The sequence below is a fragment of the Schistocerca cancellata genome, chromosome 5 (assembly GCF_023864275.1).
Source record: "Schistocerca cancellata isolate TAMUIC-IGC-003103 chromosome 5, iqSchCanc2.1, whole genome shotgun sequence".
In the NCBI taxonomy this organism is placed as follows: Eukaryota; Metazoa; Arthropoda; class Insecta; order Orthoptera; family Acrididae; genus Schistocerca; species Schistocerca cancellata.
The window spans coordinates 77,196,561-77,340,739 of record NC_064630.1 but is presented as its reverse complement, the minus strand read 5'-3'; the positions used below and the strand labels follow the sequence as shown (position 1 = coordinate 77,340,739).

General features: G+C 38.8%; 1 protein-coding gene and 1 non-coding gene across 3 annotated transcripts; one reads left to right on the top strand and one right to left on the bottom strand.

Moving 5' to 3' along the window:
• Window positions 1-32,364: 32,364 nt before the first annotated feature.
• On the bottom strand, window positions 32,365-132,711 carry LOC126187458 (mitogen-activated protein kinase p38b). Of its 2 annotated transcripts, none has more exons than XM_049928549.1 (10): window positions 132,482-132,711; window positions 110,621-110,750; window positions 89,285-89,343; window positions 77,108-77,249; window positions 75,377-75,539; window positions 71,735-71,806; window positions 63,699-63,778; window positions 38,972-39,050; window positions 36,024-36,197; window positions 32,365-35,913 (listed from the first exon to the last, which is right to left on the bottom strand). In XM_049928549.1, the coding sequence occupies exons 1-10, from the start codon at window positions 132,583-132,585 to the stop codon at window positions 35,843-35,845; spliced, it is 1,074 nt and encodes a 357-aa protein (XP_049784506.1). In that variant the 5' UTR covers window positions 132,586-132,711; the 3' UTR covers window positions 32,365-35,842. The 2 variants fall into 2 exon arrangements, with proteins under 2 accessions (XP_049784506.1, XP_049784508.1); XM_049928551.1 differs by lacking the exon at window positions 63,699-63,778 and adding an exon at window positions 44,944-45,023.
• Window positions 111,611-111,689, top strand: Trnas-gcu (transfer RNA serine (anticodon GCU)). Its single transcript has one exon. It is a non-coding gene; the product is annotated as a tRNA-Ser (tRNA).
• Window positions 132,712-144,179: the final 11,468 nt, after the last annotated feature.

Genomic DNA, 144,179 nt, shown 5'->3' with positions numbered 1-144,179 from the left:
ATTAACACTGTTACACTGTTACACTGAGTAGTGTATCAGATGGATTACGAAACTAAACACTGTCAACAAAATGTGAATGTTTATTGTGGCTGTTTGTCAAGGCTTTGTTTTTAATTACTCCAACCACCCACCCTCACCCCCAACGCCCCTCACCTGTCACTATGTTATTTACACTTTATATGTGGTCTCATAACAGCTTATAGTTGTGTTAAAGGCTTTCATTTCCATAATTGGCCAATGACCTCTGGTCGTTTTTATTTGGTTGTGTCTGTTGTCAAATTTTATACATTGTGTGTTCTGATTACCATACCAGATAGCAGTACGACACTTATTCTTTGCAGATGTACATATTTCTACAAACATTTTTATTTTGTTTTGTTGTGCTAATTTGTTGGCACTAAATGTTCAGTTCTGTTTAATTATTTACACCATGCTGTGCATGTAGCTATATTAGCTATTATGCACGGTACAGGGATAGAACTACACTCTTGAGGTAATTCGTTCTGCGTTTGTCATCTCAAAGCTTTAGAGAAAACCTCGTTTCCTCATACACAAGTACTCCAATCATACTGTAAATATTTGTGGAGTACCTATCACTCGACAATTAACTGGGAAAATTGCAAATTTGTTAGTGGTGGCAATGATAAGACATCATGTGAAACATTACTAAATACCTTATCTGTGCCTCCTCTGAAAAGTACCAAGAACCAATAGTTAGGAACTGTATTCATGATGAAACTATTTGAGATCTATTGGCAACAAATAGACCTGACTTCTTTGAGGATGTCCACATCGAAAATCGTATCAGTGACTATGACACAGTTGTGGCAACAATGATGTCCAAAGTACTAAAGACAACTGAAACAAGCAGAAAACTACATATATTGTGAAACTAGATAAAACATCATTAGTGTCATACCTCAATGAAGAACTTGAAACGTTCAGTACAGGTCAGGAGCATGTAGAGGAACTCTGGCTCAAGTTTAATAGAATAGTTGACCATGCACTGGATAAATAAGTACCCAGTAGAACAGTTCACAAGAAGTGGGACTCTCCATGATACATAATCTCTCTAAAGAAACCTATAAATAAAAAGAGATTACTGCATAATAGGTGTAAAACGAAGTGTAGGGCTGTAAGTAGAGAGGTGCCAAATGATACGCATTTGGCTGTGATGCCTTCAATAACTACCATACTTGGCCAACTTTTGCAGGATGAACTAGGATCAGAATACCAGGTCACCAATTTTTTTAAACCTAATGCTGGTCTGGAGCAGGTGACAGAGGATTTAGGATCACTATGCAAAGATTTCACTAAGGAAGACACCGTGGTTATAGTGGGAGGGGCAGGTAACAGTATTGACAGAGATCCTGGGTACAGTATAGAGTGTGACCTGGCGAAGATTGCATCAGCATAGTGTTGAGTTTGTATCTGTTTTTGGGCGCCATGACCGACCTCATTTGAACTCTTCTGTCAAGAGAGTTAATTTGGAGCTGGAACGGCTGCTCATGTCGGGTGCGGGGTCACACATTGGTGTGGTTCATGTTGATTCTCTCAGTAGGTGGGATTATACTAGGCATGGCCTTCACCTCAACAGGAAGGGGAAGGGTAAATTGGCTAGGGAAATAGCAGGAAAGTTAAAGGGGGGAGGCACTGTCATGAGTGGTAAAGTACCAGTTATAGGATTCAGAAAAGACGCTTTTTTAGGGTAGGGAGGACAGATAGAAAGCAAATTTTAAGAGAGGTTAGAACTGAGACAAACCTTCAGTTTGAGAAATAAATCAAAAAACATAATTCCAGCTTATTACATCAGCATAAACAGCCATTGGTTAAAAATTTTCAACTGTCAGCAGATATTTTAACTCCGCCCAATTTTAACTCAGTCATTGTGAAATGTCAGCTATCTTCATTGCATCAAAATTTTCGAGGACTGAGAAATAAAATTAATGAATTAACTATCTGCATAAACGAATTAGAGTCTTCAAACCCAGCTGACATAATCTACCTCTCTGAACATCATGTGACCACTGGTATAGAACTTTTAAGTGTTACAGGGTTTAGGTTAGCATCTCACTTTTGTAGATCAGAAATGGAGAAAGGAGGAGTTGCCACATTCTTCAGGAACTGTCATAAATTTAAGAACATAGACATTCATAAATTTTGCCTAGAACAGCATATGGAAGCATGTGCAACAGAATTAGATTTTCACAAAAAATCCTTCATGATATTGAGTGTATATCGAGCACCTGCAGGTAACTTTAATCTGTTTGTAAACCATCTTGAAGCTGTACTGGGCCATTTAACAACCAAAAACAAAGAAATAGTGGTTGCTGGTGATTTCAATGTAGATTTCCTTAAAGACTCTCCCAATAAGAACTTATTTGAGTTAGTAACACTATCATTCAACTTAATTCCCACAGTAAAGTTCCCCACTAGGATAGCCACTTGCTCACAAACAGCCATTGATAATATCTTTATAGAAAAGTCCAATGAACAAAATTATATTACAAAACCAATAGTAAATGGCCTCTCAGACCATGACATGCAGTTCCTTCCGTTAAATGTTAAAACTGAACAGGATATAAAATCTGTTAAATCTGAGCTCAAGAGGGTAATCAGTAAGCCAAAAATTGATTATTTTAGGACACTCCTCAGAGACATTCACTGGACTGATGTTTACAGTACTCATGGCATGAATGAAAAATATAACATTTTTGCTAATAAAGTGCTTACCTTATTCAAACACTGCTTTCCCCCAAAACTTACCAAGGTTAGAGCAAAGTCTACAAAGTTGATGCTACAGCACATTATAAGAAATACTGCAAAATATTAAAGACTGTAATACGGATGTCAAAGGAAATATATTACAAGGAAAAGATAGTCATATCAGATAACAAAATAAAGACAATATAGGATATAGTGAAGGAGGAGACCGGTAGAACCAGACATGAAGAGGAACAAATAGCATTAAGAGTAAATGATACATTGGTGACAGATGTGTATAGTGTTGCAGAACTTTTTAACAAACATTTTATAACTGTCACTGAAAAGATGGGGTTGTCAGGTTCGGTAGATGCTGCTATGGATTACCTTAGACCAGACATTTCAAGTAACTTCCATAATATGAATTTGACCCTCACTACCCCAACAGAAATAATGTCCGTCATAAAATCTATAAAATCAAAAACATCTAGTGGGTATGATGAAATATCAACAAAGTTAATTAAAGAATGTGATTCTGAGCTAAGTAACATATTAAGCTATCTGCGTAACCAGTCGTTTATCAGTGGAATATTTCCTGAATGGCTGAAATATGCTGAAGTTAAGCCACTGTTTAAGAAGGGAGATAAAGAAATAGCATCAAATTTCCGTCCAATTTCACTATTGCCAGCATTCTCAAAAATTTTCGAAAAAGTAATGTACAGTCGTCTTTATAACCATCTTATCTCAAATAACATACTGTCAAAGTCACAGTTTGCATTTCTAAAAGGTTCTGATATTGAAAAGGCTATCTACACTTACAGTGAAAATGTACTTAATTCATTTGACAAAAAATTGCAGGCAACTGGTATATTTTGTGATCTGTCACAGGCATTTGACTGTGTAAATCACAATATCCTTTTAAGTAAACTAGAATATTATAGTGTAACAGGAAATGCTGCAAAATGGTTCAAATCTTATATCTCTGGCAGGAAACAAAGGGTGTTATTAGGAAAGAGACATGTATCAAGCTATCAGGCATCATCCAACTGGGAACTAATTACATGTGGGGTCCCACAAGGTTCCATTTTGGGGCCCTTACTTTTTCTTGTGTATATCAATGACCTTTCATCAGTAACATTACCAGATGCCAAGTTTGTTTTGTTTGCCGATGATACAAACATTGCAATAAATAGCAAATCAAGTGTAGTCTTAGAAAGATCAGCCAATAAAATATTTGTGGACATTAATCACTGGTTCCTAGCCAATTCTTTGTCACTAAACTTTGAAAAAACACACTACATGCAGTTCAGAACTTGTAAGGGGTGTCCCAAGAGTATATGTCTAACATACAATGACAAGAAGATAGAAGAAGTGGACAATGTTAAATTCTTGGGATTACAGCTTGATAATAAATTCAACTGGGAGGAGCACACCACAGAACTGCTGAAGCGTCTTAACAAATCTCTGTTTGCAATGCGAATTTTGTCAGACATAGGGGATATAAAAATGAAAAAGCTGGCATACTATGCTTACTTTCATTCCATAATGTCATATGGGATTATTTTTTGGGGTAATTCATCAAGCCAAGCTAAAGTTTTCCGGGCACAAAAACGTGCAGTAAGAATTATATGTGGTGTGAACTCAAGAACATCCTGCAGAAACCTGTTTAGGGAACTAGGGATACTAACTACAGCTTCCCAATATATTTATTCCTCAATGAAATTTGTCATTAAAAATATATCACTTTTTCAAACCAACAGCTCAATTCATGGAATCAATACTAGAAATAAGAATAATCTTCACAAGGATTTAAAATCACTTAGTCTTGTACAAAAAGGTGCGCATTATTCAGGAACACACATTTTCAATAACTTGCCAGCAGCCATAAAAAGCTTAACAACCAATGAAATTGAGTTTAAGAGAAGCCTAAAGGATTTATTGGTGGCAACTCCTTCTACTCCATTGATGAATTTCTTAGTAAAACCAACTGATTTGTATATAAGTACAACATAACTTCTGCACAATTTCAGTGCAGTAATGTGTTCATTGAAAACTTGTGTGTGTGTGTGTGTGTAAGTATAATCTAACTTCTGCACCATTTCAGTGCAGTAATGTGTAATAAGTATTACAGTAGTTGTATTACATGTTTATTACCTTATAAATAAATAAAAAACTTTTTTATTTTAAATTCAGTGCATTAGTATTTGTAAAATGACTCTTAGTGTTCATTAAAAAATGACGATCATTCCACTTGGGACCTGTGGAATGGTACATTAGCTTATTTGTTTTAGTTGTAAATATTTGTCATGTATTGTTGTTTTTCTGACATGTTCCACATCCTGGAGGAACTCCTCACTACGGATCAATTGGAATGAAAGTAAATCTAATCTAATCTAATCATAGTGGAATATTGTCAAAAGATCTTTTACAAAACTCAAACATATTCTGATCATATGTAAAGCCTGTTAGTGGCACCAAAGTTAGTGCCAAGTCCCTAGCGAATGAGACAGGAACTGAAATTGAGGGCACAAAGCAAAAGCTGAAATACTCAATTCTGTTTGCAGCTGTCCCAGTTTAATTCTTGTACAACTGAAAATATGAATGAAATAAGTATTTTTGAGAAACAGCTAAAATCGATAAAATTCAACAAAGCTGCAGAGTCTGATGGAATCTGTATAAGATTCTATATTGCATTTGCAGCTGAGTTAGCACCCCTTCTAACCATAATCTATCATTGATCCCTCACTCAGAACACCATGCCCAGTTCTTGGAAAAAAGTAAAAGTCACACCCCTCAACAAAAAGGGCAGTAGAAGTGATTTGTTAACTAGCGTTCAATATCCTTGACATCAATTTGTTGCAGAACCATAGAACATATTCTGAGCTCAAACACGATGAGGCACCTTGAACAGAACGACCTCCTCAATGCCACTCAGCATGGATTACGAAAACCTCGATCATGTGAAACCTAACTCGTACTTTTCTCACATGACATGCTGAAAGTGTAGGATCAAGGCAGTCAGGTAGATGCAGTACTTCTTGATTTCCAAAAAGCATTTGACTCACTACCACACCTAAGCTTACTGTCAAAAATACGATCATATGGGGTCTCTCAAGTGAAATTTGTGACTCGATTGAGAACTTTTTGGTAGGGAGGACACAATATGTTATCCTGAATGGAGAGTCATCGTCAGTTATACAACTAACTTCAGATGTGCTGTAGAGAAGCGTGTTGGACCCTGCTGTTCGTTTTGTATATCAGTGACCTTGTGGACAATATTAATAGTAACCTCAGAATTTTTGTAGATGCTGCAGTTACCGATGTTGAAGTACTATCTGAAAGAAGCTGCATAAATACTTAGTCAGATGGTGATATGATTTCAAAGTGGTGCAAAGGTTGACACCTTGCTTTAAATGTTCAGAAATGTAAAATTGTGGACTTACAAAACGAAAAAACGTAGTATGCTATGACAATAATACACTACTGGCCATCAAAATTGCTACACCAAGAAGAAATGCAGATGATAAACAGGTATTTATTGGACATGTGATTACATTGATCCTGAGAAATCAGTACCCAGAACAACCACATCTGGCCATAATAACGGCCTTGATTTGGCTAGGCATTGAGTCAATCAGAGCTTGGATGGCGTGTACAGGTACAGCTGCCCATACAGCTTCAACACGATACCACAGTTCATCAAGAGTAGTGACTGGCATATTGTGATGAGCCGGTTGTTCGCCCACCAATGACCAAACGATTTCAATTGGTCAGAGATCTGGAGAATGTGTTGGCCAGGGCAGCAGTCTAACATTTTCTGTATCCAGAAAGGCCCATACATGACCTGCAACATGCGGTCGTGCGTTATCGTTCTGAAATGTAGGGTTTCACAGGTTTCGAATGAAGGTTAGAGCCATGGGTCGTAACACATCTGAAATATAACGTCCACTGTTCAAAGTGCTGTCAATGGGAACAAAAGATGACCGAGACATGTAACCAACGGCACCCCATACCATCACACCGGGTGATAGGCCAGTATGGCGATGACGAATAGATGCTTACAATGTGTGTTCACCATGATGTCGCCAAACACGGATGCGACCATCATGATGCTGTAAACAGAACCCGGATTCATCCGAAAAAATGCAGTTTTCCCATTCGTGCACCAGGTTCACAGTTGAGTACACCATTGCAGGCGCACTTGCCTGTGATGCAGCATCAGGGGTAACCGCAGCCATTGTCTCCAAGCTGATAGTCCATGTTGCTGCAAATGTCGTTGAACTGTTCATGCAAATGGTCATTGTGTTGCAAACATCCCAATCTGTTGGTTCAGGGATCGAGACATGTCTACAGCCATGCGGATAAGATGCCTGTCATATCGACTGCTAGTGATATGAGGAAATTGCGATCCAGCACGGCGTTCCGTATTACCCTCCTGAACCCACCGATTATTGGATTGTTTTTGTAGGTTCTGGGACACTAGGACAATTTTCTAAAAAATAAAAAAATCTCTTGTGACTGCATTACTCACAAAATTGTCCTAATCTCCCAGAACCTACAAATACAATATACTATCCCTTTTACCTAATAATAATATAGAATAATAAAATAATATAATAATAGCTATAATAAAAATCATTTATTTTACATACATTTCCCATAGGTGAATGTAAGGTAATTAAATGTATTAGGAAATTAACTATTATTTTAAAAAAACAATTTTAAAAAATGGATTTTTTACATCACTTTCTTAGCTCCAAAAATTGTACTGTATTTGACTTTTGTGAAAAAGTGTTTTTCAAATTATATTAAAGAATAAGTATATAAAAATCATTTGATTACAACTTTTTGTAGGCCCAAGAATTGTCCTATTTTTTCCTTTTGTGAAAAACGTGTTTTTAAAATTATTTTCAAAACAATATTTATAAAAAGCATTTTTAGATAATTTACTTAGCCCCAAAAATTGGCCTATTTTTTACTTCTGTAAAATACACGTTTTTTAAAATTATTTTCGAAACAAATTTTTTAAAAAAAGCATTTTTAGATCGTTTACTTAGCCCCAAAAATGATCCTATTTTCGAGTTTTATGAAAAATGCGTTTTTTAAAATTGTATTAAGTATACAAAATTATATACTTTCTGCTTCTGCAGCCATAAAATTATATAGATGAAGTAAATATAATTTCAGGGTCTAAATTTTTAGACCTTGGTTTTATAAAAATTTTAATTAGAAAGGTATGAAAATTACTTTAGTTTCAGCTACTTTTTTAATGTAAGTAAATTGATTAATACAAAAGCAAATTACTTTAAAATTTGACATTGTGGAAATAAATAAATGTATTAGTTAACAGAAGTATTTTTTTACATTGTGAACTCTGTATCATGAAATTCATTATATCTATTTTTAAGTTTCTTCATTTCTTTATATAAAAGTTTCATTTGTCCTTTTTTAATTACTTCAAGTTCCCAGGGATCAATTAAATTGATATATCTATTCGTTAAAATAACTTTAAAATCATTATTAAATTCCATACAAATTTTTTCTCCATATCTAGTATTTAAATATTCACAGTCCGTAGCATTATATAAAACATTAATCTCTAGTTTAGTTAATTTTTTAATCTCTTTCGAGACACTAACATCATTAAGCTTCTTGATTATAGTCTCCATTTATATAGAATAAATTTTATTAGATTTATAAATAGTAATTTTTTATTAGATTTTCAATAATGAGTAATGACCATACAGTAATGTATCTATTCTATTTCCTAAAACATATCTTTTATTATCATGAGGACTTAGGGTTTTTTGTTCACTTTAATTATATATATTTCATGTTTTTCACTTTTAATTTAATTAAATTTTCTATATTGTTCCTTATTGTTAAATAAACAATCTTTATAATCTTCTAAACTTATTTTGGTTTTAACTACACATTTTTTAATTCCTTTAGATTTCTTTTCTATTTTGTCACCAACTTTATAAGCATACATTTTTGCTCTTAAACCACAAAATTCTTCAATTATTTGTCCATTAATGTCATCTTTCATTTTACCAACAACTTTCTTGTTTGATTGTGGAATATTATATATATTATCTGTTGGATAATCAGTTGTATCAAAATAATCAATCACTGATTTCATAACTTCATAGAAACCTTCGATTTCAATATTGTAAATTTAACTATCTGTATCTTGATAACGTAATTCAGTATTTTCTCCATATTTAGGTTTCATAACTCTGTAGTGAAAATCATACATTAATTCTTTAGATAAATCAAGTATACTTAATCTAACATAAATAGGTTTAGGAAATATTATTTTAGTTTTATTCATATGAATAGCAGCTAGATTTTCATTAAATATAGTTTTATGTTTTAAGTTTGGTTTATCTACAAGTTTATCACATATTTTACTATTTGAAACTAATTTTATATCTTGTCTATTCCTTCAATGTTCCATTGTTTTACCAAACAAAGGATTATTCATTAATTTATAGAAATCTTTTTCAAAATCATTTGTAGCTTTAGTTCTTAAGTGTGTGTTTCGATCTATATATTTATTTAACTAATTATCTTGTTTAAATTTTAAAACTTTGTGTATTTTAGTAAGTTTCATTCTTAAAGATAAATACATAAAGTTATATCAAATTAATTGATCCTTGGGAACTTGAAGCAATTAAAAAAGGACAAATGAAACTGTTATATAAAGGAATGAAGAAACATAAAAACAGAAATAATGAATTTTGTGATACAGAGTTCACAATGTAAAAAATTTACTTCTGTTAACTAATACATTTACTTATGTTCACAATGTAAAATTTTTAAAGTAATTTACTTTTGTTTTAACCAGTTTACTTACATTGAAAAAGTAGCTAAAAGTAAAGTAATTTGCATACCTATCTGATTTAGATTTTTTTAAAAAACCAAGGTCTAAAAATTTAGACCCTGGCATTATATTTACTTCATCTATATAATCTTATGGCTGCAAAAGCAGAAAGTAAATAATTTTATACACTTATTCTTTAATGCAATTTTAAAAAAAACGCATTTTTCACAAAAGTCGAAAACAGGATCATTTTTAGGGCTAAGAAAATGATCTAAAAATGCTTTTCTTAAATTTGTTTCGAAAATAATTTTAAAACAAGCGTTTTTCACAGAAGTCAAAAATAGGACAATTTTTGAGGCTAAGAAAATGATCTAAAAATGCTTTGTTTTAAATACTGATTTAAAAATAATTTTAAAAAGCACATTTTTCACAAAAGGAAAAAATAGGACAATTCTTGGGCCTAGAAAAAGTTGTAAAAAATTATTTTTATATACTTATTCTTTAATATAATTTGAAAAACACGTTTTTCACAAAAGTAAAAAATCGGAAAATTTTTGGAGCTATGAAAATGATGTAAAATGCCTTTTTTAAACATTGATTTTTAAAATAATAGTTAATTACCTAATATATTTAATTACCTTACATTCACCTATGGGAAATATATGTAAAATAAATGATTTTTGTAGCTTTTATTATATTATTTTGCTTTATTATATTATTATTAGGTAAAAGGGTTAGTAGATTAGGACAATTTTAAGAAAAAGGAGAAAATCGTGAGTGACGTAGTCACGAGAGATTTTTTATTTTTTATACAATTGTCCTAGTGTCCCAGAACCTACAAAAACAATCTACTCCGATTCCATATTCTGCTAACAGTCATTGGATCTCGACCAATGCGAGCAGCAATGTCGCAATACAATAAACCACAATCGCTATAGGCTACAATCCGATTTTATCAAAGTCGGAAACATGATGATATGCATTTCTCCTCCATACACGAGGCATCACAACAACGTTTCGCCAGACAACGTCGGTCAACTGCTGTTTGTGTATGAGAAATCGGTTGGAAACCTTCCTCATGTCAGCACGTTGTAGGTCTCGCCACCGGCGCCAACCTTGTGCAAATGCTCTGAAAAGCTAATCATTTGCATATCACAGCATCTTCTTCCTGTCGGTTAAATTTCGCGTCTGTAGTTCGTCATTTTCGTGGTGTAGCAATTTTAATGGCCAATAGTGTATTAATGAGTCGCTGTTGGAATTGGCCAACTAATACATATACCTGAGCGTAATCGTTTGTAGGGATATGAAATGGAATGATAACATCTGCTTAGTTGTGGGTAAAGCATGTAGTTTATTGATAGAATACTGGGGAAATGCAATCAGTCTATAAAGGAGACTGCTTACAGATCACTCTTGTGACTGGTTCTAGAATATTGCTCAAGTGAGTAGGATCCATACCATATAGGGCAAACATGGGATACTGAATGTATGCAGAGAACGGCAGCATGAATGTTCACAGTATGTTTGGTCTGTGGCAGAGTCTCACAGATTACTGGTGGAAATGAACTGGAATACTCTTGAAGATAGAAGTATAGTATTCTGAGAAAGTATAACAAAGCTCCACAAACCAGCTTCAAATGAAGACTCTAGGAATGTATTACAACCCCCTACATATCGCTCACATAGGGATCGTGAGGATAAGATTAGAATAATTACTGCATGTGAAGAGACATTCAGACAATCATTATTCCCCTGCTACATACGTGAATGGAGTGGGAAAAACCCTCATAAATAGTGCAATGAAACGTACCCTCCGCCATGTACCTCTTGATGGTTTGCAAAGTATAGATGTAGATGAATATGTAGATGCAAACCACACTTATTTTTATAGTGATGGCTGTTATTTTTTATGTTTCATGTTTCTATGTACCACCAATAATTCCTGTGTCACTATGTAGCTGTATACTTTCGTGTGGAACACCATTTGGCATCTAATAGTTGCACCCTCGTTAGTTGTTACATTTAGAATGCTGTGAATTATAACTAAGCAATTATTTTGCATTATGCTTATCTTCTGTAAATGTTTCTCACTTTCATTCTCATTCTTGGTTTAATTCTCTTTGTAAGTCATATATAATTCATACAATGGTGCTGTAGTCTGCCACACCCACTTTTTCAGTGTCATATAGTGTTCAAAATTTGTTTTCTCGTATAATGTACAGCAATCTTTTATCAGTCTGCTAATGTTTGTTACCATTCCAAGATGTAGCTATTATGTCAACTGGTTACTTACAGTTCTAGGGCAGGCTGATCCAGCCTGAGAATTCAAACTGAAAGCAGGCACACTCCCGCAGGCACTGGCAGGCAGGAATAAGCAAACAGCTTGTGTATTTGCTCACAATGTGACTGGTGGACAAGGCTTGCCAAGCAGCTTACATGCAGCACTCTGAACAAAACACTGCCTAGGGAGAAGACCATGTACAAGGCAATAAGGGTGACTGATTATAATTAATAAAAAAACATTAATATAAGCCTTAGTTAGTTTAAGAAATACATTCTGCTTATTCACCAGTAATGAAATATTGGTAGTCAGTCCTCGAGCTGCCGCAAGACGCAGAATACGAATAAGAGTTGGGTCGTGCAGCTGGGACTTTTCCGCAGTTTTTACTCTCTTCATTATAGAAAACAGTTGTTAACAACCATATATCGAGCTGAACATAGATGTGATGTCAGCTGCATTCCTGAGTATATGTTCTTGAGCAGTACGCTCGGACATCTGTCAGTTCTAGTTACATTTATGAAGTATCAGTATGTGGAAGAACTGGAAATGGAGTGCTAAATAGTTTAAACTTATTTGTAGGCATCGAATCTCTTGAAACCTCGCTTCAAAACGTTGACAAAGTTGTGCGATAATTTTTGATAATCACCAAAACTTATTTCTTCAGACAGTTAAAGGGATGAAAAACATTCAAAAACAGTTAAGTTTCAACTACCGCATTGCATTTCAGATAAATCAAGTTTGACCACAAATGAATTAATTTTATCGCATACATCAACAATTAATAGCTCCTTTCCTTGAAGTGAAGTATGTAAGCTGTTTAAATGTCTTCTAATTTCAATCAGGAAAGCTAGGTCCGCTACCCATGTCTCGTCACGATAGTTGCCTCTATTCTTCCATTTCCATAAACAATACAATCTCTTCCCAAATCGCAAAAACTAGCTCAAGAACTTTGGCTCTGCTGATGCACCGTACTGTGCAGTGATAAAGAATATCACCATAGGCTGGTCGTGCAAAAAGTCTTTGAAGTGGCTGTGGTTGACACAGTGGCACGTTACAATATTTATAGACGTCACCGCAACCTTCATGATGCTGGCGCATTTCACACTTTCAGCACAAAGGGCTTCCTGGTGCACAAAACAGTGTATGCTTAATATTTCTTTCCGAAATTTCGTCTTGATTTTTTCCTTCAGACAAGTCACTAAACCTTGCTGGCTCCCAACCATTTGCAGGGCCTGTACTGTGGCAAGCATATGTTTTCTACAGACTCACAAATACCCTCAGATATGTCATGAACACTGGTAGTGTATTCCTTCAGTGTCATCTCTAGTGGCTCCTCGAAAACCTGTAGTCCCAAATTAACGTCCCTCACAAATATCGCGAGCAGAGCAACGTCTGTGACATCTGTGGTATCGTCAAGGGCTAACGAAAAAGTTTTAAAAGTCTGGCAATTCTGCTTCAGTTAATTTTCTAAATGCGTGCTGATATTGTGGATCCAAAGAGTTAACCATTTGCTTGGAGAGGTAAACTCCTTCAAATTTCATAATGTTTGCTGGTGATAAGTACACAACGACTGTGGTCAGACATGATTTCACCAAGGTACCCACTGATAATGGTGTTCCAGTTGTTGCAATGATGTGTGCAGCATTGTAGCTCGCTTGAAGCGCCATATCATTTGAATATTCGTCGACATGAGCAATCTACAATAGTTGCATAAAATGTATGTAACAAACAAAATCAATAGATATATGGAAAGTGTAGAAAAAGTGTGTATTATTAGTTATATTTACTTATTTATTTTGGGTCAGTTTTACCTGTTGCTGAACCTCAGCCATCAGTTGCTCACCCTTGTGTTTCTTTCTTACATTACTGTCTAGCTCATCGTACTGTGTCACATGAAGGGACATGGAGCGACGCTGTATATTATACTTCTTTGTCTTATTCAGAACTTTATGACACACTAGACACTGAGGCAATACTTCTTTCTCAACATACAAAAACCGTTCTTCTCAACTTGGCAAAAATGGGAATATGCTGCTTCTAGAACTCGCTATCGTCACTACATCCACTATGAAGCCCAAGACATAACTAAGTGACAGGTACTTAACACAGCAGTGACCATGTGCATTGAAATGGTCGCTTGTGGGAGGCCTACCGCCTAGCGACTGGTCGTTGTGCGAGCCCTTGAGCACTTGCAGGTGGCTGTGCCCCATGGGGCTGACTGGGAACAGCTTGCTCTAGGGTACATGGCTTCTTATGATTGCAATTAATTCTATGTCTATATTGGTGTTGTAACCCATTTTTATTTCATATGTAGTGATGTGATTTATTTTATTTTAACAGATATCTGATGATGGAAAAACTCCAAAACACGTAATATTTGATTGATGAAGTCATTTTGCATTCAGTCAATGACGTTTTTCATTTGCGACCTTTACAGCAGTTTGCAGACTAAATATATTTTTCAACATGGTCTCATATCTCCAAGGTGACTTTACATCACACCTACGGGACATCGCAGTATAAAGTGCAGGTGAATGGCTCAGGTACACTATCTGAGCTAATATGGGATTTTGAAAATGTGTATACCTAAATAAACACCTTGCAGTAGAATGTTTAATTTGTCCCACACCAATAGATTTTCTGTTGTGCAGCCATTGATAAAGACTTAGTTAAAACAAACCTGGTCCCATAACCTGACAAATTTTCTGTTTCTTATACCTAAATAACATTCACAATGATGACTCTATCAGTTGATTTTATTCAATTGAAAAAAACAACTGAAACAACTGAACAACGAGAAATAGCAAAATGCATGCTTTTAAATCTTTGAATTTACTTAATGTAAGTCACAGATATAATCATTAAGTTCCAATCTTGACAGTGCTTAATTTGTAAATTATTGACAATGACATTTCACTCCTGAGAGAGAGAGTGTTTTTATAATATATATGCAAATGTACATAACATCGAATATAGGCCAATTTACTGTTGGTGATCACATTACATCAAGTCAAAACATACCATAATGCATTTCAAATGACAGAATTCACACAGGTCGTCAACGAGCCGCTGCGTCGCATCAAGATTTCTTCTGACAAAGTTTTGGGGGTCTCGTAGTCCGCTAACATCAGACGTTAACCCTTTTCGCTGTGCTGACTCGTGTTATAGTTGTTAATATTGTACTTTTGGGTTTTCTTAAACTTTGTTATTGTGTTATTCTTTTGGTGGCAGTCTCATGATGATTTGGATATTTTTTCCACTGATTGTTCTTCTTTATGTGAAGTCAGCTATCTGAAAACGGAAAATTATTTAGGTTTTACTATAATAAAATAGAGTTGATGCATACACTGCATGTAAACAAAAAGGCATGTTGGTGAAGCATTTTTCATAAAATGACAATTCAACGAAAAAGTCAGCTCTAATGAAGGAGAAGAATACCGTTTTTTTATGACTTATTAGTTATGTAAGAAAAAAATATAATGGATAAGGTAAACAGGCTCTATTTATTATCTTATAAATATTTTTTTTCATATTTGTATGTAGAGAAGAGGCCTGTATCTTGAGCCGGCATGTACGTTGAGACAATGTTATATCTCTGGTCCTTACTCTCTAGCTTTATTCTTTTTCACACCAAAATTTGCCTACTATAATATGAGTAGGCCCTATAGCCAGGTGTTGTTAAGGCCTGTTCTCAAGAAGCGATCTTTGTGTGCAGATATCTGCACAAATATCTGTACAGATGTGGTATGTTCACACGACCTAACTTATGTCACCATGTGACAGTGTAGAAAAGAAAAGATATTTCAGGGGCAAGCAACTACACATTCATATAGTAACCTTAATGTTTATTTCATTTATTCAGAAATGGAGGGAATTCTATTATGGTCTGTATTTGGAACTTGTGTTGCAAAAAACAAAAAGCGAACAAAGTGCCAGAAACGGAAAGACAGGTCAAAATGATCTAATAGTTGCTACTTAAGCAACAAGCAATGAAGTTTACGCACATAAATTTTTTTCACGAGTTGCAGGGCGAACTAGACGACTGGCCTAATTATTTCAGGCTAGATGTAGCTCATAACTCTTACAAGAAAAACTTTGTGAGGAGAGCAATTTCTCGACATATGTGGCTCACGGTGACATTGAGATTCTTGGCAATAGGAGCTACAAGGACCTAGAATTTGCTATTGCAATAACGGAACAAGTACTGTATGAAACCATACCCAACTTAGACAGGGATTCATAGTACAGGGTGATCAAAAAGTCAGTATAAATTTGAAAACTGAATAAATCATGGAATAATGTAGATAGAAAGGTACAAATTGACACACATGCTTGGAATGACATGGGGTTTTATTAGAACCAAAAAAATACAAAAGTTCGAAAAACGTCCGACAGATGGCGCTTCATATGATCAGAATAGCAATAATTAGCATAACAAAGTAAGACAAAGCAAAGATGATGTTCTTTACAGGAAATGCTCGATATGTCGACCATCATTCTTCAACAATAGCTGTAGTCCAGGAATAATATTGTGAACAGCACTGTAAAACATGTCTGGGGTTATGGTGAGGCATTGGCGTCAGATGTTGTCTTTCCGCATCCCCAGAGATGTCGGTGGATCACGATACACTTGCGACTTCAGGTAACGCCAAAGCCAAAAATCGCACAGACTGAGGTCTGGGGACCTGGGAGGCCAAGCATGACGAAAGTGGCGGCTGAGCACACGATCATTGCCAAACGACGCGCGCAAGAGATCTTTCACGTGCCATCTGTCGGACATTTTGTGAACTTTGTTTTTTTTGTTGTAATAAAACCCCATGTCATTCCAAGCATGTGTGTCAATTTTTACCTCTCTATCTACATTGTTCCGTGGTTTATTAAGTTTTCAAAATTATACTGACTTTTTGATCACCCTGTATATCTGGAAAGTTGTATTATTGTGGTAGTGAATTCTACAGTTCACTTTAAAATCACTCTTGTTGTGAAATATATATTATAAATAGCTCTTTAATATATATATATATATATATATATATATATATATATATATATATATATAAAGGATGATTTCATGAAGGTAATTACAGTATTGTACTGGCACCTCAGTTCTGACATGTTACATATGACATTTACATTGTTTTAGACATGTCTGAGAAACAGCATAGTCTTAGAGCTATAGTTCAGTTTGTTCCGAAGACGAGATTTTCAATTTCCTTCCAGACATCTACCAGCGACTTTTGCACCTGAATATAAAATTCCATTCTGAACAGGGATTCACAGCATAATTGAGAAGTTTTACTTGTAGTGTTGTGATAGTGAATTCTATAGTTCACCTCTAATTCACGCTTGTTCTGAGTCACATTTTGTATTAGAAAGTAAAAGAAGTGTACTAATAACTAAGTCCTTGAAGGCACTGTTCCAAGATCTTCCATTATCAACTTAAAACAATATTCTCACTGAAGTCGTCTTTAGAACAAATAGGACCAACTTCATTTTTTTGCTATGCTCTCACATCTCTGAGTATGGCATAGAACAGTATACTGAGTGGAAGTATGCTAACAATCTCCTGGCACCAGACCGAATTGATTTCGATACTTTGCTTAGCTCTTTGTCGTAAACAGTCTGGAACGAATGTTTTTTTTTTTCACTGTGTGACATTTCCTTACTTGTATTAGTGTCATCCGCTCGTAATTTTTCTGTAAAATAATTATAAGCAGCTGACTTCTTTTTCCCATCACTGTATTTTCTGATTTTAATTTTCCACAAAAGTAGATGACTTCTATACGTTTCGATCAATTCGGCAGTGAACTATCTAAACCACTGGCGTATATCTGTCATTTTAAAATTAGCTTTGCACACAAAGATGAGAAACAACCAAGTCTGAAAAACAACTGTCTCAATACGCCACAGTGCCAGATTTGCGTGGTCTCCTGTCCACACACTCAAGCTTGTCTGTGCAGATATGATTTGATCCCACAGATTTGAGCAATTTCGCTCAAACTTCCAACTCCAACGTCCAGATTTGTGTGTATCTCATACCTGCACATATCTCCTTTTCACACACTATGTGATGTGTGCAGGCAGATCATTCTGTGTGGATGGGCCTTTAGAGGAGTAATGAGCAATTACTTCTGGTTACTACATATATAATTGTTTTCCACCCAAAAGCGTGTGCTTTTGTGTCTTCTTAATTCGAGTCTATTCCAGCTACACGTACACAAATAAAATTCAATTTAAATTGTTAATAATTATGATACACATTTATCTCAATAACCTTGCTGTGAATTTTCCCAGCATTTTATTATTTTAGGTTATGTTAACCAATTAAGTAAGTGAAAGAGAAACTTTAACTTGAGTCAGTTGGTGATATTGTACCTTAATCATGATCACAGTTACTTTTTAACAGACTTTTAAAGCAAGGCAAAAGAGTTTAACAATATAGAAATGCTATACAGGATTCAAACAATAAAATTAATTTGTTTCATTTAAATATTTATTAACATGAATTTTTAAGTCTAATTTATTTACCAGAAAAATAATTTTTATACATGTTTATTTGGATCTTTAATTTATGTACTTATGTTCAATGAAGTCTATTCATAATACATGCCTTGTCCACTTATTTTAAACTGTGACTCATCTTACAAGAGCAAATTGTACCTCGAGCCAAATATAACATTTTGAAAAATTGTTTCATTTAATAAACTGATGACGTACTGTGATTAGTTTCATGAGAAATAAGACAAATGATGAAATGGTTGAATAACCATGTCATTTCGTGCTAATAAATGTCGATTTTTGGAAATGATGTTTCAATTCTCAGCACTTTACATACAAAATGGACTAAGAGCATACTGGTACCTTATGAACTTTGCTTTGACAATTAATAAACTTTATCGCTATTACCTCCTGAGTTCCAATACTATACATTTTGAAAAATTGTTTCATTTAATAAACTGATGACGTACTGTGATTAGTTTCATGAGAAATAAGACAAACGATGAAATGGTTGAATAACCATGTCATTTCGTGCTAATAAATGTCGATTTATGGAAATGATGTTTCAATTCTCAGCACTTTACATACAAAATGGACTAAGAGCATACTGGTACCTTATGAACTTTGCTTTGACAATTAATAAACTTTATCGCTATTACCTCCTGAGTTCCAATACTATACTTTTTGTATGATAGCTGGTGACTCCTAACTTCACTTTCGCCATCTGGTACTAGGCTAAGTGAATTGACATGAAAAACAATGTAAATACACCTGATGTGATGGTGTCATAATGAGATGGTATGGCCACTATGAATTGACCTTTTTACAGAATGTACTTTAATTAAATTAATGAGAAGCTCCCAGAACCTTTTAAAATAGCGCAAGCAAAAAGATACAAGCAGTAACAGAATGTGAACCGATGCATCAGCTGCTTCCCAATTCATATGTTGCCATGCCACTGTGAATACATTCAGTACATGGTTGTGTTTTTTAACTTACTCTCCTAAAGACTTCAACTGGCGATCTGTCATTATTTTAATTTAATTGCAGCAAACTGTACCTATACTGACTCATCTTAGAAAGATCCTCAGTATTTGAAACAGGATGTATTAAGGGACAAGTTATAATATAAAACCCATGAAATATGAGCTTCAACTGAATTGATGGAATCCAGTACATCATGTTCTCAGAACTCAGTATGACTACGAAACTCGACAGACATCCCAATATTATGGGCATCATAGATTAGATTAGATTAGATTAGATTAGATTAGATTAATACTAGTTCCATGGATCATGAATACGATATTTTGTAATGATGTGGAACGAGTCAAATTTTCCAATACATGACATAATTAAGTTAATTTAACAACATACTTAAGTTAATATAACAACTTTTTCATTTTTTGTGTTATTTTTATTTATTTTTATTTTTTTAATATTTTTTTAAAAATTTATATCTAAAAATTCCTCTATGGAGTAGAAGGAGTTGTCATTCAGAAATTCTTTTAATTTCTTCTTGAATACTTGTTGGTTATCTGTCAGACTTTTGATACTATTTGGTGAGTGACCAAAGACTTTAGTGCCAGTATAATTCACCCCTTTCTGTGCCAAGGTTAGATTTAATCTTGAATAGTGAAGATCATCCTTTCTCCTAGTATTGTAGTTATGCACACTGCTATTACTTTTGAATTGGGTTTGGTTGTTAATAACAAATTTCATAAGAGAGTATATATACTGAGAAGCTACTGTGAATATCCCTAGATCTTTAAATAAATGTCTGCAGGGTGATCTTGGGTGGACTCCAGCTATTCTGATTACACGCTTTTGTGCAATAAATACTTTATTCCTCAGTGATGAATTACGCCAAAATATCATGCCATATGAAATCAACGAGTGAAAATAGGCGTAGTAAGCTAATTTACTAAGATGTTTATCACCAAAATTTGCAATGACCCTTATTGCATAAGTAGCTGAACTCAAATGTTTCAGCAGATCATCAATATGTTTCTTCCAATTTAATCTCTCATCAATGGACACACCTAAAATTTGGAATATTCTACCTTAGCTATATGCTTCTGATTAAGGTCTATATTTATTAATGGCGTTATACCATTCACTGTACGGAACTGTATGTACTGTGTCTTATCAAAATTCAGTGAGAGCCCGTTTACAAGGAACCACTTAGTAATTTTCTGAAAGACAGTATTGACAATTTCATCAGTTAATTCTTGTTTGCCAGGTGTGATTACTATACTTGTATCATCAGCAATGAGAACTAACTTTGCCTCTTCATGAATATAGAATGGCAAGTCATTAATATACACTCCTGGAAATTGAAATAAGAACACCGTGAATTCATTGTCCCAGGAAGGGGAAACTTTATTGACACATTCCTGGGGTCAGATACATCACATGATCACACTGACAGAACCACAGGCACATAGACACAGGCAACAGAGCATGCACAATGTCGGCACTAGTACAGTGTATATCCACCTTTCGCAGCAATGCAGGCTGCTATTCTCCCATGGAGACGATCGTAGAGATGCTGGATGTAGTCCTGTGGAACGGCTTGCCATGCCATTTCCACCTGGCGCCTCAGTTGGACCAGCGTTCGTGCTGGACGTGCAGACCGCGTGAGACGATGCTTCATCCAGTCCCAAACATGCTCAATGGGGGACAGATCCGGAGATCTTGCTGGCCAGGGTAGTTGACTTACACCTTCTAGAGCACGTTGGGTGGCACGGGATACATGCGGACATGCATTGTCCTGTTGGAACAGCAAGTTCCCTTGCCGGTCTAGGAATGGTAGAACGATGGGTTCGATGACGATTTGGATGTACCGTGCACTATTCAGATTCAGTGTCCCCTCGACGATCACCAGTGGTGTACGGCCAGTGTAGGAGATCGCTCCCCACACCATGATGCCGGGTGTTGGCCCTGTGTGCCTCGGTCGTGTGCACTCCTGATTGTGGCGCTCACCTGCACGGCGCAAAACACGCATACGACCATCATTGGCACCAAGGCAGAAGCGACTCTCATCGCTGAAGACGACACATCTCCATTCGTCCCTCCATTCACGCCTGTCGCGTCACCACTGGAGGCGGGCTGCACGATGTTGGGGCGTGAGCGGAAGACGGCCTAACGGTGTGCGGGACCATAGCCCAGCTTCATGGAGACGGTTGCGAATGGTCCTCGCCGATACCCCAGGAGCAACAGTGTCCCTAATTTGCTGGGAAGTGGCGGTGCGGTCCCCTACGGCACTGCGTAGGATCCTACAGTCTTGGCGTGCATCTGTGCGTCGCTGCGGTCCGGTCCCAGGTCGACGGGCACGTGCACCTTCCGCCGACCACTGGCGACAACATCGATGTACTGTGGAGACCTCACGCCCCACGTGTTGAGCAATTCGCTGGTACGTCCACTCGGCCTCCTGCATGCCCACTATACGCCCTCGCTCAAAGTCTGTCAACTGCACATACGGTTCACGTCCACGCTGTCGTGGCATGCTACCAGTGTTAAAGACTGCGATGGAGCTCCGTATGCCACGGCAAACTGGCTGACACTGACGGCGGCGGTGCACAAATGCTGCGCAGCTAGCGCCATTCGACGGTCAACACCGCGGTTCCTGGTGTGTCCGCTGTGCCGTGCGTGTGATCATTGCTTGTACAGCCCTCTCGCAGTGTCCGGAGCAAGTATGGTGGGTCTGACACACCGGTGTCAATGTGTTCTTTTTTCCATTTCCAGGAGTGTATATTAAGAACAACAAAGGACCCAAGACTGACCCTTGTGGAACCCCATTCTTGATAGTTCCCCAGTTTGAGGAATGTGCTGATCTTTGCATAGTATGAGAACTACTTATTTCAACTTTCTGCACTCTTCCAGTTAGGTATGAATTAAACCATTTGTGCACTGTCCCACTCATGCCACAATACTTGAGCTTGTCTAGTAGAATTTCATGATTTACACAATCAAAAGCCTTTGAGGGATCACAAAAAATCCCAATGGGTGGTGTTCGATTATTCAGATCATTCAAAATTTGATTGGTGAAAGCATATATGGCATTTTCTGTTGAAAAACCTTTCTGGAAACCAAACTGACATTTTGTTAGTACTTCATTGTTACAGATATGTGAAGCTACTCTTGAATACATTACTTTCTCAAAAATTTTGGATAAAGCTGTTAGAAGGGAGATTGGACGGTAATTGTTGACATCAGATCTATCCCCCTTTTTATGCAAAGGTATAACAATAGCATATTTCAGTCTATCAGGGAAAATGCCCTGTTCCACAGAGCTATTACACAGGTGGCTGAGAATCTTACTTATCTGTTGAGAACAAGCTTTTAGTATTTTGCTGGAAATGCCATCAATTCCATGTGAGTTTTTGCTTTTAAGCAAGTTTATTATTTTCCTAATTTCAGAGGGTGAAGTGGGTGAGATTTCAATTGTATCAAATTGCATAGGTATGGCCTCTTCCATAGTGACATCACAGAGAGTTATCGCTGGAGTGAGCCTCTATCCCAAGTTAATTAGTTTATTCAAATCATGACCTGTTTTGGGATTTTAAAATACTGACACTGGTCATGGTTTGAATAAACAATTAGTACAACTGTAGCAAATCCCCCTAAATTAATTATCATGCCTCTCAGTTGCAGATGTACTACATACCAAATCTATGCCATATGGCTTGTCAGTTCTATCTACAGCGTTGTCAAGTATGGGTCACATGGCTATGAAAACCCACAAAAGGTCTAAATTAATACACTGCATTATCAAATTGTGTGGGAAAAGAAAAATAATGTCGAAAAATACCTTCAGTCAAAGCAACACTTAATACAGTGGCAGGAAACTGCTGCTACTTCTCAACAGAAACAATCAGTTGTTGAAAGCTTAGACAGAGCCAATAGAAGAAAACAAGCAAAGATCATGTCAGATCACAAGTGCTGAAATTTTTGCAAAAGCAACTTTCCATTTAGAAAGCTCCATAATCACTTTTTGTTTACAGGTGATTTCAAGGTACTAAGCTTTGTCTTCTGGTAGTTAGCATAACCTTTTATATTTATATAGCTGATCATTAAAAAAATACAAAAGAAATTAGATGCGAATTTTTCCAAAAGTAGAGGCTAAATTTAGATTTATATATCTGATCATTTACAAAAAAAAATTAGATGCGAGTTTTTCCAAAAGTTTTTCAGTTCCCTTATAACACCATTATTATTCATTTGTATGAATCCAAGCTGTCTGTTCTTTTAGACATGTCTGAAAGAACCGATACCATGTGGAATCTGCAGCTGTGATATGTAAACTGATGGTGGATTGGGGGGGGGGGAGGAGCTATCAATGTCAGTTGTGATGAGGACTTTAAGTGGAATTAGTGGCAATGAGTGGGAAAGGGTGGCACACCAAGGTTTGAACCCAGGATCTCCTGATAACTAGGCAGTTGCATTAACTACTGTGCCATCCAAACACAGTGTTTATCAGACTTGCATGGACTATCTCAGCACACCTCTCGGCTGACCCATATTCCCATATAGCGTCACCTATGTAAAGTGTCCATCCATGTCCTCCATGCTTCCTACTTTGAGACTCCCACAGGAGGTCAAACTTAATTGTGCACCAGCACTGAAGGTGGTAAAGTCATTGCTCATCAAGGCAAATCGATTATATGAATTTGTGGTGTCTGTTCCTTTGGACATATGCAAAAGAACAGAAACCGTATGGAATCTGCAGCTGTAATATATATTAACGAAGTTGAAGGTGGAGGGGGCGAGGAAGGAAAGGGGAGGAACTGTTGACGTCAGCTGCATTGGGGCTTTATGCACATCAGTGGTGATGAGTCAATGTGTGTGCTCGACTGGGATTCGAACCTGGGACCTCCTGCTTACTAGGCATTGTGTTAACCACTGCACCATCTCTGTGTGGACTACCTTGGCACGTCTCATAGCCAACCCACAATCTCACATAGCACCACTTATCCGCAGTCCCTGTCCAGATCCACCATGATGATGATGATGATGATGATGATTGGTTTGTAGGGTGCTTAACTATGCAGCCATCAGCACTCATACAAAGTCCCAATTTTCGCACAGTCAGATTTTTTCACATTGAAATCCAACCACTGTCACAGATGATGATGATGATGATGATGATGATGATGATGATGATGATGATGATGATGATGACAACACAAACACCCAGTCTCTGGGTAGAGAAAATCCCCAACCCGGCCAGGAATCGAACCCAGGAACCCGTGATCCAGTGGCAGCAATGCTAGCCACTAGACCAGAAGCTGTGGACCATGTCCTCCATGCTCGCTATTTTGAGTTTACAACAGAAGGTCGAATGCAATTGCACACTGATGGAGTCATTCCCCATCCAGGCAAACATCTTATTTCGCACAAGTCTGAAGGTACAGGCATTGTGCGGTATCTGCTGCTGTGGTACATTTTATGTACATTAGCGGGACAAATCGATTATATGAATGTGTATTGTCTGTTTTTCAGAGAGGTTGTAAAGAACAAACACTATGCATTCATATAACTGGTTGGCTTTGATGGGCAATGACTCCACCACCTGCAGTGCAGTGCACAATTGTGTAGACCTCCTGCGGCAATCTCAAGATAGAGAGCTTGGAGGACACAGAAAGCGTCTGCAGATAAGTAGTGCTAGGTGGGAATGCAGGTTGGCCGAGAGGTGTGCCAAGGTAACCCACTCAATAGTGATAAACAATGTTTCCAAATGGAGCAGTGGTTAATGGAACTGTACAGTAGAGATGGGCAAACTGAAACACGTAACTGTTTTGAAACAATTGAAAAAGTACAATGTAATGTTTCGATACGCTGTTTCGAAACAGTGAAACAGTTTGTATTTTGTAATCTAATAAACCTACACATTTTATCACCTTGAATGTCTACTGTATAAGTATGTCCATATAAACACAAATTAAGTGCGAGAACGCTAATCATATCGCAAAAAGCATGAAACTATCACTTAGGCGCTTGGCAGTTTCGTATTTCCTGCAGCAAATGCGCTGCTTTCGTGTCGTGTGACTTTCATACTTTTCAATTGGCTGAGGACAGCCATAGCTGAAGACAAAAGAACCACCACAAACGGAATTGGAGGTGGGACTAAACTGCAGAAACAACGGATATGCTACTGGGATTCCCATATTCTGTTAGTATGGGTAATATACCCGTCCTGCTAATTTCCATTCACACAAAGGGAATCATTGTGGATAATAGGCACAGTGACTACAGACTCACAAATAACGCCAAATAATTCGAATAAATAACAAAATATAACAGAAAAAAATTTTGTCTTTCAAGGTGTTTCGAACCGTTACTATAAATTCACCATGCTTCCCAGCCCTTCCCACTCACCATTAGACTATCAGTGATACGTCAAACAGATTGCTTGCAATTATACCTACATCAAATTTATGTATATGTCTAATAACTGTCACTCTACGCCTTTTTTTATTCAAAGTGTTGTAGGCTTACTTGCGTTTCTTAATATGATTACTGTACATGAACAGAGAAGCGTATGTTATAAAAAAGTGTAATTTAACTGAATGATTTTCACATATTTATTATTTTGAATGTGAATAGTATGCATTGTTTTATTGTTTGGTTAGTGTTTATAAGGCAGATGTTACGCCATTTCGCAATAGGACAGTCAGCTAGAAACGAAGCTTTATTTTCGGATATCTTAAGCTTCATGCTATTGCTTGTCAAAAAGATTTCGACACTATTGAAAGTGTTTCATGAAGTGTTATGTTGTGTTTCAGTACCTGTGCCGAGCCCGAATCTCGTCCGACACAGAGCGGAATGAAACATCACTGTTTCGATACAATTAGTCCGTTCCAAGCACAGGTGGACTGAAACAGCCTTATTTTGAAACAACGATACAGTTTCTGTGTCTGCCTCGAGATAGAATCTGGTCCGGTTATCCGAGACAGGGGCGGAATGAAACACTACTGTTTCGAAACAGTGAACCACAGCGATTCCGAAACACTGAAACAGTTCCACGTATCGATACACTGTATCGAAACATAGAAACAGTGGCCAAGTCTACTGTACAGTAAGCAGGAGATTCTGGGTTTGAATCCCGGTCTGGCACACATTATCGCTCACTGCTGCTAATTCTGTATAATGTTTTGAATGCAGTTGACATCAATAGTTCTTTTCCTTTCCTTTCCTTTCCCCCCCTTCCACCTTCAATTTACATAATAGTATTCATTTCCTTTATCTTAAGATAAAATAAGACTGCACGATTATTCAAAAAGATGGAACCAATTTAATTAACTGGCATTTCACAACATATATATGGGACATGAACAGCCTGTATAGTGTAGGGAAGAGGAAGGTCCAATGTTTTTTTGTTTACCACTAGTTGCATAATATAATGCCCTACCCGTGATGTAATAGCATACTATTTTCTATCCAAGTATTAAGATTTAATGATATAATCTAAGCACTAAGTCAAGAACTGTGCTGGAAGTCAGCAGATATGTACGCCAGGAATAATGTGAGCGGCGTATCATTATTATCTGTGTTTTGTTCAAAATAAGAATGGGCGCCTGTCTTTTCTCTCTCTTCTTCTTCTTCTTCTTTAATTCTCAATGTTGTGCGCCTTTCTGACAGCATCATGCGCTATCACGCTCATATTTTCTTCCATTTTGTTCAAATGAACTAAACTTGTATTCCTGTTAGGAATTTATTTAATCATTCCATTATTATCGCCAATTGCGACTAATGATAAGATCTCATTATGAATACTTTATTCTTTCGCTCCAGAGTTGGGCTAAGATTTTTGTAATTTCCAAGTATTTCGCTGAAATATGACACAATTCTTTGTTATGTTCAAAACTGTGAGAAGTATTCACAAAATGTTAGACTTCAGTACAAAAAACTTATTTTATTAAATAATAATTGTTTAATTTAACATTTCTATTTTCATTTTGTAGTAGCAATCACAAATTCCCAATTTATAAATGTTATAGATTTTTTTACTACATTTTTTCTTACAATGCTGACATGATACTCACGAGATTAAATTAAATCGTTCTGAATCTCTCGCAAAGCGAGAAGCTAATTAGAGAGTTTCTTTAGGTTACAAAAACACAAATTAAACGCTTTTCAGCACGCTACTAGTCTACTGACCTTCACTTCAACCAATGAAAGGTAAAAAAAAGTAGAATAAACTAAGAAGTGATCATATTATGCATTCAATAGTACTGTACGCATTATCTGATGATAATTTTTGTTCGAAAAAACTAAAAAGTGGCATTTGTGAAATACTTAATTCGTTCACTTTTAGTTAATGATAAGAAGTGATACCTCTAATTAATCCACATGCTAATAGTTGTGAGAGATATTTAAGTAATATTTAAAAAAAAAGTCAAGAATAATTGGGACACATTAAGTTGAACAAATTCTGCTTAGTAATCAAAAAATGCTGATTTGTCCGAATTACGATAAGAACTTGAGATTTCATCAGTCTGCTATTTCGAGACATAATTAGTTTGAAATATTTATTCAGTTACTGAATTATTACAAATATACGAATATATTTAAGTTTATTTTACATCAATTACAATTTACACCAGCTGGAGCATAAACTTCCATAATTCTACAATCATATCCACTCATATTTATCAAATACCATAGTTAAAACGTTAGTATATTTGGCGCTCAAAACGAGTGGCCACACATAAGAATAAACGTACGTAAAAATTTTAATGTCAATTTCTAATATAAAACTTGTATTTTTTTTTATTCCATATATCCATCTGATGTACTGTACCACGATGTGGAAACAGTCAACCAATCCTGCTTATGACAAATTGTACATCTTTGAGGTAAAAACTCATTCAAATGAATTTTTGTTCTGTCAAGATGGTAACTTTCTTCTATAGCATTCTTTTCCTTTGATTCCCTACAGAAAGTAAAATCGTAGTTAGTTGTAGTTTAGCTCAGTGATTTTGCAATGGTGTGATACGAAAAATCCAATTTTGCAAAAATCGACGTAAGATTGTTTTGCGAGTGAAGATAGAGAACATAAAATGGCCGGTTTGACCACTCAATGATGAAAGAGCATTGTAGTCAGGAAAATCATTTATTGTATTAATATTATTTACTGTTATTTATATATGTATGTTACTGTTAAATATTACTAGGCAACATCAGATCCGAGTTAATGAATATGAAGCAAGCTTATGCACCAATTTTGAGCCAAGTCAATAAACTGGACAGTGATGTTGAAAATCTAAAAACTTCGCATTCCGCAGTAAAGTCGGATGTGGAAGACTTAATATCTGCCGTTACAAATCTCAAAGTAAATAACCAAAAGATTTAAGACGAACAGCTAGAATCTCACAAAAAGCAAATAAATATTGGAATATCCATTTGGATAACCACTAAGGAGACGGAACTTGATGCAAAAATTAATGTTGCCGACGACAACGCTGTGCAGCGCGCACGGGAAAAAATATGTTCTGCCGTACAAGCGAATTTAGACGCTGCGCACAATGCGCGAGACGAACTAAAAGAATCAAACGAAGAAGTGCCTATGTGGAGACGGGAGATGAACGCTCGCGTCCGAAATTTGGAGAACGCCGTTTCGACGGACAGCAGAACGGAAATGAATTTTCCTATGCAACCGACGGACGACGACAATGCACCGAAAACGACATTCGGGAATCAAAGACTATTCCAAACGCCAGACTTGTCGCCAGCAAAATGTAATTACGAAGACGAACGTATAATAAATTCAGCGAAGATTGAGTAAAAAGTCTACTCAAGCATCGCCAATTTCGAACATTTGCAGAGGACAAGAAGTCCATTTATCCAATTGTACACTCCTGGAAATTGAAATAAGAACACCGTGAATTCATTGTCCCAGGAAGGGGGAACTTTATTGACACATTCCTGGGGTCAGATACATCACATGATCACACTGACAGAACCACAGGCACATAGACACAGGCAACAGAGCATGCACAATGTCGGCACTAGTACAGTGTATATCCACCTTTCGCAGCAATGCAGGCTGCTATTCTCCCATGGAGACGATCGTAGAGATGCTGGATGTAGTCCTGTGGAACGGCTTGCCAAGCCATTTCCACCTGGCGCCTCAGTTGGACCAGCGTTCGTGCTGGACGTGCAGACCGCGTGAGACGACGCTTCATCCAGTCCCAAACATGCTCAATGGGGGACAGATCCGGAGATCTTGCTGGCCAGGGTAGTTGACTTACACCTTCTAGAGCACGTTGGGTGGCACGGGATACATGCGGACGTGCATTGTCCTGTTGGAACAGCAAGTTCCCTTGCCGGTCTAGGAATGGTAGAACGATGGGTTCGATGACGGTTTGGATGTACCGTGCACTATTCAGTGTCCCCTCGACGATCACCAGTGGTGTACGGCCAGTGTAGGAGATCGCTCCCCACACCATGATGCCGGGTGTTGGCCCTGTGTGCCTCGGTCGTATGCAGTCCTGATTGTGGCGCTCACCTGCACGGCGCCAAACACGCATACGACCATCATAGGCACCAAGGCAGAAGCGACTCTCATCGCTGAAGACGACACGTCTCCATTCGTCCCTCCATTCACGCCTGTCGCGACACCACTGGAGGCGGGCTGCACGATGTTGGGGCGTGAGCGGAAGACGGCCTAACGGTGTGCGGGACCGTAGCCCAGCTTCATGGAGACGGTTGCGAATGGTCCTCGCCGATACCCCAGGAGCAACAGTGTCCCTAATTTGCTGGGAAGTGGCGGTGCGGTCCCCTACGGCACTGCGTAGGATCCTACAGTCTTGGCGTGCATCCGTGCGTCGCTGCGGTCCGGTCCCAGGTCGACGGGCATGTGCACCTTCCGCCGACCACTGGCGACAACATCGATGTACTGTGGAGACCTCACGCCCCACATGTTGAGCAATTCGGCGGTACGTCCACCCGGCCTCCCGCATGCCCACTATACGCCCTCGCTCAAAGTCCGTCAACTGCACATACGGTTCACGTCCACGCTGTCGCGGCATGCTACCAGTGTTAAAGACTGCAATGGATCTCCGTATGCCACGGCAAACTGGCTGACACTGACGGCGGCGGTGCACAAATGCTGCGCAGCTAGCGCCATTCGACGGCCAACACCGCAGTTCCTGGTGTGTCCGCTGTGCCGTGCGTGTGATCATTGCTTGTACAGCCCTCTCGCAGTGTCCGGAGGGTCTGACACACCGGTGTCAATGTGTTCTTTTTTCCATTTCCAGGAGTGTATTTTTACGTGCATTCAGGAATATCTTACCCAGATACTGGTCTGAATATCAATAAATTCAGTTCGTGATGTCACACATCGCCGGTGACACGGCACTATGGGCAAGTGAAACCGCTAAACTATGCAATACGCTTACGAATTCGAGAAAGCTTTCCTCGCAAGATATCAGTCCACAGGAAGTTTATACCCCGTAACTGTGCAATCCGAAAAAAGGGAGTTTGCACAAGTATTTTGAACGATATATTGAGAAAACGAGATACTGGTCTGAGCCTATCTCACACAAAGAAGTACTACGTATATTAAAGACAAAATTACCGATCAACTTTAGGAAGAAGTTAATAAATGTACCAGATGAAGATTTGAAGCATTTTCTTTCGGTGATCTACTCTTTAGACCTAATTCAAGAAGAGGCAAAGTCCTACAAAGCATTCATGAATAACTGCAATAGTTGTCACAGTGTTGATAATCCGAGTAGTAATGAACAGAGTAAACATAATCAGCACAGAAAAGGTCAATACGGCAAAACGAATGTACCTGGTTACAACAATAATACGAACCATGTTTCGAATGACGCGAATACCGGTTACGTAGCCAATAAACTGAATTACGGCGACGGTAACTCGGGAAACGGCACGAACTGTAAGCGCAAGTTCGGAAATGGAAATAATTACCACGACGCTAACCACGATAAAAAGACACCGTGGAAAAAGCTGAAGGAAATCAATGGAGCAACAACAACGGTCCTCCGAACCAAACACAAATCGTAGCGAGTAGAACTACTCGCTATGTTGGCAGATTCGCAAATTTAGTCCATTTTCTGAAGTCTGTCTCCTAATTGGCTCACTAATCTGCGTCCATTTTTTTTCATATATTTATTTGAGGAAGTGCTATACTATGTTTCTACACTGTGGCATGTGACAACGTATTGTTCTCTTAGTAAAAAATCGCCGATCCGCAGCTATTTCCGATCTTTTGTAATCTCAGTCTACTAGGCCTAATGCGCCAGTTAATTTGTAATCACATTTTAGACATATGCGTATGGCATCCAATGTGACATTTCACGATGATGGGTAATTACTTGTGGCGATCTGATTTTTTATTTGCCTCGACACGTTTTACGTTATTATTATTTAGATAGGTCTATGAATATTAATTTTCAGAAGTGTTACGAACACTGATTTATTTTATTACTAGTGAGAGGGTGGTAATTACGGTTTCTTGCCTATATATTTTCTCCAATTTGTACAGAGACTACGGATTGTAAGTACGGTTTATTTCGTAATTTAACAGTTTGTAGTACGGCTCTTGCACCTGGCAGTGAAACATAGAAGAAAAGGGACTTTGAAACCGGCAGGCCTTTGTATTGGACTGTGGCAGGGGTTGGTGGCGAAGGGGACGAGGGTTTGGAATCGGGAAATCCTGTCGGCGGCTGGTTTAAGGATAATGGCACTGAACAGAACCAAGAGGAAGGCTCTGCCGAAAAGCGAAGCGGGTACTGAGCGGTCGAAAGGGAATCGGAGACTGCGCTTTTTCCCTTTTTTTTTTTTTGAAAAATCCAATAATTCCCTGACTTTTCCCAGTTTTCCAGGACGCTGGACACTCTGTATTATTAATTTACGACTTTCAATATCTGAGGAAGGAAAGGAAGACAGAGGAGCACCAACAAAAATTACGTGTGATCCTGAAATATCCCCACAGCACCAATAAATGGTGGGCTTAATGTTTAACTGTCTTCTTACAGTGATGTGAATGAAAGTATAAAAATTAATTTCAACCAACAATGAAAACTCCATTCTTACATGTTTATTGCGGCTTACAGTCACAGGCACATTTGGGAACAAAAACAGCATTTAGTCAACATAGTGATTTTCAGTAACATATGATTTTTTTATCATATAATACAATATTTTGCAACACATACATGTAAGTATAAAAATAATATTTTCTTTGTGTTTTCATGTTATTATGGAAATAATTTACAATAAAAAGATAGCTCTGTTGTTATCTCTATTTTATATTTCATACTTGCTTCTTTTCTGGTAACAATTTTTCATATTATCCTAAATTCTGAAAAAAATGCTTTGCATTTAAATTAAATCCACAGAACATTGTTACAAAAAAATATTCAAGACGCGACACATTTGTAACTTAAATTTGTAGCAACCTTGTTGCCAATATGGAATAAATAACATGAATAAAATATTTACAAAATAAAACATTTCTGGAAAAAATACTGCTCTACAGGCCTTTTACAAATTTCACTACAAAATTATGGATTGTGAAACAAATACACACTCGTGTTGCTAAGTGATCTTTCAGCTATTAACCTTTCAGTTCAATTCAGCTATTAACCTTTCGGTTCAATCCCATAAATAATTACACAGTGTCAGATCTTACACAAGACTTCTTAGCTGATACCTTTCTTCATAAACTTTGCAAAAGTGATGTAAGAAAAATATATATCTATAAAAACCCAGAACAAGGCAGTAAAAGTTTTCTATCATTTAACATTCAATTACAAAATACCTACAAGGCCAATTACAAATTAAATTCTTGTGCTGCTACACATTTGGAGTTCTCATTTGTAAACTAATGTATGAAAAATATCTGATATTTTCATTACAATTCTTTCATGGCCAAATTCTCTGCACTGATGACAATCTTAAAAACTCTCTTTTGACTCTCTAAAATGCAAGAACTCTACAACAATCTTACAATTAAGGAATATAGACATATTTGAGATAAAACCATTCTATACTATTTATGGATCAGTGACTCAAGATTTTACACAGCAAAAACCTTCTTTTTGATTAATATCACTACACAATAAACTGCGTTAGGAGAGCACCCCATGGGAAATTGAAAAATCTAACTCTAGCATTTTTCTAAATTTTCTGTAAATCTTGAAGACATGCAAACAATTGACATGTTGTACAGATTAAGTAGGCCACAAATAGCTGTAGTGTCAAATGATACAAGTAATGCAACAATTTATCAATTCACAAAGCTAACAAGTACAATATGCACATTCTTTAATGATCAAGTGGTGACAAGTATATACAACACAAATTTTCAGCTTCCACACTATATTTTTTATATTTAAGCACCAGTTTAAAAATCAATCTGATAAAAATATACCTTTCTATTGTCATCTTATAAGCAATACAACATTCCTTACGAAGAAGACAATAATGCCAGCATAAATATTTTGCAGGCAAGTACTACAAAAGTATCAAAAAAGCAGTATTAAAGTTCACTGACACTGTGGGCTCTGGGAAAAAATTATCGTATAACACAATTTTAAAAAAATTCCCTCTAGAAATTTTGCCTTTTCAACGAAGGCAATACAGAGCAATGTGTGTTTTCTTGGTCACTTCCACAGATTAAAGAGTTCAAAAAATAAGATTGCACTGATAAGGTACTAATTAGTTAAAATGTGATAAATAGGCCACAATTCAGTCAGCATTTCACAGAAATTCTTGCATCCTACAAGTTTAAGCATCCATAAAACAATTTGTTCCACACAGACAGTTATTTTGGTTCTAATACATCAATAGATCCCATGATACATGGGCATAAATGATATTGCTACGCGAACATAACACATATTGTTACATTCTGAAAATTGTCAGAATTTTCTTAAGCTAACATGAAATAGTTGCACATTAGAAGAACTACTAACACATAATTCATTGTTCATGTATCCTAAAGAAATGTAAAATTGTGACAGAAAACTTTCACAAGTTTATTGTGATTAAAACAATGAAAGCTTTAGGCAGTGTTCCCGCCAGAATGCGGCCATGTAATGCCCTTGACAACTGTCAATACTTTTGACAGCTGGACAATACATTTTTGAGGCACAAAAACTAGAGGTTCATGTACATGGCAACTTAAACCCTCAGTGGGCGGGGTTACAACAACTATATAGAAGAGATGACATATGGAGAAAGACAACACAAACTGTAAACAACTTGCATTAACAAAAATAACAAACACCAAACACTATCAATAGTGAAGTTTTTGTGAAATGGTGCAGAAGTAATGTTACCTCTACTCCTTTGTTGCCTGAACAGGGAGAGAGATGGATTCTGGGCAGAATGTAACCAAAAACCTCTACCTCTATTGATTAAACTGGGAAGTCACCTTAGAAACAGAGGTTTTTGCTTAAATTCGTGTAGAATCATGCTCTCTCCCTGATCAAACAACAGAGGGAATAATTACCACACTTCTTCATCTGCTGTTAATAAATACTTCAGTACTGTAATGTGTGGCATTGGTTATCTATAGTTGCGTGTTGCCCCCAGGTGTTTGCAGTTTGTTTTGTCTTTCTGCACACAGTCTTTTGTTTCCGGCTGACGTGACACCATCCACAGAGGATTTAACCTTCTGTGCGCAGTTTCATCTGTGCCTTGAAAATGACAGGGTGTTCACTTGTTGAAGTATTGGCCTTTGTCAAGCATGTTACCTGGCTGCATTCCTGTATGTTATGTGAACATATGATACACTGGGAGATGCTCAAGTTTCACATCCTTCAGCAGTATTGATGACAGATAATGTAATAGTAAAATGAAGTCTTACAGAAAAGATTACTACAGGAAGAAAGAAAAAAAAATGTTGTTTTCAGCATAGTGAAAATGATTGTGGGCTTTGTAGTTCTTAATTATTGAGTAAACTGCACAGTACACATTCTCGAACTTTTAATATGATGGGTGAGGGAAAGTGGTGAGATAGCACAGAGATTAGTCTTTCATATTTACATACATCTTTGTGACAAAGCATTTTAACAAAAATAAATTGTATATTAAGATAAATGAAAAAGTCTGAGTTAATATGTTTCACTGAATCTGTACAGAAATTTAAATCTGTAAGGACAATTTGGAAGCTCAATGCTTAAAACTGTACAGGAGGTTCCTACCACAACAGGAACTCTCATCACATTAGACCAACTTGTCATGTACTATTCATCTATGTTAGAGAAGATAACATAAAACAATTACATCTTTTATCACATAACTTCCTCTTGAAGTACTTACTTAATGATGTACATTTACTGTGTGAGCAAAAAGAAACCTCATGCATTTAAAATCAGATCACCTACAATACGAAGGAGAAGTGAAGTAATAAAGGAAAGAACAGAAACATTTCACTGCCACAGAAACATATTACACATTATCCATAAACAATGAACACAACCATGGTAGGGGGGAATCAGACATGGATTTCACACAGCTTCTACAAATAACTACACACCAACAATGTAAATAAGCTAATGAGGAGCTTCCTGTGGTTGCGGTAGCTGCTGAGGTACAAATTCTTCAACTTCTTTGTAGACAAGTTCTGGAAGACAATCACAAACTAGTAAAACAAGGTGAACTGCTACATGATGAAACACATATTTCAACAAAACTGATAAGATAATGATCTTTAGTAAGAAAGCTGTAAGTTACCTTTCCATTGTTCAACTGTTAATTCCATATCTTCAAAACTCTGATCATATGGTGCTGAAACAGGCTCATCAGTTGGATCAGCATACTGACTCAAGTACTTGTGACCCAGAGCTTGCTCTGCTGTGATTCTTTTGTCAGCATCCAGCTCCAACATTTTTTCTAATAGGTCAATAGCTTTAAACAAATCAGAATGAAAGATTATCTATATCTTTTCTCCACTATTAGTCTAAAATCTATGCCTAAACTTCTGAAATCAACAAAATAAGTAATCTATTCCTGTAGTTTCCTCCACACATTTAAAGTTAAGAAACAACTGTACCAATCTTTAGACCAACAATCACTGTTATTACACACAGCTTCTGAGCATTTACAGTCCATAAATATTAAACAAGAAACAAAATTCAATGGCATTTGGATACTGATGTTGCACCTGTTGAAATGAAAACAAAAATTTAAATAAAATTAAGGTACATAAGGTTTAGGCAATAACGTGACCTCAAATATCGCAGCACAACAGGAAAAGATTACTGGTATTGCCGATAAAGAAATACCAGCAACAGACAGAGAGCTGGCAATTCGGAAAGTACCAAGTGATACACAGAACATGCAGCCAAAGTGGAGAGCAGAAGAGACCGTAACTTACACTTGACAAAGAAAAATAATGAGAATGAAAAAAAAAGTTAAAACTATACAAAGAGAAAGCAAATGTGAAAAACAGATAAATGTCTGGACAAGAATATGGGGGCATGGCTTTGGCAGGGATAGATGTGCATGTAGATGTACATCAAGTTTTCAAATTCCATCAACAATGGGGTCATTAGCAATCAAGTAAAACCACTGACAGGACAAAGACGGAGAAGAATGTCAAGCATGTCTTTTCCAAAATAACAGCCTTTTTACCAATATCTCAGTTGTTGATGGCAGATAATTGAGAGCCCTCACTGACTTCGTAGATGCCAATAAATGCACTAGAATACCAATACAAACTTGTTTTAGTCACAGTAGTAAACAACATTGAAAAATCTTGTGACTTGACGTGCCTGAGATCATATTGAGTTCAATTTGTGAACTCTATTTCCCAGATTTTCTTTCCTTCAATGAAAGATGAATACTCATGACTCCTGACTGCCACACTGTCCGATTTCCAGTGCTATTTGTGCAGAATGGTAGTGATGAACAAGATTCAAGGTTCATGTACTGCTCTACCTTAAGCTGCCTCACTCTTGCAATTTACGGTCATGCGCCCTTAACGTTGACATTTAAGTCACACATACAAATTTAACTTAATACACACAAGATCAGTCTTGGTGTGTTCCAGTAATACTTGTGCGTTGCAGGCAATTGAAAGTGAGAATTGTTTAAAACTCGCCATTCATACACTTCATTATGTTTTTTACATCATAAGTACCTAATTTATCTTAAAATTTGGACATCTGGCTGCATTAGGTTTCTGCATGACAATGCTCTTGTTAAAGTTCTGGGTATTGTGAAGCTAAGCACGTTAATGCATATTTGCCAAGCCATTCCACCATTCGTAATTGGATGGTGTGTAGAGACACAGATGTAGCTACTACAACTGTTCCATTTCTTGATCAACTTAAAAGATTCCTGCATTACACTGAAAGCTTTTTGAATATAAAAAAAGATGAGATCTTTTTAAAGGACCCCATACCACGTTTCAGAATAAAGGAAACATTCTGTAATAGCATATATTCTGCCAACAGTTCATTGATTTCTTCACCATCACTGTTCTTAGAGGCCACATGCCAAAGATTTTTGATTGGTTGGACATTGCTTCCAAAAAGCACATCCATTCCCCTGGATTTATTTTTAGGGAGATAAGAATCATTAAGATTCCACAAATAACTAGGGGAAATACATGCTGACCCAAGCAGAGTGTAACATACCTGAATGAACATTATATGTCTAAAGTTTGGCATGTGCCACTCAGATAGCTTGGTAACAATTGCTTCATATTAACAATCCTCTACCCAACTGGCACATAACACTCTTTGAATATGAAGGGTTTTTACCAGCTCTATGATCTCATTGGTACAGTCAAGATCTCTGTTCCCTATGATGGACAACATTACGCTATTACTCTGCATGGTGCTCACTTCCATCAGCTCAAGGTTATAGTTAGAGAGTACTCACAGAATTTACCACAGCCCAGCTAAGACATTCTGGTTTCACTAACTATTGGTTTGATCCATCTCTCCACACTACTCAATCCCCTGTAAGGCTCTTTAATCTATGCATATCTACACCCTACATAAAATTAAATATGCATACTGTACTCGAGCCTTTGTCTTCCATTGCAATTTTAACGCACGACACATCCCTCCATTACCAAATTTACTGTTCCTTCAAGGTTCAGAGTGTGTTACCAACCTGGGTTCTTTAAGTCAAGTTGTGTCTAAATCTCAAAAGTTCACCTGACTCACAGGGTCAGAGTAATGGAAATGCCGAAAAATTTAAATTGGCAGACTCCTGAAAATAGGTTTCAGTTATCCCATGAAAGACAATTTACAAAGTTTCCAGAACCAGTATTATGTGAACACTAAGAGATATTATTCATCCCGTTAGCTATCTCTCCAGTAGGGAATGTGAACATAAGACTAATTACAGCACGCATGGAGGCCTTTAAGTCATGATTCTTGTGCTTTATATGGGACTGAAATTGGAAGAAACTCTAAAATGTGGTATCATGCTAAGTGCTCTCTGACATGAACTTCACAGTGGTTTGAAGAGTATTAACATAGATGCAGACCTACATGTACATCATCCAGTCAAGGAGGGAACCTCTACAAAAGGTTCTTAAGGGCATGTACAGAAGTAACCAACAGAAATGATATACAGTACGCAATGGCACGCACTGTACTTAGAATATGAACTTAATAATATTTTAAGTCGCAGTTCTGGAAAACAACAAAAATCAAATAAATTACCTAGTGGATTGGCACCTTTAAATACTTCTTTGAAGTCTTTCTTCTTTAATGGTGGTAATGACTGAATATAATTTCTTGCCTAAAATAGAAAGAAACAGGTGAAAAACATATTATACCTACAGAAATACAGTAAACACAATTTAACCACAAATTACTTAAAACTAGAACAATACAGATGACAGTGGGGCCTCTGATACATGACGCAATATCTATGAATTTCAATGCAGAAACAAAAAATTGCAAATCAACGTTCTTAGTTATTATTTTGTTTCTGCATTGTTAACCATAATTTAAAGAGGCCAATGTCTACTTCAAGAAATATAATTCAACTGAATTATTTACCATTTAATTTTTGCAGCTGGCTTTACAGTTTTTAAAAATGTCCCAAAACAAAAGTTAACTTTCTTTAAATTCAAATCCTGAAACTCTAAAAAGAATCCAGTCTACAAGTTTCAATGTTATGAAATTTTCATTCAATGTAATCCACAACACAACAGACAGAATATTTAATCTCATAAACAGTGTCAGCTTTACCTATAATCTAATTCCATTCAGGTTAATACAAAACAACTGAAAAATAGGCAATTACTTTCAAACAAAAGCACTGATGTACTTTCACTTTAATATCTTGCAGAACTGGAAATGGCTTGAACACACAGAACTAAGACAGCATGCTGATATTCACAATTTACTTTGAATATACAGTAAAAACCAGCAGTATAAAACCAACATACAAAAGATAGTGAATATTATTTCCCAGTCTGATTCCAAGAATAAATATACAAATCTGCTACAGACAGTGGAGAAACATCATCTGTGATGTGTACCTCTTAATACCATTACTATCATACAAGAAAGCAGTGAGACATTGTATGAGAAAATCCTGACCAGCACAGCATGTTAAAAACATGAAGCTGTGAACTGCAAACCTCACTTTTATGTATGCACCACTGTGAGGTACCCATGCTGTACAGACAAATCCATTCATCATTATGTGCACATTTTTGACTTCCTGGATAAAATTTAGGTTCATGCTCTTTGAATGGTTGGAAGGTACCATGTTAATGAGCTGACTATTCCCAGTGCAGTGTTTGGATTATATCACAAAGACCTGCATAGCAAGTCTAACAGTGTACAGACCCTTAACAGGAATTGTTTTGATATTTATCATGCAATTAGAGATAATATTAATGAGACTTAGTAAAAGTAATTGAGAAGTTGCAGTATTTTGTGGCTTCAATACTGAGTTCATCTCTGACAGTACTAATTGTGGGCACCTAAAGTTACTGACATCCAGCTTTGGTCTGTTTCCCACAGTAACACTGACAGCAAGATCAGAAGGACATAGTGCAACAGCCAATGATAATGTATTTTTAAATCCAAAAGTGTGTCGTGAAGCATATGTGGTTCCACAACAAATGATCTGCCTGATGATGATGATCAAATAGCAGCAATGGATCACCCTTGCCAGCCTAGTTTAGCTAAGAAGGAAGAAGTACAGTTTCATGTGAGCATAAATGCTGATTCTGTAACACTATAGAGAGAGAATTTAGTAGACAGACAATGTAAAGAAGTTAACTACGCATGCGTAATAGGAATGTAATACTTTCCTTATGATATTCTGGCAATAGAAAGAACTTACTTTTACAACAAATCAGGGACAGACAGTGTGTAAGCAGTGAGAAAGTTTGGGTAATAACTGGGATCAAATTATCCTGTGCCAGGAAGATATCAAGCATGAAATGAATCAACTTCCTAAGGCAAATGACGTTCAGTTCCCTGATGACAATAATGCCAAGACAGATGACGTTAGATTCAAATTATTGTCCACTAAATTAATTTTTTTCTAACAGTAGTAGAAAGCAATGGGACAAAAATATATCATCAACAATGATTTCATGAGATTTACTAAGGCAGGTCTTGCATATTCCCACAATGGGCATAACTTTTGCCAGCTCAACTACTGGAAAGATAACAAAAAGCTTTATGTCACTGAGAAGCTATAACTCTTCTGGCTATGAAGGTATATCAACTAAAGTAGTTGATAGTGCTCTCCTTGAGTTATCTTTGTAATTACTCAATGTGTAAAGGTGTATTTGTTGAAATACTAAACTATGTAATGGTAACACCTAATTATAAAGTTTGGGATAAACAGTGACCTCTTAATTATAAACGTATCTCCCTCCTCTATGTACTCTCAAATTTTTTTAGAGCAGCTAGTTAATAACAGAATACTGAACCACTTTTTTGACAACCTTTAAAAGGTGCACAGTTTTGCTTCTGTAAGGACTTCTCAACAAACAAATCAATGAAAGATCTCATTAACTCGGGTCTGGTAGAACTAAAGAAAATTTATCCCAGCACCATTTTCTGTGACATCGCCTAGATCTTCAATACCGTGTGGATCATAAAACTCTACTAGGCAAATTACAGAGTTTTGGCATTAAAGATATCTCCTTTGCTTGGATGGAATCATACTCAAAATGTTGATATTAAAAAAACCACAGCAATAAAAATTAATTTTTACTGGAGTAATGTTAAATAAAGAGTCTGATCTGGCTCACTCCTACAAATACTATTATGCTTGCAGGTGGTAAAATTATATCAATAAAGGACCCAAACACATCCGTACCTGAACAGTCAGGAGAATAGTGAAACAATCTTACAAATGGTTTAGGGCAAACATCTGAGCTTTTAACCCTACAAAAACCAATGTTATGCAATTAAAAAAGAAAAAAAAGACTTATAGGTACCAGACAGGAAGATCAATGGGAACACATTATGTGAAACAAAATGTATGAAACTTCTAGTCATCGAAACAGATAAAAAATGAGGTGGCACCAGCACAGGGATACATTAATGGGAAAGCTAAGTCTTACCTGCTTTGTGCTTTGTACATAGAAATCTTTCTCACTACAAAAGATGGGATTACTACCATACTTTTACCTAATAGTGTACTATAGCATAAATCTTTTAGGACAATGCACATGACGAGAAGCTGATAGCATCTTACAGAAGCCTCTTCATGGGCAGTAGGATTCTTACATTTATTGACAATAGAATTACTCTGCAGTGATATTTGTGATTAGTAATAGGAGAAAATTAAAGAAAAACTGACTTTCTGCAACTTCTTCAGTAACAACAGCATCAATCAGAACTACAGCAAAAGAAGATCCAAGTGCTGCACAAACTACTGGAAGAAGTGGAATCTGCTCTGCTCCCATAATTTGTGATTAGCAATAATAGTGAATTAAGGATAAACTGAGTTTCTGCAACTTCAGTAGCAACAGCACCAATCAGAACTACGACAAAAGATCTAATTCCTGCACAAACTATCTAACGAAGTGAAACCTGGTCTGGTAACATAACTGCCTCCATTCAATTAAACAGCAGAGGTGGGGGATTCGTATTTATGTTGCTTACAGTACCATTTTCACACTTTTCAGGAAATTTCCCTTTAATTGCTAATTCCCAGTGACTCAACAATATAACAAGGACTTCTCGATTAGAGAAGTTGGTTTTGCCAGACAAAACATTCACTCCATGGGTATGAAGCTATTCAATACCACCTTGAAAAAGTTCTGACAATCATTTAAGACTCTGAAGTCGCAACATATTGCAAAACGGAATATGGATGTCAATTACTCATATTGCTAAACAGAATCTACATAATAGTTTGAATGTTATAACACTCCTCATTCACCTACAGCACCTGTTACAACCCACTTATAAATGGACAGGAGTATACCCTTCAGAGGACTTAGGTGTAATATGTGGTATAGTCATGAAGCCACTGTTTAAAACCACACACATACATACATACATAGAGTATCCCTCACAGCAAGAACAGCAAAAAAAAATTCTCATCCAAGGTAGCCCTCTTGCCCTGGTCGCTTTTTAAAATACGTACTCCACAACTGACTGAACCATAGCAAGGAATATGCATATTGCCACATGATAATTTATTTCTTAGTATCTGCCACACCTACTTTGCAAGATAACATCTGCCTTCCATAGGTGATACACCAGCTACAAACATTATCAAGACAAGATGGCACCAGCATCTGAATACCAAACAAGCTCATTATTTATATGCAGTTTAATATCTGTCTGTCTCCTACCAAATGGATATGGATGTATCAGGTTCTCTTATGGGCTGGGCAATGTATGTTCATGGATGTTCAAATATTAGTCTTTATAATTATGAGTTAAATTTTGGAAAATAAAATGACATTCAAAACACACATATCATGGAAAAGCCGTCGACAGTGTCTTGTTTTTTCCAAATCTGACTCATTTTGTACACCATTAATGACAATGATCAACTAGATCAAATCTAGACAGAGGCCATAACGATTTCCTATAAGGCCTGAAAATCTCAGTTTCCTTTCTGGTACCAAATTCCACCTTGTTACTCATTTATCTGCTGTTGGCCTTTTTCAGCCCCAGAGCTTGCTTGTCATGGAAGACTGATTGCTCAGCAACTATTACAGGAAAACCCCCACAATCCTCCTAAAATGAGAACACTAATACATTTTTCAATTTCCCAGAATGGCCAGAACAGCTCCCAAAATGTGGTTTACTTCCAGAATGATGCAGAAGTCTTACATACCCTTGAGGACTTCCTGATTCTGACTGCCCAGATTGGCGACACCAGTGCAATTTCGACAAGGGTACTTCCATTCATGGGACTTGTCAGTATTTTGAAAGAGAATTATATTATTTCTCTGTGAAATACTGCAAACTTTTCCCTCGTATTTTGGCAATAACAGCACACAGTTGAGGACTGCCTCATGTGTAGAATGATCAAACTGATTAGAGGATCAGTAAATATACCTTGATGGATTCTGAGAAGCATATACTGCTTGAAACAGCTTAAAGCAAAACAGCACAAAATCACTAAAGGAAAGCATAAATGGCTGTTTTCTCACACACAAATAATAAATAGACAAATGACTGACAAGCTGAGTATTATTCAAATACTGGTGCTTTAGGATTAAGGTATGTTAATGCCTGTGCTCCCTTCAACTTGATTAAACATCGCACATCACAGCTGGGCAATTTATTGGAATCTGGTACAACAATAGTCAGTCAAAGCATTAGATTAACTAATGTCAATAGTCATGATTGTAGGACTGCTTTCAAATAATTAGAAGCATTAAAACAACAACAGAGTACTGTTGTTTATGAATAGCAGTTCCTACCTCTTGCTCACATTTCATTAGAACTCTTGCTCACATTTCATCAGAAATATGCCACAGTGAAACTCAACTGCGGTGAGCCTTGCAAACAGTAACATTATAACACTTCCTCCCACAGAGCTTAACTGAAGAAGAACAAACTGTGATGTGAGGAGATTAATATAATGATAAGCATTTTCCCTGAACTGGAATCTTATTGAACATGCCTGTGATTCATTAGGAAGGTGCAGTGTACTACACAACACCTCTAATGATTGTCCCCGAACTTAAGCTACCCCTCTTTGAGAAGTGGTATAACATTCTCCAAAAATTCATCAAATCCTGACAGCAGGTGAGAATCACTGTTGGCCAGTTAAGATCATTGTGAACTACCAGGAAAACTTTAACTTTTGAAGCTTTGCAAGGCTGCAAACTATTTAACTAGTCCAAAAACTGTCATCTCACACACTGAGTCATACGGATAACATACACACAACAAATACATCAATATATTTCAACATATTCTAAGCATCTCTTCCTACAACGGTTGATACCTCTGCTGAGTTAACTGTTTTCACCACTGTACAACTGTTATGTAATAATGTATGCCAGCAGCATGCACATACTGAAATAAGTTAGAAAGTATACCACATTACTTACATTACTTTACAATTTACAGACAAGAAGCAAACAAAGCATCATGTGATTTACCTGAATTACAAACATATTTACAAAATGCAAAATAAAACTGTAAAAATAGCTATTAAAAATAAGTTAGCTTATGACAGTTACCTCCTCACTTGTTATTTTATCAATTGTCTCCTTAGTTGGAGTTCCACAAAGCACTAGAATGCGTGTTAAATGATCAATGTCTGCAGAAAACCTTTGTTAAGGATTCTAAGCATTACTAGCTACAATGGTTAAATATGTTAAAAATAATCTGACTCATAATGTTTACCAGTTGTAGTGTACTCCATACTCAACACAGGCAAGACAATGTGTCTGCACCACCTACAATCCTTGAAAGAGCATAATTCTCACACAGTAATTCCAAATATGGTCAGGGAAAACATAAGCCATTTATAAAATTACGCCCAAAGGTTATCGAACACACAAAATCCAATGTAAAAGTATGAAATAGAAAATTGATATTGCAAGCTCTTATTAACCATCTACATCTCCACTTGATGAAACAAAAAACCGCAACTAGTGGAATATCTGCACGCAGCGCAACTAGTGGAATATCTGCACGCAGAGAAAATGTCTAAAAGACTGACACTAGGAGGAATGTATTTTTGTGCTAAAACATTGTCCCTTTGTGTCTATATGATCTTCACTTTGGACTTTCTCTATGAAGTTATATCAGAGGAATGCCTGGAAAACTGAAGACTGTTGAAAATAACTTACTGTTGTCATACGTTCTAAACATTATAGAATCTCCGTGTCATATCACATACACTTCAAGAACAAAAATGTAATGGAAAGTTCAGAAAAATGGAAACTAGTATTTGACCAATGGACCCTTAAAATGCAATTGAAACCATGGAGCAAACAGTGGTCTTGTCTGCATCATGTCAGTGCCAATTAAAAAGGGGATTTATTTTGCACTCTCGGAGCATGGTGCAAGGTGACAAAAATGTAATGATTCCAGCATATTTTTAAATTTGTTTGCCTCTCAGACTGCTCATTTGTTTCTCTTTCCAAATCTACTAAGAAGAAACCCCTCTTCTGAGACAAACTCTTCCTGCTGAAACAAATATTATACAGATAATTTGAGGTCACATAAATTTGTGGTTACACAGATCATTAGAAGAATTGAAAATAAAAGTAGAAAAGATGTGTTGGAGAATAAGGGAAGAGCAAATATAATGCCAAATGATTTCTTGGACCAGACTGAACTGTGCAGATACCAAAAGCAATTACTAAAACAAGATTTTATGGAGTCAGGGTGAGAAAATGGATTATTATATTGCATTAGAAAATATACAGCAATATTAGACCGTAAGATTCTGAATTATTACTGGACACACACTGTTAAGGGATTTCTGCTGAAGTCATCCAGGTGTTAATCGTCCAGTAAATTGGCAAGCAAGTATATAACTCAAATTAATTGTTCTTTAGAAGTTTTATAGAAGTGTTCTCCGGAAGATTCCTACAACTTCACTGCCAGGAAAAAAAACTAGTGCACCTAGAAACACGTAATCGATGTTGATCCAATGATGACATATGCCACCTGGAGGATAGCAGACGTACTGATAATGGTTTCAACCTTGTTCGCCAACAGTGTGGTGGCATAGCTACCAGTCTTCCTCTCTCTACCCTTTAATAGGGAATGTTCACAGCCAGAAGGCTCAGTGTGATGCAAATGTTGAAGCAAGAAGGCAACCACGCCACAGAGACACAGTCTTGCTTCCTGCGACCAACTAAGATAGTTTGGAAGGGGTCAAATTGTGGCTTTCCGAGTGGTGTAATGGTCCTTTTGGAGAATTGCCACACAATTTGAACACACTGCATCGGCTGTGCAATGCTGCTGGTATCAGTGCCCAGATGAAATTCTCATACCTGTAGACAAGGTTTTGTATGTCTGTACAGCACAGACATCCACCAAGATCATTGTATTTTAAGTGCAGCAATGGCAGATCATACAGCTACCACAGCACAGATAAGAGGACTTGTGAGCCCAGACGTGTCAACACGAGCTGTTGTGAACCGGTTATTAGCAGTGGAACTATGGGCACGCACACCTCCGGCCTGTCTTCCAATCGTGTCACAGCATCGAATGGTGCCATCAGAGAATGACTGGGAAGATGTAATGGCACGCACTGGTCGTCAGGGATGAAAGCATATGCTGCCTGCATTCAAGTGTAGGTGAGTGCTGCCTTGTACAATGCTTTTGTCCAAGACACACTAATCTCACCCCAGGCCTTATGGTCTGAGGTGTGATAAACAACAACATTCTTTCGCTTTTGGTGTTTCTGGAGGGGACACTAACCAGCACTTGATATGTGCATAATGTTGTCAGACCCGTTCTTTTGCCATTCTTGCTACGGGAAAGTGATGTGTAGTTCCAACACGGTAATGCTCACCCACACAGTGCCTGTGGAACTCCGTGTGCTCTGTGCTCTGTAAGACGTGCAGCCACTTTCCTCACCAGCACGATCTCCGGACCTGTCTCTATTTGAGTAAATGTCGGAAATGATGGGACAAGAATTGACTCTTCCATCAAATTTCAGGTGTGCAGCCGCATACATTCCACTTCTTCTGAACACCGACCAGCTGAGGTGACTGGGGCTCCAGCATTTGCTCCGTCCTTTCAGACCCGTGGACCGCACCACTGCGCATTCGGCCACAGATATACAAGGTGCCACAGACATTGATCGGCAGCAAAGAGGTATGACATACACATGGGATATTTACGCACAAATAGTTGCCACCATCCTTCGCAGATGACGAGTGTACTCAGCGAGCTCTGGTACACAGAGCACACGTCATTGCTGACAAGCTTCTACACCTCAGAAGAGTTTTTGAAGCCACCGGGTACTCCCACAGCAGATGCATAAGGTACTACAAATGAAACCAACAGTCGAAATAAGAAAAGCAGAAGAAGACATGGAAAGTTTTTAATCCATGACTTTTCTGACATATGTGGGAAGCCTATTGTCAAAAATAGGACAGATCCTCAGTAAACACAAAGTGAAAGTGATTTTTCACCCTCCACCAAAGACAGCAGCACTGCTGGGTTCCGTTAAAGATGATTTGGTGATTCGGAATCCTGGGGTTTACAAGATCCCGTTCGAGTGCGGGGCTTCAGCTTGGACAAATCATGGAATCCGGCAATTCCATAATAAACTCACGAAGACATCACGACGGTGCAGCTCACAGTGATACACTGATATCACCGTATGGATCGACTTCGCAGTCATACAGCTAATTCCATATGTATGTCATACCTCTTTGCCACTGATCAACGTTCCTGGCGCCTTGTGTACCTGTGGCCGCATGGGAAGTGGTGCGATCTGCGGGTTTAAAAGGAGTGTCATTCACCTCGACTCACCCTGAAGATGGCTGGATGGTATTCAGCCGAAATATTAGAAGATAAAGTGAATGTATGCGGCTGCACGCCTGAAATTATTGGAACAGTCTTTGCACTGCAAAAATACGAAGATGCACAACAAGAATTGACTCGTGCGACTCATCAACCAACAACTCTTACAGAAATATGTGAACAGGACGACCAGGCATGGCGCAACGTATCCCAGGACAGGATTAGCCATCTGTACGATGCCAGAGTCAGCGTCTGCATTACCACACACGGAGGCTACACCACATATAATATGTGTGTTTCACCATGGGTTGATACCTGGTACATCAGAACTGCTTGTGCTATTCATCTGTAAATGTAATCATTTTATGCACTCCATATGCATCATGCAACAATAAATCTTGAGTGGGTTGGAATCATCTAAAAGGGTGTAATAATTTCTTTTTTGCAATATAGATCAGATCATGCATTTAATAAGTTCTAAAACAGTTACTGTGTGAAGTAGCAGTCAGCATACATTAACATGCAAGTGTGTGAAGAACACTAATCGAGTATAGTGAAAAATTAAATTTAAGTGAATTTATGTACTTTAGCTTGATTTGTAACACACTGGAGTTCACATCTTCATTTAGTGCTGCTGCAGATTTTACCCTCTGAAGAAGCAATCACTGTGGATGGTGGAGGGAGGGAGAAGATAAAAAGGGTGGAGAAGGTAATAAATGAACGGATTCTCACAAAAACACTGACCAAAGTTCTGTTTGTGAAAACTATATAAATTTTAGCAGAAAATGTACAGTGAAAAAACTTACCAAACGAGAAAGCGTTGGTATGTTGATAGACACAATAAGAAACACACACACACACACACACACACACACACACACACACACACACACACACACACAAATTTCAGGCTTTCGCGACCCAAGCTTGCTTCATCAGGAAAGAGGGAAGGAGAAGGAAAGACGAAAGGATGTGGGTTTTAAGGGAGAGGGTAAGGACTCATTCCAATGCCGGGAGCGGAAAGGCTTACCCTAGGGGGAAAAGAGGACAGGTATACACTAGCATGCGCGAACACGTGCGCGCGAGATCGAGCGCGCGCGCGCACGCGCTCACACACACACACACACACACACACACACACACGTGAATGCAAAGAGGTTGGCCAGAGATGTCAGTCAAGGCAGAAGTACAGAGGCAAAGATGTTGTTGAATGACAGGTGAGGTAAGAGGGGCGGCAACTTGAAATTAGCGGAGGTTGAGGCCTGGTGGGTAACGTAGGCAGCACCTATGTTTTATATCAAGAAAATTCTACTACTTGCCCTGTGCATAGAAAAAATGGAGACCCTGAGAGACAACAGCCTTCTTGAATGATTGAATCAGTGCCATAAACACAAAACAAAGTTACTCCATTGTTAAATAAGAGAGACATAAATTTCTATAAGGAAGAATCTATATTCTACAGAAGTGATTATATGGGATCCAGTGGAAATTGTAACTGATACACAAACAACAGCCTCATAATCTTGAAGAGGCACTTTTTTGAGAATTTTGTGTCCATTGCAAATAAAATGGAGGGTTTGATGAAGTAAGATGCAATACTTCCTTTACGTAGAAAATCCAACGGACACACTGTTCAGTTTTTTGGGATCTGAGAAAGAAGAAAAAGAAGAAGACAAACAAGTTTCACTTTTCAATAAGGTGCATAAACTAAAACATAAATGAAAACTGTCATATCAACTGACTAAGTGTGCATCAAACACAGATAATGCCTTCTGCTAATATGTGCTGTTCCTGCCTGATCTCACTGAGATTTCTTTCTGCAAGCATCTCAGCACTTCTGATGATGGGGTTTAGTGAGAAAGGAATTAATTACATTTAAAGCTGGTGTAAACAATGAAACGTATTTTTTAAAAGTCATGGCAGCATAATGTATTTATATTCAATATTGGCGAAAATTGGTCATATGAAATTGTCTCTCAATTTTAATCACTCTGTACAGTATTCTTTTTAATTGCAAATGATGGAATCTCAAGACAGTAACTACATCAAACAGTTTCATCATTCACATAAGTCTCAGAAGCTATAATGAAAAATAACTGTAGCATAGAATATGTCGCAATGAGCACGAGAGGTGGGTGGCACATACATATTGATGATAGGGGAAGATTATAAGGACACACCGAAACTACACTTCCAAATACTTACTTTATTCCAAGACTTTGCAGATTTTTAGCTCATCACATAAGGATTGCTTGAAAGCTAATCTAATTACCATTTAGCCAATAATGAATTTCCACTCTGTAGCACAGAGTGCTGCGTTGATGTGAAACTTCCTGGCAGTTACAAACTGTGAGCCAGACAGATGCTTTAATGTAGGGCCTTTACTTTTAACATGCTTGTCTGCCACGAGGCCACCAGCAGCAAAACTGCACGCTCAATGCTGTGTGGCTACCACTGGTCATATCAGAGCCTCATGCTTAGTGCCGTGTGCCTGGCCTGGCAGTTAAACATCCATCACGAAGTACGCAGCAATCAACGTGTTACAGGGCAAGATCTCCAATGACAGAGCTATCCGAGCATGACTCTTGACCTGCTCTCACAGCTATACTTCCACCATTATGTCTGCTATCTTTCAACAGCATAGCCTTGAGGGACTATCACTCTAAGAAAGAAAGGATCTTGTGGAGAAATTTCAGGAGTGCTACACAAGATACACACGAAAACTTCTGTGAAGTTTTGAAGGTAAGGTACTGGCAGAAGTAAGGCTGTGGGGATGGGTCACGAGCTGTGCTTGGATTGCACAGTCAGTAAAGCAAGTGCCCCTGGCAGGCAAACGTTACAGGTCGACACAGTTTTAATCTAACAACAAGTTTCATTTTTCACATATCTGTCTGTGTTTTAGAATGACTGATATTTTGTGGGTAATGACCTAACTTCATTTTAATATTTTGCAGTGAACACACAGTGCGTAGTGAGGCAATCACTCTGATGTAGAAATAATTCAAAAGCCAAGATCGCTTAAATACTGTTTACTGGATACCGTATTTACTCGAATCTAAGCCGCACTCAAATCTAAGCCGCACCTGAAAAATGAGACTCGAAATCAAGGAAAAAAAAATTTTTCCTGAATCGAAGCCGCACCTGAAATTTGTGACTCTAAATTCAAGGGGAGAGGAAAGTTTTAGACTGCACCTCTAAATCGAAACAAAGTTGGTCCATTGTAATATGAGACACAATTTAGGTTGAATGAATGAAGATACAGCTATGGTAGTGGCATGTCTTGCTTTTGTGCGCGCTACCGCCGCTTACAATTAAAAAAAGATAACTTGTCTCATTAGCAAAACAATGGCAAGAGACTGCTATTTGTTGTTACTTACGCTGCTGCTTTCTTTTATAATGATCAACAAGGATCAAATAATAGACTGTGTATGATAAAAGATGTTCTGAACGAGAGTTTAGCGAAAAAAAATTTCCATTTGAAAATCTTTGCAGACGTCTCTTTAGTACATTACATTCTGCACAGAAATTAGTCATCTCAGTTTTAAAAATCTAGTCAGTTGTCGTGCTTCATTTCTGACAGTATCACTATTCAGCATAAGAATAATACGAATATAAACATGACGTATTATGTATAGTCTTCCGCATTTGCTGTTGTCTCACTCTAGTTTGGTAGTTTATTAGGCAGACAGGATTTAAATGAGAAAGCAGCAAACACGAAAGAATACATGGCAAAATGTTTACCTTTATATTATGGTGAAGAGGATACTGCATGTCATAAACAATTCATAAAAGTTCCTATTAGCTACCATCTCTTGTCACAGGTAGGAAAACATTCAGAACGTAGAGTTGGCCATATTGACAAACATCCTGAACAGTCTTGCCAGTCAGATTTTCGTAGTATATTGAAAGGCTGCTACATTTGAAGATGAACAATACAGAATTTGTATTTACTTCATTCGATAATGTACGAAAATGCAGGGGTCGAAACTCAGGGCGGAGAAAAAAACTCATCTTCCATAATCATAATTTTTTTTTTTTTTTTTTTTTTTCAGTTACTGACGCAGAGGTTTTGGCACCAGTATTTATCTTTGCGCCTGCAAAGCATGCCTGTGTTGCGCTACATATATTCAATGGCAGAAGTTAGTTGTGGCAGCACCTACCAACGTTTTTCAGAACTTCCGCTTACTTTGCACTCGATTCTAAGCCGCAGGTGGTTTTTTTTGGATTACAAAAACCGGAAAAAAAGTGCGGCTTAGATTCGAGTAAATACGGTAACCGGTTTCAACACATTAAAGGTGCCATCATCGGATCTGAATGGTTTATAAATGTTAATCTACATTCAGATCCGATGATGGCACCTTTAGTGTGTTGAAACCGGTTATCCAGTAAATAGTATTTAAGGGATCTTGGCTTTTGAATTATTCCTCATTTTAATATTTAGATTCCATCCAAGATTTCAAACTGATCTGGTTGTTCTTATGAATGACTTGTAAAACTGCTGCTTTGGACTTTAAATTATCAGTATGGTGATGTTATCAATAACCACATATCAGATGGAGAGTTGAACCCAAATCCTTACCTATCACAATCCGTGCTCTTACTACTTGAGCTGACAACGTACGACAACCTACAACCAACCTTCACAGCCTCACTTCTACCATTATCTCTTTCATACTTTTAACTCCACAGAAATTCCTCCGAATTCCTCACTGAAATAGCACTCCTGGGGAAAAGGATGTAGTGGCTTAGCCAAAGCCTAAAGGCCATCCTCAGCTTTAATTTGTCAGGAAATTTCTTAATAGTGGGTGTCCGTGTGTGCGAACACACATACTTTCGCCAGAAAAAGAGCAGGAGCTCAACAGCTAGTGAGAACGCTGTTTCCAGTTACTTCTTTCTGTGCTCCATGTATCGGTCGAATGTAGGTGAGTGGTTGCCCTTCCCTTATTTTACGTATTACATAAAAACACAAGATATTGTGCACTAAAACAGCACTGAAAATATTGTAGAACACCCTATACACTTGTTTTCATTGGTATACGGTAATACTTTGAATACTGCTCTCTTTCCTCCCCAAAACACAAACATTCAAAACCACAACCTCGGCATTACATAATTTATGTAAATGAGTTGAAAATACAAATGAAAAGAATACAGCATAGATAAACCTCTTGCAGAATGTGGACAGAGCTGTTGCATCAAGAACCGTAGTTATTTTGAAGGCACGTAAGCCCTACGACAATCTTTCCAGGTGAAAAATTATTCTTCTGAGGACTATAACTAAACCCCTAACAATAAACACCCAGTGAAATATTCTCTTTGTTCAGGTTAATCTTATTTTTACAATAACTAACCCAAGAATGTAATGCATTATGTTATATCTGAAGTTCTCACTGATTGTCTGATTATATTTTTCAAGTTTACAATCAAGTTCATAAATCCGTTTTTGTGTACTGCCTTTCAATAACTAACCTAGCTTTATCTTCTTCAGGTGTTGCAAGCTCTGGTTTGTGTTACAAAGCCTTCAATTTAAGTGAGACTGCAGATTTGACACCATGTATATGTGGATATTTCTTGCCTTTTCAACTGTGTGAGGTGGAAAAAACGAAGGCGGATGTTTCACAGAACAACAAAGGGCACAGAAAAAAATTATCTTTGAAAAGATATAGAAGATGTCAGGAGATAAAAACTGTGATAAGTAGCACTGCGATGCAAACTACAATTCACAGTCTCCTTGGAGCCCAGGCATACACAAGACCATCACTTGCAGCATCTGCTCAACCATCCAAATATTGTGCATAACAGAATCATCAATTCAGCTGAAAAACATTGTATCAATCATGTACAATATGCTGTAGGATTTAAGAGTATGTTTAAAACACACAAATGTATCTGTATCTCAGCAGATTGTGAAACAGAAAACTTTGTAATACTCTCCTTAATTCCAACAATATTAGTAAAGGATAAATTCTACTCTCTGTAAAGATGACATGTTGAGTTGCAGGCAGGCATGATGAAAAGACAGTTACGTATAAGCTTTTGGCCAAAGCCTTCTTCAGAAAACACACACACACACACACACAACTGAGCACACCTCACACATGCATGATCGTACCTCTGGCTAGACTGCAACAGAAACACAGTAAATTAGAGCATCAATGATTGTGGCAGGGAAGTGGGAGGGATAGTAGGGTATGGGTGGGGGAGGAGAGAAATCGGTGCAGCCTGGTGGTGCATGCAGGGACTAGAGGTGGTGGGACAGGGCTGACAGAGGTGTGGATGGAGCCATCAGACACACATTCTCCACTCCCAAAACCATTCTGACCTCAACCAATGGTATCCTACTGCCCCACACCCTCCAAACAACTGTTTCCACCTCCTCTGTCCTGTCAACACCTGAAAAATTGCCTCCCTTCATCCTCACAGAGTGCTGCTCTCTACCAGGGCATCGACTGATCTTTCCCCCTTCTCTGCTCTTTTCCTTTCCTTCTCTGCTCCTCTCCTTTCCATGCCCCATTTTTTCCACCTCCTCTGCCCCCCCCCCCCCCCCCCCAATGCTGTACCTGCCAGCACCATCCTACCACCTCCAGTCCCTTTATGCCATGCCATGCCATACCAGGCAGTACCAATTCCTCCTCCGTCACTCATACACTGCTATCCTTTCCCCTTTCACAACACACTCTGGATTGTCTTGTTCTGGTTCCAGGCGTTTCTGTTCCAGTGGCTGGAGGTAGTGGTCATGTGTGTGTGAACTGTGCTTGCTTGTGTGAATGTGTTTTCGTTTCTCTTTTCTGAAGAAGGCTTGGCTAAAAGGTTATTTGTAACAGTTTTTTCATCGTGCCTGTCAGCAACTCAGTGTGTCATCTCAATGGTAAGTAGCAATCTATCCGTTTCTAATATTGTTGATATTCCTACCTGGACTTCTCATTGTTTGTTTTCTTCATTTTAGTAATTCACCGAACTATTGCTCATCACCCATCATCATCATCTGTACACCATTAGAGTAATCCTAATATGAGGAAACATCATAACTTCCATTCAGACCTCTAAAAGAATTTATCATTCATCACTGAATTTTATTACACATGAAAAGGCACAAAATGGAAAAAATAAATCTAAAGGGCATTCACATATTTACACAACTGTGTCCCAAGGGCATACTGCTCCTTTTAGCTTTCCATTCTGTCTCAATGTGCTCCATCACCTTCTATCAACATAGTGAATCAGACTTTCCACATCCAGTTCAGAATTTTCCTTCTGTTTCAGTACTTTTATGTCTTTCCTTCTCTTTGTTTATTATCTGCTCCTGATAAAAAGAGGTAAAAAATCCTGAGAACTACAGATTACATTTTTGCATTTTCATTTGTACACCTGATATTTGCATTTTGCAATAAATATTTAAGTTTTGAGTGAAAATGCAATTTTGTTTCTGTCTGAGGAATGTCGCTTTATACTTGCCCATCTTTATTACTTAGTTTCTTTGTTTAACTATTATTACTTCTTGTAGAAATTTGTTACTTCTTAAAGTGTCACTCATTCGATTATTGCCAAGCTAATTCTTTGCTTTCAACCCCTCACTCTCAGTTACAACTGATAAGTCACTGGTGGGCAACCTCTGAAAACTTATCAAAGAACATGGACAGATTCACTCTTCATTTACAGCTGATTTAACTGATTATATGAAAAGACTTTCAAATGTTTTGCAACTATTGGTAAGTGACATTATAAATATGGTTTTTTTGTTACAATCATGATGCTACATTTTGATAAAACATCCATGCCTTAAACTTGGCTATTCATTGACAGTTTATGAGAAATTCATGAAGCAAACCTGCAGTATAATTTCAATGCTGTATTTTGTAAATATCGAAGTGCCAAGACATAGAAACTGTGGAAAATAGATATCAGTACCATAAAATAAAACTTACAAATGGTTTCCACATTCAAATAAATTGACATCATAGGCACAGAAATTAACTACAATGTGTCCTTACGTAATTCTGAATGGACAAAAATCATATTTTCATTTGCTATAACATATCTTCATGGAAAAATACTGTACCATAATTAACCAAATAATGTGAAGTGAAGTGATTTAATGATTAATTTGTGCAACTGAACAACAGCAGTGTGTGTGGGGAAGGGACTTAGTGTCTTTGTCCAATATCTCATTTGAGCTAAATCTGGCATTTGCTGTAAGCTGTCACACTTGTCTCACAACTTAATAGTCAGGCAGGATCTTGGGATTATTGCACTCGTTATACATCACACAGTGCAGAAAGGTGAGGACTCCATTAACTGGTTGATGTTGGAAAGTCATGGGTACATGCTTCACAAGTTGTTGTTGTCGTCGTTGTTGTTGTTGTTTGAACACTGCCACACTCAAGTAAGTACACACACACACATATATGTCAAATTCTAAAGCAAGGTGAGTCTTATTCCCCAATTGTAAAATAGAGTTTTTTTATGGATTATGTGACCCAAAATAATAACAAGGCACTTTCAGCTTGATCATAACCCTTAAATTCTGACTGTTGGAAAAACACTAGTAACTGAAAAAGTTTCTGTACCATGAATAGTTCCTGTACACTTCTTATGACAGAATCTGTCGTTTCAGTCCAACCTTAGTTCTACATCAACAGTCACCAAATCTGAATCAGTATAGTCACCCCCCCCCCCCCCCCCCCCAGAGTGAACTGGTAGCTTTCAACTTGAGAAAAAGTTCTTTTAATAGATAAGCCTTTTGGATGTGATCCATTAACTGTACAGTCTTACTAGCAGAAAATTTCCCTTTATCCATTTCTGATTCTATCTGCCCCTTTCCCACTGCAATATGTTCAACATTCATCATATGTCACTGCTCTCCAATAAGTATAATACAAGGCCACAGTAAATACCAACTATGGACAGCATGTCAGAACATTCACCTGCTATTCAATGGTAAACTTTCCTCTGTAAGAAAAGCAATGTCAAACTGACAAATTCTTTTCAGTTTTCCATTTAGTGCTTTCTATCCTCCAATTACAGCTAATGGCATAAGAATCTTTATGCTAATAAAAGCAAGTCTGCACTGACTAATTTATTCCCCAATTGATTTTTTGCCAGCTCAGAACATATTCCAATGGAGAGTGCTACAAAATAGTACCAACTTTTATTTAGCAATTGTGCCTCAAATCTTTGTTGTGGCAAACTACAGGTTCAACTGGTTCGTTAATCTATGCCTGCTATTTCAATATCTCTCTACAATTTGTCTCATATTAAATTTCAGACTGTGTCACTGTGTTTATTAACACTTTCTCATACCACTCTTACCAATTATGCAAGAAAGTGTTAACAACAGTCAGATATTTATATATTTATTTTTTTATTTACTGCTTCACTACCTATCAGTAATTTGTTTGGGTAATGAAGTCTTAAAACATAAAGATTTACAAGTCAACTTTACATGAAGTCTTCTGCAAGAGCATCACCACCACCATTATATCTTACTTCATTTATAACCTTTCGATAAAAACCTTCAAAAATAAATTTTGAGTTTACTCTTTTCACTCTTCTTTAAGCTTCTGGTATATGCCAGAAGTTTAACACAGCCCACTTTTATCAAGTGTCAATCCTCTAATAAAATATCCATCAAGCTGCTTGTATCTACACACACTTTCATATTTAATAGTACTGAGTGAAATTTTAACAACTTTTTTGCACTTAAAAGATTTTAGACTTTGGCCATTTACTTCCTAAAAATCAATAAAATGATAGCAAATGTCTACTGGTACCCAATGGCTCCCAACCCAATTACTGTTAATCTGTCCATAATTATCATGAAAGCAAAACAGCACACTTTGTTGTGCATCGTATCTCCCCTCAGATTGCTTCTACAAACATTTGCCTTTCAATCTAACACAGGCCAAACAAAAATCCTTAAACAATTCACAGAAGATATACTCCATGAACAATTGTACTGATGCTACATTCGCTATGAATTTTACATCTTTCATTCTCATTCTTATTCAATCATACTCTGAATTTACTCCTCAAATGTTTTAAAAATAGTTTGGAATCAGTAGAACTTTTCTACAGTGCTTGCACTCTTTCCTGGGCACTTTCTGAAAGTCATAGGTAATTTTCCCCTGCCTCTCACTTCTTTGATGCTTCATACCTCATTTTATCACAAAGGACCATGCCCATGCTTCTGTAAATCAACTGCCACAGCTAAATACATGTCATCAAAGAATGGTGGCCTCTGAGGCAATACTGACCCTACAATTTATATTACAAGGAAAGAATGGTGGGGTTGACTTTATGAAATCAGGTATCACATCCTGCAGACTTTCACCTTGGTGGGCCCTCATTCAGGAGTAATTGATGAAAAAGAATTTCTGACTGTCTTATGATCTTCTACAGCCTTTAAAACAGCACTGAATTAGAGGAAGGTGCCATAGTGTAGTTGTAAAGTTACTGTATTGATGAAGATTGTGGGTTGGAAACCTGTTGAGTACAATCCGCTTTTTTATATCCTTATCAAAATAACTGCAATCATTATTTTTATTTAATTAATTGGTTTAAATACAATTTTTTACATTGCTCATTCTTTACCATATTATTTTAATAATCCTATTAACTTTGTTTCTTTTTATTTCCCTTTATTTTTTTCATTTGAATTTTTGTCCAAATGATCCTAAATATTTTAATTTAGCTATCGTGAGTCTGTCCCCTACGTTATTCAATCTGTATACTGAGAAGCAAGCAGTAAAGGAAACCAAGAAGAAATTTGGAAAGGGAATTAAAGTTCAGGGAAAATAAATAGGAAATCTTCAGTTTTGCTGACAAAATTGCAATGGTCAGAGGATTTTGAGCAGCAGCTGAACAGAATGGGTAGTGTCTTGAAAAGATATTATATTAGGTTGGTGCGTAAGTTCATAGCATCTTTTCTTATGTTTAATAAACACAACAGATACACATAATAGAGACTTAAGTCATCGATAATATATTCTCCTCCACTTTTTACATCAGTCTACTAATGCTGGGGTAACTTTTTGATTCCGTGACTGTAGAAATCATTTGGTTTCGAGGCGGAGAACTCACCGAGTTTGGAACATACTTTCACCCAGAAAGGAAGTTCCTTGAAGGTTGTTTGATAGAGAATGGAAACGTTGCAGATCTGAAGGCACAAGACCAGGTGGATAAGGTGGGTACGAAATGACTTCCCAACCCAACTCCTGTATAGTGTTTTTTGTCAGTCTAGCAGATAAATGCCAGCAGCGATGACTACACTCTGGAGAAGCAATTTTTAGAACACCACACCATCGCTGTTCAATCATTGCATAAAATTATATTTTGGGGATGCAGGAAGGTCTCTGATGGGGAATTGCTGCTTTGTTTGGGCTCAATCATTCCTCTCTTTTCCTTATGTTAGCATAAAGACACCAGTAAAGATACAGGATAGGAATGATCAGTGTTGTTTGTAAGCCAACTGATGATGAGCAAGCAGAGCTGCACATATGACCATCCACTGATTTTTGCAATTTTGGCTTAGTGCATATGATACTCAGACACCCAGTTATTGAACCTTCTCCATTGCATGCAAATGTCACATGATGGAATGATGACAGTTCATCACATTCACCTGTTCTTGAGCACACTGATGTGGATTGTTGTGGATTAATGTGTTTAAAGCTCTTCATCAGACCCCAAAAGTCTTCTGAATGTGGAGAGTCACTATTGCCAAAACAATCCTCCTTAAAACAAGAAAACAATTTTTTTTGCTATGCCTTGTCCAATGACATTATCTCAATATACTGTGCAAATGTGTGTGACTGCCTCCACTGCTGTCACCCCTCTATTGAACTCGAACGGAAGAATAGTTCCAATTCTCCATTTGGCACTCCATTTTCTAGCATCTACTGCTCCACTCACTATCCCTATGTGACAAAATGAGTATATGTAAACTGCAATAGCACCAGTGAACTACAAATAAAAAATTACAATTGATAAATGAACCATATCAACCGGAATACCAACATGCAAAACAAAACCACTACCAACTTATGCACCAATCTATTAAGATGAACACTAACAAAAGTGAAACAAGGGTAATGGAATGTAGTCAAATCAAATCAGGCACTGCTGAGGGATTTAAATTAGAAAATGAAACAATAAATGTAACAGATGAGTTTTGCTATTAGAACAGCAAAATAACTGATGATGGCTGAAGTAGAAAGATCATAAAATGCAAATTGGCATTAGCATGAAAAACATTTATTTAAAGAGAAAATTGTTAACAGTGAATGCAAGTTTAAGTGTTAGAAAGTCTTTTCTTAATTTATTTGTCTGGAATGTGGTCTTGTACAGAAGTAAAAACTGGATTATAATTAGTTCAGACAAGACGGCCACACAGGCTTTGAAACTTGGTGCTATAGAAAAATGCTGAAGAATACATGGGTAGATTGTGTAACTAATAAGAAAGTACTAAATAGAATTGGAGAAATAAGCAATTACAATGAAATGAATACCCCTAGCTGCATACAGGCATCGATATAAGTCAACGGGGACAGTTGAAAATGTGTGCCCCGGCTGGGACTTGAACCCGGGATCTCCTCTCTATCCATCTGAGCCACCAAGGACCAGAGAGGATAGTGCGACTGCAGGAACTTATCTCTGACACGCCTCCTGTGAGACCCACATTCCCAACTTATTGTCCTGCACTATATTCATAGTGGCCCTGCCCATTATACTCATTACTCGCGGCTTTTTGCTGATTCCCATAAGAGTTCGGGCACTGTTTGTGCACCCCCACAGAAGAAGATGGTCAAATGGCTGGTGAGCCTTATATATATAAAGACGGTATCTGTTCTTTCGGACATGTCCGAGAAGTTGCAGAAGTTATTCAGACATGATGAGGCTTACACAGGATAAAGTAACATGGAGACCTACATAAAACCTGTCTTCGCACTGAAGACCACAATAACTCTTCAGTGCTTAATTCTTGATAGCCATTTTATATGTTTCTCACCTACTTAGCTGTTGAGTGCATCTCCTGTAGCTCTTTACCTATCAGCAGTCCTTTATTACACACACACACACACACACACACACACACACACACACACACATTACAGTGTCAGCTGGACACACAATCCTGTGATTGCCATTCGACAGATGGGGGTTACATTGGGCGGTGTGGTTAAGAGGGGAGAGGAACAGGGGCAGGAATAGGAGAGGAGGTAGTATGGGCTAGACATGTGAGGCACATGGGCCAGAGCCTGGAGCAGAGTTATGCATGGTGAAGGTGATGTGAAATGGGAGGGAGTAATATAACAGAGGAAGGGGGAAATTGGGTGGAGGGTGTGGGGACAGTGGGTTAATGGAGACTGAGGCCAGGAGGATTAAGGATGCGAATGACGCGTTGTAAGATAACTCCCATCTGTGTAGTTTAGAAAAGCTGGTGGTGGAGGAAGGATCCAGATGGCTTGAGTTGTGGAGCAGCTATTGAAATCTAGCATGTTGTGTTCAGCTCCATCTCATACCATGGGTAGTCACCTTTGCTTTTGGCCACAGTTTGGCAGTGGCCATTGATTCTGGTGCACAGATGGCTCATTATCATACCACATCAAATGCTGTGCTGTGATTGGGTGGTTGCTTTTACTGGTGGCCCTACTTCTGATGGGTTGGATAAGCCCTTGACAGAACTGGAGTATAAAGTGTCGGGTAAGTGGTTTGGGCAGGCCTTGCACCTGGGTCTTCCCCAAAGATATGATGCCTTTAGCAAGGGGTTTGGATTGGGAGTGGCGTAGGGATTGACCAGGATGCTGTGTATGTTGGGCAGGTGACGGAATACAGTTTTAGGAAGAGTGGGAAAGATCTTGTGTAGGGTGCCTCACATTTCAGGGTATGAAGATAGATAATCAAAGCACTGCCAAAGAATATGGTTCAGTTGTTTCAGTTCAGGGTGATACTGGGTAACAAAGGGGCACTGCTTTCTAGTTGATTCTTGGGGGTGGTGGTAGGATTAGGGGTGTGTGAGTACACAGCATGAAAAATTTGTTTGTGGACTAGGTTTGGGGGTCAGTGCCCATCTATGAAGGCCCTCTTGAGACCTTCAGTGTACTGAGGAATGGATTTCTTGTTGCTGCAGATATGCTGTCCAAGGGCGTCAAGGCTGCTTGGGAGGAATTATTTCGTGTGGTAGGGATGATAGCTGTCGAAATGCAGGTCCTGTTGGTGGTTAGTGGATGTATTATGGACAAATGTGTTAACGGAGACATCAGAGACGTGGAGGTCCCTAGGAAAGCAGCACACTGAGTTGAACAGGACCACGTGAAGCAGACTGGAGAGAAGTTGTTGAGGTTGTGGAGAAACAAGGATAGAGTGTCTTGTCCCTGAGTCCAGATCTTGAAGATATCATCAATGAACCTGAACCAGGCAAGGGGTTTGGAGTTTTGGGAGGCTACGAAGATTTCCTCTAAAGCCAGAAAAAAGGTTGGAGTAGCATGGTGTCATGTCGGTGCCCATGGCTCTGCCACAGATTTAGCTCTATACCTGGTGGTTGTGTGTCAGGATCTAGCTGGTAAGGTGAATGAGGCAGTGGGCTTGGTGTCTGAAGGACAGTGGGTGAGATAGTGTTCGATAGTGGCAACACCATGGGCACGATGGATGTTGGTGTATAGGGTGATGAATAGAGATCTAGGAGATAAAGGATTGGGGATGGTGGAGAGATGGTGAAGAAAGTGGTCAGTTATCTTTGATGTGTGAGGCTACATTTGGTGCAACTGCTTTGATGTGTTGATCATGAAGAGCAGAAATTCTTTCTGCAGGACCACAATAATCAGCTACAAAGGGGCCTCCAGGACTGTTGGTTTTATCAAGTTTGAGGAGCATGTAGGGTTTGGTATATGGGGTGATGAGGCAGATGGACTTGGGGGAGAAGCTCTGTGATGAGTCTAGCAATTTCAGAAGGGACTGGAAGTTATGTTAGACTTCTGGGATGGGATCATTATGACAGAGCTTGTAGCTGGAAGAGTCAGACAGTTGGCAGAAGCCTTCTGTCAGATAGTCACTGTAATTCATCACGACAGTGGTGGAGTCTTTGGCTGCAGGGAGGATGATTGGGCCAGCATTTGTTTTGAGACTGTGTATGTCTGTCCTTTCTTTTGCTGAAAGGTTAGTGTTCATCACAAGGAACCCTGGGAACGCTTCTGTTATTCTGTGAGTGGTCTCCCTTACTCCTGAATTATTTACATTCCACTAGAACTTTCTTACTATAGTAATCACTTAGACTGTTCTTGCCTTTACAGTATGAGACTGCACTCATCATATTAGTTACAGAGAAATCACAACCATTGTCTGATGGATATGCCGTGGTAACATATAGCTGTTATGTGTTAAATACTATATTTATGATACAAATTGGTGTCAAAAGACTGAACACAGAAAGATCCAGCAAAGACAAAAGAAACAGGTTCACATAAAGCAAGCAAGGTATCATTCAATCATGTCTCTCAGAACTTACCGATTCACTGGAAATTTTGTTCATAAACTCATCACAAGGGGTTCCAAGTATCTCCATAATAAGATTTAACTGATGGATATCTAAGAAGTGCTAAGGGTACCTCAAAGAAATGGTGCAGTATAAGTCATGCTTAAATAAATTCATATAAGTGCGGAAAAAATAATACTACAAATATACACAAATAAAAATGGACTGGATTCACTACTAGAAATATGAAAACGCTACAAAGCAAACTATAACATAGTTTTAATGAAAAAAAGCATTCAAGCTATTTTGAAATTTATTGAATATGTTATTGACGTATTCTGACCTACAGTTCTGCCCACTCCAGGGAGCTATGAGTGCCTACATTGTGCTATCTATCCAACAGTCCATATCTACAATGAAATATGACTATCATATTCTTTACATTGTCCACTACAAAACCTCTAAAAACTAGCCAACACAAAAAAATGTTTACGCTATAAAATGTGTAACAACATCACTAACATCTATTAAAACTAGCATGAAAATTTTCTACAGCGTAGTCCACACTTATATGAACATCAGTGTCATATGTGCCAAAGCATTAAAGCAATGTTATACAAAAATGAATCAACATGCTTGTAAGTAACAAAACCAATGCTAAATATTAATTAAAGCTGAAAGAAACAAGCGAAAACACCTATACACTGTAAATCCATCAATAGCATGCTGAATTATTTTTATAGCAGTAAAATGAGGACCATCACATCTACTGAATCTGTATGATTTAACTTCATCAAGATCAGTACAGAATTCTTCATCTATATTCTAAGATTTTGCTGAATGATGGTCAGAATTCTTGCTGCATAGATCGTGATCAATGTAATCTTTAATTCAACAAGCTGACACATGCAAAATTCATTTTCACACACTAACACACAGAACATCACGCCTCCACCCCTCTTATTGCCAGCAGTATAAGGGCAGATTATTAAATTACATTGTAATGTTAGATGATGCCAAGAAGAGCCAGAAATAGTTATCGCTAAGTTTAAAACTCTGTAAGAATTGCTTCACAATATGTTAGCCATATGACAGTCTTGCAGTTCTCATTCACAGATACTGTATAATTAAAGAGTCACCACAGTTTTCTGCAGTGTAGCATCTGCTATGTAATTAAGTATAATAAAGTAAATCTGCATGTGTCCCACAGTTCATAGTTACTGGAACACAATGTCGAAATATACCAACTCCTCATCCAAAAAAACTTTTACTGAGGGTTCACAGAACAGTATCTGCGGAAACAAAGAGATTCTAATAATAAGAAACAGATAAGTTCACCACATATGTTACTGATACATCAGTCCATTTCCTTTGACATATCGTGTATGTAGCTGAGCACATTTACATTTCCTACAACTGTTTGTAATGAGCCACTTATGATCACTATTGTTTGCCTCAATACAGTTCCGTCTATTATGTCCACAAGCAAAAAAATAACCTACAATGCAATGTGAGCATGCATTTTGTTGTTATGAAGCAGCCACTTGGTGACACACAACTATTCTTCTTCTTACAACAGGTATGAACAGAGAGGTGTAGTTCAAAAGTTGGCATGTCCTTTTATTTATTTTTTAGCAGAGAGACAATACATTGCAACCTATTTTTCAGTTCTGCTCAATTGTTTGGGATCTGCACCAGGTCACATTAAAGCAAGAAATTAAGAAATTCAGAAACGAGCTGCTAAGTTTGTTACTGGTAGGTTTGAACAACACGTGTTACTGAGATGCTTCAGGAACTCAAATGGAAATCCCTGGAGAGAAGGCAACATTCTTTTTGAGGAATGTTACTGAGAAATTTCACAAACTGGCATCTGAAGCTGACTGGAGAATGATTCTGTTGCCTCGTACATTCACTGCACAAAAGGACCACGAAGATATGATCCGAAAAACTGGGATTCATGTGGAGGCATACAGACAATCATTTTTCCCTCATTCTATTTGTGAGTGGAATACGAAATCAAATGACTAGTAGTGGTTCATGATAACCTCCATCACACGCCATAAGGGGGATTGCAGAGTATCGGCGTAGACGCAGATGAACAGTCTCGATTACGTATGCAAGATTTCTATGCTCATGTAGCTTCCAGTAATTACATTTACACACTTATATCCTATTGGCATGCATCCTAAATGAAACAAGACACTATGTGTACATTATTAAAAATTAAGTGGACTTATCAGTTTTGAAGTAACATATTTTTGGCACCCTTTCCACAGGTTTTATGGAAAATTTAAAAATGTATTTTCACTGTGCAGTTAACAATCCTTCAAAAAGTCTTTTTTTAAGAACGTGGACTTATAATTCATGTATGTTAATTACTAAGATGATATCACACAGCAGTGATATTACACTGTCAATTTTTACACCGATCAGCCAGAACATTATGACCACCTGCCTAATAGCTGGTATATCCACTTTTGGCACAGATAACAGTGGTGACGCATCATGGCGTGGAATCAATGAGACCTTGGTAGGCCACAGGAGGAAGTTGGGACCAAATCTGCACATACAAATAACCCAATTCCCATAAATTCCAAGGAGGGATTTTAGGGGGGGGGGGGGGGGGGGACGCAATGAGCTCTGATGCCATGTTCAATCACATCCAAGATGTGCTTGATCAGGTTCAGATCTCGTGAGTTGGGAGGGGAGGGGGGGGGGGGAACGGGGGAGGGGCGGGGGAGGCAGCGCACCATTTGGAACTCGCCACTGTGTTCCTCAAACCTCTCCATCACACTCCTGGCCTTGTGAAATGGCGCATTATCTTGTTGAAAAATGTCACTGCCATTAGGTAACATAATCGTTATGAAGGAGAGTACGTGGTCTGCAACTAGTGTACAATACTTCCTGGTAGTATTTTTTCTATATTCCTATGCCTATGTTTACAAGGGAAAGGTTTTTCTGGTCCTTGTTGAAAAGGTGCTTCCTGATATTCCAAAACCAACATTTGTTACGATAATGAGCCTATTTCTTTCAAAGTCTGACCAATTCCACTGCAGATTTTCTGTAAACACACACACACACACACACACACACACACACACACACACACACACACACACAACAGAGAGTGCATGTTGCATTCAGTAACAGATCCAACAAATGTTCTTATAAGATTCCTTAACAAATTATAGCAATACTTTTCTACCTGATATCAAGGTTATTACTTTTCTTGTAGGGAACAAAAAAAAAGGTTCAAATGGCTCTGAGCACTATGGGACTCAACATCTTAGTCCCCTAGAACTCAGAACTACTTAAACCTAACTAACCTACGGACATCACACACACCCATGCCCGAGGCAGGATTCGAACATGCGACCGTAGCAGTCCCGCGGTTCCGGACTGCAGCGCCAGAACCGCACGGCCACCGCGGCCGGCATGTAGGGAACAGACTTTGCTTTCATAAGTTGCTGTGGTAATTTAATTTTCTACTTTTCATATCTGTTAGTGTAACTACAGCTTATAGTTACACAGATAGGTTTTAAATACCTTTAATAACTGTAAAGCAACTATAGCCAGAAAATTAAGAACTTTATACTGCTCAATTATTGTAACGCAGTGTTAGAGCGTTAGAAATGGAGATGAACTTTACATAACTTATATCATTGGTTTTGTAATGCCACAACTAATATTTTATATGAAATATGCAAAATGTACAAATTGAAAGCTGATACTATAAATGCAACATTTTACAACAATTAAAATGAAGCTTCATACACAAGCCAAGGAACAACAGTGCAAACAAGGATTTATTTTTCTCTCACTGCATCAACATGAAGGGCATATTACAACCTTAAGTTGTGTATTAAAATTCTGGTGGACATGATTATCCTTGCCATGATGTAGCATTATGACTTGTGCCAGAGTTTAAATAATAATTGCTATTTGTAAATCTTTTCCTTTCCTCTAAAAACAAACATACTGGAAACATACCTACTGAAGTTTCAGTTGCATACAAACAAACAGATCATCACCTGCATAAAAAACAATACTATCCAGTAAAACAAAGCAGTAATACTTGCATTCAAGACCATGAACTATTAAATCTTAAAAAATATGTAATTTTCTGAAAAATACTCAATCTGAGGTATACAAAAACATCACATACAAAGCACTAAACACCTGCAACTCCACTATTAATAAGAACAAAAAGGGGAGGGTGTTAAGAATAACCTTTACTTACTGAAATGAGGAAAATTGAATACATTAAATAGCCAACATTTCATTTCACACTTACACAGTACACAATAGAATGTACAATGGCATCAACAATTATGTAGCACTACACACTTTTTAAATATAGTCAAATTTATACTACGATAATCCACCCACTCTGAGAAAATCAGTTTTTAAATGTTCATCATTCAATAGCAGTCTCCTAAAAGCAAAAGGGAAATACAAAGACCCACTAAATTTGCTGCTCAAAACTTTTTTTCTGACTGTTGATGAAGCTATGTAACTGCCTTTGACACTGTTAGCTTAAGAACTGAGCTGCTTATGAGTAATAATCACTTATCAGAAGTGAAATTAGCATTATTATACTTACCATGCATACCACTCTTTCTCTTTATGCAGGGAATTCAAACTGCCAAATTTTCCAAATCATCACAATGCAGAAATTAAGAACAAGAAGCACAGTTTTAGAAATACTGAATCCAATGTACTTAAAAAACTGAAAGAAGCTGGCACTGCAATACAAATTTGCATAATGAGCAAATGATATTACTGAAAACGCACTGATATGCAAACGATGCTTACTCCATTTTCAAGAAGAAATGCCACATTAAGCTAACTGGCCTTTTGACGCAGAAATCTTGTATGGTAATTTGAGTTGAAAGTTATTCTTTCAAATACTTCAAGGGGTTCTTTCTCACATGTACATTAGTCTTTCAATTAACTCAATAGAACATAAATTTTATTTAAACATCAAAATTTATTTTTTACCCTCCTGCATAATCATTCAAAAGAGTTAGTGTTACACTTCCTGCTTGTTCCATTGTTTTTGTGGTAACTTTCTTTTCTATTTTTTCTTTCTAAGAAATTTTACTGAGGCTTTTCCTTGATACTCTGATATCTTAAATTGATCTCATCAGTCACATAACTGCGTAATTACAGTGAAGGGCATGGATGAATAGTATTTTCTTAGAATCTGCCAACCAAGAAATAAAGGAAGATTGCAATTTAACATCCTGTCAACAACAAGGTCAATAGAGACATAGTATGGGCTACGATTTGGGAAGGATGGCAAAGGAAATGGCTGTGTCCTTTCCAAAGGAGCTGTCTAGGTATTTTCTTTTAGCAATTTAAGGAAACCACAGCGAGCCTAAATCTGGCCATCCAAATGGGGATCTGAACTGCTGTCCTCCTGAGTGCAAGACAGTGTCTTGCCACTAAGTCATCTGGCTCGGTGCTTACCATGGGTCCATAAATAATACATCAAGTTGACTGAAGTAACCAATCCTGGTAATTGTCTCAACAGGTGAAATGCGACCTCAAACCCTCTGCAGGAACCTACAGAAGTTGTAGAAGCTGCAGTCACACATAACTCTGCTCACTCTACTTTTCCAGATGCTGGTAGATAGTGAAACTAGAGCTGAGTGCACGTTTCCTAATTTCTGGAAACCAAATTACATGGTTCCACAATATTACAAAGTGAACACAAAATGATTTTTTATAGAATTCATACCAGAGAAAAGACTAGATTCAATACGTTCTAACCGAAAGAAAATAGTATATTGTTCTGAACAAGGAGACCTATCAGAGGCAAAACTAGTAAAATACTAAGCTCCAGAAAATGTGCTCGGAAAACCACTGTTTATGTTATGTTTACATTTGTTTTGATATAAAATCTCTTGTTTTACACAAACTAGTTTCAGCATGATCTTTGAGTCATCAGGAGGTTTTCAATTGTTTTCCTTCACCTTTCCCATTTATCGCTAAACCATTTAAAAAGCTTGTGTTTCATGATACAGAATCCCATGTAATTTAGTTTCGTTGGTTGGTGAATAGTCAGTATCTTCACTAAGATGAAATTTTGCTTTTATCGACACGTTCACAAACATAAATGTGTGACTGACTATCCATCACAGTGGCAGCATCAACATGGGATACACCTTAGGATAAAATCTAAGCATTTTGCAACATAGTAGACAAATCAATACCAACATGTTCTATCGGCCCAGATAACGCAGACAATTCACAATGTCTGTAACAGACTTGGCCTGTTGTACAGTGTGTGTCGACAAATTCTAGCGAATGAACTGAACATCAAATGAATTGCAGAGGAGTTTGTCCTGTGCGTTCTCAGCATTGACCAATGAAACCACAAAATTCAGACGTGCACTGAGCTGCAGTAAGATGAATCTTGGGTCTACAGTTATGACCCTGAAACGAAGCAGCAATCTTTACAACAGAAAATGACATCTTCTCCAAGACCAAGAGAAGCTCGACAAGTTGACAGCAACATAGATTCAACACTGACCTTTCAACATTCGGGGAATAGGGCTTAAGGAGTTTGTTCCATCTGATCACACCGCCAATGGGTAGTTTTACTGCACAATATTGAAGCGACTGAGGGAAAATGTTTGACACAAATGGCTAGAGTTGTGGAAAAAGAAAGACTGGTTGGTGCATCATGACAATGCACACCTCGCTTGTTTAGAAGGAATTCCTGGTCAGAAACAACATGGCACTGGTCCCCATTGCTCCCTCCTCACCAGATCTAGCCCCGTGCCACTTCTACCAGTTCCCGATGATGAAAATTACATTAAAAGCGTGATGTTTTGACTCAATTGAAGACCTCCAAGTGGAATTGCAATGGGTTCTGAATATCTTTCATCCTGTAGGCTTCCAGGAGTGCTTCCAAAAATGAGAACAACACTTGGATCATTGCATACATGCCCGTGGTTACTAATTTGAACATGGCAGAGGGAATCAGGACGTAAGAATAGTTTTCCGATTTTTACAATGAAATTCTCAGATATTTTGTGTAGCACCTCATACATAACACAACGAGTCTCAACAAAATTGAAGGGGTGAAAAGATGCTGCACTCTTTAACTCCGCCATACTGGTTAGGCCTTAAGAGAAACACATGGATTCATAGCAATAATGGAAATTCTTGGCTGGGACATCACATAAAATAAGGGAAAGGCAACCAGTCACTTACAGCAGACTGGTATGGGACACAAAGATGCACATGACAACAAACAGTATTCACACTAACTTCAAGCTCTTGCTTTTTTTTCTAGCAAAAGTGTACACGTACATGCACACACCCCCATGCACACACACACACACACACACACACACACGCACACACACACACACACACACACACACACACACACACACACAAGCATGCAACCAATCTGTCCGCTATAGGAGCATGGTGCCTTACCCTTATTTTATGAGTTTACTAGTCTGCACGGATTTAAAACTGAATCACCACGTAAGTCAGGGTCAGAGTTGCTGAAACAATTCTTAGAAAAATATACTAAAATGACATTGCTTAGAATTCTATTGCTCAATCAAATATTGAATCTTTAGTATTATTGCTCCGTATGGGTTCTTCCAGTGTTATCACAAGAGAGGAAGTTCAATGAAGACCAACATTATTTGCCTCAAGATAGATTAGTGTACAATATTAGACGCTGCCTCAACATATGTCAAATATGTTCAAAATAAGTGAAACCCACTCTTGAAATTCTAAAGCTGATCCTTCTGTCAGTGACAGAAAATACCATTGATCTATGTCTTACATTGAAAGAAATATTTCAGTGGCAAAATGATAGAGAGTGTAGATCAAATGTTCATAATTCACTATTATAAGATACAAAGTTCACTATGGCACATAGGAATGGCAGCCCAGTTTTCATAAACTGGCATCAGTTGGAATTACAGTTTCTTTGGTTCATTTACAACATAAAGGTTTGCAATGATAAGGTACATTTTTACAATAAATGATATTGCTCAGAGCATAAACTAAATCAAGAACTTTTTGGTAAAGGATACGATCTGTTCCTGGAAATAATGTCCTTCCTGTCAGCAACTCTGCCATTATACAGCCAACAGACCAGATATCAACTGTCAAGATAAATATCATCATTACATTTACATACTTTCTAATATACCAAAAAATAATAACTTTTTGAAAATAAAATATAACTCAATTGATAAAAAACTACTCACCAAGTGGTGGCAGGAGAATACACAAATAAAAGAACTGTGCAAGGTTTTGGAGCCACTGGTTCCTTCTCCTGGCAAGACCAAAGGGGAAAGAAGAGGGAGGAAGGGAAGGAGTGGTGAGGTTTAGGGACTGGGGATAGCTCAGAAAAACTACCCAGACCCCTGGCTCAGGGAAAACTTACCGGACGGGATGAAAAGGAAAAACTGATAGTTGGTAATTGTGCTGGATGAGAGTTGAAAAACTGATAGCTTTACGTTGCAAAATAGGTCAATAAGCAAGGCAAGTTACTGACAAAACATCATGCAAGAGTTAATAAAAATGGAAAGCTAAGCGGATCATATGTGGTAGAGGTGGGGGTGAGGGAAAAAAGAAAGGCATAAAATAAAAGGTATAGAATGCTGAAAGTGAATGATGAAAGGAATATTTGCTGAGAAACAATTCTGAGGCTGAAGAAATTTAAAAAAAATTAATGTAAATTAAGGCCATTTGTGTGGCAAGAACCACGGACATTTTTAATGCCAGTTCCCATCTGTGGAGTTCTGAGAAACTGGTGTCTGGGAGAAGAATCCAGATGGTATATGTGTTGAAACGGGCGCCAAGGTTTTGGCTGTCATGTTGTAGAGCATATTCTGGAAATCCCATATGTGAAGAGCATGGATGAATAGTATTTTCTTAGAATCCACCAACCAAGAAACAAAGGAAGATTGCAATTTAACATCCTGTCAATGCCCATTTATCCTAACTAATAACTTGATGGTAGTCTTACCAGTACAGAAGGCTGAACAGCGTTTACGTAACACCTGGTACATGACGAACGTCATTTCACAAGTGGCTCTTCCTTTGATAATATATGTTCTGCCAGTTGCAGGGCTGGTATAGATGGTGATAGCAGGGTGCATAGGGCAATCCCAGCAGTGTGGATCACAGAGGAAAAAGGCATGGGCGCAATAGGAGCACATGCTCTGAACAGGATAATGTGGAGTAATGTGGAGATGGTGGTGGGGGGCGAAAAGCTATTCTAGGTGTGGTGGGAAAAATGCCTGATAGAATGGACCTCATTTCAGGGCATGATTTTCAGAAGTCATAACCTTGTTGAAGTAGCTGACTAATAGGTTCAAGACCTGGATAAAACTGAGTGACAAGACGTGCATTCCCATGTTGTTTTTTGGTGGTATCAGCATTACCTGGACTGGATGTAATGGCCTGGGAAATCTGCTTTTCAATTAAGCCAGTGGGTTAATTATTTGACATGTAAAAGATGGCAACAGTCAAAATGTAAGTACTGTTGTTTGCGTGTAGGTTTAATTTGAAGAGAAGCGTGTAGCTGACACTTGCTGCACATGAGGTCAACGTCAAGGAAAGTGAGATGGGATTCAGAACAGGACCTTGTGAAATTTAATTGTGAGAATGTATTAGGAGATTCCAATAATTGTAAAAGGGTATAGCCTCACCATGAGTCCATGTGGATCTAAGATGTCCTCAATGTATCTATACCAAACCTAAGGATCCCAGGAAAGGCCCCTCCAAGTGAGCCATTTTAAGGTTGGAATAGGAAGGACCCTCATGGTTCCCATGGCTGTGCCCTTAATTTGTTTGTAAGTCTGCCCCTCAAAAATAAAGTAGTTGCTGGGAAGTATAAAGTTGATTAAGGTGAGCAGAGAGAACATCATAGGTTTGAAATAAGATGGACATTGGCTGAGGTAATGTTCATCAGCAGACTGACCACATACATGGGGGGATGTTGGAACAGAGAGAGAGCAATGTGTGTGGTGGGAGTGGGTGGGTGGGCACAGTTTTTGGATGATCTCGGAAATGGTTATGCCTTTAATATAGGAGGGGAATCTTTGTATTACAGGGCTATTACAAATGATTGAAGCGATTTCATAAATTCACTGTAGCTCCATTCATTGACATATGGTCACGACACAATACAGATACAAAAACTCAAAGTTTTGTTCAGCTGAAGCCGCACTTCAGGTTTCTGCCGCCAGAGCGACCGAGAGCGCAGTGAGACAAAATGGCGACAGGAGCCGAGAAAGCGTATCTCGTGCTTGAAATGCACTCACATCAGTCAGTCATAACAGTGCAACGACACTTCAGGACGAAGTTCAACAAAGATCCACCAACTACTAACTCCATTCGGCGATGGTATGCGCATTTTAAAGCTTCTGGATGCCTCTGAAAGGGGAAATCAACGGGTCGGCCTGCAGTGAGCGAGGAAACGGTTGAACGCGTGCGGGCAAGTTTCACGCGTGTATCTGGACATGCTGGAAAATTGGCTCATGCCACAACTGGAGACCGACAGCGCCGACTTCATCTTTCAACAGGATGGTGCTCCACCACACTTCCATCACGACGTTCGACATTTCTTAAACAGGAGATTGGAAAACCGATGGATCGGTCGTGGTAGAGATCATGATCAGCAATTCATGTCATGGCCTCCACGCTCTCCCGACTTAACCCCATGCGATTTCTTTCTGTGGGGTTATGTGAAAGATTCAGTGTTTAAACCACCTCTACCAAGAAATGTGCCAGAACTGCGAGCTCGCATCAACAATGCTTTCGAACTCATTGATGGGGACATGCTGCGCCGAGTGTGGGAGGAACTTTCTTATCGGCTTGATGTCTGCCGAATCACTGAAGGGGCACATATCGAACATTTGTGAATGCCTAAAAAAACTTTTTGAGTTTTTGTATGTGTGTGCAAAGCATTGTGAAAATATCTCAAATAATACAGTTATTGTAGAGCTGTGAAATCGCTTCAATCATTTGTAATAACCCTGTATATATTGCAGGTGTTGATCAACTAAGGCAGATATACATTCAGTGGATGCTTGGAAGCCAGCAACAATGGGATGACCAGGGTGATTGGATTTGTGGATCTTAAGAAGAAGGTAAAAGGTGAGAGTGTGTGGTTTGAGTGGGGTAAGAAGTTCTATGGACTGATGTTTTAGTCCTTGTGAGGGGCCTGAGGTTTTAAGGAAGGACTGTAGGTCAGTGTGTACCACAGGGATAGAATCTTGATGGGAGATTCTGTACATACAGGTGCCAGAAAACAGGTGTAGTCACTCACTTACATGCTCCCGTAAAATGTATCACAGTGGTAGATCCTTTGTCCACAAGCAGGCTATAATTGAGTCATCAGATTTTAGTGAACAAAGAGCCTGGAGTTCAGCAGTGGTCAGGATGCACATTTCTTTAGCCATTATTTGTGTTTTACCCTGTGGCCACTTGGCGGGTATATTTTTTATCTATCCAATTATATTATATTTACACACTTCAACAGAAATTGGTGACTCCCTACTATTTAAAGACAATTTAACAAGTGTTTTTAGTGTTCTTTGGTGACATGAAACACTTGTGATATATTCTGCATACAAATCACTTAAAACTTCTCAGATTAAAAAAATATATGTATATCATTAAAGAGAGTTAGAAGAATTCTTATCAAGAGAAGACTATATTACCTGTTTGATTGTAGTGCATCCAATTAAGCATTATCTCTGGTGCTCTGTACCACCGCGTAGCCACATATCCAGTCATTTCACTCTCTGTTGGCCGAGCTAAACCAAAATCTAGTATTTTCAATTCACAGTCTTCATTCACTGCGATATTCGATGGCTTAAGATCCTATTGAAGACCATCACAACAACATTAATTATCTTTTATTTAGTTTTATTATTATTACTTTTTCATAATGAAAAATTCACAATCAAAATTCTCATTCCAAATAGGCAACAATATAAGGCAAAGCAAATTGTCTCATCTCTTCATATACAGAAGTCATTTCTGGAACTAACACAACACAAAACATAATATCACATGCAATTAAAACTGTATTTCTAACTCAGTAGTAAACTAATGGAAGAGGGTTTGATGACAAAGTAACATGCAGGACAAACCCAGCTGTGAAAAGCCGAAGATCATAAATTATGGAGAAGTATTGAAGAGGCCTATGTCCAGCAGTGGATGATAAATAGAGATATATAAGATTCAGTAAGATTTCAACAATAACACAATTATTTGTTAAGCACAGTGGCAATACTGGTCAACATGATTGTACACCTTCATATGCTCCAAGTAGTATAGATGAAATTAAGAGGCTTACTGGTATCAAACTATTGAAAGAGTACATGACAAATAACACACTATAATAATCTTCGCAATTTATGCTGTCTACAGCTGAACTGCCACAGCAACTGGCAATTCAGTTACATTTGCTTTATTTTGTGAACACTGATTCTTTTTATAGCATCTTTATCAAAATTTGTATTGGAGTTTCCTTTCTTTTGTGCCCGGGGAGGGGGGTATCAGGGGTAAGGGTGCAGAAGATATAGCAAGAAGGCAAGGATCACACCTAATCAGCTTCAGGAGTATTAATAAACTATTGTTTTGTTGTGAGAGTGACTTTGATATTTTTATACTATGATATAGGAAATCTCTGTCTAATTGCCTGTCTTTGCCACTATGCAGTCTTCAGAATAACCAGTCTTTCACTGTTAATCTACAAAACTTGATAGGCATGACGATAGTATCTTCTAATTGTCCCATATCAAACTTTATAAGCATAAAACTATGAATGTTATACATATTGCAAACTACATATGTAATGGAAAGTCCTGTGTGGAATACAAATAATGGAAATAGTAAAGGTAGCACCTCACTGTATATTTATATTGAGCCATCAATAACACCACACACACACACACACACACACACACACACACACACACACACACACTGAAAATGTTGACGTATTTCTCTGGGCCCATGGGACAATACAACAGACATGCAGGTGTTGTGTGTGTGTGTGTGTGTGTGTGTGTGTGTGTGTGTGTGTGTGTGTGTTTTTCTGTCACCAGATCTGAAAAGTGTTCGAAAGCTTAGTAATGTTTTCAGTCTTGTTTATGTGATTATTGATGAACCAAAGCCTCCACTATATGGTGATTCGTTACCTTTATTCCTTCCATCACATACTGCTAACTCTGATATATAGACTATCTAGACAGTTAAAGTTGATTACAGAAGTCGGATCTACACCACTATCAAATATTTACAACTGTAAGTACTCATTAAAGAAACAAAATAAGGAAATGTGGAGAAGATTTACATGAGATGGCGGGGGGGGGGGACTGAGCACACAAAGCCACAAAACTCGAGGGCCATGCAACCATATAAAATAGTGAAAGTAAACTCACCCTATGAATTATTCCAGCTGAATGGATGTATTTCAGACCTCTCAGTATCTGATAAACTAGGAACTGTACATGGTCATCAGTCAGTTTTTGTGTTCTTACAATATTGTTTAGGTCAGCACCCATTAAGTGAGTCACCAAGTAACTAAAACAAAAATCTTATTACAAACTGAATTTCAATATAAAAACATGCAATGTAACATTACATAACAAAGAAGACAATACGTCACATTACTGCAAACAAAAGATTAAATAGCAATAAGTAAAATAAGGGAAAGATGGCCACAGATTGATGTGTGGCACACACACATCTAACACACAATTATATTAACATTAGGTTTTGATCTTGTTCTTTTTCTAACAAAAGTACCCACATTCACACTCAACTAGACTGCCACCCAAATGCATGCCCCACAGCAAGACTGATTATTAATTATTGAGAACAGTTGCCTGGGCAAATGGTAGTGGGGGGAGTGTAGTGAACAACGCATGAGGCTAGGAGGGGTTAGTGGGATAGTGTTAGAAAGGGTTCTTGATGCATGACTTGGCAGCTGCACAACAAGACGAAATGAGTTGGTAAGGTAGAGCATATAATAGATATAAACAGGTGGAAGGAAGGGTGGGAAAGGAGAGGGAGAGGGGGGAAGAAGGAGGGGGAGAGGGGAGGGAGAGGGGAAAGAGGGGAGGCAGAGGGGGAAAGAGGGGAGGCAGAGGGGAAAGAGGGGAGGCAGAGGGGAAAGAGGGGAGGGAGAGGGGAAATAGGGGAGGGAGAGGGGAAAGAGGGGAGGGAGAGGGGTTAGTGGGGGGAGGAGGAGTGGGGGGGAGGAGGAGTGGGGGGAGGAGGAGTGGGGGGAGGAGGAGTGGGGGAGGAGGAGTGGGGGAGGAGGAGTGGGGGAGGAGGAGGAGAGGGGGAGGAGGAGAGGGGGAGGAGGAGAGGGGGAGGAGGAGAGGGGGAGGAGTGGGGAGGGGGAGGAGTGGGGGAGGGGGAGGAGTGGGGGAGGGGGAGAAGTGGGGGAGGGGGAGAAGTGGGGGAGGGGGTGAGTGGGGAAGGAGGAGGAGGAGGAGTGGGGGAGGAGTAGGAGTGGGGGAGGAGTAGGAGTGGGGGAGGAGTAGGAGTGGGGGAGGAGTAGGAGTGGGGGAGGAGTAGGAGTGGGGGAGGAGTAGGAGTGGGGGAGGAGGAGGAGTGGGGGAGGAGGAGGAGTGGGGGAGGAGGAGGAGTGGGGGAGGAGGAGGAGTGGGGGAGGAGGAGGAGTGGGGGAGGAGGAGGAGTGGGGGAGGAGGAGGAGTGGGGGAGGAGGAGGCGTGGGGGAGGAGGAGTGGGGGAGGAGGAGGAGTGGGGGAGGAGGAGTGGGGGAGGAGGAGGAGTGGGGGAGGAGGAGTGGGGGAGGAGGAGTGGGGGAGGAGGAGTGGGGGAGGGGGGAGTGGGGCAAGGGGGGAGTGGGGGAAGGGGGAGGGGCAGGAGTGGGGGAGGGGATGAGTGGGGGAGGGGATGAGTGGGGGAGGGGATGAGTGGGGGAGGGGGATGAGTGGGGGAGGGGGATGAGTGGGGGAGGGGGAGGAATGGGGGAGGGGGAGGAGTGGGGGAGGGGGAGGAGTGGGGGAGGGGGAGGAGTGGGGGAGGGGGAGGAGTGGGGGAGGGGGAGGACTGGGGGAGGGGGAGGACTGGGGGAGGGGGAGGACTGGGGGAGGGGGAGGACTGGGGGAGGGGGAGGAGTGGGGGAGGGGGAGGACTGGGGGAGGAGTGGGATGGTGAGTGGGAGTGGGAGGGAATGCCAGGAAGGAGGAGGGATGAGAAAGGGTGGCGGGAGAAGGCAGTGCATAATCTGGACAGGGAAGGAGTGGTGCACACCAAAGAGAAGGGAAAAGGTAAGTGAGGTTGTGGAAAATAGGCTAGCGGTTAACTAACAGTAACTTCAATGGTGTGCTTCCAGGTGTTCTGCAGACTGGTTGTTTCCATTTTATGCACAATATATAACAAAATTTATAGCTTATTTTACAACTCAATCACTACATAAACAGCTGAATTCATTGTCGTAGTAATTACACCGATGCCCTCTCAAGATCTTACCTCAAACAGTAAAATATATATAAAATTCAAATACCAAATTTCACAGCCAATCCCACTATTGAGACACTAGATTTTAAGTCATTGGCAGATGGTGACAAATGGACTAGACTCTCTATTGCAGAGGTTGCACCACTTATTATAATAGCAAACACTCACACTTACAATACTCCTCTGAGGGACACACTTCTCCTCCAAAAAATTTACCTGAAAAAGAATTCTTATCTCCATAACAGAAAAACTGTGCAGACATGGACTTTTCTTAAATGCCAGCAATAGCCCTCAACAAACTTAACAATGTAGATACCTCAAGAAGTCAAAACACGAGTTTCTTGACTGCCGAAACAGATGTCCACATGCTGTTCCTTCCATAGAAAAAACTCTTCCAGAGTTTATATCTGAGTCAGGTTATCAAGAGTTGAATGGTATGGGCATTCAATATGTTACAAATCTGCAGTATTCACTCATTCATCAACATTTCATAAACTGTTGTTATACAGAATTCATCAGAGCATTCAATCATAAAAACATGAGGTGGTGAGAAGAAATTCTCTCTATTACAGGGGTATGAGACATGAGATAAGGAGGTGGGAGCAGGGGTTGTGCAAGGATAGATGAGTATATTGTGTAGGTTCGGTGGATGGCGGAATACCACAGTAGGAGAGGTGGGAAGGATAGTGGGCAGGACAGTTCTCATTTCAGGGCATGACAAGAGGTAATCGAAACCCTGGCGGAAAATGTAATTCAGTTGCTCCAGTCCTGGGTGGTACTGAGATACAAGGGGAATGATCCTCTGTGGCTGGATGGTGAGACTTTGGGAGGTGATGGGAGACAGGAAAGATAAGGCACGGGAGATTTGTTTTTGTACAAGTTGGGAGGGTAATTGTGGACTGTGAAGGCTTCAGTGAGACGCTAGGTATATTTCAAGAGGGACCCCTCATCACTGCAGATGCAATGACTATGGGCTGTGAGGATGTATGGAAGGGACTCCTTGGTATGGAACGGGTGGTAGCTGTCGAAGTGGAGGTACTGCTGACGGTTAGTAGCTCTGATATGGAGGGGGGTACTGATGTTGCCATCTTTGAGGTGGAGGTTAACATCTAAGAAGGTGGCTTGTTGGGTTGAGTAGGACAAAGTGAACCAAATGAGGGAGAAGTAGTTGTGGTTCTGGAGGAATGTGGATAGGGTGTCCTCACCCTCGATACAGACTGCAAAGATGTCATCAATAAATCTGAACCAGGTGAGGGGTTTAGGATCCTGGATTTTTAGGAAGGATTCCTATAGATGGCCCATGAATAGGTTGTCATAGGATGTTGCCATGTAGGTGTCCATAGCCATACCCATTATATATTTGTAGGTAATGCTTTCAAGGGAGAAGTAATCGTGGATGAGGATATGGTTGGTCATGGCAACTAGGAAGGAGGTTGTTAGTTAAGAATCCATCAGGTGCTGGGAAAGGTAGTGTTCAATACTGCTAAGGCCATGGACATTAGGAACGTAAGTGTACAGGTATCTCCATCCTGTTTACTCCCTACTCCAGCCTTGGAGTACCACTGTCCACCACGTCTACAACAGCCTCCAAACCTCCCCCAATTCCCCTCATAGCTGACAAATCTTGTGTTGCAGACCTAATACACTTATCCCACCACCCAAATCTCCCTCCCCCTACCACACTGAATCCAGAATCTATACAGACCCCTAGCACAGTAATGAACCTTTCCTCCAGAAGCCTTAGCCCCACAGAAGTATCAGTCCTTTCCAAAGACCTCACCTTTTGCCCCACTTCCAAATTCAACCATGCAGGACTTGTTAAAGACCTTCTCTCTTTCTCACAGTCCCTAAAGTAGAAACACTTTTTCGCCACCAATCAGACTCAACCAGAGACCAATATTGAACCCTGCCCAACTCAGTTCACTCCTCCATCCAACCATGATCCACCCCCACTGCCCCAAATAACCCCCGCCCCCTTTTAACTTTCCAGAATATCTTAAGCTCAGACCTTGCCTCACCATCATTCCCCAAATCCCTCAATATGCAGACTAACCTTACATCCGCAGAAAGAAACACAGTCCACCATCTAAAAACTGATCCCAACTTTATAATCCTACCTGCGGATGAAGGCTCCACCACATTTGTTTTGAACCGCAAGGTTTACCTGGCAGAAGGACACTGCCAGCTGTCAGATACTTCCACCTACAAACCTTCCCACAGTTACCCCATTCCAGAAATCCAGCAAGATCTCCAGTTGCTAATCAAATCCTTAGGCCCATCCCAGAACATCTCCCCGGGGTCCATATCTCTACTCATCCCTACCACTCGCCGGACTCCTACCTTCTACATGCTTCGTAAGTCCATAAACCTGAACACCCAGGACACCTCATTGTGGACGGGTGCTGTTCTCCCACAGACAGTATCTCTGCTCTTGTAGACAAACACCTTCAACCTCTTATATAGAAGATACCAACCAATTCCTCCACCGACTCTCCACAGTTCCTGTCCCTTTACCATATGGTACCCTGCTCGTCACTACTGACGCCACCTCCCTTTACACGAACATTCCTAATGCCCATGGCCTTACCAGTGTTGAACATTACCTTTCACAACGACCATCAGACTCCAAACCAGCAACCGCCTTCCTAGTTGACATGACCAACCATACTCTCACCCACAATTACTTCTCCTTTGGAGGCATTATCTACAAACAAATCCAGGGTATGGCTATGGGCACCCGCATGGCACCATCCTATACCAGCCTATTAATGGGCCCTCTACAGGAACCCTTCCTAAAAACCCAGAATCCTAAACCCCTCATCTGGTTCAGAATAATTGTTGACATCCTTTCAATCTGTATCGAGTGCTCACAGTGTGTACCAGTTGTCTGAGACTGCAGTTGTGTGTGTGTGTGTGTGTGTGTGTGTGTGTGTGTGTGATGACTCAGTATCTCCGCTATAAGGTGAGCAGCAACTTTTCTTTTCATAATATTGTTACATTCCATTCTGGATTTTCCATTGTTTGTAAATATAAGTATAGATAACAAAATCTAAGAAATGTGGCCTACATTGACATGGGTGTAACCAAAAAGACTGGAGGAGTGGTACCACTCCTCCAACCAGTTGGGGAAAAACAATAATGAATTATCACGAACATAGAGAGAATTCAGGCTGCAGCAATATAGCACTAGAAGAAAATGTAATATTGTTGAATGGGCCAAAGACAGTATATGAGGCCTTCATAAGTGTTTTAGTAAGACATGCAGAGAAGAAAGTGATGAAGCAACACTACAAATAAACTGAGTTAAAGTGAGTCACTCATTTTTCCTAAGGAGTGTAATAGAATATGTCACGAAAATAACCGCACAACTCAAAATAAAAACCTCTAGCGACTGGGACAATATATTGTCTACATTACTTAAAGAATGCAAAAATAAATTAATAAAACCAACACATTTAATAAACACTTCAATTGGCAAGCAGACCTTTCCTTAACTTTTAAAAGTTACTGAAATATGGCCAGTGTATAAAAAGGGTGCAACCACTGGCACAAATAATTACAGGCCAATCTCATTCACTCCAATACTTGGCAAACTGCTTGAAAGAGTAATTCTAGAGCAAATGGAATCCTCTTCCTGTAAAAAAAATTATTAAACAACTCGCAGCACGAGTTCTGAAAAGGATGATCCACAATCACAGCAGTAGTAACTTTCTTTCATGAAGTGCTGAACAGACTGAATAAAGGAAACAAAGTTATTGGGACTTTTCTAGATTTGTCTAAAGTACTTGATTCTGTGACTTGTGCAGTACTATTACCCAAGTTTGAAACTTTTGGTGTAAGAGGAATAGCACTAAAATTCTTATCTCAGATATAGAAGCCAGTGAAGTAAACTAAGATGTAACAATGAAACTAAGATATAAACAGTAAAATCAATGTACAGAACTCTCAATGGTGGTGTCCCATGGAGAAGTATACTTGAGTCATTATTGTTTCTTGTATATATTGACATAACACAGCTATAAAATTCCAAACTAGTTAACTATGCTGATGACACATCACTGATTAGCTGGGGCCATACTGAGCTGCTAGCATTCCAAAGCAATAAAGAGAACTTTAGAATAATCATTGAATATCTAATAATGAATAAACTTATACCAAGTAAGAACAAGACCGTAGTGAAAGTTCTTGTTAAATTATAATAATACTCATATTGAAACACTTTCTATGATTGAGACATCTGATAAACATAAGTTTTAAGGCATTCTGATTGATGAACATCTCACATGGAAAGACCATATCAGTTACACCTGGAAAACAGATTACCGGTAATATTTACTTACCAAAATGTCTCGCAAATACAATATCCCTCCCATCCTTAAACAAGTGTATTACGGTTTAATCCATTCATGTTTGCAATACAGGACTGAGATTTGGCATGGGGCACCCAAAGTCTACTTGGATAGGATTTTCAGGCTTGAAAAGAGAGCAGTTATGACAATTGCTAATGTAACCAAATGCCAGTCCTGTAGGGATTACTCCAGAAGTTATAATTTTCTGGCTGTACTCATTGTATGTCCTTAGCACTATAATGTTCGTAAAAGAGAATGGTGAAATAAGTGTAATGAACAGAGACATCCATAATTACAACACACAAAACACATGTAACTACCGTAGGATACTGACTAAATAAAGAGCTACAGACCACAGATCCTTTGAAACATGGGGATAGTTCTATAATAAATTTCCAAGTAATAAAAAGCAACTCCCTGGCAATCTTTTTAAAGACAAGGTGAAACAGTTGTTCGCAAATTTTTGAACAACACACGTGTCGTGTATTTATTGTGGCTCCCAATTTACTCTGCTATCAATGTAGAGGAATAAAATTTTGTGATTTTAGTAAATTTAATTTGCTTGAAAGTACTGTACAGAAGGACAATTTCAGGCGAGTGAACATACATAAAAATGAATTAATACAAATTGTTTTTAATAGACTTTAAAGCACATCATTATTTTGCATTAAAAAATATTTCTCAAATTAATTACTTTAAAAGGTCACAAACATCTTTAGGTTTCCAGGAAAGCTCTTTAATACTAGACTACTAGGCCCACCCATAAAGTATAAATGAAAAATATTGTCATCTAATATGTGTTTTTCAAAAAATATTTTCCCATTGAAGTTCACTGCCAGGCATCTATGAGAACTGCTGCCATTCTCTGCGTCTGTATTGTAACATGGGCTGTGCACTCCTTTTATTTTGGTGTTCTGTGATGAAAGGCACCCACCTGTTATGAAAATTCAATATAACTTCATTTCATAATCATATGATTTACCAATATTTGCCTACAAAGGCAATGATAAATTGTAACCTTCTTGTTATGAGAAATTTGTTTTAGTGAGCATGAGTAAACACCCCAGCATGTTGTTGTTGTTGTCGTGGTCCTCAGTCCAGAGACCAGTTTTATGCACCTCTCCATGTTACTCTATCCAGTGCTAGCCTCTTCATCTCCGAATAACTACTGCAACCTACATCTTTCTGAATCTGCTTAGTGAATTCATTTCTTGGTCTCTCTTTATGATTTTTACCCTCTGCACTTCCTTCCAAAACTAAATTTGGTGATCCCTTGAATTGTGTCCTACTAACCGATCCCTTCCTCTAACCAAATTGTGCCACAAATTCCTCTTCTCCCCAATTCTATTCAGTACCTCCTCATTGATTATGTGGTATACCCAACAATCTTCAGCATTCTTCTGTAGACTTCCTGACACATAAATCTATATTTGATGTTAACAGATTTCTCTTTTTCTCAAACACTTTGCTTGCCATAGCCAGTCTACATTTTATATCCTCTCTACTTCAATCATCATCAGTTATTTTGCTTCCAAACAGCAAAACACATTTACTACTTTAAGTGTCCCATTTCCTAATCTAATTCCCTAAGCATCACCTGATTTAATTCAACTACATTTCATTCTCCTCGTTTTGCTTTTGTTAATGTTCATCTATATCCTCCTTTTAAGACACTGTCCATTCCGTTCAGCTGCTCTTCCAGGTCCTTTCCTGTCTCTACAAACCTGAAAGTTTTTATTTCTCCTCTATGGATTTTAATTCCTACTCCAAATTTTTCTTTCGTTTCCTTTACTGCTTGCTAAATATACAGATTGAATAACATTGGAGATAGGCTACAACCCTGTCTCACTCCCTTCCCAACCACTGCTTCCCTTTCGTGCCCCTCAACTCCTATAACTGCCATATGGTTTCTGTACAAATTGTAAATGGCCTTTTGCTCCCTGTATTTTATCCCTGCCACCTTCAGAATTTGAAAGAGAGTATTCCAGTCAACATTGTCAAAAGCTTTCTCTAAGTCTACAAATGCTAAGATCTTCCCTGAGATCAGCTTCTAACAGCTTCCCATCTGTCTGTAAGGAATTCAGATTAATATTTTGCAATCATTACTTATTAAACTGATAGTTCGGTAATTTTCACACCTGCCAATATCTGCTTTCTTTGGAATTGGAATTATTATGTTCTTCTTTAAGTCTGAAGGTATTTCGTCTGTCTCATAATCTTGGTCACCAGATGGAAGAGTTCTGTAATGGCTGGCTCTCCAAAGGTTACCAGTAGTTCTAATGGAATGTTGTCTACTCCCATGGCCATGTTTTGACTTAGATCTTTCATTGCTCTTTCAAATTCTTCGTGCTCTTTCAAATTCTCAAGCAGTGTCATATCTCACATTTCAACTTCATCTACATCCTTTTCCATTTCCACAATATTGCCCTCATGTACATTGCCCTTGTATAGACCCTCTACATACTCCTTCCATCTTTCGGCTTTCCCTTCTTTGCTTAGGATTGGTTTTCCATCAGAGCTCTTGATATTCATACAGGTGGTTCTCTTTCCTCCAAAGGTCTCTCTAATTTTCCTGCAGGCAGTATCCTAGTGATATATGCTTCTAAATCCTTACATCTATCCTCTAGCCATCCCTGCTTAGCCATTTTGCACTTCCTCTCAATCACATTTTTTGAGACGTTTGTATTTCTATTCGCTTACTTCATTTACTTCACTTTTATGTTTTCTCCTTTCATCAATTAAATATCTCTTCTGTTACCCAAGGATTTCTACTAGCCCTCATCTTTTTACCTACCTGATCCTCTGCTGACCTCACTATTTCATCCCTCAAGGCTGCCCATTCTTCTTCTACTGTATTTCTTTTCCCTGTTCTTGTCAACTGTTTTCTAATGCTCTCTCTGAAACCCTCTACAGCTTCTGGTTCTTTCAATTTATCCAGGTCCCATCTCCTTAAATTCCTACCTTTTTGCAGTTTCTTCAATTGTAATCTACAGTTTGTAACCAATAAATTATGGTCAGAGTCCACATCTGCTCCTGGAAATGTCTTACAATTTAAAACCTGATTCCTAAATCTCTGTCTTATCATTATATAATTTATCTGAAAACTTCCAGTGTCTCCAAGCCTCTTCCATGTACACCACCTTCTTTCATGTTCTTAAACCAAGTGTTAGCTATAATTAAGTTACACTATGTGCAAAATTCTACCAGGTGGCTTCCTCTTTCATTCCTTAGCCCCCCCCAGTCCATCACCTACTACTTTTACTCAAGAGGACGCCATCATCATTTAACCCTCGGGAAAAATTACAGCTGTAGTTTCCCCTCACTTTCAAGCGATCGCAGTATCAGTACAGAAAGATCATTTTGGTTGACGTTACAAGGCCACATCAGTCAATCATCCAGACTGTTGGCCCTGCAACTACTGAAAAGGCTGCTGCCTCTCTTCAGGAACCACACTTTTGTCTGGCCTCTCTGTTGTGGTTGCACCTATCTGTATCGCTGAGGCATGCACACCTCCCTACCGACGGCAAGTTCCGTGGTTCATGGGGCCGCAGCATATTACCTTGAAAAACAAGTAACGAAAAGGCTTAGGTCACAGAGATTTCTGCTGTTTGATATCACAAGCAACTGATCCTACACAGAAATTGTTATGTGCAGAAACATGATTTGTTATAGTCTACAATTATCTGCTACCACAGATCCAATAAGATGACAACACTTCATCACACTAAACCATTAGTGTTCCTGAAAGAAAAACTATTTCCAGTAGTTTGGTATCCTTCAATATAAAAATGAACATGAATTTCTAATGGGAGAATCCCTTGAAATATCATTTCATATAGGCCCCACCAACTTTACAAGTTCAGTACTCTCACATAAAACAATTTAGAAATAGATTTTCCAACTGTCAATAATTATCACTGAGCTTGGGCCCGAATTGGCAGTCACGTGTGCGTGAGGTGTGCTTGCTTGTGTGAATGAATGGTGTGTGTTTCTTTATTCGATGAAGGCTGAGGCCAATAGCTTATGTTCAAGTGTCTTAATTGTGCCTGTCTGCCAATTAGCATGTTATCTTTACGGTAAGTAGCACCCTATCTTTTTCTACACTGTTGATATTCATACTGGAGTTTCCTTTCTTCAGTATACCAAGTAAGATACTTCAATACATCATTCATATTATCCAACTCAAATACATGTACACCCAATCAAGCTTCAACTATCTGTCAGTGTTTTGTTACAAATCACCTAAAATTCACCACTTGTGCTATTCTATTTCTGCACTATTTTTTGCTTCTGTTGTTCCTCTATATAAGAGCAGTACCTGACTATCACTTCCTAACATCACTTTGTTATTCAAATTTATCTTTTGTCAATTTTCAACACAACTGTTACCTTTCTAAAAATGTATTGTTTCCTTACTTCTAAATACTGTTGCACTCAAATAATAAGCTATGCTCGCACACGAAAAAGAAGTGAAAGTACATGATATTGTCGAGAGTGTGGTGTTGCTCTTCATTTGCAAGACTGTTTAGAGGTCTACCGTACTCAGTAATGATACTTCCTGATATGTAAAACAAACATACTAGCACACATATATAGGGTGAAGTGAAATTCGCGCACTCGGGCTTCGCAGTGCGATTCCTCACATGACAGGCGATAAAAAAAATTCTCTCACAAAATTTCGTCTGGCACGTATATCCAGCAAAAAAGGACATTACAGAGTGGCAATCTGGCAACACTGTAACAACACATATGGTAACTACCTCTGAAAGCACATTTTAATCATGCTGCATACTTGGCACAGGGGATAGAGTTTTGGGTTAGCATGCAGGAGGTCCAGGGTTCAATCTTGGGTTGGGGTGCTTTTTTTTCCTAATTTCATTCTGACATTTCATACTGTAATATACACTGTTTCTTACTTCACATGTACCCTAAATTTACAACATTTTGAAATGCTGAACACAACAAATATGTAGTTAGACAAATAAGAAATAGGCAGCTGACACAATTAATGGGACCACAGTGATAACACATACAAATAGTAACCGAGTTTGGACATTATTCGCAAAGCACGTTGCTCGTCCTACTGGTAATGTAAGGTCCTAACGAAATGTAATGGACCTGTACAAGGCAAGAATAATAGTTGGTACTAATCTATGTGACCATTAGAGGAGGGTACAAAGAAATCAGGTTTTGCTTCTAGTAGAGGATGTGGTGTGAATAAACTCAAGCCCAAAAACATATTCTTGAACCCAGGATCGAACCCTTGACCTCCAGCATGCTATCCATGGCACCAACTGTACAGCACAACCTTACGTGTTGACAGAGCTAGTTACTATACATTTAGATACAGTGTTGCCAGATTGTCACTCTTTAACATCCTTTTTCTGCCGGATTACTCGAAGGACGAAATTTTGTGACAGACATTTTTTTATTGCTGGCATGTGAGGAGTCACACTGCAAAGCCCGAGTGCGCAAATTTCACTTCACCCTGTATATTAAATCTGATTTTACATCAACCAATAGGATATTTCAATAAAATACATCACTGGGTAACACAGCTTATGTGTTTAAACAATGCCCCATAATGTCTACACTTTATTTCCCACTTCACTTAATTCTACTGAGTCCACAGGTTCTTACAGGTACTGGACTTTTCCAAGCAATTAATGCAACAAAATTAACAGCATACAATGGTCACAATTAAGATTGTCATGATAATCACAAAAATCTAATTGCAGGCAAGAAAAAATTGTTCAATTCGAATTGTGAACTTACACATGTTGAAAGTCAGTTAAGGAAGTTCCTGGATGAAATACGTCGAGAAGCCCAATCACCTGCGAAAGACATTAACAGAGGTTAATGCGAATACTGGAGACGTAATTCAATACCATTGGTAATACTGATAATAAACATATACAACAGTATAAGTATTTTCTAAATGTCAATTTAACATTTTACTTTTACTTTAACAAAAATGATGTTTCTACATCTACATCGATACTCTGCAAATCAACTTAAGTGCCTGATAGTGGGTTCATCGAACCACCTCCACAATAATTCGTTATTATTCCACTCTCGAACAGCATGCAGAAAAAATGAACACCTATATATCTTTCTGTGCGAGCTCTGATTTTCCCTTATTTTATTATGATGATTGTTTCTCCCTATGTACGTCAATGTCAACAAAATATTTTCCCATTCAGAGGAGAAAGTTGGTGATTGAAATTTAGTGAGAAGATTCTGCCACAGCAAAAAATGCCTTTGTTTTAATTAAGCCCATCTCAAATCTTGTATCATGTCTGTGACACACTCTTGCTTATTTTGCGATAATACAAAACGTGCTGCTCTTCATTGAACTTTCTCGAAGCATTCCGTTAATCCCACCTGGTAAGGATCCCAGCCACACAGCTGTACTCCAGAAGAGAATGGACAAGTGCAGTGTAGGCAGTCTATTTAGTAGATCTGTTACATTTTCTAAGTGTTCTGCCAATAACACGCTGTCTTTGGTTTGCCTTCCCCCACAACATTTTCTTTGTATTCCTTCCAATTTAAACTGTTTGTAATTGTAATTCCTAGGTATTTAGATGAATTTGCAGCCTTTAGATTAGACTGATTTATCATGTAATCGAAGTTTATGCAATTACTTTTCCTTTTAGCACCCGTGGATAACCTCACACTTTTCATTATTAAGGGTCAATTGCCAATTTTCACACCATTCAGATACCTTTTCTAAATCTGTTTCACAATTTGTTTTGATCTTCTGGTGTGTTTACTAGATAATAAATCATCTGCAAGAAACCTAAGACAGCTACACAGATGGTCTCCTAAATCATTTACATAGATGAGCAACTGCACAGGGCCTATAACACTACCTTGGGGAATGCGAGAAATCACTTCTGTTTCACTCGATGACTGTCTGTCAGTTACTATGAACTGCGAGCTCTCTGACAGAAAATCATCGCAAATCCAGTTACAATAACTGAGACGATATTCCATAAGCATGCAATTTCACTACAAGCTGCTTGCATGGAATGGTGTCAGAGGCATTTTGGAAATCTAGAAATATGAAATAAATTTGAAAGCCCTTGTCAATAGCACTCAACTCTTCGTGTGAGTAAAGAGCTAGTTGTGTTTCACAAGAACAATGTTTTCTAGATCTGTGTTGACTGTGTGTCAATAGACCATTCTCTTTGAGGTAATTCATAATGTTCCTGCACAATATATGTTCCAAAACCATGTTGTATATCAACGTTAATGATATGGGCCCGTAATTTAGTGATTTACTCTTACTGCCTTTCTTCAATATTGGTGTGACATGTGCAACTTTCCATTCTTTGGGTATGGATCTCTCGTCAGGCAAACAGTTGTATATGATTGTTAAGTATGGAGCTATGCATCAGCATACTCTGAAAGGAACATAATTGGTATACAGTCTGGGCCAGAAGACTTGTTTTTAATAAGTGATTTAAGTTGCTTCACTACTCCTAGGATATCTACTTCTATGTTACTCATGTTGGCAACTGTTCTTGATTCGAATTATGGAATATTTACTTTGTCATCATGGTGGAGGAATTTTGGAAGGCTGTGCTTTTGCAGCACTGTTGTTGATAGTATTTCCATTGCTATCATGCAGAGAAGGCATTGACTTTATCTTGCCACTACCATACTTTACATACAATACAAAACTCCTTGGATTCCTTGCCAGGTTTCGAGATAGAGTTTTGTTGTGGAAGCTATTGTAAGCATCTCGTATTGAAGTCAGTGCTAAATTTTGAGCCTCTGTAAAAGATTGCCAATCTTGGAGATTTCGCGTTCATCTGAATTTAGCATGCTTTTTTCGTTGTTTCTACAACATGTTTAGTGCACATATCCTGCGGAGAGCATCTTATTACAAGAGTGGTACACCAAATGATTAAAAAAAATCATTAAGAACTTATAGATCATAACAAATCAAAGCAACTGGCAACAAATACTGTTGTTTTAGATGACTGAGGTGACAGAGGTAACGGATGGTATAAACACATCAATTTGTTCTAAAATGAATTCATTACATAATATTCTGGATATACAATGGCTTCCAAACTCCAGAGATTACAGAAGCCCTTGTGGGAATTGACACTCAATTATAAGTACAGGTAAAACACTATAAAAATTAATTATGGTTCTGTAAGTTTTGTTTTCTGATGAGAGGCTAGAGGCGATACTAGTGGAAAATTGATGCTTCAATGTGCTTCACCTCTTGCTTTTCTGGTTGCAATATCACCCAACCGGAAAGGAATAGGTGATCTGAATTATCAGGTAATGCTTAGTCACACGAGTCAGTTTCTCACGCCTATCATATGGAGATGACGGGAGGAAGCAGTCATGATAGACTTTAAATGTTGACTATTGGATGTCATATTAAAAACTACTATCAATGAGCAAGGGATGGGAGGGAGGAGTTGGGTTCTCTTAGAGGCCTGTATGTAGCACAAAACCGCTATCCACATCCACAATTCCTTCACCTGCAACACCAAGTCCCTCACCTATCTTATTCAAATCTGGGGATATCAAGGTTAACATTTGGGAAGATTAAGATATTGTTAATCATTTTAACACGTTAAGTATGTAAATAAACTTTAAAAAAAAAGGAGGTATGGGTGAAGAAACGGAGAGGCGTATGTATTTAAGTTATCAAGAACACTGCTGAATGAAATAAAATGAAAAAACTTCACTCACATTAACAACTTTCCGAGTACATCATATGCTAGTTTCGAACATCTATATCCTTTTGTACAACAAAATATTTGAAAACAGGATGCAAAAATGCAGAAAGCTGTATCACCAAGAGATGACCTTTTCATTACTCTTTGATTTTTGCAAACAATATTTACTACTTTTATTAGGCAAGTGTAACACATTTATATTTATGTTAACATTAAAAAATCAGCTAAAATTTAAAGAAACCAATACTGCCAATTCTACTTTCCCTTCTGGTGCAACAAAGTAATCAGTGAATTCATTTTTCACCTCAAACATTGGAAAATCCAGGATGGAATAATGACAATGTTATGAAAAAGTGTAGATTGCTACTCACCAAATAGAGGAAATAAAGAGTTGTAGACAGGCACAACAAAAAGACTGCTAAACAAGAAACCTTTCAGCCAAAAAGCCTTCTTCTGAATTTGGCAAAACACACACACACACACACACACACACACACACACACACACACACACAAAGTGCAACTTCACATACATGACCACTGTTTCTGGCTGGCGAGACCAGACTGCAAGCAACTGTGCATGATGAGAGAAGCAACCTGGGTGATGGGGGGGTAAGGAAGAGGCTGGAAGGTGGAGGGATAGCAGGGAAGGGATATGGGATGGTAAAATACTGCTTGTGGGGGGGGGGAGGGGGGGGACATACAGGGATAATGTCGTGAGAGTGTAGGGCAGCTAGGGGCAGTCGGAAGGTTAGATGGGGGGTGGGGTTACAGGAGGGGGGGAGAGAAGTAAAAATACTGGGAACGTGTTTGTGAAAGTGAAGGCTATGTATCTGAGTAATGCTGCAAATGGCAAGAGGGATGGGGATAGGTGGGCAAATGACAATGGCTAATGAGGGTTGAGGCCAGCAGGGTTATAGGAACATAGGATATTTTGCAGGGGGAATTCCCACCTGCACAATTCAGAAACACTAATGTCAATAGGAAGGATCCAGATGGCACAGGCTATGAAGCAGACACTGAAATGAAGAATGTCGTATTGGGCAGAAACTATGTGGCCCAGCTGTTTCTTGGCCATAATTCGTCAATGGCCATTCATGAGGACCGACAGCTTGTTGGTTGTCATGGCCACATAGAATGCAACACATCACTGTGTGACAGTTGGGAAGGATAGTGAGTAGGCTCTACCACTGTTTTGAGCACAAGGTTTACCTGGCAGAAGGACTCCGCCAGCTATCAGATTTGTCCAGTTACAAACCCTGCCAACAATGACACATTCCAGACATTCAGCAGGATTCCCAGTCTCTCCTCAAATCCTTAGACCCATCCCAGAACCTCTCCCCAAAGGCCCCCGAGAATCTCTGCTCTCATAAACTAACACGTTCAGCCTACTACCCGCAACCTATCCTCCTACGTAGAAGATACCAACCAGTTCCTCTAACAACTCTCCATACTTCCCGTTCCTTTATCACATGGTGCCCTGTGAATCACTACTGATGCCATCTCCATTTACACTAACATCCCTAATGCCCAAAGCTTTGCCACTACTGAACACTACCCTTCCCAACACCCAACAGATTCCAACTCTACAACCTCCTTCCTGGTGATCACGACCAACTACGTCCTCACCCACAATTCCTTCCCCTTTGAAGGCATTATCTACAAACAAATCCAGGGTATAGCAATGGGGACCTGCAAGGCAGCATTCTATGCTGACCTATTCATGAGCCATCTAGAGGAATCCTTCCTGACCACCCATAATCTAAACCCCTCACCTGGTTCAGATTCACTAATGACATCTTCATGATCTGGATAGAGGGTAAGGATACCCTATCCACATTCCTTGAGAATCTCAACACCTTCTCCCCCATTCACTTTAACTCTACTGGTCCCCCTTGACCCAACAAATCACCTTCCTTGACGTTGACCTCCACCTCAAAGATGGCTACATCCGTACCTCTGCCCATATCAAACCTACCAAACAGCAATATCTCCACTTTGACAGCTGCCACCCATTCCATACCAAGATTCCTTTCCGTACAGCCCAGCCACCCACAGCCACCGCATCTGTAGTGATGAGCAGTCCCTCTCAAAAAACACCAAGCATCTCACTGAGGCCTTCACAGACCATAATTACCCTCCCGATATTGCACAGAAACATATCTCCCACACCTTATGTCTTCAGTCACCCACCATCTCCCGAAGTCCCACCGTCTGGCCACAGAGTAGCATTCCCCTCATGACTCAGTACCACCCACGACTGGAGCAACTGAATCACATTTTCACCAAGGTTTCAACTACCTCTCGTCATGCACTGAAATGATGAGTTGTCCTGCCCAGCATCCTTCCCCAATGAAACAGACCTGGATGCAAGACCTGTCCCATACATTCTCCCACCACAACCTACTCAGTCTGGTCACAATAATCACCTATCTCATAAAAAGGAGGGCTACCAGTGAAGCCAGTTATGTGATCTACAAATTAAGCTGCAACCACTGTGCTGCATTTTATGTGGGCATAACAACCAACAGGCTGTGTCAGTCTGCATGAATAACCACCAACAAACTGTGGCTAAGAAACAGCTGGAAAACCCAGCTGCTGAGCAGCACTGCCCAACACAACATACTTCATTTCAACGACTACTTCACAGCCTGTGCCGTCTGGATCCTTCCTACTGACACCACATTTTCTGAATTGCGCAGGTAGGAATTCTCCATGCACCACATTTTTTAGTTCCCTTAACCCTCCTGGCCTCAATCTTCGTCAGTCATTGTCCATTGCCCACCTATACCTTTCCTTGCTCTCATTCCAGCACTACATAGCTACACATTCTTCTATTCCACCAACGCACCTACAGTATTTTTACTTCTCTCCTTTTCCGCCCCCCCCCCCCCCTCCTCTTTGCCTATCCTCCCACCTGCACCTAGCTGCCCCACCCACTCCCCATCTCATCCCTGTATGCTCCCACAAGTGGCACTTTATCATCCCCCATGCATATCCTGCTATCCCTCCCACACCCAGTATCCTCCTTAGCCCCAGCACACAGAGTGCTTCTACCACCATGTGCAGTTGCTTGCAGTTTGGCCTCAGTGGCCAGAGGCAGTGGTCACGTGTGAGATTTGCATTTGTATGAAATGTGTGCATATCGTTTTTGTTTAATTCAGAAGAAAGCTTTTTCGCTGAAAGCTTATCTGTTTAACAGTCTTTTTGTTATGCCTGTCTGCGACTCCACATTTCCACTATAAGGTGGATAGCAATCTAACCTTTTCATAATATTGTCATTTTGCACTTCCTTAGCTTTGATGGCAAATTATAAATGTTTGGGGGTTCCAATCACACTTTTGTTTTGGCCCATCCACCTTTGCACATTTCGCCTTTTCAACATTAACATTTTCGTACCAGTACCAAACACGCTAAACTGTTGCAAGTTTGAAAAAACTTCAACTGACAAGTTTGGCACGTATTTGCTGAAGACACGAGAAAAAGTTTCCACTAACTTGTGGAATCTACTTCTGCAGCTGACAAAACAGTCATGATATGAATGAGGAATGAGCAATATGATGCTGCCAGGAGATTATGTGAAAAGAAACATATGACTGATCAGTTATTTTTAATCTGTCTCTGAACACTTCAATCACACCAGACTACTGAATGCAGAAGACTTTCACGAATACATTGCTAATTTTTTATGTTTCCTGTTCTGAGAAGAGATTAATGTTGCAGGCAATGAGTAGCTCAGAAAAAGAAATTTTGAAATATTGGTTTGTTCATTGAAATGGACAGTAATAAAGCATTCCTATTAAAACGTGATTGCTATTTTCACAAGCAAAATTTCTTTTTCAACAGTGAAATGATAATTTGTCTTGAGAAGCTAGTGTATGTGTCCTAGTTTCTGATTAACTGAGTGCTCAAAAATTTGGATTCTTCACAACAAAATATTATCTGCTTCATACATACAACACCTGTGGAAAGACACTTCTGTTGTTTTATAGAAGAGAGTCCAATGAATCACCTGGTCCCATTTACTGATAGTAAATCCCAGCTTCATCTGTACGTGCTAGTGAGTGATACCCTAATTTGACTTTTTTGTCAGCCAGTAGTCCAGTATTACAATAGGAATGACAGTATGATACAGTCTCTGACATGTATCCTCAAGAGGTGTGGCCACTGGGTAAAAGTGAAAATTGTCTGCATATTGATGTGTTTAAGGTATCCTGCCAGAGAAGTATGGATATCAACAGTATATACGGCACATATTACTGGGCTAATGATAAACCCTTGAATGAAACCCTGCGATATTTGATATGGGCCTATTACCTCAATGCTCAATCAACTGTATCCTCATTGAGCATGAAGCAGCCTGTAAGATGCCTGTGGTGCTGGTATCTGTAGATTAGATTAGATTAGATTAATACTAGTTCCATGGATCATGAATACGATATTTCGTAATGATGTGGAACAAGTCGAATTTTCCAATACATGACATAATTAGGTTAATTTAACAACATACTTAAGTTAATATAACAACTTTATTTTTTGTGTGTTTTTTATTTTTATTTATTTTTTTATTTATTTATTTTTTTAATAATTTTTTTTCTTAATTTATATCTGTAATTTTAAGAGTATGTAGCATATGTGCTATGCTGGAAACAGCACCTAATAATACACAACTGAGATATCAAAGAAAGTGTGGCGAGATGGCAGAACTGAACAAACACAGTCAAGATGTCAGTCATAAATACTGAATGATTATCGCAAGTCTACATTCCTTTTCTGGAGCCATTTTGAGTACTAAGAAGTAAGTGCAAAGTCCCACGTGACTGGAAAACATGCAGGTGACCTATTCATAATACAGGTAAAATAAGGGACCCATAAAATTACGGACCAAATCCTTAACAATGGTTTGCAGCAGAATTCTTCAACATATTCCAAGATTTAATGTAACAAATTTGCTTCGGGTGCAAAAGCTTCTGTTCACAAATTAGCATGGGCTTACAAGCTGACATGGTGCCCCACTGCAAACTATTAACAAAGGTATAAACACACAGAACAGGTTCCTCAATATGCGAGTGGATTGAAGACTGTAACAGAGCTGAGTGTGTTGTCCTCGGTGGTGGGTGATCATTAGTGACAAGGGTACCTGGATGGACTGCCCCTGGGAAACATGATAGGACCACTCTTATTCCCTATATACATAAATGACCTGACAGACAAGGTGAGCAGCAATCTGCGGTTGTTTGCTGATGAGGCTGTGCTGCACAGGAAGGTGTAGTCGGTGAGTGACTACAGGAGGATACAAGATGACATAAACAAAATTTCTAGTTGGTGTGATTAACGGCAGCTTGCTCTAAACACAGAAAAATTTAAGTTAATGCTGAAGAGTAGGAAAAGCAGTCCTGTAATATTCAAATACAGCATTAGTAGGGTGTAGCTTGACACAGCCACTTCAATTAAATATCTAGGCTTAATGTTGCAAGGCAATATGAAATTGAATGAGCACTTCTGGTTGGTAGTAGGGAAGTCAAATGCTCATCTTCGTTTTATTGGAAGAATCCTGTAATGTTCAAATACAATATAACAGTCACATTGATTAAATATCTAGGTATAACACTGCAAAGTGGCATGAAATAGAACGAGCACGTATTGATGGTAGTAGGGAAGCCAAATACTCATCTTCGGTTTACAGAGAGGATTTTAGGAAAATGTAGCTCACCTACAACAGAGAAATATTGTAGTACAGTAGTGTGACATACTCTTTAATGCTGCTAGAGTGTTTGGGATCCCCATCAGGTCAGTTTAAAGGAAGACATCAAAGTAATTCAGAGGCATGCAGCTAGATCTGTTACCAATATGTTTGATCATCATGTGAGTATTACTAAGACGCTTCATGAACTCAAATGGTAATCCTTGGAGGGTTGATGGTGTTCTTTTTGTGAAATTCCTTGATGATAACTTCACAATCTGGACACAGGGCCAAGACAGCCTATCTTTGTTCCTTCACAACCTCAACACCTTCTCTCCCATCCACTTCATATGGTCCTCCTCAAAGCAGCGTGCCACCTTCCTAGATATTGAATTCCTCCTCTCTGATAGCTCCAGCCACACCTCTGTCCACATTAAACCCACCAACCACCAACAATACCTGCATTTTGACAGCTGTCATCTTTTTCACACCAAACCATCCCTCCCATTCAGCCTGTCCATCCGGCAACAGCATAGCTGCAAGGACAGAAACTCCCTTGCTCAGTATGCAGAGGGTCTCACCAAAGCCTTCACAGACAGGCACTATCCTGCAGACCTAGTCTGCAAACAGATCTTCTGTGTCATTTCTGTTCTCACCCCCAATCCTCCCACCAACCCCAAGAACCAGCCACAAAGGAGTGTTCCTTTCATCATTCAATACCATCCCAGAATGGAACAACTGAACAACATCCTTCACCAGGGCTTTGATTCTCTATCATCATGCACTGAAACAAGGAACATCCTACCCGTGATACTTCTCAGCCTCCTAAAGAGGTGTTCTGTCACCCAGCCAATCTCCACAACATCCTAGTCCATCCCTATGCCACTCCCAATCCCAACCCCTTTCCACAAGGATTATATTCTTGTGGAAGACCCAATCCACTCATCCAGCACTTCCTATTCCAGTCCTGTCATAGTTTTATCCTATCCCATCGGGGGACTGAGCCACTTGTGAAAGCAGCCATGCCATTTATCAGGTCTGCTGCAACCATTGCACAGCTTTTTATGTTTGTGTTACTACCAACCACCTGTCCACCAGGAAGAACAGCCACTGTCAAACTGTGGCCAAGAGGAAGTCCAACCACCCTGTGGCACAATTTGCAGCTGAATGTAACACACTACATTCCAATGGCTGCTTCACTACCTGAGCCATCTGGACTCTTCCCTCCACCATCAGCTTTTCTGAACTGTGCAGATGGGAGTTATCCTTACAACACATTCTCCGCTCCCATAATTATCCCAGCCTCAACCTTTGGTAACATACTGTCCCCAAAACCTACACCAGTTTCCTACCAGCTCCTCCCCATTCTCATCTCCCACTCTGTTTATTTGCAGCCCCCTGTCAAAGCAACCACATGTCTTTCCCCATTACTCTTGTTTTTTCCCCACCTCCCACCCCCACAACTTCCTAATGGGGTGCCTGTTGACAGTCTAGTGCCTGCACAATCCAACAGACAGCATTCATTTCTCTCTCCACACATACACTACATCTCTTCCCTTTCTTCACCTCATCCAGATTGCTGCTTCCATCCCAGGTGATAGATGCATTCCGGCCTAAGATGGTGGAGTTGGCAGTCATGTATGCATGAGATGTGCTTGCTTGTGTGTGTGAATGGTATGTGTTGCTCTTTTACTGATGAAGACTGTGGCCAAAAGCTTTATATAAGTGTCTTAATTGTGCCTGTCTGCAACTTGACAAATTTTTCCTGCACTGTTGATATTCCTGTCTGGAGTTTCCATTGTTTGATTATATATACTGTATCAATACTGATATAAGGAGAAGTCTGGTTATACCATATCTTATAGTCCTTTCTCCCTAAGATCCTACATCATCAAAACTCTGAAAAGTATTGTTAAAACATGACTGATTGGTATACTAGATGTAACACAGCTATTTTTACATAACACTCTGAAAGCCACTGTATGATGCATGGTGGAGGGTACCTTGTACTACTACAAGTCATACAAAGAGAAAGAGAATATGTTTGTGTGTGTGTGTGTGTGTGTGTGTGTGTGTGTGTGTGTGTGTGTGTGAGAGAGAGAGAGAGAGAGAGAGAGAGAGAGAGAGAGAAAGAGAGAGAGAGAGAGAGAGAGAGAGAGAGAGAGAGGTTTCTTTTTAATTTTTTCTATCTGCGAGTGGAACAGGAAAGGAAATCACTACCAGCAGTACAAGGTATCCTCTATAATGCACCATACAGTGGCTTGCAAAGTATGTATGTAGAAGTAGCTGTGTTCCAGCTAGTATACCAGTCATGTTTTAAAAATACTTTTCAGAGTATTGATGATGTAGGAGCTTGGAGGGAAAGGACTGTAAGATTTGGCATGATCAGACTTCTCCTTGTCTCAGTACTGGCCCAATGTCTTTGTGATATGTGTTGTCAAGAGAGATTACGGAGGCCACATTTCACTGAAGACATGTAGTGGAAGTGTTCAAACTCCTGATGGTACATACGTGAGCATCAGGTAAGAAATGTCAAACCCAGAGGAGATGTTAAATTTTTGCTCAATTTCCAGTTGAAGTTCCTACATACTAACATTTTAACAGGTGTGCTTAAAAATCAATTTCCCACCATGGGACCAAATAAAACTTCTTGCGGGTTAATAGATAAGGGGTGATTATGTCCACAAAGTCTACTTTTCAACTTGAAACTCCATTTCTAATGTTACGAGCATATTTCCTGTTTATAAACCTCTTAAGTTTCCATCATAATGTCTATCATGTTAGAACTGTAGTTTAGTAAGGTACAGAATGACAGTAAACTGTCTCTTTTGGCATTTTTTCAAGAATTACTGCTATCAACATGTATGTATTTTTGAAAATTTGTGTGGATTGCTGTCTAAATACTCTAAATATTGCTCTAGCCCTCACCATACCAAACAATAAGACTAATTACTGCAATGCAATATTTTTGGAATGGTCATAGAAGTTGCTCTCTCTAATGTAAAAATAAAGCAGGTGCCTGTCATACATCTAATGAGTTAGGGAACGAGATTAGTCATTTTCTTTTAACCATGTCAAATGGCCTTCACTATTCTATTTGTCACAGTTTATTTGACTGGATCAGTTATCTGGTGCAGGGGAGGCAAGTTTTCTACTATGTGATCAGAATGAAATAATGATTCAATCACATGAGGTTTGTAAAGACTTCACAGTCACGTATCAGAGTGAGAGATGAACAGATAAAAATAGCTGCAACTGAGCTTGTGAAATAAGAAGTTGATACCAAAATGTGGAAAATGTCACTTAAGAATAAAGATTTTTGCTTTGTGTTGGTAAGAAAATTAATGAGTCATTAAAGTAACAATATTATGAGAAGGAAAGTTGCTACTCGCTGTATAGTGGAGATGCTGAGTTAGTCTGAATCACAAATGTCTTTCACCTGGCAACCTCTAGCTGTAACATGAGCACTGAGGTTGCTACAAAGTAATTGAGATGGTTGGATCTTTGCTGCCATACAAAATTTAATGTAGCTGATCTATGTGGGCTGCTAAGGGTTGAAAATACAGTCTTCTAAATGTAACAAGTGGTGTGGCATTTGGTCCCAGTTGACCTCAGTCAGCTTGATACATTAGTCTTAAGCTGAGCTTACATACATCAAGTCTTGGAAATTATTTTGAGTCAGAGTATTGTCCCTAAGGTGCTCCAAACTTGGCTGATATGTTATGGACAGTGAATAGTTATGGTAACAAATCGAGTACTGTTGAGTTATCTGGAACCATGTTGTTCTCTCCTCCTGCCATTTATGAATAACATGGGCTTGTGGCACCCTCAAAAACATGCTTTTGCCCATCACTTGCAATCTCAGGCAAGGGTAGGATTTGATGGCTACACTGCCAGGAAGTGCTACTAATCTCACACATTTGATGTGACATCTGGGATTTGCCTACTACTTGTGACATTTGAAACTGGGAAATAATGTGAACCACTCTTAACTTTCTCACTGTATGGGTAAGAATCTGCCACTCTAGACCCCCTTCTATTCTGGTACTGTGAACTACATTCACATTCTGAGCCATTCTTCCTCTATGATACTCTATGCCCAGTCTGTCTGCGATGAAATGCATGCCATTTCTGTTAGCACATAGCTGTAGGTTAGCATGGGAGGAGAAGAGGGGGAGTCTTACCACATTCCAAATGCTCAATTAGGATGTACTTGCTAGCTGATACGTCAAAAGTAGCAATAATTACAGCACAGCCTTAAGGTGGTAAAATGTGTCGATTCAGGTTTTACGTCACTTTTTAAGAAAATGATTTTTGTAATTCTTGTGCATCAACAGTCAATAATATATGTGAAGATCAAAATATGGGTTCGCTTATCTTTCATTGGCTTCTTGGCACATTGCTTTATGCTAACAACAGTAGCAGCTGGCTGTTGGTTTAATTCTGTAAGCAGGCTTATTTCTGTCAACATTTTGGAGGACTCCTTGGCTGGGGAACCACATGCCTAAGAACATAGGCATCATCAAAATATTTTTCCTGGCATATACTTGCATTCACTAACACGTTAACACTTGCAGATGATTTCATTTCAATGGAATTATGTTCTTGTCAGTGTTATACATGTAAACAATATCATTTATGAAAGATGACTGAGCCTTAAAATAATTTCCTAATAATCACAGGGTGTAATTTCCCTCAGTTCTTGTAATTTCCCCCCATCAAAAACTTCCATGATCCCACACCCATGACTGCACATGCACTTCTGAAATGCACTTGAAGAATCCGTATTTGCTATGGGAGTAATCACACTATTCACCATTTCATCCTGGCTATAGGATGGGGCACTGGCTGGAACAACTACTGAGTCCTCATACCTCTTCCATGTTACTTTATTTTGCACTGCGTAGCATGGCAGCATTCTTGGTTGGTCATTTTCAGCACTGGTCAACTTGGATTGGGTCTGACATGGCAATGCCCATGGTGCATCCAATGAAATGATATTCGTAGATGCGACAAATACCGGTGGGTTGAGAATCCGCAGGATATCACATAATTCTTTCGCTAACGAGTTTTCGAGAGTTCCTGCCAATGACTGTAGGTTTGCATCATACCAACAGATTCCAGCTAACATAGTGGTTTGCTGAAAGTATGGGAACATTACTTTAATATTGTAGTGTCAAAAAACCTTGGGTGTGAGTAATAATGAGTGGTTGCTTTCGGACAAAGCCTTCAAAAGGTGACGGAAATTGGGAAACCTTGAATACGATGATGGGAAGTCAGTCAAGTAATAGTGCTCTACTAAGAGAGAGAATTTCAACACCATGTACAGACTTTCATGTGAGTACTGACATTCTTGTTAAGATATTATGTGGTACACACTATACTATACTTTCACTGTCACTCTCCCATGAATGTCTGGACACCTCTTAACCATGTTTCTTTTAATAACAATCTGGAAAGGAGAGATTGCTACTCACCACATAGAGGAAGCATTGAGTCACTGACAGGCACAATAAAAAAGAACAATAGAAATATTTCATCTTACGAACGAACGAACACACACACACACACACACACACACACACACACACACACACACACACACACAGCCATTGACTCTGGACACTAAGGCCAGACTGTGACTGAGTTTAACATGAGCAGCAATCAAGTTGAGCTGAGTAGTGGAGGTAAGGCCGGTATTACACTATCAAATTTCTTTGTCAAAGATTTGATCAAAGATGTGATCAATTATTCCATCAAATATATTTGACAAAGATCTTTGACGTAGCGCTAGAAAGGGTATTACACTGTCATCAAATTTTTCGTCAAAGTTCAAGATGGCTGACAATAACTTGTTATTAACTGCAGCAGTTGCACGTACCGCAATTGCATTGTGTGCACATGTGGAAAAGAAGTGGGGGGAAAAAAAGGAAACACACATACGAGGTTGGCAGTCTTAAATTCCTGTGATTACAACTCGATAATAAATTCAGTCGGGAGGAGCACACCACAGAACTGCAGAAAGGCCTTAACAAATCTGTATTTGCAAGTCGAGTGTTAGCAGGCATAGGCAACATAAAAATGAAAAAGCTTGCATACTTTGCCTACTTTCATTCCATAATGTCATATGGTATAATATTTTGGGGTAACTCTTCAAGTCAAACAAAAGTTTTGAGTCCAAAACCGTGTAATACATATTATTTGTGGAGTAAATACACGGACGTCCTGCAGAAACCTCTTCAAAGAACTGGGTATACTAACTACTGCCTCTGAGTATATTTACTCCTTAATGAAATTTGTCCTAAATAATATATCTCTTTTTCCAACAAACAACTCAGTTCATACATACAATACCAGGAACAAAAATGATCTGCACAAGGACTTAAAAGCACTTACTTCAGTTCAAAAAGGGGGCCACTACTCAGGAACACTCATCTTCAATAGTTTGCCAGCAAACATAAAAAATTTAGTTACGAATAAAGATCAGTTTAAAAGGAGCCAGAAAGACTTACTAGTGGCCAACTCCTACTCCATTGACGAAATTTTTAATAGAAATAAATGATGTATTGTATTTGTCATACTATGAGTATTGTTATTTCAGCTTTAAAAAAATTGACATGTTCCACATTCACAAGGATCTCCTCAGCATGGATCTATGGAATGAAAAACTAATCTAATCTGGGTGAAGCTGTGGGTTTTACGACGACACGATAAAAGCATTCAACAAAACTTGTTACGAGAGCTTACAGTGGAAGACGTCAAGTCGTACATCAATTACTTAAGAATGGATGAGCTCAGTGAAGTGTATCCTCATATCACAAAGCACAATATTCATTTAAGAACTGCTACATCTTCAGAAGACAGGCTCACTGTAACACTCCGATTCCTTGCTACGGGAGAGGGTTATGTTATGTTAGGTTAGGTTAGGGTAGGTCAGGTCTCCAATCTACTTAATCTATTTTTGTATTCAGGGTGCCTAACTTTATAAAGCGCCTCATCAGCTTCATACATCTCTATTAATTTTGTAGTTGTCGGCACACACCAATTGTATTTACCAGCAATGTTTATAAAAACACTACAGACGACAGAACGCTGCAGCGATGCTAGCGCCCCATGTGGTAACATGTCACATTGCAGTGAACAGAAGACAAGCAATTTCTTTGATCAAATCTACAGCGAGGCCCTAGATTTGATCAAATATTGGATGACATTTGACAAAGTTCCTATTACACCATCAAATATCTTTGACAAAGATATTTGGCAAAGAAATTTGATAGTGTAATACCGGCCTAAGGGAGAGAAGTAGGGTGTGGAGGGCGAGGGATAGCAGGGTAGTGGTGGCGGAAGGTGCTCCTGCTGCCAGTAGGGTGTGCGGGAATATGAGTAATGGTTGACAATTCATAAAATGGATCATCATAAGGTATGTTAAAATAATTTTGCAAACACTTCATTTCACTGAGTAAGACAATAGACCTATAACAATAGGAAGAATACTTTCGGATTAATCTGTAACAACTAACTCACTGTTGTTACGTTGATCTTTGCCCTATAGAGAATACTGATACTGACAAAGTTTAATTTTCATTGTTATTGAAGGTTTCAACAAAAGTACACAAAGTGAACTAATAATAACAGTAGAGCAGGAAGGATCACTGATGAAAAAAATCAAAGGTACTACAGAATAAGACCTGAAACTATATCAAATAGTGGCAAGAAACACCACCTGCAGTATTGCAAACAGAAAATTTTTTTGAGTTTGCAATGGCCATTTATTGCAAAACTGTCACCTGACTTAGATTTCTAGCTGATAAGTGTAACACACTAGAAGCTTTCTGACAAATGACATTCATAGTTGAAGATTGTAGAAAAAATGAAAATGAGAAAATGATTTGTAATCTATTAGTTTCACCCATTTTTCATTTGATAGTTAAGGATTTTCTTCAGTAGCTAAAGCCTTCACTGACTAATGAGACACCTAAGAATGGACTAATTATAATTAAATGTTCGTAATTACTGTCACATTAGGGGACTGGACTGCTCAACCATTAGTCCCTTCAACTGAAGGATGCTGGTACACCAGTTGTGGCAAGGTGATGGAAAGGTGACACCTTACCACTGAGATTGAGGTCTTGTTGCAAGATAAGTTACTGCAAAATATCATGTAAAACATGAGCTAACCAGAGAACCTGAGTTCTATGTTGATGATAGTCTTGGAGACTCAGGATGCAAGAGGGTTTACTTGGAGGTTTTACAGGTCATTTTTGAAGGGAAAGGCACACCATTCATGCATACCTGGCTCAAATTAAAGATTGGTGTTAAGATGTACTCAGATCATTCACAATTTTTCATCTGGAGTAAAGTTGGTACTCTACTTTAACAGTACACATATTAGACCAACAATATTGTGACAAGTTTAGAGATATCGGGGGTAGATGGAGAACCTAGCTGGAGGTCCATTCCAAACTGATTCTTCCTTACCCAATCAATCCATTACGGAACTCGGGAGATAATTAAATTTTTGTGGAAGGAGTCACTTCCTTTCATGACAGAGACAGCTCACCTGACAGCAATTTCACTGTCAGGTGTATGGGGAGTAAGGAGTCTTCCTCTTCAGGTTGGCCCAAGAGTGTGCACTCTGAGTACATGGGCAACTGTAGAGGCAGTACCACATTAGCACTGAGGTGGATCTGCTCACTGTGGAATAAAGTTTGGACACGTCTGATGTGGCAATGTGAAGTCTGTGTATTGTGGCAGGTTCTTTCCTAAAAGTCCATTTACAAGTTTTGCAATTGACCATTGTTACATTAAATATTCTTAATTTCTAAGTGATTGTTGTGGCTTGCCACTCTCCTTATGATCCCTTTATGATGAAATGCCACAGTTGTGCTCTCATATCAGTGTAACACATTGCAAGGTCTTTTGATTACTGTTTTACACTCCTAGATTTCGATGACAATTTCATTTCCTGAAATGCCCATGTACCTTGGTAAGTGAATAAACATGATCAGGATGGCATCTCTGTCTGCAAGTACTGAGTTTTATGCCTATGTGATTTACTGATCAATAACCTGTGGGGCAACTCATTGCATCACAGCACTGGAGGATATTCTCATTTGCTCAGTATTGATGTGTTTTAGAGGTCGAGTAATGGCTACGAACTCAGCAGAGAGCACAACTGGTTGTGGCACCTTTGGGTTCTTTCACCTGCTGTTCTTTCTTATTTGACTATGTTTATTGATTTATTAAGTGGTGCAGCTCCACAGTTTCATTTGTAGGTACAAAAGCAGATATTAGTAATTTTTTGTGCTGGCAATTTTGGAGTGATATGTTTGGCCACTGTTGTCAATGACTTCATACATGCAATGGGCTGTGTTGCTTTGTCTCTCTCTATGGCATCTGCTGATTATTTAGTAGATTCTCTTGCTGTCCATGAAGGCTGGACACTGTCAAATATGGGCACTCTTAACTTTACTCTTTGTGGGCTTGTCTGCAGCCCCAAATGTAATAACACTGAACCATCTACATCGAGCAATAACAGTCAGGTAGCTTTGTCCACTGGAAGTGAGTATGCTGTTCATTCTTTTCTTTATATTTCTTATATCCACTACTCTATCTTCCTCCACCTTCTGTAGTTCTTTTGTGGTGCTGACCAAAATATCCTTACATTATATGACTCCTTTATTGGAATTATGTGAGGTGTGCTATTGAGGTGGCCAAATTAATTCATCTTTGGGAACTAGATCACTGGAGGCTAGTCTTTCATGGGACCCATTCATTATTATTCATTCATCTTTCCTTTTTATCTAATTGCGCAATAATATGTCTGTATAAATTTTAATTTATTTTTATATGACTAGTAATTAAAAGTAAGAGACATTATTTCATAAAAAATGTAATTCAGTATTTGGTAATTAACATGTCCATATGTTAATATATATAGAAATGCAAGTAAAAAGATTACAGTTAGTGAGATCTGAAAAAGTAACTTCACATTTACAAAACTGCTACGCTACACAATCAGCTATTGGTACCTATACAGACGACAGAATTGTCTTACTGTTGACAGAGTCCGATATCTCCCAATTTTCAAAGCCAATTTATTGAGATTTTTGACAATTGCTTAGTGCTGCTTGAGGAAATCAATCTTGGGAACAAACTTTCAAATCCTAAAAGTAAAGCAAATCAAAATACAACAGTCTGTAAAGTCCTCTCATTAAATATCATTTGTGCGTTCACCTGAAGACAGAAACCGGAAACAAAAAAAGTTGGAGCGGATTAGAATGGACCTGAGGTAGTCAGACTGCCCTTTGATCCCTTCAAAGGATTACCAGCTCTGCCTCAGAAGCTGAAAACTGAAGGTGGCATAGGGAACTGTTTTGATAAATTCACTTAATTTTATGCTCCACTTGCCTGTCCTCCTCCCTGCTTCCATTTTAGTACTACACACACCTTTCCTGCCAGTGCACCTGCATAGTACTTTCCCCTTCTCTGCTTACCTCCTCCCCCTCTCCTCCTGTACCCCTTCCAAGCAGACCTATCCTGTCTCCACTACATCCCTGCACACTCCCACAAGTAGCACTAACATCTTTCCCCACCTTACCCTGCCATCCCCCCCCCCCTCCTCACTGTCCCATACCTCTCACAAACACCTAGTATCCACCCCAGGAAACATTGCTGGCCCTCTTAGACGCAATCAGCCCTTAGTGCCGAGGAGTGACAGTGGCCGTGTGTGTGTGAGTTGCACTTGTGTAAATGTGTGTAGTGTTCTACATCTGATTTAGGACTTATTCTGACAACTGAATGTTTATGGCATTATTTTTCATTGTGCCTGTCTGTGACCAAACATATTCTCCATGTGGTGAGTAATAGTTTATCATTTTCATATTGTTGTTATTACAGCCTGGATTTTCCATTGCTTGATTCCAAACTAAAATAAAGTTACAGATAAATGTTATTTGTAAATGCCAAAGTGGCATTTCATTTTCAAAAACATGCACTGGCACATAAAAAATAAAAAATGCAATGAATAGTGAATTGTTGTCTTACTTTCAATCAACAATTATAGCAAAATAATAAATTATCAGTCATGGATGCTGAACAGTGTAAAAGAACTAGACGTAATGATTCTGAGAAAGGTTTGAAACTGAACAAGAATAGGTGAATGAAATGAGCTGCAATTGAATATAAGAAGTGTGCAGCTAACACTACTAATGAGTGACCACCCAAAAAAACAAGAGACAACAAACAGAACCAAGACGGGAAAAAGGAATGGCAGTGCAGGAACTAGATCAAGACCGACCAAACAAGACTGAAGTGGGAATACGAGGGACCTGAAGGGAATAGTGAACAATCGTTTATTAGAAGTCATTCCTCAGTTCTTCCATTCAGTTCAGTGAACTGTTCCCTAGTGAATGACCCATCTGTAGTGTATTACAATGAGTGTATAGCACACTCCACAGGCTGATTAGCATCCAAGAACTATGGTACTTGATCAGCCATGACAACAGAGGTTTTTCATTCTTTTCAACAATCCCAATACAATTTCCAAAACTTAGTGCACATTGAAGGGCGACAGTTATTCATAGGTGCCTCTGTCTCTTTTGAGAAAAAGGCAAATGTTGATTACCACTATGACTGACCTGTTACAACTATTTTTATACATGAAACTTCCTTGCAAATTACAACTGTGTGCCAGATCAAGACTCAAACTTGGGACCAGTGGTAGAACACTTGCCTGCATAAGGCAAAGGTCCCAAGCTCGAGTCTCAATACAGCACACAGTTTTAATCTGCCAGGAGGTTTCATATCAGTGCACACACTGCTGTGAAGCGGAAATTTCATTCTGTATTTTTATACAAGTTAAATCTGTTGTCCTGAAGGCTATCTATTTGATCTCATTTTGGTTGCTGGGTGTTGTACTGCCGATAGTAAACTCTTACCATGAACAGCAGTTCTGGCTAGGTTAGTAGAATCCGTAGTTATTCCACAAGCAACAGCTGGGGAAAGGGTGATAAATCTATGCAAAGCCCCACATCTCTAGACAAGCCTAAAGAGAACTGGAATGTGACATACCCTAAAGGTGCACACTAATGACGTTCCTCCTCAGAGCCATCATCCACACTGGCACACAGCTCACCTCGAGGTTGTGGTTTATATACACCCTCAAGTGTTTACTGAATTAAGCTCAGAGCTTAAGGCAGAAGACAGCTGACAGTGTTGATCTGCAACCCCCTTCCCATCCCCCCCCCTTTTTTTTGGACACCCCAGAGTCACCAAATGCAAGCTCCTTGGGGGAAAAGGAAGTAGAGGACAGTCAGAAGCTCGAATTATATTGCAGAATAGGTAATACCATTGTGATGGCAAGGGGCTCGTGTTTGCCAATCCTGTTCTCACAGTCAACTGTGAACCCCCTTGCCACAAGAATCATATAGAACTATATGTCTTTATCTCTTGACAGGAAAAAGAGGGAAGGTATGAAAGAGAGAGGGGTGATCAATCAGATTATCCCTGCTTCCTTTCACTCACCATCCACCATATTGGGCTTCCTAATCTCTCTAAGAAGATGGAACTGATTCTACTAAAAGTTTGGCTTTCCTTGTGTGTGTCTTGTATACATATTTCTACAGGATGTACTTGAAGTTGAAAATATTGTCTTTCTTCATGCAAAATTAACATTTCTGTATTCCAATTTTCTTGTTTCATGAAATTAGCATCTACTACTTACATTTTCATGGTTCATGTGCTTCAACATTCTCAATTCCCTATATGTTCTTTTCGCGTGGATTGCAGACTGGAATGGACGTGCTAGTTTTTTTATAGCAACCTTTATTTGCAGTTTTGTATCAAATGCAGAGCTGAAAAAAGAAAATGAACAATAAATGATTAATTTGCAAGGTGCATCAACCAAAATCACTGATAACACAACCACATATTGGAAGCATAAGCACTGATCAAACAATAAGACTTCTGTCCCATAATTATGCTCACACCAGGGTAATTCCATGAGAAGCAGAGGTTTTATTACATCTATAACACTTACTGACGTTTGTTTAGTGGCAAATGAAAACAGCCTGTTTCATCAAACTTTGGCTATACATTGTTCATATTTTGGTCTATCTGTTTATTTTTATGTTAATACATCTTTGTCAATTGACAAATGTAATGTCCATAAGCACAGCATCACCCAGCAGCAAATTAAAGCAAAACAAAATGTTAATAAGTGAAATGTGTCATAGTTCAGCAATGTATAAACCCTACCGTCAGAAGATCATGTGTACAATTAAGTTAACACTAATATTACACACTTTTAATAAGAAAATTTGAGTTTGTTTTTCGTGCAATTGATTTAAGAACTACGACAACAACAAACTTTCTCAACTTTGATAATATCATAATTTGCACAACATAAAAGAACTTTGACTGCAAGAAGGTTCAAAACACAGAGCATAGAAATTTTCATTCACTTGTTATCAAGAGAAAGGTGGGTAAAAATTTCTCAGATGCATGAATCTACAAGAAGTTTGAGAAGTTCTGATATTCAATTATTATTTTGAAACATTGTTTCCTCTCAAAACACAGGGGCTGGGAACAAAAGTCCAAAAGTACAGAGATGGATAACAAGAGGCCTAAAAGTCTCAAGCAGCACAAAAAGAGAACTGCTGAATTTTTAAAAAAAGTACCACAACGTATCCCCTCTCCTTAACAATTATAAAACAAATGGCCGAGTGGTTAAGGCGTTGGACTGCTAATCCAATGTGCTCTGCACGCGTGGGTTCGAATCCCATCCAGATACACAAACAAGTCATACAACAAACAAAAAGAATGGATAATGATAAGTTTATGTCAGAGTCAGAAAATAAAAGCACTGGAGAGTAATAAAACAGGAAGGAAATAGCAAAAAGGAAAATATCACCCTGAACTGTGACGACAAGAGATTGCAAATCTCTTTATTCAGTACTATGCAGACAAAACAAAAAATCTAATAATCAGAAGTAAGAGAGGTAGTCCACACCAGAACAAAGTAAATTCTTGCCTCTATGCAACCTATCTCTATGAAACAACCCCAAAAGAAATCATTCACATAGCAAAAACCATCAAAAAATGTCCTCGGGAACCGATGATCTTTCAGATTTTATAATTTACAAACTGTAGATCAGTCTCTTTATTATCAGGTTTTGCTAAAATCACTGAAACAATCATGTGTAGCAAGGTTAATGAAATTCCTGGACAAGAACATATTCCTTACTGATGGTCAGCATGGCTTCTAGAAAAATAAATCTATGATTAACACGCTCTATAATTTTTTACAAAACATGCTAGAAGCAATGGACAAAAAACAAAATGCTGCTGGAATTTTCTTAGATCTAAGTGAAGCTTATGACATTTTGGACTACAAAATCCTGCTGGAAAGGCTGGAAAAAAGCATGGCATTACAGGAACTTCATTATAATGGTTCTGCGCATACTTAACAAATAAGAAACAGAAAGTAATAACAACACATGAAACTAACTGATAGCACTAAGAAAATATTTTTCAGATGCAGGAAAAATAAAAAGTAGATCCCACAAGGATCCACCTTGGGCCTAATCTTTTTCCTTCTGTACATAGCCAACTCAGATCTAAGCACTGAATCACAAATAAATACCATGTTAGCAGATGATACTAGCATCTTTGTTACAGTGAAAACCTCCAGACAACTACCAAATGTAAATAAAGCTACAGACTGGCTAAATGACTGGTTAGATGGAAATAAACTAACAATAAATACATCCAAAACAACTTTTTTAAACTTCTGTTTAATGGGGTAAGTTGCCATAACTTATGTGACAAATGCCAGAGGAGTGATGACACCCTCATTGGAAACATAATGTTTAGGAATATGGCTTCACAATGATTTTGAATGGTGAATACACTTAACAAAAGCAAATGTGACACTGAAAAGAGTATGCTTTCACACAAAGCAAGATTCCACACTGTTTCAACTGCATACTTTGCCCAGTTCCACAGAATTCTGAAATATGGGACTACATTCTGGGGTAGTGCAACTGTTAACTCCGTCATCAACTTGAACCAAAAAACAACTACTGTATAAGAGCAATGCACCATGCATGACAAACAGATTCCTGCAGACCCCTCTTTCAAAAGTCTTCAGTCCTCCCCTTTCCTTGCATCTTTTATTTCAGAAAAACATAAATAAGTTATAAAGAATTTAAAAGAGACAAATAAAACATAATATCACGCAAAATACAAACTCCATGTCCAGTCAGTAAGGACATCAACCTGGGAAAAACAACTGTCTGTATACCTCTGTAGAAGCTATAATTCTTCTTATGAGCCCCCCCCCCCCTCACCCCTTTCTATCTAAGCCTGGTACCTAGACTGAAGAAACTGGCAAGTAATGTTGCTAATGTAGATTTACAGATACAAATGTACACAAATCAGGCAGTTCAAATGGACTTTATATTTACAGCTTGTTTTGATCCAGACTTTTAGCAACATTTACTTCACTTTGCTGTTTCATTCTTCACTTTTCTTAGCTCTCACATCTTTTACCCTCAGCTCTCAACCAAAGCGCTTAGACCTGCTGACCAAACAATCAGAGAAAAATAGTGTGGTCACTAATGAGTCATGTCAACATGTGTAAATGATGGAGTATTAACAGTGTAACTGTTTTGAGATACACAATTGTGTGGCAAGTATAAACTAAGTTTAAAGAGTATTACAGTTTTTAAAGTTGTTAACTCCTGCAACTTCATCATTTTTAAACTATTATAACTAAGTTTTTGGTATCTCAAAGAGTGCCCCAGCTAGAACTGTTTCAATACTTCATACATTTTTCACATTGAGAAATAGGTATATATAACTCTGGTAAAACAAAACAAGATATGTAGCAAGTATTTAGATTGGAAATATGAGTCAGGAGGCATAATGCAATAAGCCTGATGGATAAGCAGTATCTACCAGGGGAGACTATCTCACTTATCACTAAATACACAGTAAAAATAAACTCACATACAAACATGAAAGATAACATGTGATTAGCCTACTCAATACATGTAATTCATACTCTGACACAAGAATAGCATCTTTCCAGTGGGCCATTGGGTACTTTAACTAAACATGATTCTGATTTATTCTCAGGCAGGTCTAAAGAATAATCCATAACCCAAACAATGGTTTGTACCCAAGCATGGTTCAATAAGCAAAGTCTCATTTGAAGTGGTATATAACTGCATTCTCCTAGCAAGTTATGAGAGCACCCCCCCCCCCCCTCTCTCTCTCTCTCTCTCTCTCTCTCTCAGCACCCCCCCCCCCACCTCTCCCTCTCTCTCTCTCTCTCTCTCTCTCTCTCTCTCTCAGTACCCCCCCCCCCTCTCTCTCTCTCTCTCTCTCTCTCTCTCTCTCTCTCTCTGCTAGGCATCAAAGTTCTATCAAGTGCCTGGAAAAAAATTGCCAATGATCTGACAGTCATGTCTTTAACCTTGATTATTACTAATATGACACTTCGCTGATGAAGAACACCAACCGACAACACAGGGCAATTAGTGTGACCAAATATCTGACAATTTGGTGCTGTAAATACAAATTACAACCAACTTTGCAAATAACATTGTGTCAGGTATTTTTCTCTGAAATTAGCAACTTTGTTCTAGAAGTACAGCTGGTGATATAGCCTAATGCGTGAAAACTTCCGAAATGGAATTTTCAACCCGTAACACAGTGTGAACTGTTGAGTAACTTCCTGATAGATTAAAACTGTGTACCAGACCAAAACTCAAATCTGAAACCTTGCCTTTTGTGAGCAATGCTCTGACTAACACTGTTTGACTATCACACCTGGGTGAAAGGCCAACACTGAGAATGGCTTAGGTACAGTCTATGATTTGTTGGTTAGAGCACTGATCACAAAATGCAAGGTTTCAAGTTTGGGTTTTGGTCTGCTACACAGTTTTACCCTGTCAGGAAGTTACTAACAGTGTGTTTGGGAAGTAGCTGAAAAGTTACTGACAGAATTAAAGATGCTGCAGTGGATAATGAGATGTCCTTGTATTGATCAGATGGTAAGAGAATTGTTGATTCGAGTCTTGGACTATCATACAGTTTTGCTCTGTCAATGTTTCATGCTTCTTTTAAACCCTTTACCAAATGTCACTTTGCCACAATAGGTGTGGCAAAATACTATATCAAAACACCTTTATCTTCTATATGATAAACCATCCAGACTAATGTACTAACTCTCATGTACCAACATCACCCAATCATGACAAAAACTTTCATATCCTCATCACAAAGTTTCAACACATTTGACTAAAAGAACTCCAAGAAGTATGTACTGCATACTGAGAGCTACAATGTTGTACAATTACCTATAACAAGGACAGAGAGATACATGTCCAATATTTGGTAAACAGAATCCTAAGTTGTAAGGTGGGGATGATTTCTAAAATGAGACTTGACATGGAATAACTCATTATGAATGTATTCAGTAGACAAAATCTTAGTCGCACTATCACAATAGTGTATCAGTTGAGAGTAAAGCGTTGCTCAGACCCTGTTAGTTCATATAGTAATAAAAAAATACTCACACAACCCAGCAAAATATACCCGCAAAAATGCAATTTTGAGTATGAACACTTTAGTGTAAAAATTCAATCTGGGCACCTAGTCTCACTGGAGTGAACATTCATTCCAACCCTGGGTCATTAAATTCATATATGCTCAGCCCAGCACCACGAAAAACTGTTTAGTATGGATTATGATTATAATGGCTGTTTCCCAATAGCAGCTCAAAAAATAGATAAGCAAGAACACTGACTGGCAACAACAGCAACAGTAATAATATTTTCTAGGTAGTTCTAGTAATGAATTGGTGTCATTGTATCACAAAATATGGCATTCTAGCCTTAGCACAGCAGCTCTCATGATGGGGATCATCTAAATTCTTTGCAATTTGTGACTAATACTGCCTTAGCCTGTTTTGGAACTGATAAATGCTTTGCAAAGGTTACAGAAGGCTATTCAAATAGGACCAAGACATTATGCACTTTGTTCTTGGATCTGAAATTTGAGAATGACCATTTTAACTTGGGTCCATGGTGGTTGAAACCAGTCAGAAAACTGATGAAAAAATTTTAAATTGGCTAAATTTCACAACCTTTAGAGTGGTATCCGCCATACACAATCCAGTTAGGTTTAAAATGCAATGTGGTTGCTTAAAATCTAAATGGATTGTTTACTCAGATAAAAGATTAAAATCCACTCTTTTTGGGCTACTCTTCCAACCAAATATTATGAACTTAATTTGATATAACGTAGTTGAAAATGGCTGGATGTTTAACAGAAAAATCAACTACACTCTACAAACTTTTAACAGAGGGTTAAACGATGTTAGCAGCCATATAAAAACAGATTACGAGTTTAAACACACACTTGAGGATCAAGACTCCCTCACATTAAAATTGCGACAGCGCTTGACATTACCTGCCAGTCCAAGTAATACGCCACAAGAGAAGAATAGAGTAGAGTAAAATGAGTAAGTATCTTTGGAAGCCCAATTCATGAAACTACTACAGCATATTACACCTCAAGGCAGTACAGTAAGGTTATTCTAAATAGAGAAAAAACAACCACCAATAAGATGGAACCCAAAACTAAAGATTTTTTTTCCTAACCATTAGCAAAAGAGTCAAGTATCAGATGGAGAAAAATATAGTCAAATCTTATAGTGAACAAAACAAATATGATGAGTATTTATTCATGGCTATCATTCTTCCCAACCTCCTCCTCCCCCCCCCCCCCCCCTTAGGTAGCCAAACCAACACTACTATAGCTACAGAGAATCTCATGGTTTTGACGAGCTCTCAGAATGAGGATCAATATTAGCCCCATTGGAATCAAGCTATATCTAACATGAAATTTGTCTCTTACACTGAAGCAAAACCCAAGTGGCTTTAGAATGTGGAAGGCATACATGGATTACTATATTCTGCCTAGCTCTGAAGCTGTCCAAGGATGATACACAGATTCTGGCAGAGGAAGAATGCAAGATTACAGTTTAATGTATTACTGTCAATAAAGTCATTAGAGATGAGTAGAAACCCAGTTGTAAAAAGGGTGGTGAAAAATTAGGCATGTATCTTTCAAAGTACCTATTTCAGAATCCATCTCAATCAATTTAGGAAACTATACAAAACCCAGATGATAGGATGAGAAATTGGACCAGTGATGTCACCATCTAATTTCTTTTTAAGACTGAGTTGGCAGGACTGATCTGTAGCACAGCTTGAGGTCTGTGTTAGTTGAGAGACAACTGGCTGGGAGTTGGCTAAGCCAACAAATGTGATACAACACTAGGTTATTTCTTTAATGAAGCTTATACTGACACAACTAATAACATAACACAATATAAACCAAAGTCTAGCTTACCTAGAACATGTAGAATAGTTTAAGAATTACCTCTACCACATCTTCTTGGGCTTTTATGGTGTAATTTTGTCTTCATAACCCTAAAAGCTGCATGGTTTCCTATTAACTGACTCCGCTTGAAACAACTCATAGATGCACATACTTGTCTCTGATTGGCAAGGGATACTCCTTGCTCCAACAATCGACAAGATGTATTCTGAAATGTCCGAATGATTTTGGAATGTATGCAATAATGGCTTAATCTGTCAAAGCCTTAATATAACCTACCACACACCAGGTACAATCTTTATGCTGAAATACAGGAATCTGCCTATACAGAATCCAGTATGCCTAGCTAAGCATACAGTTTTGCGTTTTATGATGATCCCTTTCCATCACAGCTTAATAAAGAAACGTGGGTGGTCATTTGAACACAAGACTTACTCTGTTCCAAATTGAACAGTGTCCACAGAAGCAGAAGGAGAGATCAACTGCTAATGTCTATCTTTTTCCCATGGATGCATTTCATCTGTTTAATTTAAAAGGTACATATTCTTTAGACGGTCTCTGAGGAAAGGGCAGGGGGGTGGGGGGGGGGGGGTGGAGAAGGGTGAAGACGATGAGGAGGAGGGCATGCACAAAATGGCATTGTCTTTAATGCCCATGAAATGGATGTGTGATCACTGATATTATTTTCCAGAGCCCAAGCGAATAATACCTACGTATGTGCCATAAAGCAGAGAGGTGAGAACAGAACATGAAACATATAAATAAGTAACTTAGTCTCCTTTCACTCCTGTGAGACATACTTAAATTCGAATGGGCTCATTAAGAATGAAAAGGCCTAAAGACATACTGTTACAACTACAGTGGTAATTCCACCTTACTATGGCATGTAAAATACTGTCTACAATTTTGTTAATCATACTTTGAAAATGTACATAGAACATCCTGGTAACTACCCAACAAGCGTCTGCAAGGTATCAACAATGAGTATTAACTGAGAATGTGAGGTGCTGACCACCTGGTGTATCATTTGGGTGCATTACGGAGGCATATGTAATCATCACACTCCTCTCTTATAGTCATTTGTAAATGACACATTTATTTTAAGGAAGCTATGGGAAAAGTTAGTACATCTAATATTTTTATTGACACAATCACACAAAAGTTTTTACTGTTACTGGTACTGGTCACCAGTGGCACCATCAGAACAACTGAAGCACATCAGGATTTGGCTTCAGGTAGTGCTTCTAATGGTTAACAGTATAAAATGTTTGTGTGCCTGTGTCAATGAAAATTTCGATTGTACAGAATGAAAGAACCAATCAGTCTCCTGACAAGACATACATATTTTTTCCCCATGGAAAAGATGCGATGAACATCACAAGGACTTGCACAAACTTTTCACTGCCTTTAAAGATACAAATGATATAACCCACCAAAAGAGCCTTTGTAGTTATCACGAAAATGTTTCAAGCACTCAAAGTGCTTATTAAACTAACATAATTGGTGGCAGGTGAAGAGGTAAGTCCGAGGTTTCAAATGAATTGCAAGCTCAGGTGCAGTGATGCATAAGTTTACTCAATCTAAGGCTGGAAAGGGTCATCAAGAACACAGACAGAACCAGTGCAACAGAGTAGAGTTGAAAAAGACATCGTGATCTGTGAGTCAACACAGAAAACCATTGTGAGTGTTGAACTAAGACAAAGATAAACTGAAAAGTATGACAGAAAATATTATGCAGCATGCTGCAAAAGTGAAATTATGGACCAATGAATGACAGACTGTGTGTGTGTGTGTGTGTGTGTGTGTGTGTGTGTGTGTGTGTGTGTGTGTGTGTGGTAATGTCTGAAAGTGGACTAAGGTTAAAATATGGAATAAATTTAGACACCTGGGAGTTGAGAGAGAGAGATCCAGTCGAGTTGTACAGAACAAATGTAAGATCTACATCAATATCCTTCACTCAAAAAACTAACATAGAGAAGGAAAGTAGCTACTCACCATATAGCAGAGATGCTGAGTCGCAGATAGGCACAACAACAAAGACTCGCAATTAAAGCTTTTGGCCATTGGCCTTCGTCAACAGTACACACACACACACACACACACACACACACACACACACACACACACACAAACTGTATTCTCAGGCAACTGAAACCACACTGCGAGTAGCAACACCAGTGTACGATGGGGGTGGCGACTCGTTGGGGGTAAGGAGGAGGCTGGGGCAGGGAGAGGGAGGGATAATATTGTGGGGGTGGTGGTCATTGAACTGGTGCAGGTTACACGGAGAGTGGGGGAGAGATGGAGGGGGGCGGGGTGTGTGTGGGATGGGGAGTAGTGGAAAAGGAGAGAAATAAAAAGACTGGGTGTGGTGGTGGAATAACGGTTGTGTAGTGCTGGTACTTAGTCCAATCAGTGCCACCCTCTAAGTGAAGTTTATCCCACAACAACATGCTTTCATGCTGGCAAATCATGCTGTAGTCAGATCTTGAAACTAACCCAGCACATTGAAGATAGTTTTGAACATGGTGAGAGTATTGGAGTCACTTTTGTTGATTTAACAGCTGCATAAGACACTGTGAAGCATAAGAAACTGTTAAAGAAATTGTATAACCTTACTAAGGACTACCAGCTAGCATCCCTTGTTAGTACCATCCTTCAGAACAGAAAATTCTAAGTTCATTACAGGGTAAAAGGAGTAGATGGTGAACACAGAACAGACTTCCCCAAAGGCAGTGTGCTTGCTCCAGTACTGTACAATATATACATAAATGATTAGCCAGTACCAGCAAGTACTACGCTCTTTCATCTACGCCAATGACACAGCAGTAGCTGTTCAGGGTCCAACCTTTAAAGAAGTAGAGGGAAAACTGTCTCTAGCAATGGATGAGCTCTCCAAGTACTATGATGCCACCCACCTGATGCCCGACCCCAGTAAAACTCAAGTGAATGCCTTCTACTTACGAAACAGGGAAGTGTAGCAAAAGCCAGACATCACATGGTGAGGAGAGCAACTGAAAAATTTCCCAACACCAGTCTACCTAGGTGTCACACTGGACAGGGCTCTAGTGTACAGGCAGCAATGTCTAAACATAAAGTCATTGCTCGCAGTGGGATACTTAAGAAGCCGATTAGCAGCAGCTGGGGAGTCAATCCGCACCTCGTAAGGACTTCTGCACCTGCGCTTAGTGTATCAGTCACTGCGTATGCTGCTCCCATGTGGAACGCTTCAGCTCATGCTAAGCAAGTCGATATTGTGGTCAACAATACTGCAAGGATCATCTCAGGATGCTTGAAGCCAACACCAGTGCAGAAACTGTATCCGATTATTGGAATAACCCCACCCAATATCCAGAGGGCCACTGCTGCAATCCCGCAAGAGTTTCCTTGCTAGGACTGTGCCACTGGAGACAATTCGTCTTGCAACATGGAAGAGCTCACTGCCCGTAGATGTACCACCAAAAGTACTAGCTCCTGGTGCAAACCTACAATAGCTTGTATGGAGGTTCCTCAACAGCCTAAGAGTGGGTGCCCACCCGATGCAAGACCAATCTGACGAAATAGGGAATCCTTCCAGCGAGTGCAGACACCTCTTGCAACAGCGGGGCTGAAGAAGATCCAAGCCACCTACTTGTATGCCCCCTCCTGGACACTGGAAAAACCATGCTCAATACAAGATGTTTACGGAGGAAATGACAAAGCTATCGCAGCTGCTATTTTTTGCAAATGATGACTGGAAACTGGAATGAATGAATGCTGGAGTGGGAACAGGGAAGGGACTGGATAGGTAAGGACAGTGAATAACGACGGTTGAGGCCAGGATGGTTACGGGAACATAGGATGTATTGCAGGGAAAGTTCCCACCTGCACAATTCAGAAAAGCCGATATTAATGGGAAGGATCCATGTGGCACAGGCTGTGAAGCAGTCACTGAAATGAAGTATATCATATTTGGCAGTAAGTACAGCAACAGGGTGGTCCACTTATTTCTTGGCCACAGTTTGTCAGTGGCCATTCATGTGGACAGACAGCTTGTTGGTTGTCATGCTTACATAGAATGCAGCACAGTGGTTGCAGCTCAGCTTGTAGACCCCATGACTGCTTTCACGGGTAGCCCTGCTTTGATGAGATAGGTGATGTTAGTGACCGGACTAGAGTAGATGGTGGTGGGACGATGTATGGGGCAGGTCTTGCATCTAGGTCACCCCTAGTACTAAACTGGTCCTTAATTAAAGGAGGCAAGGCAAATGGAGGAAAGACCAGTTTTCAGGCCTGCTGCCCCCACCCCCTGCTCATGCTCCCTAAGTCCATAAACCTAACCACCCAGAACGCCTCATTGTGGCCAGTTACTGCACTCCCATTGAGAGAATCTCTGCTCTCATATACCAACACCTTCAACCTTCAACCTATTACCCAGAACCTACCCTCCTGTATAAAAGATACCAACCATTTCCTCCACCAACTTTCCACATTTCCTTCCCCTTTACCACATGGTGTTCTGCTCGTCACTACTGACGCCTGAATTACATTCTCCACCAGGGTTTCAATTACCTCTCATCGTGCCTTGAAATGAGAAATGTCCAGCCCACTATCCTTCCTATCCCTCCCACAGTGGTATTCCGCTGTCCACTGAACCTACACAATATACTTGTCCATCCTTACACAATCCCTGCACCCAAACCCTTACCTCTTGGCTCATACCCCTGTAGACCTAGATGCGAGACCTGTCCCATAACATCTTCCCACCACCATCTACTCCAGTCTGGTCACTAACATCACCTATCCCATCAAAGGCAGGGCTACCTGTGAAAGCAGTCATGTGGTCTACAAGCTAATCTGCGACCACTGTGCTGCATTCTATGTGGGCATGACAACCAACAAGCAGTCTGTCCGCATGAATGGCCACTGTCAAACTGTAGCCAAGAAACAAGTGAACCACCCTGTTGCTGAACACGCTGCTAAACATGATATCCTTCAATGACTGCTTCACTGCCTGTGCCACATGGATCCTTCCCACCAACACTAGCTTTCTTGAATTGCGCAGGTGGGAACTCTCTCTGCAATACATGTTACATTCCTGTAAACCTCCTGGCCTCAACCTTCGTTACTCACCGTTCTCACCCATCCAGCCCCTTCCCTGTTCCCATTCCATCACTATACAGCCGTCATTCCACTACCAGACCCAGTCTTTTTATTTATCTCCTTTTCCACTACTTCCCCCTCTGTTGCCCTCCATCTAACCAGCAGCACCTCACTGTCCGCCACTCCCACCATACTATCCCTTCCTCTCCCTGCCCTGATCTCCTGCCCTGATCTCCTCCTTACCCACCCAATTGCCACTCCCATCATGCACTGGTGCTGCTGCTCACAGTGTGGCTTTAGTTGCCTGAGACTGCAGTTGGGTGTGATGAAGGCCAATGGTTGACAGCTTTAATTCTGAGTGTCTTTTTCTTGTGCGTATATGCACCTTGGCATCTCTGCTGTATGGTGAGTAGCTACTTTCCTACCCATTATGTTGTTACATTCCATCCTGGATTTTTCAAATGAAACATAATGGTTCCAGAGATCTTTTGAAATCTGAAACATCTATGTGTGATGTATATGTGCAGACTGAAGTGACAAATGAAAATTTGTGTCAGGCCAGGTTTCAAACCCGGATCCCCTGTTCATTAGGTAGATGCACTTGCCATTATGCCACCCTGGCGCAGTGGCTTTGCACAGCTGCATGGATGCCTTCCTTCTTAGTCCAAATTCCCATCCGTGTCTCCACCCACATAGTATTTCCCTTAAACTCTAACAGCATTTGATCAAAGCACCTATGCCTGGTTTCAAGCAGAATCCTCAATTTTGTTCGATGCATAGGCACTATTCCAATACATTTGGAGACCCTCTACACTGCTGTTTGAATTTAGGGGGAATATCTATTGGGCTGAGGTGTGAATGGGAATTTGGATTGAAGAGGGACGCACGCTAGAGCAGTTTGAACAGTTGTGCGAAGCAAATGTGCCAGTGTGGCATAATAGTTAGCATATCTGCCTAGTGAGTAGGAGACATCGGGCTTGGTACGAATTTTCATTTTTCACTTCAGTCTTCATAGATACACCATTCACCCAATTGTAACCTTGAGCATGAAACTTTGGCACACCATGAAATTGGATATCTTGGAAATAAGAATGACAAGAACGATCTTCAAACCTAGTAAAGACAGAGAAACACTTAGAGAATAGAGAGAAGAAGAAGTTCTGTCATAATGTGATCAGCAGCACTGTCACAATGTTCATACTACTGTTAGGAAAAGTAATAATTAACACTAAGGCTGGATTGCAAATAATACCCATTTTGAGTTACTGAAATCCTCAATGTGTCTTGTTACTGAGGTTTCAATAATCACGGGACAACCATCTAGGTGTTAACGCTAATTCTTTGTGGATAAAAAATACATACATTAAACTATGGTGGCAATAAAATGCATTGAAGTTTCTCTCTAGAAAGAAATCAGTCACAACATACAAATACAGTGCTCTAATTACTACACACCATGTAAAAATTCCATCATTACAGGTAAAATATACCCATTTGTATTATGGTTTGTGAAAGATATTACCTACCTGTAAGTATGACCTTAGACTGAGAGAGTATTTAAAAATTATATCCACAGACCACAAAGGACAATGAGGTCTAAAGTCTAAATTACAGCCTGTGGAAGACACAGCAGCGTTTCTCTACTGCTCACAGGTTGGCAACATCAGTTTTGTGCAGCTGATGGGATAATACTTTCACATACCCAATGAGAGGAAAGGAAAGAGGCAATGAATTTATAGTGCCAAAATAGAAACCATTCTCTTCTTAGACTTTTTTCCGGTGAGTCACGAATTATGAGGCTGTGTTAGGATGGGACCTAATAACACAAGTTAAATAGCTGTGATTTAAAGGAGCAGCAATTCACTGTCACAAATGTGACAGTTTCTTCCAAGCATGTCATGAATTACAATGTTGTGGTAAAGTTGGAATGTGATAGTTTGGTTGTGAGCTGGTGTAGGCAACGAATGTGAAAGCTAAAATGCGTTGTGGTGACAGACTGATCTGTAGCTTAGCCTGAGATTTAGGATACGTTGGAATGTGAGTTTCGTTGTGAGTTGGCGAAGCCAAAGAATGTGAAAGTTTAAAAACCTGGCTGTGGTGAGAGACTGATCAGTATCTTATCCAAAGGCCTAGGTTGGATTAGAATACAACAATTTCAATTCTCATAGATACCTGACATTGTCATCTGGATAGTGATAAGTTAATTCAATGTAAATAAAACTTCTGATATGAAGTTTTTTATTGCCTTCACCATGTGTATGTACACTGGATTACTAGTTCTGACAGGACTAAGTTGCCATCTTAAGATCCACTAAGAACAGGTTATGAAATCATGCTGTGCAATAAACCACACATTTATGTTTGTACCATCATAATGGGTTCATAATAAATAGTGGGTAGAATATTAAAATAATATAGCAATGTCTTTATGGCAAGACAGAGTCATACAAGTGTGACATATCAAGAAGTGCCACATGTGTTTGGCTTGTAGTTGGCAGCCAAACCAGATACACGCAGCACTTCTTGATATGCCACATTTGTATCACCTTGTCTTGCCATGAAGACAGAGCTACACTTTTTAATGTTCTACTCTCTTTTTATCATGAATCCATTATGATGCTACAAATACAAATGTGCACCTTACCACACAGCATGATTTCATAACCTGTACTCAAGTGTATCTGAAGATGGCAGCTTAGTCCTCTCAGAACTAGTAACCCATGTACATACACATGGTCAAAGCAACAAAAAAACTTCATCTCAGAAGCTTTCTTTACTTTCAAACACATTGGTTTCTGCCGTATACATAACAAATTATAAGGTTGTGGTTAGATTACATCCTAACAGTACATCTTATATTAAATTAATAATCTCAGGTGTCAAATAATATTTACCGTTCCTTCCCAATGTGTTTACATTTAAGAGGTTGTGATCTACTGCCATGAGAATGTGACAATATCCCTCTAAACACACTGCCTGCCAATCAAAACACAAAGTAATTAATGACATTAGCTGACAATGGTACTGATTTAAATCAATGTGGAAAGTTGAAAATTTTGTGCCGAACTGGGTAAACAGGAAGTCAGGCTCTGAATCCCACCCTAGCACAAATTTTCAACTTCCCCATTGATTTAAATCAATGGCCACTGGCAGCTAATGTCATGAGTTCCTTTGTGTCCTGACTAATTCATAATGCCTGCAGAGTCAAAATCGTGTGTGTTCTTCTGGACATGCCCAAAAGAAAAGGCATCACATATACATCATCTGTCTCCTGTTCTCTCTTTGGCTTGGTAGACCCAGCAGCTGACACTCCTCTTTGCTTCCCATCACAACTCACTAACAGCAAAGACAACATCGCTGTATGAAACAAGCACGCCACTAGCCCTGATGTAGAGTTTTATCAACAATAGGAGTAACAGCAAAGAGAGAAAAGGCAGCATTAGAATAATTAGATAACCATTAATGATTAAAACTAAAGGTACTGGAAATTACGTGCCTTGATTCTAATTCCAGGAACTGAATCCATCCCGAAACAAGTTGTGTTAAACATTCACTTTACCTGAACAAAGAGGCTATACTGGAGTGTTCCATGAAAAGCAGCAACCACATGTATACTTTAAAAATTTTGAGTGTTACAAACCGCATTACAGAGTAATGAAATATACCAACAGCAGTGCCCTGCATAATACTTCAGGAATTTTCATTTTATGAGTTGGCAGCATTATGTTAAAGATGGCTGCCCATCACCTGATTTGTGTATGCTGAATTAGTATATCTTCTTCAAGTCATACAGCTGCATACCTGGGGTGTGAAACACCGAAAGTGGTTCTAGTTTCTGATAATAGTAAGCACGACTATACTCGGCATGCATATTTTATTAACATATCTATAGCTTATGACCATGTGATTTTGAGTTCATCCAAAATCAGTTGTTCTGCATGTGACAAAAATGAGGTTATGATTCAAATTGCATCCAGAGAAAAAGTTTAAAAAGGGGATGGCCCTGTTTCCTAAGTCGGAGTGGAAGTACTGACATATGACAACAATAGTTCAATTACGTGTTCATATATATCTTAATTGTACTATTGTCCCACATGTGACATCATATGCATATGAATGTATGTAAAGGATACTAATTTTACTTAAACAATGCTGTAAGAGTATGAATTTACTCCTTTCTATCCATATTTAGCTTCAGTCATGTGCAAATAATTTAATTTTAAGATGTTCGTAAGTCTAATTTGGATTACGTTTTGACAGAAATGGCAGATCAACCAAAGAAGATGCTCACAAGTGCAGCCAGAATGAGGAAAATGAGAAGTCGCCACAAAGAAGAAAATCCACAGTTTCAGAAAGAAGGAAATAAAAAGATAAACAAAATTAAAACATAAAGAATGTACCGTATGACAGAAATGGAACTCTAGGAGCTTCAAAAGAAGGAGCTTGTTCGAGAGTGCCTTCACAGGGCGAAAAAGAAGAATGCTATTCTTCTGAACATCCCAATGCCAACTACACTCCTGGAAATGGAAAAAAGAACACATTGACACCGGTGTGTCAGACCCACCATACTTGCTCCGGACACTGCGAGAGGGCTGTACAAGCAATGATCACACGCACGGCACAGCGGACACACCAGGAACCGCGGTGTTGGCCGTCGAATGGCGCTAGCTGCGCAGCATTTGTGCACCGCCGCCGTCAGTGTCAGCCAGTTTGCCGTGGCATACGGAGCTCCATCGCAGTCTTTAACACTGGTAGCATGCCACGACAGCGTGGACGTGAACCGTATGTGCAGTTGACGGACTTTGAGCGAGGGCGTATAGTGGGCATGCGGGAGGCCGGGTGGACGTACCGCCGAATTGCTCAACACGTGGGGCGTGAGGTCTCCACAGTACATCGATGTTGTCGCCAGTGGTCGGCGGAAGGTGCACGTGCCCGTCGACCTGGGACCGGACCGCAGCGACGCACGGATGCACGCCAAGACCGTAGGATCCTACGCAGTGCCGTAGGGGACCGCACCGCCACTTCCCAGCAAATTAGGGACACTGTTGCTCCTGGGGTATCGGCGAGGACCATTCGCAACCGTCTCCATGAAGCTGGGCTACGGTCCCGCACACCGTTAGGCCGTCTTCCGCTCACGCCCCAACATCGTGCAGCCCGCCTCTAGTGGTGTCGCGACAGGCGTGAATGGAGGGACGAATGGAGACGTGTCGTCTTCAGCGATGAGAGTCGCTTCTGCCTTGGTGCCAATGATGGTCGTATGCGTGTTTGGCGCCGTGCAGGTGAGCGCCACAATCAGGACTGCATACGACCGAGGCACACAGGGCCAACACCCGGCATCATGGTGTGGGGAGCGATCTCCTACACTGGCCGTACACCACTGGTGATCATCGAGGGGACACTGAATAGTGCACGGTACATCCAAACCGTCATCGAACCCATCGTTCTACCATTCCTAGACCGACAAGGGAACTTGCTGTTCCAACAGGACAATGCACGTCCGCATGTATCCCGTGCCACCCAACGTGCTCTAGAAGGTGTAAGTCAACTACCCTGGCCAGCAAGATCTCCGGATCAGTCCCCCATTGAGCATGTTTGGGACTGGATGAAGCGTCGTCTCACGCGGTCTGCACGTCCAGCACGAACGCTGGTCCAACTGAGGCGCCAGGTGGAAATGGCATGGCAAGCCGTTCCACAGGACTACATCCAGCATCTCTATGATCGTCTCCATGGGAGAATAGCAGCCTGCATTGCTGCGAAAGGTGGATATACACTGTACTAGTGCCGACATTGTGCATGCTCTGTTGCCTGTGTCTATGTGCCTGTGGTTCTGTGAGTGTGATCATGTGATGTATCTGACCCCAGGAATGTGTCAATAAAGTTTCCCCTTCCTGGGACAATGAATTCACGGTGTTCCTATTTCAATTTCCAGAAGTGTATATCACCATACCGGTGTCCTCAGACATTTGGCAAGGCTTTATCAAAGCCTATCCAGGCACTTCCCACATCCCCTTGGAAAAATGTAGCTTTAGTTGAAGGACTTGTGAAGAAATTGGCCTGACCCCTGCAAATGAAATGCACAACAAAATATCCTCTAATCACAATAAAGATTATTCCAAGTTGCCGTGTTGTTCTTTCGCACAGATATTTTATTACACGTCCAGGGATGAAAGAGACTATGTGCTTTTGGTTCAACAGAAAGAAACAAAATATGCATCAGTATTATCTGGCAATGTTTTGATGAGAGGACTTCCACATCTTTAAGGAAGAGTGTAGTACAGATTTACATATAGGATTTTCAAAATTCTGCTCCTCAAAACCACTGAATGTTCTACTTCTGAAGTCTACTCATCTTGACCAATGCTAATGTAAAATTCATGAGAATTTCAATCTGAAGTTGAAGAGAGTGCCAATACCACTACAGTGATGACTTTTGGAAGTCCCATTTGTGTCGTTCTATTTTAAATTCTAATTGTTGGCAAAATAAATGTTTCACATGTAGCTCAGAGAGTAAACTCATGGCACCAAGTGAGCCTGAAAAAGAAATAGCTTGGAAAGACTGGACAAAAAATGAAGTTTAAGCTCCTCTGTGAGGAAGGGTGTTTGGGAGGATTGTTTGAAGTACTCATAGGATAATTCCCTAAAATTCTGCATCACGTGAACATAAAATGCATACAGCATGCAGTCTTTGAAAGGGATAAAACAATACAAAGTGGGAGAGTAGTCCCTAAGGTAGATTTTGTTGTGCCACACTCCTGCGCGTATCAAAATGAGATTCAAAGTGCATTGTGGTCTAGAAGAAGTGTTCTTTTATTTACTGCAGCCACATTCTACAAGGGAAAATGTAAAACTTATATGTTCAAATATGGGAAATACGGAAGCGTCCGATCCCGCCCGTCTGCTTTGACCCATGACATCACAAAGATGGATACGACCATAAACCACGATTCCAATATGGCGCATATAAAGTCTGTACGTACACATTATGAGGACGAAAATACACCGAAAAACAAACACACCCACTTTCCACAGAAAGCCTAATGACACTAACGGGACAAGCGCGGGAAATGGGGTGTTTTCAGGTGGGGGCAAACTAAATACAAACAAATTTAGACACCCACCCCCATACAAAACCACACAAAACGACGAAAAAACCGACATCACAAAGCTCCCCAAATACCACTAAACACAATATCTTCTGGAATCGGACACATCCCTTGACCTATATAGCTCAACAGCAGCTCCCGATCCCATAAATTAGGATCAAACACTTCCCTTGGCCTATATAGCTCAAAAACATCTCCCGATACCAATATCAACATACACAGCCACACGTTGGGATCGAACACTTCCATTGACCTGCGCACTTAATTTTATCCGATTAATTTTACTAAAATTACCACACGATGTACAGCGAAAAACACTAAATTAACCTTGACACAAAATCGTTAACTCACTGAAACGAATTCCACTACAAACACAGCCGACGCTTGAGCAATTCTGGATAATGAGCAAAAGCAAACTGAGCCCATTACACCACACAAATGAAAACCCTGAACATACCACCAGAGAGCACAGCAAACCACAACACGACATCTACAAACACGCCACACTCACAAACCAAACTCCTCGCCATCATGACGTCACACACAACACCCTTACGTCACGGGTCAAAGCCAACGCGTGGGATCGGACGCTTCTGTCGACCCCAAATATGCACAGAAAGACAGAGACACAATATTTGTCTTTATGAATATACTGTATGATACTATTTGCCAAAATGAACTTTAATCTAATTCTGAAGAGGTGATAATTTGGAGTGATGGCCCATCCTCAGAATTTAAAAATCGATTCATGGTTAGACTTCTTGATTCATATTTAAATATGTCTGCTTGTGTCTGTATATATATATATATATATGTGTGTGTGTGTGTGTGTGTGTGTGTGTGTGTGTGTGTGTGTGTGTGTGTGTGTGTGCGTGCGCGCGAGAGTGTATACCTGTCCTTTTTTCCCCCCTAAGGTAAGTCTTTCCGCTCCCGGGATTGGAATGACTCATTACCCTCTCCCTTAAAACCCACATCCTTTCATCTTTCCCTCTCCTTCCCTCTTTCCTGACGAAGCAACCGTTGGTTGCGAAAGCTTGAATTTTGTGTTATGTTTGTGTTCGTTTGTGTGTCTGTCGACCTGCCAGCACTTTCATTTGGTAAGTCACATCATCTTTGTTTTTAGGTGTATATATATATATATATATATATATGTGTGTGTGTGTGTGTGTGTGTGTGTGTGTGTGTGTTTTGCACTGTGCATTGTCATTTTTGCACTGTACGATGATCAGAGAATAAAGAGAGTGAAACCCAGCATTGGAACATAGCATACTCCTCTCAAATAGTACCAAGGGGGCTGCCGAGCTTAGTAACCCATCTGATGGATGGGTCACTATCAACAATATCACAAGCCCTCACACCAAAAGACTCTACACAGAGGTTTGAAATTTAATCTGGGGCATTGATGCAGAGTCTGGAAAACATCACTTGAAACACATCTCAATAAATTCTATTTTTGATTCACAAAATATGGAAGTTACAAATTTCCAATGCAATTATTGGATTTCTTTTAAATCTCAATATAATTTGGGGTAGATCAATAGTTATGTTACGACAAAATCAAAACAGTGGTTTCACAAGTATGTAATTTTAACATATCCAGGTCTCTGATACCATATGTACAGTACAGACAATAATTTCGCTACATGCAACCACAATATTATAATATGAACTATGAAGCACCATTCTCTCTCATTGTGAAAACGGTTCAAATGGCTCTGAGCATTATGAGACTTAACATCAGAGGTCATCAGTCCCATAGAGCTTAGAACTACTTAAACCTAACCTAATGATATCACACACATCCATGCCCGAGGCAGGATTCAAACCTGCGACCGTAGTAGTCGCGCGGTTCTGGACTGAAGCGCCTACAACTGCTCGGCCACAATGGCCGGCTTCTCATTGTGAGTAACAGCTCTTTCAGTAAAGGACATTCTGAGTTTCGATCCTAAATTGCCACAAGATGGAACAAATACAACTTAAATCGAGTCAGAGTGACAATAAATCCTGCTATTACAGAATGAAATACCTAGCAATTACATACAAATGAGGTATGATAGCACAGTGGTTGTCTAGTAGAAAATTCAATATTGCTGCATCATTGACAAAACAACTTTCCTTAAATTTGATCATTTGTGAACAGAAAACTGAAATGGAGCTATAATGATATTGCCCATTCCTACAGTAATAACAGTTGTATTTCTTGGATAGCCTTATAGGATTGACTGGAAAATGTCAACTTTGCTATTGTTGTAGGAAAAGGAATCGCTGATAAAGCCATAAGCAATATTGGAACAACTAAATATCTAGGCTCCTATTAATTAAAAGAATAGGTTTTTATGTTATGCCTTATTAATGGTAACAAATCAACATACAATTGACAATCATAGTACATGTATTACTTCATGTGAAATTCAATTAAAGTGTAAAAATGTTTCCGGGATTTTCCAGCAGGTCACCCATTTTTCTGATACTGCCCCATGATTACAAGAGTGTCAATCATCTTCCTGATGCAGTCACAGATAAGTGATATACATTGGAGATCACACAAAGAAATGTCTGAAAAGCGTGTAGAAATTCTGAAGTAAATGAAATATGTGAGAACGGAGATGATGGTCGGAGAGAGGCAGAAATGGTGAAGCAGCGAGGAAATGTTAAAGGAACCGGAGGTGACAGGAGCCGAAAGAGAGATAAGGATCAGAGGGATGGAATGTGGGGAGAAAAGACACAAAATGTTGAACTGCGAAACGATATGCATATACTTTGAGCATGACGAAATTTCTCGTAACTTAAATTTGCACAGCTCTCGGACAATAAGTTGTACATTTTATTTGACGCCGTACTTATAAAACTGAAGTGCCACCTGAACGCTGATAAAATAGCTTTGATAGCCTAAATAAAGTTATGAAAATTTCAGCTCTGGTATTCTTTCATTAATTGCACAGACACTGATAAAACTATAAAGTATAAACGTTCTTTTCTGCACATACCAAACTTGGCCATAGGCACCTGAACCTACTGCAGTAAGCATCTGGTATCGTTCTGGCACTTCCCATTCCGTCCTGTTGATTTCAATTTTATAAAAGGAGGGCATTTTTTAATATTTTGGGTTGTGACAGTAATGATACTTTTCAAACAACAGAATCAACAACACCACAATCACATCCTACACCCTACTCAAAATCCTACGGGACAACAAAGATATTACGTACTAGAAAATATTCCATAACTCCCGCAAAAATTGGCACCTTATTTTGTCCCAAAGGTGATAAACAAATCTCGATAGTCGCAAAGCAAAATTTGCTCTCCTAGCACGAAGTTAATTATTCTCTCATATGTCGCTAATATGCTATCCATATCAGAGATCAACTCGATAGAAAAAAGTGGTCTGACAGAAGTGCAATCTTTAAGTAATCTTTAGCCAATTAGAAATTATCTCCGTCTGCTCTTGTTAGAAAGCTACGCAAGGATCCGCTTCTAGAACGGTATAAGAGCTTTCTTGTTATTCGTCATTACACTAAAGGAGCTATAAATGGCATCAATCATTAAACACGTATCAGAAACCGACGAAACTCAGTGACGTTTGGTAATTTTTTTTATTATTTAGGGCGTCTCTCCCAAGAGCCGTCAAGTGCATTTTCACTGCTGTTTCGGCATTAATTTGCAATTTCATTTGCGCAACATGTGGCTGGAGTCAGCTCAAACATATACTGCTCATCATGTCTTTTTTCGACTCCCAGGTTCTATGGAAAGCGTCAGTTTGGTTCCCGTTAGAAAAAAATTGTTTTTAAAATGGAATTCTACGTGCACATTCGATACAGCTAGTAAAACACGAAAAATAACTAATGTTCCAGCAGCGATAGCACAACGCTGGCGTGCACTGACTGCTACTGTTATGCAGTCGCTGCTGGAGTACTGATTATTCTTTGTGTTTTACTATTTCTGTTAATACATATAGATAAGACGAATAACGCACTACACTAACTTAGGACCGATCTATCTAATGGGCTCACAAAATTCCGATTTAAAAATCGTGCTGTTTGTAATTTCCATCAACACCTGGCGTCCTGCGTAAGAATTGGTGAGCAGTTTTTGTTTGGGTTCAAATGGCTCCAAGCACTAAAGGGACTTAACAGCGGAGATCATCAGTCCCCTAGAACAACTTAAACCTAACTAATCTATGGACATCACACACATCCATGCCCAAGGCAGGATTCGAACCTGCGACCGTAGCAGTCCCGCAGTTCCAGACTGAAGCGCCTTGAACCGCTCGGCCACTCCAGCTGCACCCCGGCTGCAAAAACGAAACTGCAAATATCTGTCGAAACACCAGAGAAAATATGCTTTAAGACCCATAGCAGATACACCCAATATATTTCAACTTCATCTTATCCAAATGGTATCATACCACTTTCGCCATATTACCAAGTCATCATCAAATGATTTCACTATTTTGCATAATAATCTGTCAACTGCTCACGACCAGAAATGTGCTCACAGTTTGGTTGATGGTTTATTATGTTAAGTTCAAATCATTCAATGACGATTTGATAGTAAATCTAAACTGCTAATGATGACCTGAGCCTGAAATAGATAATAGAAGAAAAAGTAAATGCATTTAATTTTTTGTGTGATGCCTGATGATACCTAAAAATCTTTTGTGAAATTGAGAGAACAATGTGCTGATAAAACATAAAATCGATAATGATGTTGTCAATGCTTGCACTGGGTTCCTTGACATCAAGAACAGAGCACCTCAGTGTTCTGTACATGGGCCATTACTTTGCAATCTTTACACAAACGGCCCAAATGTTGTTGAGGGAGACAAAGTCATTATGTAAGCTGACAACACTTCTCTTGCTACTTACCGTAACACAGTAGAAGTACTACAAAAACAGCCATATCTGATTACTAGAAAAGCAAACATAAAATTCAGCAGCAACAATAGTTTTAATAGCAATAATAGTACATGCAGTTACACACCAGCACAGTAGTCTACACTGATAATTCTAGCCTTAGTCTTGGAAACTCAGCGGTACAGGAAGCAAACGACGTAAATACTTGGATGTGGTAGTGGACAGTTACGTGACATGCTAAACTCATATAGATAAGATTTGCATAACAGTACTACTTTTACGAGGAAAACGTCTAGTACAGTAAATAAAGACACTTTATCATAAATGTGATACAGTCTCATACACACATGCCTAACTGCGTTCTGTTCTGGGATTGTGCTACAAATGTGCATATACAAAGGTTGTTAAAACTTCAAAAGAAAGCCATTAAGTGTATCACGAAAACAGGTCTTGCACATTTTTGTAGAGAGGAAATTAGAAATCTCCAGAAATTAACTGTTCCCACATTATACATTAATGAAATCATTACAGAGGAAAATTTAAAGATCTCCACCTTATGAAACCATCTCTTTCTTAAAATATCACTGCTCAGCCAAATTAAACCAAGATATACATGATTATAACAGTAAAATAGGAATGATTATCGTATAGAAAGTAAGCTTTTAAAAGTAATGAATAAAAATCAAGTAAAGGTAGTAAGAGTTTTTAAAGAATAACTTTTCATACAACATAAAAAGTGCATATACATGATTATAACAGTAAATTAGGAATGATTAGCGTATAGAAAGTAAGCTTTTAAAAGTAATGAATAAAAATCAAGTAAAGGTAGTAAGAGTTTTTAAAGAATAACTTTTCATACAACATAAATAATGGAATAGTGTTGTTCGCCTTAAGAAATAAATTGAAGCAGCACCTCAGTCTGGATCACCTGTACACCTTTATCAAAGATCTAAATTTAAACGTATTATAGCAGACAAGTTTTGCATAACTTTGGTTATAAGAATGCTCACTGTTTCTATTTTTCATTTGCACTTTTCTAAGATACACTAGCAGGTATACCTGCCACTGCCAGTGGAAGAAGAAATGTAGTTCAAATATGATACTGACTGATGGTGTGATAAGTTCCGCTTCACTGTTATCTGTGATGTGGGTCTGCCTGCTGTTGCCATTGATATTACATCAAATGTAACATACATTGATGTGAGCAGTGAAATTCAGTTTCTATGAGTGGACTTTACGTGCCCTTGTAGCATGAGATTTGACATTCACATATATATTTTATCTCTACATTTAGGTCAATTTATTTCTATAATGTCTTTTTTGACATATCTCATATCACTGTTAAAAAGAAGTAAACAAGCAAATAAATAAATAAATTTGCTTAATTGACAGCAGTAATTTCACAGTAGGTTGTTACACTGATATGACAATAAATTCCAAACAAGTTGTAAAATATGCACATAAGTTACATCCACACACTATTAAGGATGATCTATGTTGTTGATACTGAGTCACTAATCTTCATATATGAATTTTTTTTTATTTCAGGTCTCAGACAAAGAAATGAGTCTTTTTTATTTTCTTAAGAATGTGCCACCATAGTTTGTCATCGTTTGTTTCTTTGGTTACAGATCATTTCTGAAATGGCTTTGGATTTTTTTATGAACCTTTGATTATCTTATCACTATACATTGCCTTTGCTTTCGTAATCACATTCTTTTTAAGCCTTTAGATTAGATTAGATTAGATTTACTTTCATTCCAATTGATCCGTAGTGAGGAGGTCCTCCAGGATGTGGAACATGTCAGAAAAACAACAATACATGACAAATATTTACAACTAAAACAAATAAGCTAATGTAACATTCCACAGGTCCCAAGTGGAATGATCGTCATTTTTTAATGAACACTAAGAGTCATTTTACAAACACTAATGCACTGAATTTAAAATAAAAAAGTTTTTTATTTATTTATAAGGTAATAAACATGTAATACAACTACTGTAATACTTATTTACAATGAACACATTACTGCACTGAAATGGTGCAGAAGTTAGATTATACTTACACACTTACACACACACAAGCACACACACACACACAAATTTTCAGTGAACACATTACTGCACTGAAATTGAGCAGAAGTTATGTTGTACTTATATACAAATCAGTTGGTTTTACTAAGAAATTCATCAATGGAGTAGAAGGAGTTGGCCACCAATAAATCCTTTAGGCTTCTCTTAAACTGAATTTCATTGGTTGTTAAGCTTTTTATGGCTGCTGGCAAGTTATTGAAAATGTGTCTTCCTGAATAATGCACACCTTTTTGTACAAGACTAAGTGACTTTAAATCCTTGTGAAGATTATTCTTATTTCTAGTATTGATTCCATGAATTGAGCTGTTGGTTTGAAAAAGTGATATATTTTTAATGACAAATTTCATTAAGGAATAAATATATTGGGAAGCTGTAGTTAGTATCCCTAGTTCCCTAAACAGGCTTCTGCAGGATGTTCTTGAGTTCACACCACATATAATTCTTACTGCACGTTTTTGTGCCCGGAAAACTTTAGCTTGGCTTGATGAATTACCCCAGAAAATAATCCCATATGACATTATGGAATGAAAGTAAGCATAGTATGCCAGCTTTTTCATTTTTATATCCCCTATGTCTGACAAAATTCGCATTGCAAACAGAGATTTGTTAAGACGCTTCAGCAGTTCTGTGGTGTGCTCCTCCCAGTTGAATTTATTATCAAGCTGTAATCCCAAGAATTTAACTTCGTCCACTTCTTCTATCTTCTTGTCATCATATGTTAGACATATACTCTTGGGACACCCCTTACAAGTTCTGAACTGCATGTAGTGTGTTTTTTCAAAGTTTAGTGACAAAGAATTGGCTAGGAACCAGTGATTAATGTCCGCAAATATTTTATTGGCTGATCTTTCTAAGACTACACTTGATTTGCTATTTATTGCAATGTTTGTATCATCAGCAAACAAAACAAACTTGGCATCTGGTAATGTTACTGATGAAAGGTCATTGATATACACAAGAAAAAGTAAGGGCCCCAAAATGGAACCTTGTGGGACCCCACTTGTAATTAGTTCCCAGTTGGATGATGCCTGATAGCTTGATACATGTCTCTTTCCTAATAACACCCTTTGTTTCCTGCCAGAGATATAAGATTTGAACCATTTTGCAGCATTTCCTGTTACACTATAATATTCTAGTTTACTTAAAAGGATATTGTGATTTACACAGTCAAATGCCTTTGACAGATCACAAAATATACCAGTTGCCTGCAATTTTTTGTCTAATGAATTAAGTACATTTTCACTGTAAGTGTAGATAGCCTTCTCAATATCAGAACCTTTTAGAAATCCAAACTGTGACTTTGACAGTATGTTATTTGAGATAAGATGGTTATAAAGACGACTGTACATTACTTTTTCGAAAATTTTTGAGAATGCTGGCAACAGTGAAATTGGACGGAAATTTGATGCTATTTCTTTATCTCCCTTCTTAAACAGTGGCTTAACTTCAGCATATTTCAGCCATTCAGGAAATATTCCACTGATAAACGACTGGTTACACAGATAGTTTAATATGTTACTTAGCTCAGAATCACATTCTTTAATTAACTTTGTTGATATTTCATCATACCCACTAGATGTTTTTGATTTTAAAGATTTTATGATGGATATTATTTCTGTTGGGGTAGTGAGGGTCAAATTCATATTATGGAAGTTACTTGAAATGTCTGGTCTAAGGTAATCCATAGCAGCATGTACTAAACCTGACCACCCCATCTTTTCAGTAACAGTTATAAAATGTTTGTTAAAAAGTTCTGCAACACTATACACATCTGTCACAAATGTATCATTTACTCTTAATGCTATTTGTTCCTCTTCATGTCTGGTTCTACCGGTCTCCTCCTTCACTATATCCCATATTGTCTTTATTTTGTTATGTGATATGACTATCTTTTCCTTGTAATATATTTGCTTTGACATCCGTATTACAGTTTCATAATATTCTATCTACTTAATTAGTTCATAGTGTTTATGGCATTCATAATAACAATGGTGCGTTCCACTGAGCAATGGCAGGCAAAAACAAATATATGTCATAATTTGTATTATAAATTTTACATGAAGCATTGTATTAAAATCCTATGTTCATTATTTGTTTCATGTTATACGATCGACTCAAGACAAGGTTCCAGTGCTGTGCTCACAACATGGAAACAGGTACTCTGGGCTCCATTAGAGTCCAGCCAATGATCAGTGGGTGGCAGCGAAATTGGCAGACAATGTCAAGATCTATCTCTTATTATCAAGATGTCTTGCTAATAGAAGTAAATGCGTAATTTGTACTCGCTATTGTACATGATGTCAAACTGTGAGTATTGTTTCCTATCAGATATGCTTCTACTAGTGATCTCTAACAAGTAAGAACTCTTCTGAAGAAGTAATGAACTAGTTCAAATGAGATAAATATATAATATAGAAAATGTAACTTTGAGGGATTCTATTCGAAGGAAGATTTGTCAAGTAACTTTAAGAAAATTTTTTAGAGTCCAGAAGAAGTCTATCGAAATTCTGACTGAAGAGAAATGACGATAAGTGCTGTTATGGATCCTTTGTGATTGGAAGTGATAGCACTAACTCTGATTCTAAACAGTGAAAGGACTTGAATGATAAATTAGCATATCAGATTTCGGTCATGTACTGAATTGTGAATGAGTAACGATTAGCTAGTCAAAGAGAACCAACGAACAATATCCAACATGGCCGCCGAGTGAGATCACAGGTATTTTCTTCGTCCGCTAAAAGAACTTATTTAAGAGGAAATAGTGTCAGGGGTAAAATACAGGGAGCGAAAGGCTATTTACAATTTTTACAGAAACCAGATGGCAGTTATAAGAGTCGAGGGGCATGAAAGGGAAGCAGTGGTTGGGAAGGGAGTGAGACAGGGTTGTAGCCTCTCCCCGATGTTATTCAATCTGTATATTGAGCAAGCAGTGAAGGAAACAAAAGAAAAATTCGGAGTAGGTATTAAAATCCATGGAGAAGAAATAAAAACTTTGAGGTTCGCTGATGACATTGTAATTCTATCAGAGACAGCAAAGGACTTGGAAGAGCAGATGAACAGAATGGACAGTATCTTGAGAGGAGGATATAAGATGAACATCAACAAAAGCAAAACGAGGATGATGGAATGTAGTCGAATTAAGTCGGGTGATGCCGAGGGAATTAGATTAGGAAATGAGACACTTATAGTAGTAAAGGAGTTTTGATATTTGGGGAGCAAAATAACTGATGATGGTCGAAGTAGAAAAGATATAAAATGTAGACTGGCAATGGCAAGGAACGCGTTTCCAAAGAAGAGAAATTTGTTAACATCGAGTATAGGTTTAAGTGTCAGGAAGTCGTTTCTGAAAGTATTTGTATGGAGTGTAGCCATGTATGGAAGTGAAACATGGAAGATAAATAGTTTGGACAAGAATAGAATAGAAGCTTTGGAAATGTGGTGCTACAGAAGAATGCTGAAGATTAGATGGGTATATCACATAACTAATTATGAAGTATTGAATAGGATTAGGGAGAAGAGAAGTTTGTGGCACAACTTGACAAAAAGAAGGGATTTGTTGGTAGGACATGTTCTGAGGCATCAAGGGATCACAAATTTAGCATTGGAGGGCAGCGTGGAGGGAGACCAAGAGATGAATACACTAAGCAGATTCAGAAGGATGTGGGTTGCTGTAAGTACTGGGAGATGAAGAAGCTTGCACAGGATAGGGTAGCATGGAGAGCTGCATCAAACCAGTCTCTGGACTGAAGACCACAACAACAACAGTGTCAGATTAAAATTTTCTTCGTTTTGTATACTTGCTGCAGTGTCTGTTCTCGTCACACAACTGAATATTAGCGTCCCAGCTGTGATTGTTCTTAAAAAAGTTTGTTCTTTAGCTGAAGTCCCGATAATCGCGACATAACCCGAAATTTTGCGTGACAAACACAAAACATTCTATTCAAGTTTTCTTGATAGTGCAAAATTCGTTTAAAAAAGACAGCTACTAGTTTTATCAGTTTCTACCGGCGCAATAAAAGTGTAATTAAACGCTTCTAAATTGCATTCGCATTGTTTTCTAGTTAGATAGACGCGATCTAGGCCTAAATTTTCCGAATTATAAACGCTTAAAAACCTCACCAAACACGCCTGAAAACGTAAATTCTCTAAAAGCAGAGTAATTACAAATTCATTCTTCTGTCATTGCATCTCTAAATCAGAACCAAAACAACAGCCACCGCACATAAGACCTTTGTGTCGTTTTTTGTTTACACACAGCCAATCTCGCGTCCTTGACAAATCTAAAACATTCTTTAAACGTAATTATTCTTTCGAAACTGACCATTAGTGAGAAATGTGGGAGCCGTTATAGGGAAGTTAGTAGAAGGATTTGTTGCCAGTCTTGTAGGAAACATTTTCACTGCGGGGCATGCAATGGGGAGAATGTTGGGAGAACAGAAGAGGCTCTCTCCTGGAACTGCAGAGTGTGCATTAGGAACATTTTGATTGGGGAACAGGAAAGGAAAATCTGTGCCTTTCAGGCACAGTTGGAGGAAGCAAGGAAGGAACTAATAAGGATCAAGGGAGATAGGGGGGAGGAAGGTGATTGGGAACTGGCAGCTGGTAGGAGGATAGGAAGAAAGAGGACGCTATCTAACAGTTTTACCATCAACACCAAAAATAGGTATCTATCACAGCCAGAGTTAAATGGAGAAGAGCCTCAGGTCGAACGAGGAGCAGGAAATGTGCAGCACACTACAACCAATGCCTAGACGCCTAGGAATGTACAAAGGCAGAAGAAAGTGCTGCTGTTACATAGTAGCCATGGGCGAGGTGTAGGCCCTCAGTTACAGGTAAGTGTAGGGGCAGCGTACCAGGCCACCAGTATCTTCAAGCCAAATGCAGGGCTAAGTCATGTGGTAGAGGACGTAGGGTCTTTATGTAAAAACTTTACAAAAGAGGACCATCTAGTGATAGTGGGTGGGGCGGGAAACAGTTTGGACAGGGCTGAGAAATATGACATAGGTGGCTGCCTGGACAAGATAGCTTCCCCGACTCATGATGTTTCAGCATCATGATCGACCACACCTTGATGGAGCTGTGAGGCGAATCAATGTGAAGTTAGGGATAGCTCTGAGGACAGCCAACTTTGCTCATGTTTCTGTGGTGCCCATTGGGACTATCAACAGATGGGGTTTCACCAGGCATGGCCTACACCTAAACAGGATGGGGAGGGTAGATTGGTGCAGCTGATGTATGAAAGTATAGGGGGTGGATCTTGGGCTACACATAGTCAAATATCTGTTGTCATTGGTAGGAAAAGTAGGTCTTGTTTAGGATAAATCCAGACAACAGATTCCAAGCTTAAATAGTATCCCCAGCAGTTTAAAAATAAACTGAAACAATCACTCACAAGACTGTTTTTAACACTTCAAATATCACACATACCAGATGTCACTAAGAAAAACAGGTCATTGGAAAGAGTAATATGGGGAATTTCACAAACTTAACAATCCTCCATCAAAACATGGGCTCATTTAAAAATAAAATACAACTATTACAAGTTGAGCTCCAATCTCTGAACTGCACAGTAGTTTGTATTACTGAGCACTGGTGTAGAGATACAGAAATCCAACATGTAGTATTATCTTTGAATGAAAGGACGAACTCTTACTGCAGAACTACTTCAAGAGGTGGAGGAGCATGCATTTATATCAGAAAAGGAACACAATTCAGATCTAGACATGACCTCAGTACAGTAAGTGAAGACAAACACTTTGAAATATCAGCTATTGAATTAACATGGCTTAATATCACCAAGAAACTAATCATTTTAGGTGTGTATAGATTTCCAAGTGGTAGTATGGATACCTTTTTCAATAAATTAACAGAAGTTCTAGATAAAGTCTCAAGTACAAAGGTCAACATAATCTCCACATTGTTTAAAGTGAATTTTGAAATGGCATTTCCGAAAGTATGCTTGTCTGTATCAATATCCCACAAAACAGATAGATAACAGCAGGTGTTAAGAAGTCCTCCCAAACACTTAAACACTTCAGTTCCACGAAAAAGATTCGCAATGATCCATAGTTCTTAAATCTCTATCTCAGATACAAAAAGATCTATAGGAAGGTGCTGATTGCTGCAAAAAAGTCATTTAATGACAAAATAATATATAATGCAAAGAATAAAAGCAAAGCAGCCTGGGATGTTATAAAAAAGGAAATGGGGAGAGGCAAACAATCACAGAATAACATACTTCTAAGGGAGGTGGATAATGTAATAAATGATCCACAACACTTAGCAAACTATGTAAACAAGCATTTTTCAAGTATTGCAGAGAAGTTACAGCAAAAATACCCCGAAACAAACATAACACCTATAAATAATGTTGCAATAAATACAATGGCGTTACTTCCAACAACAGAGAATAAAGTCAATAAAACTATTCAAAAACTAAAAAATAACAAGTCAGTAGGCTTGGATGAAGTACCAATGTGTGTACTGAAACAATGCATAGGGATTATACAAGGCCCCTTAACAAATATCATAAATGAATCCTTCACATCAGGGACATTTCCAGAGCAGTTAAAACAGGCAAGAGTTGTATCTTTGCTTAAGAAAGGTAATGCAGAAGACAGAAAATTACCAATCTATTTCCCTGCAGTCAGCATTCTCGAAAATAGGAGAAGCAATTATTAAAGAGAGATTAATGAATTACCTGAATAAATACAATCTCTTAAGCGAATCACAGTTTGGTTTCCAAAGTGGGAAAAATATGGAGTCAGCCATAGTAGAATTCACAAAAGTTGTACTTGATGCTCTTGATAAAGATAAGTGTGTCACAGGCATATTTTTGGATCTTTCTAAGGCGTTTGATACAGTCGACCACAAGATTCTATTAAATAAATTAGAAGCATTAGGAATAAGGGGGGTTGCCAATAACTGGTTTTGGTCATTCCTAGCAGATAGGGTACAAAGAGTAGAGACAAAATGCAATATTTCTAGGAATGAATATTGATTGTCAGTTGAAGTGGTGTGAACACACAAAGTTACTTCCAAACAGAATGTCATCAGCATTATGCTCTTAGAATCCTATCATCAGTGTGTAACATGCAGTGTCTGTTAGTTTCATATTATTCATATGTACACTCAATTCTTAGTTATGGCATTCTTTTTTGTGGAACAAATGCACAAAATAGGAACAAAATTTTCAAACTCCAGAAAAGAGCCATAAGAATAATAACCAAAAATACTAGTTGAGCTCATTGTAAAGATCTGTTGAAAACATTGGGTAGTTTAACTGCTCCATGTGAATACATTTACCAGTCAGTTGTACACATCAAAAATAATATTTTTAATTTCTGCACAAACAGCTCTGACCATGACCATGCAACAAGAGATAGACTCAACTTACATTTACCAAGGAAAAACAAACATAAAACTCAAACAGCATTTTCTACCAAGGAATAAAACTGTACAATAAATTACCAAAAGAGATTAAAGAAATCGCAAAAATACACTTATTTAAAAAGGCAGCTAAAAGGTACCTCTTGTGCAATACATTTTATATGTTGAAGGATTACTTAGATAAAACAGAGTAGGGTTTTGATAAAATATGCTGTGCAAATAAATAATAATAATAATGATTATAAAACATTCAACATTCCACATAACACCTTTACTTTATGTTTTTCCCTTCTTTTTTCCTTTCTAGAAATACTTAACCCCAAGCTATGCATAACACAATACCAACACC

What these genes read in the sequence shown, in the direction of transcription:
- LOC126187458 (XM_049928549.1), bottom strand. Translation starts at nt 132,585, where the DNA reads ATGCCCTCCTTTTATAAAATTGAAATCAACAGGACGGAATGGGAAGTG. An exon ending in GATGCACTACAATCAAACAG is followed by an intron (nt 71,807 to 75,376) that starts GTAATATAGTCT and finishes TTATCTTGACAG; the next exon opens with TTGATATCTGGTCTGTTGGC. An exon ending in ATTATTTCCAGGAACAGATC is followed by an intron (nt 63,779 to 71,734) that starts GTATCCTTTACC and finishes AGCACTTCTTAG; the next exon opens with ATATCCATCAGTTAAATCTT.